The sequence below is a fragment of the Ranitomeya imitator genome, chromosome 2 (assembly GCF_032444005.1).
Source record: "Ranitomeya imitator isolate aRanImi1 chromosome 2, aRanImi1.pri, whole genome shotgun sequence".
In the NCBI taxonomy this organism is placed as follows: Eukaryota; Metazoa; Chordata; class Amphibia; order Anura; family Dendrobatidae; genus Ranitomeya; species Ranitomeya imitator.
Genome location: NC_091283.1, coordinates 56,111,732 through 56,233,627, shown reverse-complemented (window position 1 = coordinate 56,233,627; position 121,896 = coordinate 56,111,732). Strand labels below are relative to the sequence as shown.

The window sequence follows — 121,896 nt, the reverse complement described above, 5'->3', positions numbered from 1 at the left end:
TTATCTAATGTACTGAATGGAGCAGCCAGGACCGGACGTGAATATTCATTGTAATAGCGGCTCGCCAGAAGAAAGAAGATCTGAGAAGTGTTCATGTGTTTTTTTTTTCTTAGGTTTACAGCATTTGTTGCAGTTTTTTATGTATTTTTCTAAGCAACTGGAAAACTTTTTTTCTGCCAGTCATGGAGGTTCTGTAATGTGTCGGACCCTGGTGTTCTTAGGACCCATCATAAATAATAATTCTGAGAGCCCAAACTGGACCCACGGGGCAGATCATCAAGACGGTCTTACAGGTGTTTGTGAATCACCCCTAAATCGGGGGTCTCCCTCCTCCAATCATTCTTACTTTCAAAGAAACATGAAGTTCTGAATGATGGTCGCAATCAATATTGTATATGATGACGTGTGTGCCCCTTTTGAAGTTTATAGCTCCCTACATGCCCCCCTTATAAAGTAATAACACCCGAGTGACCCCTTATAGAGTAATAACGCCCGAATGACCCCCTTATAGAGTAATAATAGACGTGTGACCCCTATACAACTACTTCTGCCCCCTTTAAAGTAGTAATGTTGACCAGAGTGCCCCCCAATAAAATAAAAATGATATGGATACCCCCTTACAAAATAGTAATGGTCTTAGTGCCAGCTATAAAGTAATAGTGTCCCTTCAATAACCATTAAATACCAATAGTGACCCTGAAAAGGTCGACGCGACGTCAGTGCTGCAAACAATAAAAGACGCCAGGAGCAGTGGTGGAGACTCAGTGCCGGACCCGGGGAGGGTGAGTAATGCACAGTTTGCTTCTTTTCTTTTTTTTTTTAACAACTTCAGTATCCCTTTAAAAGTAAGTAGAGCTCCTGAAAAGGTCTCCCGGTTTTGGAAAACCCTTATCCCCTTGCTACAGATTGTTTTTTAAAAACAAACTATACTTTACTCATCCTCCCCACCAGGTCTCCACACCGCCCACGGTGTCTGTCATTGTCTGCAGCGCTGATGTCACGTCAACGGTGCTGCAGCCAGTCAGAGAGTTCAGTGGCGCTGCACAAGTTAATGGCATGATCCATCCAGAGCCACTGAGCTCAGTGATTGTCTGCAGCGCTATCGACAGGACGCCAGTGCCGACAATAATAAACCCCGGGAGCAGTGGCAGAGACTCAACACTTTACCCGGGAAGGGCGGGTAAGGCGCCATTTTCTTTTTTAAATCAAAATTTTAAAAAACCCTTTTAGTGCCATCTTTACACGTAATAATTATTCCAGGAATCAAGTAATATTATCCTGAGTGCCCCTGTAGCACGTAATAATGCCCCTGTGAGCCCCCTGTAGCACGTAATAATATCCCTGTGAGCCCCCTGTAGCACGTAATAATGCCCCCAGTGGACACTGATACTGATCGGGAGCCAGTAGTTGTGAACTTCTGCCCTATAAATGGTTTCAAAGTCACCGCCAAATAAAGTTTTCTTTTGCAGAACTTTTGGGGAACTCTTGTATTAGGACACACAGAGGTGCGGCTTTTGTGCTTTTTCATGAAAATAGTGGTAAGTAAGTAACTACCGTATGTTCTTAACATGGACTATCACCAGTTACTGATTCAGGTGTAGGGTACAGGCTCAAGGTGCTTTTGTTTTCTTCTTGGGTTTTCACTGCTGAAGATGAGATCTGTAGTCACCCCGAGGTCTGCATCCACAGCACTCCAACATCCACGGCACCCACAGCATCTACAGCACCCGCAGCATCCACAGCACCCACAGCATTCACAGTACCTACAGCACCCACAGCATATACAGCACCCACAGCATCCACAGTACCTGCAGCATCCACAGCATCTACAGCAGCATCTACAGCACTCGCAGCATCTACAGCACCCGCAGCATCCACAGCATCTACAGCACCCGCAGCATCCACAGCACCCACAGCATTCACAGTACCTACAGCATCCACAGCACCCACAGCATATACAGCACCCACAGCATCCACAGTACCTGCAGCATCCACAGCATCTACAGCACTCGCAGCATCTACAGCACCCGCAGTATCCACAGCACCCGCAGCATCCACAGCATCTACAGCACCCGCAGCATCCACAGCACCCACAGCATCTACAGCATCTACAGCACCCGCAGCATCCACAGCATCTACAGCACCCACAGCATCTACAACACCCACAGCATCTACAACACCTGCAGCATTCACAGCATCTACAGCACCCACAGCATCCACAGTACCCACAGCATCTACAGCATCTACAGCACCCGCAGCATCCACAGCATCTACAGCACCCACAGCATCTACAACACCCACAGCATCTACAACACCCACAGCATCTACAGCACACACAGCATCTACAACACCCACAGCATCTACAGCACACTCAGCATCCACAGCATCTACAGCACCCACAGCATCTACAACACCCACAGCATCTACAACATCCGCAGCATCCACAGCATCTACAGCACCCACAGCATCTACAACACCCACAGCATCTACAGCACCCGCAGCATCCACAGCACCCACAGCATCTACAGCACCCGCAGCATCCACAGCATCTACGGCACCCACAGCATCTACAACACCCACAGCATCTACAGCACACACAGCATCCACAGCATCTACAGCACCCACAGCATCTACAACACCCACAGAATCTACAGCACACGCAGCATCCACAGCATCTACAGCACCCACAACATCTACAGCACCCGCAGCATCCACAGCACCCGCAGCATCCACAGCACCCACAACATCTACAGCACCCGCAGCATCCACAGCACCAGCAGCATCTACAACACCCGCAGCATCCACAGCATCCACAGCAACCAAAGCACCCGCAGCATCCACAGCACCCACAGCATCTACAGCAGCATCTACAGCATCTACAGCACCCGCAGCATCTACAGCACCCGCAGCATCTACAATACCCGCAGCATCCACAGCATCTACAGCAGCATGTACAGCACCCACAGCATCTACAATACCCGCAGCATCCACAACCCCCAGCACCCACAGACGACACATGATGTTTGCCTCAAACAAACACAAGATGTTTATGTTTATGAAGGAATGTTTCTTGTCAGACTGGTCCTGAGGCTTCTAGAGCCGGCGCGGGCTGTCACTGATCGAGGCCACATGTCGATGGCTGGATGCAGAACAATGACACATTGACAATGGGCTCCAGAGTGGGGGGAACAGGACAATGGTGACCATCCCCACGGGGCACAGGAGGAGAGAGGAATAGGAAACTGGCTTCTGATCTCAAATTCACAATTCATTCCTCGTAATTGCTTCCTAATGTGATTACTCGCACGATGCTCCGTGACTGCTTATTACGGTGTCAAATATCAGCACAGTACAGATTATTCCATCAGATGGCTTTAATAAAAGCCACAAAATAATGAAAAAGATACAAATGTTTGTTGTCATTTCAGACAACTTAATCTCATTTGATGGATAATGTGATAGACAGTCTGCAAATCGCTTTATTTATTGATTATGGTATGTTGTCTTACCCCCAAAAAGTGCAAAATAGGCTGTGAAGTGAAGGAATGGAAGTTCCAGTTCCTGTAGTGCTGACAGACCATTGCTAAAGAGAAACCAACAGCTCAAAAATAAAATTGGCTGATTAGGAAAAGAGGCAAAGGTACCAACTGCACCAAAAGCAGCTCTAACTTGTGGGGGATGGGGGCAGCAAGATTATGTCATTTTACAGGCTTTGTGTAAAAGGACAGAGCTGCTTTGACTTTTAACCCTATAATGCTTTTTGTGTACAGCAATGTTCTCAGTATTATTTTGCATTTATTCCGCCAACACTACAACTATACACACCATTACTATATTACACTGGCTTATGCAGGGGCTTTCTGACATTGAGGATACATCTATATGACTCTCTGTTCATTGACAAAGGGGCCGGTGGAGATATATATACTGAATATGTCATTGTACAGGAGGAGGAGGTGAGCTGTGACATCACCTATTGTGAATGGTGGATCCTGTGTTATCTATTATATATAGATATATTATCAGTCATTGTACAGGAGGAGGAGGTGAGCTGTGACATCACCTATTGTGAATGGTGGATCCTGTGTTATCTACTGTATATAGAGGTGTTATCAGTCATTGTACAGGAGGAGGAGGGGAGCTGTGACATATATTGTGAATGATGGATCCTGTGTTATCTACTGTATATAGAGGTGTTATCAGTCATTGTACAGGAGGAGGAGGTGAACTGTGACATCACCTATTGTGAATGGTGAATCCTGTGTTATCTACTGTATATAGAGGTGTTATCAGTCATTGTACAGGAGGAGGAGGTGAGCTGTGACATCACCTATTGTGAATGGTGGATCCTGTGTTATCTACTGTATATAGAGGTGTTATCAGTCATTTTACAGGAGGAGGAGGTGAGCTGTGAGATCACCTATTGTGAATGGTGGATCCTATGTTATCTACTGTATACGGAGGTGTTATCAGTCATTGTATAGGAGGAGGTGAGCTGTGATATCACCTATTGTGAATGGTGGATCCTGTGTTATCTACTGTATATAGAGGTGTTATCAGTCATTGTACAGGAGGAGGAGGGGAGCTGTGACATCACCTATTGTGAATGGTGGATCCTATGTTATCTACTGTATACGGAGGTGTTATCAGTCATTGTATAGGAGGAGGAGGTGAGCTGTGACATATATTGTGAATGATGGATCCTGTGTTATCTACTGTATATAGATGTATTATCAGTCATTGTACAGGAAGAGGAGGTGAGCTGTGATATCACCTATTGTGAATGGAGGATCCTGTGTTATCTACTGTATATAGATGTATTATTTATCAGTCATTGTACAGGAAGAGGAGGTGAGCTGTGATATCATCTACTGGGAATAGTGGATCCTGTTATCTACTGTATATAGAGGCGTTATCAGTCATTGTACAGGAGGAGGTGAGCTGTGACATCATCTATTGTGAATGGTGGATCCTGTGTTATCTACTGTATATAGAGGTGTCATCAGTCATTGTACAGGAGGAGGTGAGCTGTGATATCACATATTTTGAATAGTGGATCCTGTTATCTACTGTATATAGATGGGTTGCATTTCAGTGTAACCTTGTCTGTGGATAATTGAGACTGTTGAAAAATCTGCAGTACATAAGGAAGTATGAGTTTAGCATTTGGCTTAGTGGCCATTGTTAACATTGCAAGATTTCAGATTATTTTTGTAATGCTATATGTATTGATAATTGAAAAAAAGATTATACTTTTTTTAAATACATTTGACATTAAAAAAAAACTAATTTAAATAATAGGTCATTTTCTCTTTTTGAAGAATGAACTGTGTATTTTTTCCGATCACTCTGTAGAATTGAAGTCTCATCTTTCTGCTTACTTACTTAGTCTTACACTTTCTGGAGGAAGTTCCGATCCTACATTCATATCATGTCATTGCCAAATATGGTCACCTCTGTGGAGCCATCTACAGGATCATTAATTACAGGCCTATCCCCAGGGCTGATCACCGCCATAAATCTCTAAGTAATCTGTCTGATCCTCACTGAAAACAGAGGAGACCCCTAGTCAGGGGAATGGAAGAAAATTAGGAAAGTTATCCATTAAGTTTTTTGTAAATACCCAACTAATGACTGAACTCCGATGTCAGAGTCTGGTGGTTGCGCTACTGTCCATCTGGCTTTTCTATACCTGTATGCGGTAAAATCTTTTTCTCCCCCTAGTGGTTGATGACAGCAATGAAAATTTCACCATTTAATCAATTAAAGGATTTGGACATATATTTCTTTTAATTAATTGCATTTACTTTAAGCTGAAACTTTTTTTTTTTTTGTTATTGCATTTCATTAAAAATGTTGCATTGTTTTCCTTCTATAGCCCGTGTCATATAAATTTCAGGCTGCATAATGAGTTCATTGAAAATCCACCAGTGAGCGCATTCTGACGGAAGAGTTTACAACACTTAGCTTCCTTTTTCTGAGCTTTTATAACCACAAAGCTGAGTTCGACTTTTATTTGGCCATAAATGAGCTTGGAAGAATGAAGAAAAGTGTTATAAACTCTCTGAGCTCGCTGACGGATTCTCAGTTGACCCATACTCAAGTCAGCAGAATAGTAGAGACTCATATAATGCAGAGGCTATAAAAGGTGTAAATGTTAATTTCAAAAAAGATTTTCAGTCAAATACGAGTATTTAAGTGAGAAAAAAAACCTTAAAGGTGTCCATATCCTTTAACAATCACCACATTACCATCTATCTACCCACGACTAGCTTCGTAAGTCCATTAGTAAATTTATCAGTAATCGACTGACAGTTCTAAATTCTTTTAGTTATAATTTTTACAATTTTTGTAAACTGGTTTCTTATTTATTTCTATGTCATGTAGTTAATACCTGCAGGCAGGATCTGAAAAATGCCAGATATTTTTGATGCACAAATGATGCACATTAAAGGGGTATTCTCAAGTTTGAAAGCTATCCCCTATCCGTGGTATAAGGAATAACTTCCCGACAGCTGTGGGTCCGACCACTCTGGCCCCCACTGATCTCAAGACTGGAGAACTTCAGATTGGTGGTTGACCTTGTGCGCTGGCGTTCCATTCATTTCCATTGAGACCTCCGGAAATAGCCGAGTGCTGCCGTTGACTGTTCTTCCGCACTCCCAGTAGAATGAATGCGTATGATCCATCTCACTAAATGAACAGTGCACGCTGTGAGGGAGCACGTAGGCGTGTGACCGTAACTATGTGATTTGCATACATGCTGTTACATGCAGACTAGTCGTGAACAGCCTCGCCCTGAGCAAAACCGGGCACGTCTAGTCGGAATGTGGCTAGTAGTAAGCAAGTCGCATATTTGTTGTTAAATTATTGCCTGTTCCTGGTGCTGAAGAATGTGCGCACTGCATGCTCTCAGGAATGTGAGGATCCCTAAGTCTGCAGACTTGAACCTCCAAGCTTGGACAACCCCTTTAAGGCTATATGGAGAAAATATAGAAACCTTTTGAGTTCATCCACGCTGCTCACATACACAGATTATCATCCGCTGCGTACTGACAATTTTGGCATAATCTTAATGTAAACCTTTCAAGAGTTCCATTACAGCAGACCACGAACATAAAGTAAAACATTTTATTAACATTGAATTAACGGCACGGCATCCATGTAAATGCTTATATTAAAAGGATAACAAACGTGTATAAATAGGCTTATGCATGCTCCAATATTACATCAGGTTACTAGCCAGCAGTAGAAAATTGTGTGAGCTGAGAAATGGGTCGAAGAGTTTAGAACCTACCAGATTCTGGAAAATTTACTGGGTTCTATTGAAATATACAAGCAGTGCTACTATATGAACTTTTTAAAGAATTCCATCTGTTAGAGTGGAAAGTGGCGAAAAGAGCCTCTCTCATGTGGAGGACCCAAAAGTGTAATACCTTATGCTACCTGTGGTGGCACTGTTGGGGAATTCAACACTTGCTTTCAGGTTCCCATACATTCTATACATGACCATCCCAGATACCACCACCCAAACAGCTGTTGATCAGCTTTATAATCAGGATTCATTCTTACTAATGTGCACCTGACGTTTGTTGGTGATCTCTGGTTGATATTCAGGATTGTTATTATAATTTATTGATCTTTGGGTCTTTTTCTTTATATAAAACCCTGTTTTTTTCTCTACAAAATCGTTAATTTTTTTGTCCTAAATTCATAGCAATCGGTTCCCTCTATTCAAACATCTATAAAACGGGTTCAGTCCAAATTCTTAAGACAATTTTATAAATATTTAAAAAACCTGTTGAAACCTGTTTTAAATTTCTATGAAAAAAAAGCAAGTGTGTTATCTGCTGCCTATAAGTATACCTGATGGCTCCTCCAATGGTGTGCAGAAGAATATTATGGCCTGAGGCCCCCATACACTTTAGATAGCTGTCGGCCAAACAGTTGTTCGACCATCATCGATCTTCCCCATGCACAGGAACGTTGGACTTGGCCAAGCACGCCAGTGTTCGCTATAAGAAGCCTCCACCAGACTCATCTGTCCTCCACCTCAAGACTCCTCTGGTGAAAACTTATCTTCTGGAGGACAAAAGGATTAACCACTGGATTTCCAACAGGTCGGATCGTCTCTCCTCCAACATCATCTGTCGGGAAGAGTGAGGCTCTCATACACATTAGACTGTAGGCCAATTCCACCGATGATGGAGGGTTCGGTTAGCTTTAGTCTAATTTTTATGGTGGCCTTTGGACTATGTTCACACTGTCTGCAGTGCGTGTTCAAGCATACGTGCCATTAAAACTCCCAACTTATATGTTACTAGCTGAAGAGCCTGGCATTGCCTGGGCATAGTAAATATCTGTGGTTAGTTATAGCACCTCACATCTCTTATTTTCCCATCATGCCTCTCATTTTCACCCTAACACCTCTCATTTTCTCCCTTATACCTCTCATTTTCCTCCTCACTCCTCTTATTTTCCCCCTCACTCCTGTCATTTTCCCCTAACACTTGTCATTTCGACCTCACATCTGTCATTTTCTGATCACTCCACTATTTTCCCTCACTCCTCTCATTTTGCACTCACACCTTTTCATTTTCACCTCACACCCCTCATTTTCACCTCAGTATATACATGTTTGTCATCTCCCTTATATAAAGTATACACCTGTATGTCTTCTCTTGTATATAGTTTATACCTGTATGTCATCTCCCCTGTAAATAGCATATACCTGCTGTATGTCATCTCCTCCTGTATATTGTACATACCCATGTGTCATCTCCCCCTGTATATAGTATATACCTGTATGTCATCTTTTCTGTATATACTATATACCTGTATGTCATCTCCTCCTATATATACTATATACCTGTATGTCATCTCCTGTATATAGTATATACCTGTATGTCATCTCCCCTGTATGTAGTATATATCTGCTGTATGTCATCTCCTCCTCTATATGCCTATGTGTCATCTCCTCTTTTATATAGTATATACTTGTATGTCATCTCCTCCTGTATATAGTATATACGTGTGTCATCTCCTCCTGTATATAGTATGTACCTGTAAGTTATCTCCTGTATATAGTATATACCTGTGTATCATCTGCTCCTGTATATAGTATATACCTGTGTCATCTCCTCCTGTATATAGTATATACCTGTATGTCATCTCCTCCTGTATATAGTATATACCTGTGTGTCATCTCCACTGTATATACCTGTGTGTCATCGCCCCTGTATATATATGTACCTGTATGTCATCTCCCCTGTATATAGTATATACCAGGTTGTCATCTCCTCCTGTATATAGTATATACCAGTATGTCATCTCCTCCTGTATATAGTATATACCTGTGTGTCATGTCCTCCTGTATATAGTATATACCTGTATGTCATCTCCTGTATATAGTATATACCTGTGTGTCATCTCCCCTGTATATAGTATATATGTGTGTCATCTCCTCCTGTATATAGTATATACCTGTGTCTCATCTCCTCCTGTATGTAGTATGTACCTGTGTGTCATCTCCTCCTATATATAGTATATACCTGTATGTCATCTCCTCCTGTATATAGTATATACGTGTGTCATCTCCTCCTGTATATAGTATATACATGTGTGTCATCTGCTCCTGTATATAGTATATACCTGTGTGTCATCTTCTCCTGTATATAGTATATACCTGTGTGTCATCTCCTCCTGTATATAGTATATACCTGTGTGTCATCTCCTCCTGTTTATAGTATATACCTGTGTGGCATCTCTCCTGTATATAGTATATATCTGTGTGTCATCTCCTCCTATATTAGACGGCGTTCACATGTTATTTGTAAGCTAAATTGGCAGCCTGATAAATTCCCAGCCAACAGGAAGCCCTCCCCCCTGGCAGTATATATTAGCTCACACATACACATAATAGACAGCTCATGTGACTGACAGCTGCCGTATTTCCTATATGGTACATTTGTTGCTCTTGTGGTTTGCTTATTAATCCGATTTTTATTTTTGAAGGATAATACCAGACTTGTGTGTGTTTTAGGGCGAGTTTCATGTGTCAAATTGTGTGTGTTGATTTGCGTGTGGCGACATGCATGTAGCGAATTTTGTGAGATGAGTTTTGTGTGGTGACATGCGTGTAGCAACTTTTTGTGTGTCGAGTTGCATGTGACAGGTTAGTGTAGCAAGTTGTGTGCAGCAAGATTTGCGCATGGCGAGTTTTGGGCGTGGCGAGTTTTATGTGTGGTGCCTTTTGAGTATGTGCAAGTTTTGTGTGAGGCAACTTTTGCATGTGTTGCAACTTTTGTGTATGTGGCAATTTTTCCGCGTGTGCAATTTTTCCACCTGTGGCGAGTTTTCCATGAGGTGAGTTTTGCACGTGTGACAAGTTTTGCATGAGCCTAGTTTTGCATGTGGTGAGTTTTGCGCGTGGTGAGTTTTGAGCGGCGACTTTTGTGTTTCGACTTTTATGTGGCGAGGTTGGTGTATGTGTGGTGAAATGTGTCCTGAGGGTGGTATATGTGTTCAAGCACGTGGTAGTGTGTGGCGCCTTTTGTGTTTGTGTTCATATCCCCGTGTGTGGTGAGTATCCCATGTCGGGGCCCCACCTTAGCGACTGTACGGTATATACTCTTTGGCACCATCGCTCCCACTCATTAAGTCCCCCTTGTTGACATCTGGCAGCTGTCAATTTGCCTCCAACACTTTTCCTTTAACTTTTTCCCCATTATGTAGATAGGGGCAAAAATTGTTTGGTGAATTGGAACGCGCGTGGTTAAAATTTCGCCTCACAACATAGCCTATGACGCTCTTGGGGTCCAGATGTGTGACTGTGCAAAATTTTGTGGCTGTAGCTGCGACGGTGCAGATGCCAATCCCGGACATACATACATACATACATACACACATTCAGCTTTATATATTAGATGGGACCTATAATGGTATTTAAAAAATTGTCTTTTTGGGCTTCATCAAGCTTGCATTTGACAGTACACCTCTTTTTACTGTATAGATGAACACAATTGATTGTACTTTTCTATACAGAAGCTTCCCAAAAAAGAAAAGTGTATACCATGTAGTATAACAATTTTTTTTTTAACATGGATGACCATAGAAGAAATGGAATGCTTAAGAGGAAATGTCACTTGCTCAATAAAATGAGTTCAATACCTTGTAGTAATCTCTGAGTTCCAAACATTCTGCTGCTTTTTCCATTATGCGCTGCGTTGCTCCATTTCAGAGATATTCACATTTGTTACTTTTGAAGCGCAGTATGTGAAATTCCTGCTTGTAGTTCAACTGGGCGTTCCTTTTGAGTCATCTCTGAGGATGTGCGCTTTCATCCATACCACAACAATAACAGCTCGGCAGCATCTGAGAATGTGAGAGCTGTAAATGACAGCAAGTGCATGACATACAAAGCCATCCACAACCTGTCTCCTCCGTATATCTGTGACCTCGTCTCCCGGTACTTACCTACCCGCAACCTCCGATCCTCACAAGATCTCCTTCTCTGCTCCCCTCTTATCTCTTCTTCCCACAATCGCATACAAGATTTCTCCCGTGCTTCCCCCCTACTCTGGAACTCTCTATTACAACATATCAGACTCTCACCTATCATTGAAACCTTCAAAAAGAACTTGAAGACCCACCTCTTCCGGTAAGCCTACAACCTGCAGTAACCACCGATCGACCAAACCACTGCACAACCAGCTCTACCCTCACCTATTGTATCCTCACCCATCCCTTGTAGATTGTGAGCCATCGCGGGCAGGGTCCTCTCTCCTCCTGTACCAGTTGTGACTTGTATTGTTCAGGAATGTTGTACTTGTTTTTATTATGTATACCCCTCCTCACATGTAAAGCGGCATGGAATGAATGGCGCTATTACAAAAAATAATAAGTGAGAGGGAGGGGTGAAAGAGCATGAAAAGGAAAGTCTGTGAAGAAACTCCCAGTTGAACTACAAGCAGAGATTTCACATACTGCGCCCCAGAGGAAGCAAATGTGAATATCTCTGCAATGGAGCGACGCAGCGCAAAACGGAAAAGAGCAGCAGAATCAGGGAAGTTCAGGCATTTTTTACAAGGCATTTGCCTCAATGTTTTTAACAAGTGGGAGTACAGCTTTAAATGCAAGTAGCCCGAGCGAGCCAGACACACAAGGGAAACGTTGGCCAAACCACCAGTAATGGTAGAAGTGACCTATGGTCTCATGTGTTAAAGCCAATTATTCCTCCTTCCATAGTAAAATATGGATGTTTACGGTTGAGTCGGCATTAGAAGCTGTCTGCCGAATAACAGTTTGGCTGGCAACTATCTCAAGTGTACGGCTACCTTTCCAAATTACCATGATTGCTGAAGATGAGAAGCATGGGTTAGGACCTCTATGACATGTTCCTGTAGCACAACACAACACCCATTAAATAGTTGTCCAGTTGTGGTGGCAACAGAGATACCTTACTGATGGGCCAAGATGGATCACCTGAGCGGTTCAAGAAAAGCATTTGTGGGTCAAGCTCAGTCAGTTTTTGGGGCTGCACCAACTAGCATAGCGCTAATTAGGTACCTAAAAACTGTCCTAAAATAATGAGTCTGGTGATCATGTGCCAGAACTTATGTACAAGAAATGAACTGCAACTTTTTTGAATGTTTTTGAAAAAGGAAACTACCGTCTTGAGACATGAATAATGTCCCCACATCTTGTGAAGTCTTCTGCACAGTCTATAAAGAGAAGTAACACTTGAGAATATATTGAACACTTCACACATGATACGTATATGAACGGTTTCCATTCATGATCAGAATGATGGTTTCTAAATAGCAAAATTTTGTAATAGGCATAATGCGCTTTCTGGGACAATGGCTAATGTAGAAGAAGATGGTGTGCTGGCATCGTATCGTAGGCGTCAGGTCTGTGACATGGTGCTTTTTTGGAATAATGAGTGGTGAAGATGTGTGACACACCAATGTGGACCTATCACCAGGTGCCTCCTGATCAGCGCTTTCATAGTCATTTTGTCTTTTCATCCATCCAGCCTGAACTTGTTGGGTTTTCTTGTGCTTGTTGACCTCCTTCCCTCTCTATAGGTTGAGAATATTTGCAGGTCATGCATGTTCCATAATCTCCTCTTCATTGCTGATCTCCAGACCATTCTTCCTTATGAGAGTTTGTTTCTGAAGTCCCTTTAACTTGAACAGAATATCTCGAATAAATGCCTAGAAAACAGCGAACAAGATTTATGTTTATGATCAGCAAGTCAGAGGTATATTTTATAGCAAACAATTTAACCCCTTCCCGACCCATGACGCCACGTAGGCGTCATGAAAGTCGGTGCCATTCCGACCCATGACGCCTATGCGGCGTCATGGAAAGATCGCGTCCCTGCAGATCGGGTGAAAGGGTTAACTCCCATTTCACCCGATCTGCAGGGACAGGGGGAGTGGTAGTTTAGCCCAGGGGGGGTGGCTTCACCCCCTCGTGGCTACGATCGCTCTGATTGGCTGTTGAAAGTGAAACTGCCAATCAGAGCGATTTGTAATATTTCACCCATTATAACGGGTGAAATATTACAATCCAGCCATGGCCGATGCTGAAATATCATCGGCCATGGCTGGAAATACTAATGTGCCCCCACCCCACCCCTCCGATCGCCCCCCCAGCCCTCCGATCTGGCCGGTACACTGCTCCGGCTCCCCTCCGTCCAGTGCTCCGCTCCCCCCCGTGCTCGTGTCCGCTCCCCCCGTGCTCCAATCACCCCCCCGTGCTCCAATCACCCCCCCTGCACTCCGATCCACCCCCCCCCGTGCTCCGTTCCACCCCCCCGTGCTCCATTCCAGCCCCCCCGTGCTCCGTTACACGCCCCCCGCGCTCCGTTCCACCCCTCCCGCGCTCCGATTCCCCCCCCCGTGCTCCGATCCCCTCCCCCGTGGTCCCCCCCCACCCTATCATACTTACCGATCCAGCCGTTGTCCCGTCCGTCTTCTCCCGGGCGCCGCCATCTTCCAAAATGGCGGGCGCATGCGCAGTGCGCCCGCCGAATCTGCCGGCCGGCAGATTCGTTCCAAAGTGCATTTTGATCACTGAGATATAATCTATCTCAGTGATCAAAATAAAAAAAATAATAAATGACCCCCCCCCCCCCCTTTGTCACCCCCATAGGTAGGGACAATAAAAAAATAAAGAAATTTTTTTTTTTCCACTAATGTTAGAATAGGGTTAGGGTTAGGGGTAGGGCTAGGGTTAGGGGTAGGGTTAGGGTTAGGGTTAGGGGTAGGGTTAGGGCTAGGGTTAGGGTTAGGGGTAGGGTTAGGGTTAGGGGTAGGGTTAGGGTTAGGGTTTCGGTATGTGCACACGTATTCTGGTCCTCTGCGGATTTTTCCGCTGCGGATTTGATAAATCCGCAGTGCTAAACCGCTGCGGATTTATGGCGGATTTACCGCGTTTTTTTCTGCGCATTTCACTGCGGTTTTACAATTGCGATTTTCTATTGGAGCAGTTGTAAAACCGCTGCGGAATCCGCACAAAGAAGTGACATGCTGCGGAATGTAAACCGCTGCGTTTCCGTGCAGTTTTTCTGCAGCATGTGTACAGCGATTTTTGTTTCCCATAGGTTTACATTGAACTGTACACTCATGGGAAACTGCTGCGGATCCGCAGCGTTTTCCGCAGCGTGTGCACATACCTTTAGAATTAGGCTATGTGCACACGGTGCGGATTTGGCTGCGGATTCGCAGCAGTGTTCCATCAGGTTTACAGTACCATGTAAACATATGGAAAGCCAAATCCGCTGTGCCCATGGTGCGGAAAATACCGCGCGGGAACGCTGCGTTGTATTTTCCGCAGCATGTCAATTCTTTGTGCGGATTCCGCAGCGTTTTACACCTGTTCCTCAATAGGAATCCGCAGGTGAAATCCGCACAAAAAACACTGGAAATCCGCGGAAAATCCGCAGGTAAAACGCAGTGCCTTTTACCCGCAGATTTTTCAAAAATGGTGCGGAAATATCTCACACGAATCCGCAACGTGGGCACATAGCCTTAGGGTTAGGGTTGGAATTAGGGTTGTGGTTAGGGTTAGGGGTGTGTTGGGGTTAGTGTTGGGGTTAGGGGTGTGTTGGGGTTAGGGTTGTGATTAGGATTATGGCTACAGTTGGGATTAGGGTTAGGGGTGTGTTGGGGTTAGTGTTGGAGGTAGAATTGAGGGGTTACCACTGTTTAGGCACATCAGGGGTCTCCAAACGCAACATGGCGCCACCATTGATTCCAGCCAATCTCGTATTCAAAAAGTCAAATGGTGCTCCCTCACTTCCGAGCCCTGACGTGTGCCCAAACAGTGGTTTACCCCCACATATGGGGTACCAGCATACTCAGGACAAACTGCGCAACAATTACTGGGGTCCAATTTCTCCTGTTACCCTTGTGAATCTAAAAAAATGCTTGCTAAAACATAATTTTTGAGGATAGAAAAATGATTTTTTATTTTCACGGCTCTGCGTTGTAAACGTCTGTGAAGCACTTGGGGGTTCAAAGTGCTCACCACATATCTAGATAAGTTCCTTGGGGGGTCTAGTTTCTAAAATGGGGTCACTTGTGGGGGGTTTCTACTGTTTAGGCACACCAGAGGCTCTGCAAACGCAACGTGACACCCGCAGACCATTCCATCAAAGTCTGCATTTCAAAAGTCACTACTTCCCTTCTGAGCCCCGACGTGTGCCCAAACAGTGGTTTACCCCCACATATGGGGTATCAGCGTACTCAGGAGAAACTGGACAACAACTTTTGGGGTCCAATTTCTCCTGTAACCCTTGGGAAAATAAAAAATTCTGGGCTAAATAATTATTTTTGAGGAAAGAAAACGTATTTATTATTTTCACGGCTCTGCATTATAAACTTCTATGAAGCACTTGGGGGTTCAAAGTGCTCACCACACATCTAGATAAGTTCCTTTCAGGGTCTAGTTTCCAAAATGGGGTCACTTGTGGGGGGTTTCTACTGTTTAGGCACATCAGGGGCTCTGCAAACGCAACGTGACGCCCGCAGAGCATTCCATCAAAGTCTGCATTTCAAAACGTCACTACTTCAATTCCAAGCCCCGGCATGTGCCCAAACAGTAGTTTACCCCCACATATGGGGTATCACCGTACTCAGGAGAAACTGGACAACAAATATTGGGGTCAAATTTCTCCTGTTACCCTTGGGAAAATTAAAAAATTCTGGGCTAAATAATTGTTTTTGAGGAAAGAAAACGTATTTATTATTTTCACGGCTCTGCATTATAAACTTCTATTAAGCACTTGGGGGTTCAAAGTGCTCACCACACATCTAGATAAGTTCCTTTGGGGGTCTAGTTTCCAAAATGGGGTCACTTGTGGGGGGTTTCTACTGTTAAGCCACATCAGGGGCTCTGCAAACGCAACGTGACGCCCACAGAGCATTCCATCAAAGTCTGCATTTCAAAACGTCACTACTTCACTTCCGAGCCCCGGCATGTGCCCAAACAGTGATTTACCCCCACATATGGGGTATCAGCGTACTCAGGAGAAACTGGACAACAACTTTTGGGGTCAAATTTCTCCTGTTACCCTTGGGAAAATAAAAAATTGCAGGCTAAAAGATCATTTTTGAGAAAATAATTTTTTTTTTTATTTTCATGGCTCTGCGTTATAAACTTCTGTGAAGCACTTGGGGGTTCAAAGTCCTCACCACACATCTAGATTAGTTCCTTTGGGGGTCTAGTTTCTAAAATGGTGTCATTTCTGGGGGATCTCCAATGTTTAGGCACACAGGGGCTCTCCAAACGTGACATGGTGTCCGCTAATGATTGGAGCTAATTTTCCATTTAAAAAGCCAAATGGCGTGCCATCCCTTCCGAGCCCTGCCGTGCGCCCAAACAGTGGTTTACCCCCACATATGGGGTATCAGCGTACTCAGGACAAACTGGACAACAATATTTGGGGTCCAATTTCTCCTATTATCCTTGGCAAAATAGGAAATTCCAGGCTAAAAAATCATTTTTGAGGAAAGAAAAATTATTTTTTATTTTCATGGCTCTGCGTTATAAACTTCTGTGAAGCACCTGGGGGTTTAAAGTGCTCAATATGCATCTAGATAAGTTCCTTGGGGGGTCTAGTTTCCAAAATGGGGTCACTTGTGCGGGAGCTCCAATGTTTAGGCACACAGGGGCTCTCCAAACGCGACATGGTGTCCGCTAACAATTGGAGCTAATTTTCCATTCAAAAAGTCAAATGGCGCGCCTTCTCTTCCGAGCCCTGCCGAGTGCCCAAACAGTGGTTTACCCCCACATATGAGGTATCGGCGTACTCGGGAGAAATTGCCCAACAAATTTTATGATCCATTTTATCCTACTGCCCATGTGAAAATGAAAAAACTGAGGCGAAAAGAATTTTTTTGTGAAAAAAAATTACTTTTTCATTTTTACAGATCAATTTGTGAAGCACCTGAGGGTTTAAAGTGCTCACTAGGCATCTAAATTAGTTCCTTGGGGGGTCTAGTTTCCAAAATGGGGTCACTTGTGGGGGAGCGCCAATGTTTAGGCACACAGGAGCTATCCAAACGCGACATGGTGTCCGCTAACGATGGAAATAATTTTTCATTCAAAAAGTCAAATGGCGCTCCTTCCCTTCCGAGCCTTACCATGTGCCCAAACAGTGGTTTACCTCCACATGTGAGGTATTGGTGTACTCAGGAGAAATTGCCCAACACATTTTAGGATCCATTTTATCCTGTTGCCCATGTGAAAATGAAAAAATTGAGGCTAAAAGAATTTTTTTGTGAAAAAAAAGTACTTTTTCTTTTTTACGGATCAATTTGTGAAGCACCTGGGGGTTCAAAGTGCTCACTATGCATCTAGATAAGTTCCTTGGGGCGTCTAGTTTCCAAAATGGGGTCACTTGTGGGGGAGCTCCAATTTTTAGGCACACGGGGGCTCTCCAAACGTGACATGGTGTCCGCTAAAGAGTGGAGCCAATTTTTGATTCAAAAAGTCAAATGGCGCTCCTTCCCTTCCAAGCCCTGCCGTGCGCCAAAACAGTGGTTTACCCCCACATATGAGGTATCAGCGTACTCAGGACAAATTGGACAACAACTTTCGTGGTTCAGTTTCTCCTTTTACCATTGGGAAAATAAAAAAATTGTTGCTAAAAGATAATTTTTGTGACTAAAAAGTTAAATGTTCATTTTTTCCTTCCATGTTGCTTCTGCTGCTGTGAAGCACCTGAAGGGTTAATAAACTTCTTGAATGTGGTTTTGAGTACCTTGAGGGGTGCAGTTTTTAGAATGGTGTCACTTTTGGGTATTTTCAGCCATATAGACCCCTCAAACTGACTTCAAATGTGAGGTGGTCCCTAAAAAAAATGGTTTTGTAAATTTCGTTGTAAAAATGACAAATCGCTGGTCGAATTTTAACCCTTATAACTTCCTAACAAAAAAAAATTTTGTTTCCAAAATTGTGCTGATGTAAAGTAAACATGTGGGAAATGTTATTTATTAACTATTTTGTGTCACATATCTCTCTGGTTTAACAGAATAAAAATTCAAAATGTGAAAATTGCGAAATTTTCAAAATTTTCGCCAAATTTCCGTGTTTATCACAAATAAATGCAGAATTTATTGACCTAAATTTACCACTAACATGAAGCCCAATATGTCACGAAAAAACAATCTCAGAACCGCTAGGATCCGTTGAAGCGTTCCTGAGTTATTACCTCATAAAGGGACACTGGTCAGAATTGCAAAAAACGGCAAGGTCTTTAAGGTCAAAATAGGCTGGGTCTTGAAGGGGTTAATAGAGGAACCAATTAACCCCCTTAGGATGTAGCTGTTTGGGGCTTTTTTAGAGCCATACCTAGGTTTTGGTGAGATTGTATCTATCTATCTAAATTTACAAAAGAAAGAAATGGTTAAAAGGAAGAGTCAACACATTTATACACATAAGAAAGTCAGAGGTGCCACCGAAATCTGACGGTTTTGCCAACTTTTTTCCTCTCTTATGTGTATGGGCACTTTTGGACCTTTTAATACCACTAAAAAAAAGTTCATCGGCTGCAACTGATCATTTTAAACTTTAGCTATTTTCGTTGTGTCAGTTTTGGAGCTAGGGATGGAATATGGTTGGGATTAGATATACAACTATAACCTCTGATATCTGAACAACTTAGTTGTTAGCCAAAAGCTGAGTAGTATTTGGAAAATCTCTCCATGCATGCTGAGAAAAAAATGACCATACGAAATTGGAGGTATAGGAAGGTACAGTAAAGGGTCTGTGGAAACCCCATTACGGTTCCATACAAAACGTGACTCTACAGTGGCTCTTGAAACAATCTCTAACTATTTAAAGCAAAAACAATATATAAAAATCAGCATTAATCACATGATTCTTCTTTCAAAGAATTTGGCCTATGTGCGGGAAATCACCACAATTTATATTTACCAACTTCCTCATTGTGAGCAATGTAGGTATGACAATTCTTACAAAATCTCTGACATTCTGGTGTCATTGTTTATAGGGGCACCCAGATGACACTGTAGATAACACTCTTTTGCCATTGTTTATGTGGACTCCCTTCTGACACTATAGCGGACACTATGCTGGCACTGTTTATGGGGGCATTCAGCAGACACTAGTATGGACACTCTCCTGACAATTGTGTATGGGAGCCCCGGGCTGATGCTATAGTGGGACAAAACTACTTTACATAATTACTTCGATAAAGATATGGTCCCACAAGGGTTGCGGATAAAAAAGATTCCGACAACTACTTATTTTGAGCAATTTGTGGATGAATGGAATTAGAAGCGTTTAGGCTCAATCAACTATCACCAAACTTGAAGACAGTATCATGTCCAGAAAGAAAAATAAATTTAAGTGGGACATGAACGATTATATGTCAAACCAAGTGTATGAGAGAGGCAGATGAGTGGAACCGTTCATACTCCTAAATCTATACTGAACCTCCACCATTCATGCCGAGAATCAGCGTCCAAAGCTCATGTTACCTTCATCTCCTCTGAATTTGATTCCTTTGATTCAACCTTCCAGAACTCTGATTCTAATGAATCTCATCATAATTCATCTTACTATCGCAACCACAAAACTCCAAAGTGTGGCGTGATGGCAGGAAGCACAGGAAGCATGTCAGGAATGATGACCCGCCACAGAAACATGACTTAATTCACGATTCTGCCAAAAGTGTACTAAACTGATCATCTGTAGCTCTTTTGTTCGGATTTAATTTTGCTCCAGACTGCAACTTTAAATTATTTTCCACCTTATTGGATATAAACCAATTCTTCTGCAATCTTACATTCAGGAGACATTTTTGGTCCCAGGATGATTTAGCTCATGTTCCATGATTTTCGTGAAAAACAATCTATTCTTACTTTACAAGAACTACAAATGATGATCATGCTATTATACCTACCAACCTGATTAGTAGGTTTCTCCCCAAAAACCCAAATTTGTATCCATTACAATGTATGGTAGAATGTATGGATAGGTTTCAGGAAACAGTTGAGAGAGAACCTAAGATATTAGATGTTTCTGTACAGTCTAATCCGAAATCTATGAATTTGTTTCCTTCAGAATTTAAATCAGTAGAGTACCTGAAGAATATGGCAAATATGGCAAATATCATCAGCAAAATGTCAGATAAGGAGTAGGAGTAGTGGTCGTGATGGACTCCGAGGTTTATCATGGATTTGTTTTACGTGACACCTCCACCTATATCAAATTACCACATAATCCCACTACTCAATTTCAAAATTAAACCAACCTACTTATTTAAGAGGGTTATACATTGGGGGATCTCAGTGAGAAACAAAAGGATTACCAATTGGTGGAACACCCCACTGGTCTAATTATCTTACATGCTCTCCTGAAACTTCACAAATCCACCAATCCTACTATTTTGGGGATTGGTTTGGTAAAGGAACATCTGAGTGAATGGCTGGATACAGCGCTTCAACTATTGTCGCAGAGAACACCGGGTTTCCTAAAAGACTCTTGTGATATTTTGGAACACTTCTCTGAGAACATATGGTCTGATAACGTCTTATGACTCAGCTATGTCTTTATTTCATTATATATACGTTTATTCCCCATGATGTTCCAATTATGGCTCTTGAATTCCAGGTGTCACATAACAGTGATCTTTCCACTGATCTCCAGAATTACATCATACACGTCACCCATTTTCTCATGACACACAATTTTTTTTACCTTTGATCATTCTTATTAATTACAATACAAAGATGTGTCGATGGGGGCCAAATACTCCCCGTACTTCGCCAACCTTGTGATTGGAATTTATGAGATGACTTTTTAGAATTCTATTATTCTTATTTGGTATGGCAGATATATAGACGATCTCCTCTTTATATGGGGGGGAGGAGGTTGTGTATCTTCCATACCTGCTTTCATTGAGTACATCAACAGTAACAACTATAACCTTAAATTCACATACAAATTTCATAGTACTCAAATGGCCTTCTTGGATTTGCATTTGATAGATCTACGAGGCAAAATTATTTCTATGTTCACGCACATTAAATCCATTACAGGCAATACGATATTATATGCCCGCAGTAGCCATCCACAACACTCTATTAGATCTGTACCTATTGGGGAATTTACCAGGGTTAAAAGGAATTGCAGTAGCCAAGAAAAGCTGGACAAGGAACTAGGGTATGGGATCTCGTCATAGACTGAAACAAAGGGGATATCCCCCGTAGGAACTAAATAGGGCCTACAATATTGTTCAGAACAAAAGCAGGCAAGGATTATTAAATAAAAAATCTAACGATTTGAAATCAACCACTAAAAATACTTTATCTTTTCAATAAAGCCCACAATTTAATCAAGTAAAACATGTCATTTCAAAGCTATTGCCCATTTTATATGAAGACCCCCACCCTGTTTTTCATCCATGAGCCAGGATGGTCTATTGTGGCAAAATGAACAATCACAATTCCTTTTTCTCTGTCTTTGGCATTGAAAGAGTCAAGAAGTCAAGAGACCTATCAGGGGGGAGATAACAGGAAACGCTTACTTACCAGGGATCTACAATCTAGGCCCTCGCGTCCCTGATGGTCTGAACGTGCGCAGAGAACTTATGTCCCACTATTGCTGGATGACGGGACAGGTCAGCTGCTTGATTTAATCTTATCTGTTCTCTGATGTTGTTAAGTTGTGAGTGTATAATTTTGTTCCCATTGTTGTTATTAGGGATAAAGAGCTATGTTATTCTAATTAGACCCATGCGATTAGATCGCACATGCCACATACCATGTGACTTCATTATTTCACCTGTTTGTAATTACACTCCCCTATGTGACCATCTCAGCAGTTCTGACAATGGACACCGCAGTGCGTCTGAAACGCGTCACCCCATGTCCGTCATATATTTGACTTCTCCCATTATGGAAATTGTATTTTAATCAAGTTTCTCAATAAAAGAACCATTTTAATTGGAGCTGGATACATTCCCTTTTTTCTCTGCTGTAACGTCAGGTCAGGACGAACTTTCCGTGCTCCTGCACACTGAGCCCAAATGGGTGAGCTGGCTTTTTTCTACATATTTTCTGCTATACTAGTATATCTGCTGCCATTGTTTTCGGAGCACATGTCTGATATCATTTTTAGGGGACACTCTCCTGCCATTGTTTATGGGGGCACATGTATGATATAATTTATAGGGGACAATCTGTTGGTATTGTTTATGGGGCACATGCCTGATATCACTTATAGGGGACAATCTGTTGGTATTGGTTATGGGGGCACATGCCCAATATCATTTATAGGGGACACTCTGCTGCCATTGTTTATAGGGGCACATGCCTGATATCATTTATAGGGGACACTCTGCTGCCATTGTTTATTGGGCACCTTTCTGACACTATAGTCAACACTCTGATGGCATTGTTAATGGGGGCACACTGCTGATACCATTTATAGGGGACACTGCTGCCATTGTTTATGGGGCACATGCCTGATATCATTTATAGGGGACACTCTGCTGCCATTGTTTATGGGGCACATGCCTGATATCATTTATAGGGGACACTCTGCTGCCATTGTTTATGGGGGCACATGCCTGATATTTATAGGGGACACTCTGCTGCCATTGTTTATTGGGCACCTTTCTGACACTATAGTCAACACTCGGATGGCATTGTTAATGGGGGCACACTGCTGATACCATTTATAGGGCACACTGCTGCCATTGTTTATGGGGCACATGCCTGATATCATTTATAAGGGACACTCTATTGCAATTGTTTATGGGGGCACATGCCTGATACTATTAATAGGGGACACTCTGCTGGCATTGGCTATGAGGGCACGTGCCTGATATCCTTTATAGGGAACACTCTGCTGCCATTGTTTATGGGGTCACATGCCTGATATAATTTATAGGGGACACTCTGCTGCCATGGTTTACGGGGCACGTGGCTGATATCATTTATAGGGGACACTCTGCTGGCATTGTTTATGGGGCCAAGTACCTGATATCATTTATAGGGGACACTCTGCTGCCATTGTTTATCGGGACACCTGCCTGATATTTATAGGGGACACTCTGCTGCCATTGTTTGCGGGGCACGTGCCTGATATCATTTATAGGGGACACTTTGCTGCCATTGTTTGCGGGGCACGTGCCTGATATCATTTATAGGGGACACTCTGCTGCCATTGTTTATGGGGGCACATGTATGATATCATTTATAGGGGACACTTTGCTGCCATTGTTTGCGGGGCATGTGCCTGATATAATTTATAGGGGACACTCTGCTGCCATTGTTTATGGGGGCACCCTTCTGACACTACAGTGAATACTCTGACGGCATTGTTAATGGGGGCACACTGCTGATACCATTTATAGGGGACTCTCTGTTGACGCTGTTAATTACAGTTGCCAAATCCCCCAGAACATCTGGAGAATCCTGAAATCCTGGAAAAATTGGAAAATTCTTGTCCGTCACCAAAATCTATAGCAGAGGTTCCAGAAGGTTCCTTTGATGTGTGAGGCTAGGACACGTCTTCGTAACATGGAGTCTCAGAACTGAATCACCCATGATGGAAATTGGCTAGAAAGCAAAAGAGAGAGCCTGGTTTGGGCAAACATTTTTAGCAATGCTATACTGATAACTCCTCTAGGAAAGATCTTGGCAAAGGACATTTTAATAAAGGTGCTCATGGGGTAGAGACATAGAGACACCAGTACCATCAGGCCGCGACCCTGATGTAGATTCGCATTTGGTGCCTAGGAGCCCCCATAATATTATCAGATCTCTTCTGCTTGTGAATGGAGATTCTGACAAGAACATTTTACTAGGAAATCTCAGATAGTGCACTTTCCTAGCAGGAATAGATGCGATTTCCTTTGGTGACCCAAATTCTGCTGACGGGGTCGGGTTGTGATGTCCTGCTCCTACGAGCACACCCTTAACAGGAAAAGGTTTATGCTCGGGGTTCAGGGAGTCAATTTATCAATGGCAGGCAGAGGAAACTGCCTAGACATATAATAGAACGCAGACGCATTTCGCGGACAAACGTTAAACCATTACTGTGGAATCTGACGAGCTGGTAATCCGTGCTTCACCTCACACAGAACAAGGCACGGACTGTTCATTGCCCACATGTAAACACGCACCCTACATTCCTCATAACCTACAGCTCCATCTTTAAGAAGAATGGTCAACATCCGGTGACAATGAAGATCAATGATTAATGGAAGGCTACAAAATAGTTAGTAAGTTAGTAAGGCCGAAAAAAGACATTTGTCCATCCAGTTCAGCCTATATTCCATCATAATAAATCCCCAGATCTACGTCCTTCTACAGAACCTAATAATTGTATGATACAATATTGTTCTGCTCCAGGAAGACATCCAGGCCTCTCTTGAACCCCTCGACTGAGTTCGCCATCACCACCTCCTCAGGCAAGCAATTCCAGATTCTCACTGCCCTAACAGTAAAGAATCCTCTTCTATGTTGGTGGAAAAACCTACTCTCCTCCAGACGCAAAGAATGTCCCCTTGTGCCCGTCACCTTCCTTGGTATAAACAGATCCTCAGCGAGATATTTGTATTGTCCCCTTGTATACTTATACATGGTTATTAGATCGCCCCTCAGTCGTCTTTTTTCTAGACTAAATAATCCTAATTTCGCTAATCTATCTAGGTATTGTAGTTCTCCCATCCCCTTTATTAATTTTGTTGCCCTCCTTTGTACTCTCTCTAGTTCCATTATATCCTTCCTGAGCACCGGTGCCCAAAACTGGACACAGTACTCCATGTGCGGTCTAACTAGGGATTTGTACAGAGGCAGTATAATGCTCTCATCATGTGTATCCAGACCTCTTTTAACCCCTTCCCGACCTTTGACGCCACGTAGGCGTCATGAAAGTCGGTGCCATTCCGACCCATGACACCTATGCGGCGTCATGGAAAGATCGCGTCCCTGCAGATCGGGTGAAAGGGTTAACTCCCATTTCACCCGATCTGCAGGGACAGGGGGAGTGGTAGTTTAGCCCAGGGGGGGTGGCTTCACCCCTTAGTGGCTACGATCGCTCTGATTGGCTGTTGAAAGTGAAACTGCCAATCAGAGCGATTTGTAATATTTCACCCATTATAACGGGTGAAATATTACAATCCAGCCATGGCCGATGCTGAAATATCATCGGCCATGGCTGGAAATACTAGTGTGCCCCCACCCCACCCCTCCGATCGCCCCCCCAGCCCTCCGATCTGGCCGGTACACTGCTCCGGCTCCCCTCCGTCCAGTGCTCCGCTCCCCCCCGTGCTCTTGTCCGCTCCCCCCGTGCTCCAATCACCCCCCCGTGCTCCAATCACCCCCCCTGCACTCCGATCCACCCCCCCGGTGCTCCGTTCCACCCCCCCGTGCTCCATTCCAGCCCCCCCGTGCTCCGTTCCACGCCCCCCGTGCTCCGTTCCACCCCTCCCGCACTCCGATTCCCCCCCCGTGCTCCGATCCCCCCCCCCCGTGGTCTCCCCCCACCCCATCATACTTACCGATCCAGCCGGGGTCCCGTCCGTCTTCTCCCTGGGCGCCGCCATCTTCCAAAATGGCGGGCGCATGCGCAGTGCGCCCGCCGAATCTGCCGGCCGGCAGATTCGTTCCAAAGTGCATTTTGATCACTGAGATATAATCTATCTCAGTGATCAAAATAAAAAAAATAATAAATGACCCCCCCCCCCTTTGTCACCCCCATAGGTAGGGACAATAAAAAAATAAAGAAATTTTTTTTTTTCCACTAATGTTAGAATAGGGTTAGGGTTAGGGGTAGGGTTAGGGGTAGGGTTAGGGGTAGGGTTAGGGTTAGGGGTAGGGTTAGGGCTAGGGTTAGGGTTAGGGCTAGGGGTAGGGTTAGGGCTAGGGGTAGGGGTAGGGGTAGGGTTAGGGCTAGGGGTAGGGGTAGGGTTAGGGTTAGGGCTAGGGTTAGGATTTCGGTATGTGCACACGTATTCTGGTCCTCTGCGGATTTTTCCGCTGCGGATTTGATAAATCCGCAGTGCTAAACCGCTGCGGATTTATGGCGGATTTACAGCGGTTTTTCTGCGCATTTCACTGCGGTTTTACAACTGCGATTTTCTATTTGAGCAGTTGTAAAACCACTGCGGAATCCGCACAAAGAAGTGACATGCTGCGGAATGTAAACCGCTGCGTTTCCGTGCAGTTTTTCCGCAGCATGGGCACAGCGATTTTTGTTTCCCGTAGGTTTACATTGAACTGTAAACTCATGGGAAACTGCTGCGGATCCGCAGCGTTTTCCGCAGCGTGTGCACATACCTTTAGAATTAGGCTATGTGCACACGGTGCGGATTTGGCAGCGGATTCGCAGCAGTGTTCCATCAGGTTTACAGTACCATGTAAACATATGGAAACCAAATCCGCTGTGCCCATGGTGCAGAAAATACCACGCGGAAACGCTGCGTTGTATTTTCCGCAGCATGTCAATTCTTTGTGCGGATTCCGCAGCGTTTTACACCTGTTCCTCAATAGGAATCCGCAGGTGAAATCCGCACAAAAAACACTGGAAATCCGGGGAAAATCCGCAGGTAAAACGCAGTGCCTTTTACCCGCGGATTTTTCAAAAATGGTGCGAAAATATCTCACACGAATCCGCAACGTGGGAACATAGCCTTAGGGTTAGGGTTGGAATTAGGGTTGTGGTTATGGTTAGGGGTGTGTTGGGGTTAGGGTTGTGGTTAGGGGTGTGTTGCGGTTAGGGTTGTGTTTAGGGTTATGGCTACAGTTGGGATTAGGGTTAGGGGTGTGTTGGGGTTAGTGTTGGAGGTAGAATTGAGGGGTTACCACTGTTTAGGCACATCAGGGGTCTCCAAACGCAACATGGCGCCACCATTGATTCCAGCCAATCTCGTATTCAAAAAGTCAAATGGTGCTCCCTCACTTCCGAGCCCTGACGTGTGCCCAAACAGTGGTTTACCCCCACATATGGGGTACCAGCATACTCAGGACAAACTGCGCAACAATTACTGGGGTCCAATTTCTCATGTTACCCTTGTGAATCAAAAAAAATGCTTGCTAAAACATAATTTTTGAGGAAAGAAAAATGATTTTTTATTTTCACGGCTCTGCGTTGTAAACGTCTGTGAAGCACTTGGGGGTTCAAAGTGCTCACCACATATCTAGATAAGTTCCTTGGGGGGTCTAATTTCTAAAATGGGGTCACTTGTGGGGGTTTCTACTGTTTAGGCACACCAGGGGCTCTGCAAACGCAACGTGACACCCGCAGACCATTCCATCAAAGTCTGCATTTCAAAAGTCACTACTTCCCTTCTGAGCCCCGACGTGTGCCCAAACAGTGGTTTACCCCCACTCATGGGGTATCAGCGTACTCAGGAGAAACTGGACAACAACTTTTGGGGTCCAATTTCTCCTGTAACCCTTGGGAAAATAAAAAATTCTGGGCTAAATAATTATTTTTGAGGAAAGAAAACGTATTTATTATTTTCACGGCTCTGCATTATAAACTTCTATGAAGCACTTGGGGGTTCAAAGTGCTCACCACACATCTAGATAAGTTCCTTTCGGGGTCTAGTTTCCAAAATGGGGTCACTTGTGGGGGGTTTCTACTGTTTAGGCACATCAGGGGCTCTGCAAACGCAACGTGACGCCCGCAGAGCATTCCATCAAAGTCTGCATTTCAAAACGTCACTACTTCAATTCCAAGCCCCGGCATGTGCCCAAACAGTAGTTTACCCCCACATATGGGGTATCACCATACTCAGGAGAAACTGGACAACAAATATTGGGGTCAAATTTCTCCTGTTACCCTTGGGAAAATTAAAAAATTCTGGGCTAAATAATTATTTTTATGGAAAGAAAACGTATTTATTATTTTCACGGCTCTGCATTATAAACTTCTATGAAGCACTTGGGGGTTCAAAGTGCTCACCACACATCTAGATAAGTTCCTTTGGGGGTCTAGTTTCCAAAATGGGGTCACTTGTGGGGGGTTTCTACTGTTAAGCCACATCAGGGGCTCTGCAAACGCAACGTGACGCCCACAGAGCATTCCATCAAAGTCTGCATTTCAAAACGTCACTACTTCACTTCCGAGCCCCGGCATGTGCCCAAACAGTGATTTACCCCCACATATGGGGTATCAGCGTACTCAGGAGAAACTGGACAACAACTTTTGGGGTCAAATTTCTCCTGTTACCCTTGGGAAAATAAAAAATTGCAGGCTAAAAGATCATTTTTGAGAAAATAATTTTTTTTTTTATTTTTATGGCTCTGCGTTATAAACTTCTGTGAAGCACTTGGGGGTTCAAAGTCCTCACCACACATCTAGATTAGTTCCCTTGGGGGTCTAGTTTCCAAAATGGTGTCATTTTTGGGGGATCTCCAATGTTTAGGCACACAGGGGCTCTCCAAACGTGACATGGTGTCCGCTAATGATTGGAGCTAATTTTCCATTTAAAAAGCCAAATGGCGTGCCATCCCTTCCGAGCCCTGCCGTGCACCCAAACAGTGGTTTACCCCCACATATTGGGTATCTGTGTACTCAGGACAAACAGGACAACAATATTTGGGGTCCAATTTCTCCTATTATCCTTGGCAAAATAGGAAATTCCAGGCTAAAAAATCATTTTTGAGGAAAGAAAAATTATTTTTTATTTTCATGGCTCTGCGTTATAAACTTCTGTGAAGCACCTGGGGGTTTAAAGTGCTCAATATGCATCTAGATAAGTTCCTTGGGGGGTCTAGTTTCCAAAATGGGGTCACTTGTGGGGGAGCTCCAATGTTTAGGCACACAGGGGCTCTCCAAACGCGACATGGTGTCCGCTAACAATTGGAGCTAATTTTCCATTCAAAAAGTCAAATGGCGCGCCTTCCCTTCCGAGCCCTGCCGAGTGCCCAAACAGTGGTTTACCCCCACATATGAGGTATCGACGTACTCGGGAGAAATTGCCCAACAAATTTTATGATCCATTTTACCCTACTGCCCATGTGAAAATGAAAAAATTGAGGCGAAAAGAATTTTTTTGTGAAAAAAAAGTACTTTTTCATTTTTACAGATCAATTTGTGAAGCACCTGAGGGTTTAAAGTGCTCACTAGGCATCTAAATAAGTTCCTTGGGGGGTCTAGTTTCCAAAATGGGGTCACTTGTGGGGGAGCGCCAATGTTTAGGCACACAGGAGCTCTCCAAACGCGACATGGTGTCCGCTAACGATGGAAATAATTTTTCATTCAAAAAGTCAAATGGCGCTCCTTCCCTTCCGAGCCTTACCATGTGCCCAAACAGTGGTTTACCCCCACATGTGAGGTATTGGTGTACTCAGGAGAAATTGCCCAACACATTTTAGGATCCATTTTATTCTGTTGCCCATGTGAAAATGAAAAAATTGAGGCTAAAATAATTTTTTTGTGAAAAAAAAGTACTTTTTCATTTTTACGGATTAATTTGTGAAGCACCTGGGGGTTCAAAGTGCTCACTATGCATCTAGATAAGTTCCTTGGGGCGTCTAGTTTCCAAAATGGGGTCACTTGTGGGGGAGCTCCAATTTTTAGGCACACGGGGGCTCTCCAAACGTGACATGGTGTCCGCTAAAGAGTGGAGCCAATTTTTGATTCAAAAAGTCAAATGGCGCTCCTTCCCTTCCAAGCCCTGCCGTGCGCCCAAACAGTGGTTTACCCCCACATATGAGGTATCAGCGTACTCAGGACAAATTGGACAACAACTTTCGTGGTTCAGTTTCTCCTTTTACCATTGGGAAAATAAAAAAATTGTTGCTAAAAGATAATTTTTGTGACTAAAAAGTTAAATGTTAATTTTTTCCTTCCATGTTGCTTCTGCTGCTGTGAAGCACCTGAAGGGTTAATAAACTTCTTGAATGTGGTTTTGAGTACCTTGAGGGGTGCAGTTTTTAGAATGGTGTCACTTTTGGGTATTTTCAGCCATATAGACCCCTCAAACTGACTTCAAATGTGAGGTGGTCCCTAAAAAAAATGGTTTTGTAAATTTCGTTGTAAAAATGACAAATCGCTGGTCAAATTTTAACCCTTATAACTTCCTAACAAAAAAAAATTTTGTTTCCAAAATTGTGCTGATGTAAAGTAAACATGTGGAAAATGTTATTTATTAACTATTTTGTGTCACATATCTCTCTGGTTTAACAGAATAAAAATTCAAAATGTGAAAATTGCGAAATTTTCTAAATTTTCGCCAAATTTCCGTTTTTATCACAAATAAACGCAGAATTTATTGACCTAAATTTACCACTAACATGAAGCCCAATATGTCACGAAAAAACAATCTCAGAACCGCTAGGATCCGTTGAAGCGTTCCTGAGTTATTACCTCATAAAGGGACACTGGTCAGAATTGCAAAAAACGGCAAGGTCTTTAAGGTCAAAATAGGCTGGGTCATGAAGGGGTTAATGCACCCCATGATCCTGTTTGCCTTGGCAGCTGCTGCCTGGCACTGGCTGCTCCAGGTAAGTTTATCATTAACTAGGATCCCCAAGTCCTTCTCCCTGTCAGATTTACCCAGTGGTTTCCCGTTCAGTGTGTAATGGTGATATTGATTCCTTCTTCCCATGTGTATAACCTTACATTTATCATTGTTAAACCTCATCTGCCACCTTTCAGCCCAAGTTTCCAACTTATCCAGATCCATCTGTAGCAGAATACTATCTTCTCTTGTATTAACTGCTTTACATAGTTTTGTATCATCTGCAAATATCGATATTTTACTGTGTAAACCTTCTACCAGATCATTAATGAATATGTTGAAGAGAACAGGTCCCAATACTGACCCCTGCGGTACCCCACTGGTCACAGCGACCCAGTTAGAGACTATACCATTTATAACCACCCTCTGCTTTCTATCACTAAGCCAGTTACTAACCCATTTACACACATTTTCCCCCAGACCAAGCATTCTCATTTTGTGTACCAACCTCTTGTGCGGCACGGTATCAAACGCTTTGGAAAAATCGAGATATACCACGTCCAATGACTCACCGTGGTCCAGCCTATAGCTTACCTCTTCATAAAAACTGATTGGTTTGACAGGAGCGATTTCTCATAAACCCATGCTGATATGGAGTTAAACAGTTTTTCTTATTGAGATAATCCAGAATAACATCCCTCAGAAACCCTTCAGATATTTTACCAACAATAGAGGTTAGACTTACTGGCCTATAATTTCCAGGTTCACTTTTAGAGCCCTTTTTGAATATTGGCACCACATTTGCTATGCGCCAGTCCTGCGGAACAGACCCTGTCGCTATAGAGTCCCTAAAAATAAGAAATAATGGTTTATCTATTACATTACTTAGTTCTCTTAGTACTCGTGGGTGTATGCCATCCGGACCCGGAGATTTATCTATTTTAATCTTATTTAGCCGGTTCCGCACCTCTTCTTGGGTTAGATTGGTGACCCTTAATATAGGGTTTTCATTGTTTCTTGGGATTTCACCTAGCATTTCATTTTCCACCGTGAATACCGTGGAGAAGAAGGTGTTTAATATGTTAGCTTTTTCCTCGTCATCTACAACCATTCTTTCCTCACTATTTTTTAAGGGGCCTACATTTTCAGTTTTTATTCTTTTACTATTGATATAGTTGAAGAACAGTTTGGGATTAGTTTTACTCTCCTTAGCAATGTGCTTCTCTGTTTCCTTTTTGGCAGCTTTAATTGGTTTTTTAGATAAAGTATTTTTCTCCCTATAGTTTTTTAGAGCTTCAATGGTGCCATCCTGCTTTAGTAGTGCAAATGCTTTCTTTTTACTGTTAATTGCCTGTCTTACTTCTTTGTTTAGCCACATTTGGTTTTTCCTATTTCTAGTCCTTTTATTCCCACAAGGTATAAACCGCTTACAGTGCCTATTTAGGATGTTCTTAAACATTTCCCATTTATTATCTGTATTCTTATTTCTGAGGATATTGTCCCAGTCTACCAGATTAAGGGCATCTCTAAGCTGTTCAAACTTTGCCTTCCTAAAGTTCAGTGTTTTTGTGACTCCCTGACAAGTCCCCCTAGTGAAAGACAGGTGAAACTGTACAATATTGTGGTCGCTATTTCCTAGATGCCCAACCACCTGCAGATTTGTTATTCTGATGGCAATAGCTGATGGCAAGAATATTACCATGACCCATATGTGGACAGAGCCAAATCTAAAATCTGCCAACATTTATGCACCTTAGATAACTGAGAACAAAGGATCAGACATGTTGAAATCCAACATGCCTGATCCCTTTTTTTTAATTTCGTGACATCTGATATTGGGAGAGAGTCAGGACACCAACATACACAATGGATGGTGGATCAGTCCCACAAAAATTAGGAGATATGTCTGACATTTTATCTTGTACATATGGCCACTGTGTCGATATGCATGGCTGTCTTGAAGAAACATTAAACCTAATCATAAATGAAGAACATTAACAAGAAATCTAGTTTATTGTTAGTCTTCAACATTTTCTGCATTCCCGCTGATTGACTCCATATTCAAATGTGGAATTAGCAAAGTTCAGGGCTTAGTTAAAGGGGTTAAACGGGACTTAACAATGTGTTAACTACCTGCCTGATGTGCAGGGTGACGATCTCTGCTGGTCACCGACTGTTCCTGCCAGCGATTCAGAGGTTTCTGTGGATATCATGTCGACAGGGCAGCGGCTTCTTTTCTGCTTTGCTCTGTTAAGAGGCGTGACAGGCAATGTCATGCTGATTGACAACTAGCTCTCCACTGCCTAACTGCGAGGAGCTGGCTGTCAATCAGCATGACGTAAGCAGTCATGCCTCATCAACGGAGCAATCTGGAATAAAAAGAACTGCTCTGCTGTCGTGGAGCAGCTGAATGTCCAGCAGTATTTATTCTACAGAGGTTGCAGCCAGTCGTCTTATAGGCAGACACAGGATAGGGAAGAGGAGGAGAGTTGATTTCTTTTATATTTTTGCTTTATACCTGCATTTTGAATACTCTTTCTCTGTTTCAGAGAAATGGAATTATTGTGGAAGCAAACTAAGGAAGAAGGACCCCGTTGACTATAATGGGGACCACTTGGTTTATATTTGTTTAACAGAACAAAAAGTTCATAGACTTTTTATCAGCTGGAAGATGTCAAATCTATTTATATATCCGATTACTATTCACTTCTTATAGGGTATGTGCTCATTTTGTTTTTTTATTGTGTTTTGTCTGTGAAATGGCCACAGTGCGAACATGTTCTTACACATTACACTTATACCAACTAACGGTGCGGCTCATTTCTTTTGTTTTGCTGTAGTTTCTTGTATTTTGTACAAACAGTGTTGCGACCCCTTCTCTGAGCTAGGCATTTCATCTATATGACTCCCGAGTCCCCATAAATAGCTGGTTCAACAGTTGGGTAAATGCTCATTTTCTGTATTTTTTTCTTGCGTTTTATATTAAAGTTGGCCTAAACCACCAATTTTGGTGATATTGACCATCCATCTAATATGTATAAATGCCTCGTGACTCTCCTGAAACATGATTTAGCCAGACAGATAATCAAGAACCAGCGTTCCTGCAATTGCCGTCCCTTATTATCAGCTCGTCTAAATGGACTTTTAATAAATAAAATTATAAAGCAATCAACATAAACTATTGAATATATGAGAACAAAACACAACAATGCATTAAAACACAATATAGGCTTATACTATACATACCTCTGTGTTGTTAGTACAAGAACCGAGGATGACCTGGAAACAAGCACAAAATCACATAAATCTGATAGTTAGCTACTGTGTGATTTTCAAAAAAATTAGCAAATATTTGACCACATGATGGAATAATCAACCCGATATAAAAATAAATAAAACCCTCAAAGCAGAACAAGCTATTTATATAATGTGATTTCTAGAAGGAATTTTTAAACTTGTGAATACAGAAGTCCCAGCCGAGCCCTGTGTATATGGCGATCTTCCCCGAGACTCTTACCCCTCCTCCAACTTATCAGCTGTATGTGGGAAAGCATTTACCCCGGACCACATCAAAGATGGGACTCTTTCCCTGGAAGTCCCAGCACTGACATTCACAGATTACATTTATTAGCGAAAAGTTAATCTACATCTCCCAGAAGTTTGAAGTGGTCGCGAGTTCTCTACTGGAAACCGCATTAAAGTCAGAGATAATATACACAAAGTAAATACTGAAATGTTGGCGTCTACGGAAAGGAAAAATTTGGATAATGAACAGAAGAAAAACAAGGACAAATATTTCCCTATCACCAAATGACTGTATAGTAGAAGATAAATGGAATAATTGCCAAGGACCACTTTTTCCTAGTTGTCCCCAAAAAACAGAACCATTATATCAACTTGCGAATAGATCTTGTAAGGTTTTATATCCCTGTACCAAAAAGGAGTTGTCGGCTACAATTTCTACCTAATGGGGCCAAAAAATACTTGTTACTCATTTCCTTGCCGGAGGTTGATGCCAGCCACCCACCATGATTGCCGTAGTGAGTGCGGAGGTGCATGAGGTGAAATGTTTTTTTTTCTTGAACCATCGTGGACCATTAAGTAGGAATTGTGAAATAGGCCATAAACATAAGCGTTATGTAACAGGAATACCACGACAGAGAGGAACCAGAAGAGTGTGTCATATGGTTTCGCGTACTTCTGCACTGGTTGGAAGTACTTCACCATCTTATTAAACGGTCCAGGTTAAGGGTTAATCTATTCAGTTGAAGCTCCTGGATCTTTCCTACTTGGACTGTCTCACCTGTTCAGTGTTGGCCACTTTCATTTGTTATATATGGTTGCGTCTGGCACCTATCGATTGCCAGTGTTAGTCCTTACTGCCTGGTTCTGGAGTTTGAGATGGAGGTGTAGGTCGTGGTTGGAGGTGGTGTTTGGAGATTGTTCAGAAGATTGTTGCTTGGAGTTTTGTCTGTGTGTACATCCTCATCCTCTCCTATTTGGTTTCTCCTTCCTTAACCTCCTTTGTGTCTCACTCTTTTTATCGGTGTGTGTATTTTGTATGGTTGGTGTTTTCATTTATCCCTGTCCGTCTTCTTTCATTTGTCTGGTTAGTGTGTTCCTATACACATCAGCTTCCCACTAACCTGGGTGGGGGAGGGGACAGATAGAGGTTGATATAGGAGCATAGCAAGACATGAGGACCTTACTTCTGCACCTTCAGGAGCAATCCGGGAGACAGGGATAGACTAGGGAACCCCTAGTCTTTGGGACACAACACCATCGTGACACTTTATATGAGTGATCCAACCATCAACATGCCAGACTACACTGTCAAGTAATGAGCTTTCACAAATGTGCTAATGATTACCCACTTCTGCACCATCAGAGGAGCACAATGGCTGGATCCAGCAAGCTAGTTTCGGAGCAGCGCTTGCAAGCTCCATAGAAATAAGGTTACAAGAAAGCGCTCCTCATCTAGGAGAGTCTCTGATACTGCCGATGCCGTACCCTAGGCAGTAAGCTATAACTCTAAAAAACCCCTCTGTTCCTTAAAGCAGGGATGATTTTAGAATATTACAATTCTGTAGCATAGGAAATCGTAAATATCCCTATAAATGTTTGATAGCTGCTGGGTAAAAAGCGGATTGTACACTGATGACAAGTGAAAAAAAACTGTCTCACTCTCCTGGATGAGAATGGGACAGATTTTTTTAAACACAAGTGTGAGCGAACCTTTAAGGGGATGTTCACTTAGATTTTTTTTTAATGGGATTTGGAGAAGATTTAGCAAAAATCTACATAAAAAAACTTTAAAAACTCTTGGAATAAACTCGATATTGATATCAATGAGAAAATACACTACTGTGCACATGATGCTGATTTTTCTATGCGGCTTTTTTTTCAGTGTGCAGCAACATGTCAATTCTTGAGGCCTTTATTATATAGGCACTGTGGCTGTATATGGCGGAGATATTTGAGTATAATATTGCAATGTTACGTGGTAAATGTGTGCTATTATATAGTACTGAAAATGAACGCCAACTCCATCCTCTCCAGGTCATAAAGAATGGATCTTTTTATGACACTCTTGTTTTACTGCATTACATTTTAGAAAACCCTGCCATCACTCGATTAAAACATCAAGTTTTATTCGTTATTGATTAACAGCATATACATAACGGCTACGACGCCTAATCTGTCGGCTCTTACTCATTTTGTGCAATGTGATTTATTGCCAATTGTCGTGTTGTAATTGGAAATGGCCGGGATAGGAGTAAGATCTCTCTGTGGCTCGAAATGCCGGAGCGCCATTACTATTATATGTATGGTTTTAATCACTAATAAATAAAACCTGAAGCTTTAATGGAGCCATTCCCATCCACCATTCCACAATGTATTTTGCAGTTTTGCAGTGAAAAAAAGCTTTTATTCATGTATTCATGCTTCCCAGGGATACAAAGGCACCGAAGGTCACCCCTGGAGACGCCTGTAAGATGTGAGCTGGCTCCGCTTCTTCCCCTATAAATTGGTAGCAACTTATACATCATACAGATAGAACTGTTAAGAAACTGTATCATTAATTTATGGAGTAATGTGAGTTTTGGTGGCATATAGGTTAGAGTATGTTTTGTGCAATTACTCATACAGCAAAAAGAAACTGTGTAATCCCCATTTCGTGCTTAAAGGCTTAACTCAGCCAGCAATCTACTGTGTTTTTGCAAGTTAAGTTACTGTGAGCTGCCTTGTCAGTGCCTAGTTACAGTTGTGCTCAAAAGTTTATATGCCCCAGCAGAATTTTTGCTTTCTTGGCCTTTTTTCAGAGAATATGAATGAGAACACCAAAACTTTTTCTCCACTCATGGTTAGTGGTTGGGTGAAGCCATTTATCGTCAAACTACTGTGTTTGATAACCCAAAACATCCAAGTGGCCCTGATCAAAAGTTCACATACCCTGGTGATTTTGACCTGATAACATGCAGGGAAGTTGACACAAATGGGTTTGAATGGCTACTAAAGGTAACATCTTCACCTGTGACCTGTTTGCTTGTAATGAGTGTGTGTGCATAAAAGCTGAGTGAGTTTCTGGGATCCAGACAGACTCTTGCATCTTTCATCCAGCCACTGACATTTCTGGATTGTGAGTCATGGGAAAGCAAAATTGTCAATGGATCTATGGGAAAAGGTAGCTGCCAAGGCAAACAGGATCATGGGGTGCATTAAAAGAGGTCTGGATACACATGATGAGAGCATTATACTGCCTCTGTACAAATCCCTAGTTAGACCGCACATGGAGTACTGTGTCCAGTTTTGGGCACCGGTGCTCAGGAAGGATATAATGGAACTAGAGAGAGTACAAAGGAGGGCAACAAAATTAATAAAGAGGATGGGAGAACTACAATACCCAGATAGATTAGCGAAATTAGGATTATTTAGTTTAGAAAAAAGACGACTGAGGGGCGATCTAATAACCATGTATAAGTATATAAGGGGACAATACAAATATCTCGCTGAGGATCTGTTTATACCAAGGAAGGTGACGGGCACAAGGGGGCATTCTTTGCGTCTGGAGGAGAGAAGGTTTTTCCACCAACATAGAAGAGGATTCTTTACTGTTAGGGCGGTGAGAATCTGGAATTGCTTGCCTGAGGAGGTGGTGATGGCGAACTCAGTCGAGGGGTTCAAGAGAGGCCTGGATGTCTTCCTGGAGCAGAACAATATTGTATCATACAATTAGGTTCTGTAGAAGGACGTAGATCTGGGGATTTATTATGATGGAATATAGGCTGAACTGGATGGACAAATGTCTTTTTTCGGCCTTACTAACTATGTTACTATGTTACTATGTATGTTAATTGTATAAAACAGGAAAGGGATACAAAAAAGATATCCAAGGAATTGATAATGCCAGTCAGGAGCGTTCAAACTGTGATTAACAAATAGAAAATCAGGAGCTCTGGGAAAACAAAACCACGGTCAGGTAGACCAACAAAAATGTCATCCACAACTGCCAGGAAAATTGTTTGGGACGCAAAGAAAAACCCACAAATAACATCAGCTAAAATACTGGACTCTCTGAAAACTAGCGGTGTGGCTGTTTCAAGATGTACAATAAGGAGGCACTTGAAGAAAAATGGGCTGAATGGTCGAGTTGCCAAAAGAAAGCCATTACTGCGCAAATGCCACAAAGTATCTCGCCTACAATACACAAAACAGCACAGAGACAAGCCTCAAAACTTCTGAAACAAGGTAATTTGGAGTGATGAGACCAAAATTGAACTTTTTGGCCACAACCATAAACGTTAAACTTGGAGAGAGGTCACCAAGGCCTATGATGAAAAGAACACCATTCGTATTGTAAAGCACAGAGGTGGATCACTGATGTTTTGGGGATGTGTGAGCTACAAAGGCACAGGAAACTTGGTCAAAGTTGAAGGAAAGATGAATGCAACACGTTATCAGCAAATACTTGAGGCAAATTTGCAATCATCAGCCCGGAAGCTGCACATGGAACGTACTTAGACATTCCAACATGACAACGATCCAAAACACCCAAGGCCAAGTCGACCTGTCATTGGCTACAGCAGAACAAAGTGAAGGTTCTGGAGTGGCCATCTCAGTCTCCTGACCTCAATATCATTGAGCCACTCTGGGGAGATCTCAAGCGCGCAGTTTATGCTAGACACCCCAGGAATTTACAGGAACTGGAGGCTTTTTGCCAAGAAGAGTGGGCAGCTTTACCATCTGAGAAAATAAAGAACCTCATCCACAACTACCACAAAATACTTCAAGCTGTCATTGATCTTAGAGGGGGCAATACATGGTATTAAGAAATGGGGTATGTGAACTTTTGATTAGGGCAATTTTGATGTTTTGAGTTGTCATTATGATTTAAAAAGAGAAAACACAGTAGAATGACAATAAATGGCTTCACCCAACCACAAAAAAGGCCCAGAAATTAAAAATTCTGCCGGGGTATGTACTCTTTTGAGCACAACTGTATATGCCTATAGACAGCAACCACAAAGCTTATGTGCCTACAGACTGTTTCCAACAAGTATCTGTGCTAATAGACTGTAACCAACAAGTATCTGTGCTACAGACTATAACCAACAAGTATCTGTGCTAATAGACTGTAACCAACAAGTATCTGTGCTAATAGACTATAACCAACAAGTATCTGTGCTAATAGACTATAACCAATAAGTATCTGTGCTGATAGACTGTAACCACGAAGAATCTGTGCTAATAAACTATAACCAACAAGTATCTGTGCTATAGACTATAGCCAACAAGTGTCTGTGTTAATAGACTGTAAACAAGAAGTATTTGTGCTAATAGACTGTAACCAACAAGTATCTGTGCTAATAGAGTGTAACCACCAAGCATCTGTGCTAATACACTGTAACCAGCAAGTATCTGTACTAATAGACTGTAATCAGCAAGTATCTGTGCTAATAGACTGTAACCAACAAGTATCTGTGCTAATAGAGTGTAACCACCAAGCATCTGTGCTAATACACTGTAACCAGCAAGTATCTGTACTAATAGACTGTAATCAGCAAGTATCTGTACTAATAGACTGTAATCAGCAAGTATCTGTGCTAATAGACTGTAACCAACAAGTATCTGTGCTAATTGACTATAATCAACAAGTATCTGTACTAGTAGACTGTAAACAGGAAGTATCTGTACTAGTAGACTATAACCAACAAATATCTGTGCTAATAAACTGTAACCACAAGTATCTGTTCTAATATACTGTCACTACCAAGCATTTCCAGCAATACACAACAACCATAAAGCTTCTGTGCTAATACATGGACACCAACAAGTATCTGTGCTAATATATTGTAGTCAACAAGTATCTGTACTAATATACTGTAACCGACAAGTGTGTGTGCTAATAGACTTTTACAAGCCAGCATGTCATCCTATAGACTGTAACTAGCAAGCATCTGTTCCAATAGAGAGTAACCAGTAATCATATTTTCCAATAAACTGTAACTTCCAAGCATCTGTGACGATACACTATAACCAACAATCATCTGTTCAATTATAAATTGTAACCAGAAAGCATCTCAGACAATGTACTGTAACCATCAAGCATCCGTGCTAATAAACTGTAACTAACAAGTATCTGTTCCAATATATTTTAACCAAAAAGCATCTGTGTCAATGTGTTGCAACCTAACCTATTAACACTCAGCACTATACATACTGGAGCTTCCTTCCGGGCTTACATCACTGAGGACAACCACCTCCATGATACATATCCCCCATCAATGATGTGTTCGGCTGCATGATACACTAGGTAACATTGGCCTGGGCAATAGAAGTAGGATCCAAAAATGTTGCCTTGCCCTTTGGCACGTCTTGTCTATATTTTGTCCTGGACACAATGAGAATGGTTTAATATGACTCCTGTGCAAAAAGGTTATAGTGTGTTCCTTATTTTGGGGTAATTGCTTAAATATAAGATGTATTAGTATATCATTTTTTCCATGGTCAGGTATACACAATATCAGTGAAAGAACAAAACCATCCAGAAAACAAACTCAGGGGTAATACAGAATTCTCCTCACCTGCAAGCTGCTCCTTCTCTGCTCATCTGTATCTAGGTCCAGAAGATCATCGATATTCACTTCATCGGGCATGTCCATTTCCTACAAGACAGAGAAACATAACATTTTGAGAAAGGGGTTAAAGGCGATAGTTCTGACATGGCTTTCAGCCAGGTCTTCCTTGTGATCACATGTGAATGGAGGAAGCTATAGAGGAAATGGAAGGTGCATATACTGTGCGTCTCAAGGACGGCTTCTGGGTCTCTGAGGGGCCACGAAGACCACTAATAGGGCTATTAGTCAGTAATTGCAGAAGGACTGTGTTCCTGGAAGAAGCCAGAACCACTAGAGGAGGAGGTTGGCCAGAAGACTGAAGTATCTCTCAGGAGACAATGAGAGGTTAGAAAAATGACCACACAGGGAAGAGGGAGACACCTACATTGGGAGGCAATGAGTGCGAGCCAGGGCCCATTTTATATAGGAGATGGGAGTGACTAAAAGTGCACAGCTGAGAGCCTTAATGCAGGAAAGCATACAGGAGCTCTCAACTGAGCAGACTAACCCCTGTACTGCTTTAAAAAAATGGTTTAATTTAAAGGTGAAGTGCTTCTAAACAGAGGAGAAATACGACAATGCGTCTTCTGGCTCCTGTCTGTCGAGGTAAACCCATGAGACTATACTACATTTTAATTGGAGGTATGGGCTAATATTATTATTATTTCACTAACTACATACTAGGATCGGATCTTAGAGATGGCAATATCCCACTAAGTAAAAAAAGGTGGACAAAGACACATATAATAATTAACTCTTAAAATGCAACTGGTACCATGAAAAGAGGAAACTAACTCTGTAAAAAACTATGACATGACCTCTCGTTAGGAACTACACGGTCAGTGGCACCATATGGTCAGGCAGTTATACCAAGGTTTATGTTATAACTGCATTATAAAGGATCATTTATGTACAGCTGTTATAGGAGCGGGTCCAGCATTTTATGGTAGGGGAAGTGAATGTTGTATGAGGCTTTGTCGATGCCTTCCCCTTTCGATCAGTATGGTGGCTCAGTGGTTAGCATGGTTGCCCAATATAGAGTAGATTAAATAGGGCATAACCTGACAATTTCAGCCGGACTGGCTCACCGTTTAAGCTAGCCATATACAGCTGTAGGTAAAACTCTCCTGTGCCTATGGACAACACATGAAGGCTTGGCCCTGTATGTTCACTGGGTTTTGTGTGGATTTCCTTCAGGCTCTCCAGTTTCCACCCACACTCCACAAACATCTGGACGGGTAAATTGACTTCCTATGAAATTAGCCCTATGTGCTGGAGGGAAATGAATAGTGATAACTAAGCTCAGTTCCAGGCACTTAGTGCCGACCATTGTAAGAACATCACTATCTACAATACACGCGTAAGACATCTACGGTTTTCCAAAATGTTCTGATGCAAAAATAAGGGTTTTTATTGTTGTATTTCAGACACAGTATTGAGATTCTTTTATGGTTCAGACATTGTGGCTCATCTCAAACCTACATCACCTGTACGGTGAAACAAAAAAAAGAGTATTGAAAAATGGCTGCAGCTGAGGATACTGGTGAGGTCTGCTACGATGGACATCACTGTGCTACTCATCTCCCCTGAATCCAGTGCAAGGCGCTGCATCCTCCACCTGCCTCAGCCGGATTCCTCTGCTATTATACCAGTTGGGTCGCCATTTGATGCCACATGTTGAGGCCTTATAGGGCAGTTGAGGTATTTTGTGTCCATAGGCTACTTCTGCTCTAGGATCTCATGACAAATCCAGCTCTGCTATTCAGTTCTATATCACTGCGTAACTCTTCTACACATCACTGTGACTTCTCTGCTACCTATACTGGACTCTGTGACAAACTCAGCTCTGCTATTCAGTGCTACATCGCCATGTAACTATTCTAAATATCACTGTGCCAGCACTGCAAGCTATACTGGACTCTGTGACAAACCCAGCGCTGCTATTCAGTGCTACATTGCTGCGTAACTCTTCTACATATCACTGTGACTTCTCTGCTACATATACTGGACTCTGTGACAAACCCAGCTCTGCTATTCAGTGCTACATCGCTGCGTAACTCTTCTACATATCACTGTGACTTTTCTGCTACCTATACTGGACCCTGTGACAAACCCAGCTCTGCTATTCAGTGCTACATCGCTGCGTAACTCTTCTACATATCACTGTGACTTTTCTGCTACCTATACTGGACTCTGTGACAAACCAAGCTCTGCTATTCAGTGCTACATCGCTGCGTAATTCTTCTACATATCACTGTGACTTCTTTGCTATCTATACTGGGCTCTGTGACAAACCCATCTGTGCTATTCAGTTCTACATCGCTGCATAACTCTTCCACATTTCACTGACTTCTTTGCTACCTATACTGGGCTCCATGACAAACCCAGCTCTGCTATTCAGTGCTACATCACTCCATAACTCTGTGCCAGCTCTTAGAGCTATACTTAAATCTGTCACAAACCCAGGTCTGCTATATCACTGAGCAATTCTATTATACCTATTAGCCAGCTCTGTCTTGGACTCTGTGACTGAGCCAGCTCTGTTTCATTGTTAGGTAATGCTGCCTTACTGCTGAGTCAGCTGTATTTTGGACTTTGTTACAAACTCAGCTCTGCTATACTGCTAAATTTCCTTTGCTATACCAGTATAATATATAAATACTGTCCTAAACTGAACACACACAATTAAGGAACACAATTGCCGCCATCGTCATACATCGAGCAGTACACGGATCAATAAGTCAGTGAAGTCAAGCAGACACTACGACTTTAGCAGAACTCCAGCACGGATTTACTACATAACCGATTGGTTTTGTAAGAAAACACTAGTGAAGGTGACAAATTATAGAAATAACTCATATTTACTACATGCTACTCACAGTCGCTGCACATTGATGGATTAAAAATAAGGAAATCACAAAAAGTAATTCAACATCACAAAATAATATCCTGTGCTCAAAAAAGTCCCAAATTGATATCTGTCAAAAATGGCATTTTGTGTCACAATAGGGATTTCTGTCATTATATGCTATGTTTAGGATCAGGCAAATAAAGCACTAACTAGACACAGCGCCCTACATTAACTTGTGGCTGTCAGTGGTACTGCAGCTCAACATCATTTACTTGACGTAGACAGGGTTTTGACTTGCGAACAATGAAAGCAATAGTGTCTACGGAATGAAAGTGGTCAGGGCCAAAGTTACCCCATCATTTACAGAATAAAGGATTGCAAAAATTCCAATACACTGCAATACAGAAGTATTGCTGTGCATTGTACCTTCAATCACAAAATCATGTCCTTTAGGGGGCTAAAAATATCTTACAAAATATTTTTTAGAAAAAAAATCTCCCCTGCCTTTTCTAGTTTAAATATGACTGGTAGAATTGAGAATTGCTGTTTTTTAGCACCCACACCTTATAAAAAAAAAAAAAATAATTATCAATAAGTCATCTGTATCTGAAAATTGTGTCCATAAAAAAGTGCTAACACTGGTGTAAGTGTAATTGTAATAAAAACTAATATTGAAAACTCGTATATATCCCAAAATGGCAACAACATAAAGGCTCTAAAGAACAGATGTAAAAAAAAAAAAAAAAAAAATACATTTATTAAATATCAATAAAAGGAATAATAAATAAATGAATAATAGTTATTATACATATAATAAATAATGTAATAAAGAAATAAAATATATTTATTAAATCTGTGTAAATAATAAAATGCTTTCTCGGAAGAAAACTATAAAAAAAAAATATGGGTCTCAGAATAGGGTGACACAAATCAAATTTTCTTTTACGTTTTTTTTATTTTTTAAAAGCTGTAATAAAAAACAAAAAAAAAACAATATAATTTTAGTATGGCTGTAATTGTACTGACCTGCAGAATAAAGTTAACGTGTCATTTTTACCCTGCAGTGGACATCACAAAAATGGAATTTGAGCAACAATGTAGGAATTGCAAGGTTTTTTTTTTTTTTTTCATTCTACTGCACAAATAATTTTTCAACTAATTTATATTATATGGTAAATTAAATGACGGCATTAAATCTAAAATTCATTTTTCCCAAAACAAGGTTCATAAGGCTTATGTGGATAGAAACAAAAAAAAGATCATTGCTCTTGGAAGAAGGGGAAGAAAAAATTAAAGTGAACATATAAAAAGAACAGACAGTGGCAAATGGTTAACATCGATAACCTAGAGGCCGCATTGTCAAGACTGACCCCGTAGCCTACAAACAGAACGGCGTCAATACAAATCTGAATATTATACAGTAATATATAATATTCTAGAACGAATGGATGAGACTGAGGGTGAATAGATTAAATACAGAATCGCCCTGCGCGGGTCACTTTGCCGCACCATAGATAACAAAGATGGACCCAGCTGCCCAATTAGCAGATAACGAGCCGATGCCCCCTGAGAATGGAGGTGACACTCAGAGAGGGGGATGCGCTCCTCTAGGGACACTGATTAATGTCACATACACAGAATGTCCATCCATGCTCATGGGAAGATGAACGATAGACATCCCCGAGAAGCTGTTCAGACTACATGAATAATTTATACATGTGCCTGCATGAATACGTTATACAGAAGGAATGGAGAGTCAATACCCACCACAGGGCAATGTGCCAGGTCTACAACTATCCTACAAAAATGATCTTTGAGAAAAGATAAGTCAGACCCCAGATCTTAGACAAGACTCGCAAGGTTTTGTCACAAATTTGTGCCAAATCATATGAGACGTAAAAACGAGCATTCGTTAGGGAACTATTGTCAGCGATGGTCAACATTTATTGAAGGGGGAGCCACCACTAGATTTTGGTGGGCACCAAAAGATGAGAGTATTCTAGAATGTCAACCCCTTGATCATCCAAATAACCTGTTCCCGGTGAACGGTCAACTGAACCCTAGTGGGTCATTTTTCCATACAACACCCAATGCCAAGTGCCCAAAGACTAAAATCAATGATGAAAGTTTCACCCAACAGAATGGGGTGTACTTTGCTTGAGAATCTCATGATATTTAACTTTTTCTTCGTTATGAAGGTTTGATCTGTGAAAAATAAGAAAATCAGTGTTATGTATCTGCTGCGGCTCCAGTGCTGCCTCTATTGTGCTGTCTCCAGTCTTTTTTGACATGGCTGCAGTGATGTCACAAATACAGCAATTGACCGCTGCAGCCAATCACTGGTCTTACTAGTCATGCTTATGTAAAAGAATAAACCCAAATGACCTCTTAATATGCATTTTGCAGCCTGATCTAAGTTTCAGATTTTTCACTTGTTGGAGTATCTTTCCCAGTAATATAGGCTGGACTTGAGCTTTTTGTGTAACCAAGGTGCTGCTGCACTCTCCCGCTCTTATGTATCAGTACAGCTTCTATCCTGCAATTGTTTCCTCTTCATATGCTTTTCTCCTTATCTATAGCTATTTTCTCTGCCCTCCCTGAGAAACTTTCTCTCCTCTCCACACTGTGAAAATCTATGCACACCCCTCCTGTTAACTCTAGCACTGAAAGAAAGGATGGGAGAGCAGAGAGAGTCATCAGAACCACAGAAGTCACAGAGCCAAATGAAGGACTCGCAGAAACTGTGCGTAGCAAAATGTTAAAAAACAACAATAATAATAATGAAGACTGCATTTAAGAAGCAAGTAAACGCTAAAAAAATCTCTGCAAAAGGTGTACATAGCATGGAAACTAGCACAGATCCACTGTTCAATATCAATGACTGGTGATAGTGCAGTTTTGCGTTAAATATCCAATGTTCATAAACCCAATGAGGAAAACACTGTATGGAAATTACTTTTAAGTAGTACGATCTCTGTCAGCTCCAACCAGGCATCATTGTTCCTACAACTAAAAAGTTTCACCACCTAACATAGACTGCAGAAACCCAACAATCTTCAGTGTTAAAGGGAATCCGTCAGTACGTTGTTGCTATGTAATCTGAGAACAGCATGATCATTATTATTATGTATACCCCTCCTCACATGTAAAGCGCTATGGAATAAATGGCGCAATATAAAAATAAATAATAATAATAATGTAGGGGCAAAAACCCTGATTCCAGTGATGTGTCACTAACTGGGCTGCTTGATGCAGCTTCGATAGAATCTCTGCTTTCTCTGCAGCAGATCTAGCAGTTCTCTGAATGCTGAGCTCTGTATAAGGCTGCGTGTCCACGATCAGGATGGCCGGCGGTATCGTCGGAGCGGCTTTGTCGCTCTGCGCTAAGCCCTGCCCCCTTTTGGGACGCGATGATGTCGGATGTGTTCATAGCACACATCCGGCATCATCGCACCCATCGCATAGGGCCCTGTGCTATATCTTGCGACGACGCAGCGTCGCCACAAGATATACGGACATGCTGCGATCTGAAAAGACGCGCAGCATGTCCGGAGTCGCAGGGCCGCCGCGTGCGTGCGTGTTACCACGCATAGTGAAGATGGGATTTCATTCAATCCCCTCCACTATGCTGTAACATCTGGACGCTGTGTGTCTGACGCTGCGGCTCTATGCAGCGTAAGACACGCAGCGTTTCCTGCACGTGGAAACATACCCTTACACCGCCCACATCCCTGATTGGCAGCTTCCTGTGTACGCTGTGCATTTTCAGCAATCTGCCAATCAGGGGGGTGGGGGGGCTGGGATGGACCAGGAGTCACATGACACCGTCCTACAGTCATAATCTCTTGCTGATAAAGCACTGATTGTATTGAAACTGCAGCACACAGCCTAGTAAGTAACACATGTCTGGAATCAGGGTCTCAGCCCCTACATCATGCTGTTCTCAGATTAAATAGAAAAAAAAACCTGCTGATAAATTCCCTTTAGAGTGATTGTTTTAGACAAAACCATTAAAAATCAATTTAAAAGAGTTCTCCGCTTTGTACTATCCCTACTTGTTTGAACGATCCCTTGACAATTAGCAGATCACAAAGTGACTGCAAAAAGCTCCCAGTAATCAGCTGCAGTCCGTGGTAAAAGCTGTCTGTGAGGGATTCATTCATTTCCCTGCATTACATAAAGCCCATTACTGTCCTCCAGAGCGACAGACTGCCCCTGTTCTCCTGATTGTTCTCTGCTCTGATTCTTATACGAGGGCCACCATTCCATATAATACTTACTGGTCAATATCTCGCATTAAAGAGGCTGCCTGCCGTTAGTGACCGGGACAACTTTTTGAAATCTGAGCAGTGTCACTTTACGTGGTAATAACTCTGGAACGCTTCAACAAATCCCATTGATTTTTTTAGATTGTTTTTTCGTGACACATTATACTTTATGATAATGGTAAATTTAGGGTGATATGTTTTGTGTTTATTAAAAAATATCAGAAAATTGACAAAAATGTAAAAAAAAGCAATTTTCAATCTTTGAATGATTATCCCTTTAATCCAGATAGTCATACCATAAATAACATTTCCCTCCCTCATGTCGGCTTTACATCAGCACCATTTGTAAAATGTTATTTTATTTTATTAGCCTTTTAGGAGGTTTAAAATTGTAGCAGTCATTTTTCTTTTTCCAAAGGAAATTTACAAAATTATTTTTTTAGGGACCTATCCGGGTTTCAAGTCACTTTAGGAGTCCTATGTATTGGAAAGCCCCCAAAAGTGATACCATTTTAAAAACAGCACCCCCTGACATATTGAAAACTGCTGACAGGTAGATTATCAACCTTTCAGGTGCTTTTCAGGAATTAATGCAAAGTGATATGACAGAAATGAAAAAGTGTATTTTAACACCTAAATGTCGTTAACTTTTGAACAGGTTACAACAGCCGGCAGACTCTAAGGCCGCTATTTGGTCGTGAATTGCCATCGCAAATATCAGGACCACACAATCATGATCATCATCATAATAAATCAGATTTTCTTCATTGCTTTTGCCTTGAGGGAAGATTTGCGGATAACACATTTTCTGTTCTTGCAGAACTCTGAAGTGTGACATGGAGACTTTCCAGGCGTGCAGGATCCCCTAATAAAGACACAGAGCTGTAGATTCGCACACGTGTGACAATTACAGAGGAGCAGAGTCATAAAGCGCAAGGCTTTTCTATATATATATATATATATATATATATATATATATATATATATATACTGGCCATATACAGGTGTATGGATCCTGCCACCACAACAAACCCACAACAATGTTCATTTGCAGAGGAGCAGCTCTTATCGAAATACTGGGCAAATATTCACATTAATGCCCCGAGCAAGGCAGAGCAGCTTGTTGCCTCACCACAGCAGTCAGGGCATATGCTGGGCTAGTACCCATTCTATGCTTCTCACAAATCCCTATATATCTGTGTGCCATAAAGAGTTCATAGACCTGAGAAAAAAATTTGGATTTGTTCATAATCCATGATTGTTAATCCTTGAGATCCATTATGGACCCGGCACTAAAACTACAGATTCCAACCAATGGAAGCTCGTAAGAAGAAGTCTAGAATCCGCGTTCATCAAAGGTTATGTTTTACCCCTGTCTCAGATCCGTGCTTTGTTTCTCTCACCCGGGTGCACTAGACTCTGTTGTGCTCCATGTCGGGCTTTGCAGATGGCCCTGCATGATCCCATGTGAGCTTCCGCCCGGGCCTATATAAGGCCAGTCTCACACGCCCAGATAATTCCGGTACAAACGGTACCGGAGTTATCCGTGTACTCACGTAGGCCATCTGTGTGGGATCCGTGTGATGTCCGTGAGTACGTTTTTAATGTCCGTGTGCTGTACGTGTGTCCGTGTATTGCAACAATTTTTACAATTTTAACCCTATGACAGGAAAAACGCACACGGACAGCACACGGATGGCACACGGGCAGCATCCGTGTGCGGTACGTGTTTACACGGACCCATTGACTTTAATGGGTCCGTGTGATCTGTGCGCTCCCACGAACACTGACATGTCTCCGTGTTTTGCAAACGGACACACGGTCCGTGAAAACACGCAGACATGTGCAGAGACACATTTATTTTAATGTGTCTACGTGAGTCAGTGTCTCCGGTACGTGAGGAAACTGTCACCACACGTACCGGAGCCACTGATGTGTGAAACCGGCCTCAGGCTCACCAAAACACACACCTGTGTCTTGGTATTGAGACTTCAGTGCTTCTAAGGCCGTATGTTGGTTTTGCAAACCTGCGAGAAAAACACACAGTACGGATGCCATACGGATTACATACGGAGGATGCCATGCGCAAAAAACGCTGAAACACCCTGCCTACGGAGGAGCTACGGACCACTATTTTGGGGACTTTTCAGCGTATTACGGCCGTAATATACGGACCGTATTGTCTTACGCTGAGTGTGACTTCAGCCTAAGACTGAGTTGCGCTATGCATCTTGACCTGCTCTGCTGCCTGTCTGCAGTCTCCTGTATGTCTCCTGCCTGCCTGCAATTTCCAGCATCCCAGGTGCCTACCTGCGGTCTCCTGGATGTCTCCTGCCTGCTTGCAATTTCTAGCATTTCAGGTTCCTGTCTGCGGTCTCCTGGACGTCTCCTGCCTGCCTTCAATTTCCAGCATCCCAGGTGCCTGCCTACGGTCTCCTGGATGTCTCCTGCCTGCTTGCAATTTCCAGCATCCCAGGTGCCTGCCTACGGTCTCCTGGATGTCTCCTGCCTGCCTGCAATTTCCAGCATCCCAGGTGCCTGCCTACGGTCTCCTGGACGTCTCCTGCCTGCCTGCAATTTCCAGCATCCCAGGTGCCTGCCTACAGTCTCCTGTATGTCTCCTGCTTGCCTGCAATTTCCAGCATCCCAGGTGCCTACCTGTGGTCTCCTGGATGTCTCCTGCCTGCTTGCAATTTCTAGCATTTCAGGTTCCTGTCTGCGGTCTCCTGGACGTCTCCTGCCTGCTTGCAATTTCCAGCATCCCAGGTGCCTGCCTACGGTCTCCTGGATGTCTCCTGCCTGCTTGCAATTTCTAGCATTTCAGGTTCCCATCTGTTGTCTCTTGGATGACTCCTGCCTACGGTTTCAAGCATACCAGCTGCCATGTCTCATGTTCGCCTGTGGCTTCCAGTAACTCTGCTACCTGTCTATGGTCTCCATGACTTCTCCAATTCGCTTGCAGCTTCAGTAACTCTGCTACCTGTTTCTCGCATGCAACACCTACGTGCTGCACCCGTGGCCTGTGTGCAGAGTGCCCACCTGGACATTGGGCTTGGAGGATCCACCTCACTTACTAAACCTAACAGGTTCTCTTTTGGGGTATATGGATATCATCAATGGCAAATTCCTTACTTAGAAACCCCTCCTATAAATGGATAGCCTCGGCTCTTTACAAGCGGCTGCCGGTCTGACTGCCGACCCTGTATGAATAGCGGCCATGGCTATCATATAATTCTACATTTTCTTATGGGGGGTAAGAAAAATTAAGAGAAAATGTCCGGCTGGCTGTGACTTTCCTTGGCATAATCAGCTCTTTGGGGAGGGGCGCCTTAAACTGGACCTAGCGCAATCAGCTGGGGGCCTCATGGGCCGCATTTTAAAATAGGGTTTCTCTGAAGATTTTATTCCTTTTAGGGTACAGTATAGGCATATTCTGAAATACTTTGTGCTGCTGCGGAATACAGCAATGATATAGCTGGGTGCAGCCTTGGATCCTAATGAGGGCGCCCTGCTCTACACAAGAGAACATCAATGTTCTGATATTACATTTCTAACGTATATAGATCCCACATAGTGTGAAGCCATCGAACAATGGCACACGGTATAGATTTAGCTCCAGGGTGCAGCAGCTTTTGGCAGCAGATATAAATGTATATTGTATGTTCATTGATGCACATAATCAATCCAGAATGTTTGCTCTGTCGCTTGTTGTCTTGGATGTGGTGTTCCCTTCCTGCCCCTCCACCCACCACACAAGATCAATAAATGACAAGAGATTCCGTTTAAAAAAAAAATCCCATCTGCTGAAAGTCTACCCAAAAATCTATTCCTCTTATTCCCTGACACCTGAACTCGGCTGTAATCCTTCCAGAATCTCAAGTGACAAATGGAGACCTGGCTTCACAATGACAAACCACATGAAGCACAAATATATATGAGAAAAATACGAAAACATCATAGACATGCCCCGATATCATGAAAATCCTTTTTTATTCGTCCAAAAATTAGGAAACTTTGCAAATAATTTGGGAGAAAAATCTCACACTGGTTGCATCTACAGTCCCTATAGAGATCTATGCGTCATGGTAACAGACTACAAACACACCGTGTGTAGTCAGATCTTTCCATCAATCTCCCTTTCCATCGGTCTCTTACTTCTTCCTACCACACATTCGGTAGGGCCCTAATAATTTTACTGATATCTTCCCGGAACCTTTACGTGCTATTTAAGGGGATGTCAGGGTTTTTCATGAAAGTCTGCAGTCACTGTATGTGAATCCTCACAGTGTGCACAGTACGTGCTGTGAGGATTCTCCGGTGCCGGGAGATCAAGCAGTCATATGACTGCAAGTATGCGATATGTGTACTTCCAGCAACATTCCGACTAGACGTGTGTGGCTTCACTAAATTCAAGGGAATTGAGTGAGGTCAGACACGTCTAGTCGGAATGTGGCCAAGAGTGTGCATCTCACATACTTGCAGTCGTATGATCTCGCCGCCGGCACTGGAGAATCCTCATAGAGCGCACTGTGAGGATTCATATATAATGACTACAGACTTTCTTAATAAACCTGGACAAATCCTTTAAGGTCTATGAAAAGCCGAGTAAAGTCCCTAAGGCTAGATTCACACATCTGTATGGGTGCAATCGTCCGAGACAAACTGACCGATTTTTTTTTTTTTCTCAGTTGTCCCAGTTGCTTCCTTTCTTCTTTCATCCATTTTTTTTTCCCCTGAAGCAGGTATACGGTCTGAACTTTTTTTTTTATCCATTGACTCCTAACAATGGATCACTTAAAATGGATGAAGCTGGGATGGAAATCTGAAGAACAAGGTCTATTTTACATGGCAGCCATAGACTTTAGTGGCCAAGTCCGACCGCAAAACGGATGAGAATAGGACATGATCTGAGTCTCATCGACCGGAGACAAAGATGTGTATGGATCGATAAAGCGCTGAAGGTGAGAAAACAACGGACAGCGCTGGGATGTGTCACATGGAGGTGTGGATGTAGCCTTATTACTAGTGGTCACCTTTAAAACCAGACCAAGGCAAGCCAGAAACAGTGTAATTGACTCTTATGTTATTTTTAGTTTTCGAGTTGACCCCCTACATCTAGTACAAAACTCTCAGCCTCCTAAGTAGTCATTACGATCACTACTTCTGCCATCTGCTCCACAGGATCTCAGAGATTCAGGAAAAGAACATTTTGCAGCAGAGGACAAGGCAACAGAAAAACACAGCAAAAACTACAAATGAGCATACGGCCTCATTCGGACGTCCGTTTTTCGCATGTGAGTGTGATCTGAGTTTTTCACGGATCGCACTCATACCTACAATAGTGAACGGGGTCAGTCACATGTCTGTGATTTTCCACGGACCGAGTGATTGGAGCAAAATCGTGGAGACATTATCCAATTTTGCTCAAAGTCTATCCAAAAACATAGATCTTTTTAGATTTTTCTTGTAGTTTTTTAGTAGTTGGGTATAATGGCCTTAGGCTACTTTCACACTAGCGTCGGTACGGGCTCGTCGCAGTGTGGGCCGACGTACCGAAGCATACTGCGAAGTAATATCACAACGGGGGCAGCGGATGCAGTTTTTCCACGCATCCGCTGCCCCATTGTAAGGTCCGGGGAGGAGGGGGCGGAGTTACGGCCGCGCATGCGCAGTCGGAAAAAGCGGACCCGACGGACAAAAATCCGTTGCAAGCAATGTTTTTTTGTCCCGACGGACTGCAAAAACACGTCGCATCTGTCGCACTGCGTCGCTAATGAAAGTCAATGGAGAAAAAACGCATCCTGCAGGCAACTTTGCAGGATGCGTTTTTTCTTCAAAACGACGCATTGTGACGTGCGTCGAACGACGCTAGTGTGAAAGTAACCTTAGATGAGAACCGAGAGCCTAGAAAGCTTTACACTTCTAGGAAGTCAGAAAACTAACTGGGACTATACAGCAATTTTGGCTGCAACACAGGTTGCACTGGCAAATGCCACCGCTACATCGCAGCACCATGCAAGTGAATGGGGTCCGCGACGAGTAATCCGGATGGGCTCCACCTGATTCCGACTTTTTTTGCAACTTGCTTAAAATGGCTGCGGTACCCTTTGATCTGTAATGCGATCATCCTTGCAATATGTCGCGATTTTGCAGCGGCACAGGGCGATATCTGGCCGCGTGTCCCGCGTTGCAGCCATAATCATCGTGTATTCCCACCATTTAAAGGACAATGCATCCGCTTTCCCATTACCATGTGTGTCTGGCACTTAGGAGCCCTATTTCCTGCCGTTCTGTAAATCATTAAGTATCACAACGACAAATAGCGTAACGAGCAACTGCACATTATACCGTAATTACCGCAAAACACGCAGCAGACCCACGTCATTAAGGGAATATGAAACACATTGCAAACAGTGCGGTCTTCTCTATTGTATTTTTTTTGCTGCGTATTTACAAACTTTTTTTTCCCCAATGAAATCTTGACTTTTTTTCATGTGTTTTTCCATATGCTTGTCCACTAGAATAAAAAATCATAAAAAATACAAAATTTTGTGAATGCCATAGGAAAATACTTGTAAAAAATGCTTGAAATTGATCTATTTTTTTTACAAATGTGTGATAGGAAGCCTCTATGATCAGTTATGGCAGCCTCTATGATCAGTTTTGGCAGCCTCTATGATCAGTTTATGGCAGCCTCTATGATCAGCTTATGGCAGCCTCTATGATCAGTTTATGGCAGCCTCTATGATCAGCTTATGGCAGTCTCTATGATCAGTTTATGGCAGCCTCTATGATCAGTTTGTGGCACCCTCTATGATCAGTTTATGGCAGCCTCTATGATCAGTTTATGGCAGCCTCTATGTTCAGTTTATGGCAGCCTCTATGATCAGATTATGGCAGCCTCTATGATCAGTTTATGGCAGCCTCTATGATCAGTTTGTGGCACCCTCTATGATCAGTTTATGGCAGCCTTTATGATCAGCTATGGCAGCCTCTATGATCAGTTTATGGCAGCCTCTATGATCAGTTATGGCAGCCTCTATAATCAGTTTATGGCAGCCTCTATGATCAGTTTATGGCAGCCTCTATGATCAGTTATCGCAGCCTCTATGATCAGTTTATGGCAGCCTCTATGATCAGTTATGGCAGCCTCTATGATCAGTTTAAGGCAGCCTCTATGATCAGCTTATGGCAGCCTCTATGATCAGTTATGGCAGCCTCTATGATCAGTTACGGCAGCCTCTATGATCAGTTTATGGCAGCCTCTATAATCAGTTTATGGCAGCCTCTATGATCAGCTATGGCAGCCTCTATGATCAGTTATCGCAGCCTCTATGATCAGTTTATGGCAGCCTCTATGATCAGTTATGGCAGCCTCTATGATCAGTTATGGCAGCCTCTATGATCAGTTTATGGCAGCCTCTATGATCAGTTATGGCAGCCTCTATGATCAGTTACGGCAGCCTCTATGATCAGTTATGGCAGCCTCTATGATCAGTTTATGGCAGCCTCTATGATCAGTTATGGCAGCCTCTATGATCAGTTTATGGCAGCCTCTATGATCAGTTTATGGCAGCCTCTATGATCAGCTTATGGCAGCCTCTATGATCAGCTATGGCAGCCTCTATGATCAGTTATGGCAGCCTCTATGATCAGTTATTAATTTAAAAAAACTGACTGTCACATCCAAACATAGACTAAGTGTGAACAGGTGCTGAACCTAGAGTCACCAACTCATATACAGTCAAATAAATAAGGCAGCACACTGCAGCGCTAAAACATGCAAACATGAAAATTGAAATGCATTGCTGCACTAGAAATATGAAAAAATGAGAGCGTTTAGCGCATAAATTGGCCAATTCATGTGTACCTGGTAGCCATATTAGGGCATCTCTCGTATACCAGGTGTTTTAATCGCAGCAGGTCCACTACCCCTCCACAGAGAGAGAGAGAAATTTAGTCTCAGAAAAGGTTTCACAGGTACCCATTCAGATGAAGACGTTTATTCACAGCGAGGAAAGGAAAGTGTAGGACCTGGTATACGAGAGATGCCCTAATGTGGCTACCAGGTACACATGAATTGGCCAATTTATGCGCTAAACGCTCTCATTTTTTCATATTTTTAGTGCAGTAATGCAGTAATTATTTGTCTATGATCAGTTATGGCAGCCTCTATGATCAGTTTATGGCAGCCTCTATGATCAGTTATGGCAGCCTCTATGATCAGTTATGGCAGCCTCTATGATCAGTTATGGCAGCCTCTATGATCCGTTATGGCAACCTGTAGTCATTCCACAGCATATATTTGGGGAACGTAGAAAGCTGTAAATGTTGTATGGATCCTACAGAGCAAAGATGGGGGAGGAAATGCCCTGCGGGGTCGTTATTGGATCGCTTCTATAGAAACCATGGTGGATCCTTATATTAAAGCCTCGCTAGTTCTCCAATTACCGTATGTAGCTAATTACAGCTGCCAATTTGCGTCCGGCATTTCACGTCCATTATCCACTGTGTAACTTTAGTGATGGTTGATACTTTGTATCTTTATCATAATATTTATTTATTATAACATTTTATTACAAGAATCTTTTATGTCCATTGCGGTTGGAAAATGAGCGAGAGACGACCATGTTACATGGCGACTGTCCATTATTCGCCCTACTAATCAGGTCGTTCCTAAAATGATTCTCCTCGCGCCAAATAAAAGAAATGAGATATAAAACCGAATGTTTTGCAAAGCAGCAAGAAATCACTGTCTTTCAAAAAGTTCCAAAAATTGAAGCACGCTAAAATTGCTCAAATATTTGGGACTTATTGCTATTTTACAATGTTGGAATGAAGCCAGATACAAGACACTTTTATCAATTGTGACTTTTTACAAAGTCTCACTCCATTTGGGGGGGGGGGGGGCAGGGTGGAATAAAAAGTGAAAATAATACCTACAGACGTAATTTGGTGCAAACAGCAACCTGGGCACAAGCAAAACTTTCATTAAAAACTTCACTAACGTGAATGTAGCAAACTTTTTGGCAGGAATTGGTTGAAATACAGTAGTCAAATTGGACCATTTCTTCCTGCACTCTATTTATTCTGCATTGTTTATACAGCGCCATTATATTCTGCAGCATTGGGGCTCACAATCTAGGTTCCCTATCAGTATGTCTTTGGAGTGTGGGAGGAAACCGGAGAAGCCCAGAGGAAACCCACACAAACATGGGGAGAACATATAAACTCCTTGCAGATGTTGTCCTTTGTGGGATTTGAATCCAGGGCCCCAGCACTTCAAATCAACAGTGCTAACCACTGAGCCACTGAGCTGCTCAAACTTATGTGTATTGCTGGTTTAACAGAGTTTCGCCGCTGCTGGTGCTCACTCAAGGGAGCAGCACAGCGGCGAAACTCAAACAGCAGCCAGGACCCGTGCACTAAATGTGCTAGGTGCACAATTCCTGATGACTGTACACATATTCTGGCAGGCGCTGGTGGAGCCTCATCCCCAATGCGGAAATAGCCCAGGCCCAGTATGTAGGTGCATGATGGCCAAACACGGCCTTATTTTCAATGGTGACCTGTGCAGTACTTTCTATTACCACCATCTGCTTATGGGATACCATATAATGCCTAAATAATAAAATCATCCTGCATACATATAATACCGATACCATATAGTTGCTCTAGTAGCACTTTTAAATGGCTGCTATTAGGTAAAGTTGCCGCTACATATATTTTGGTAAAAAACGCTCATTTTAGAAATCAGCCATGCTATATATTTATTGGGGGCGGACACAGACAGAAGAAAGCCCCTGTGCAAGAACATTATATGGGCCCCCTGCAGTCCAATACTGCACCCATAAGAGCGCAGTCAGACGGCCGTATAACATGGACGATGGTCGCATTGCACGGACTGGCCGGCGGCTCTCCCGACCCGAGTGGGACCGCGTGTATTTCTATGCAGCTTTCCCGCTTGGGTCAGGAGTGTTGATGGCCAGGCCGTGCGCTCGCCGTCCCTCTTACCTCTCGGCCCCCGTATGGCGGCACCAATGTCCGCCCCTGCTATTCCTGCGCACAATCCATTAGTTCACAATTTTATGACTTTATGAGTGAGTTTGTATATTCCTATGGGATGCGTCTTACATGCCGGGTCCTATCCCAGCGCACTCAGTCGTATTTTATCAGAGATAATTAGAACTGACGGTAACTGCGGCAGTCACATGAGATTAGGTGCAAAATGTGGATGAAAAGTTATACAGTGTGAACTGCGCGTATTTCCAACCTAAAAGTAGAAGATTTTATTCCTCTAAAACACAGACTGACATGTAATTATGATCCCCCATATGGCCATCGTGCCCCCTGCACTCACCCTGCCCTGGTACAGCTGCTCCATGCTCTCGTCTATCCACTTCTCCACGTCCAGCCTCTTCTGCAGCTCCTTGCGGTCATACTTGACTGTCACCCGGGCTTGTCTCCTTTGTATGGCTTGTCCGGAATCTCTGCCCCGGGATGGAGAATGGTTTTTATTTATCAATCTTTTTCCAACCTTATTTGCAGCCATTATTGAAAGTCCTGGTCTTTGAGGATGGTGGTGGGAAGGCTGGTGGTCCCTCCTGGTCAAAGTCCTGGTCTTTGAGGATGGTGGTGGGAAGGCTGGTGGTCCCTCCTGGTAAAAGTCTTGGTCTTTGAGGATGGTGGTGGGAAGGCTGGTGGTCCCACTTGGTAAAAGTCCTGGTCTATGAGGATGGTGGTGGGAAGCCTGGTGGTCCCACTTGGTAAAAGTCCTGGTCTATGAGGATGGTGATGGGAAGGCTGGTGGTCCCACTTGGTAAAAGTCCTGGTCTTTGAGGATGGTGGTGGGAAACCTGGTGGTCCCTCCTGGTAAAAGTCCTGGTCTATGAGGATGGTGATGGGAAGGCTGGTGGTCCCTCCTCGTAAAAGTCCTGGTCTTTGAGGATGGTGGTGGGAAGGCTGGTGGTCCCTCCTGGTAAAAGTCCTGGTCTTTGAGGATGGTGGTGGGAAGGCTGGTGGTCCCTCCTGGTAAAAGTCCTGGTCTATGAGGATGGTGGTGGGAAGGCTGGTGGTCCCTTCTGGTAAAAGTCCAGGTCTTTGAGGATGGTGGTGGGAAGGCTGGTGGTCCCTCCTGGTAAAAGTCCTGGTCTTTGAGGATGGTGGTGGGAAGGCTGGTGGTCCCTACTGGTCACTTGGGCTAGTCACAACTTACCAGCGCTTTGTCGTAAAGTGATCACAAGATATAAGCATCAGCTATGTCGATCGGTGGTTAAATTGATGGGCAGAGATTGAGAATTAGTAATTTCCCTGTGTATTTTCTCCAGATCTGGGGTCTCCACGTGCAAAGAAAGGATCCTGGATCCTACAAAAGGCTTATTGGCGGCAGACTCAGTCCTGGAGGGCTCTGATTTTGGGGTCTATTACATGCATCTCCTCCACATGGTCTATAGCTGCAGAATGACTGTGGCAGCGCTGATCCCAGCAGCGCCTCTGTGGACTGACACAGCACAATCCTGCACCAACCCCTCCAGCCAGAGAGAAGGGAGGGAGGGACGCCAGAAAAACTCACAGTATTGTGCCTCAAAGCCTTTCAGCTATTCATCCATGTGCAAATGAGAGCCAGACCTCCCATGTGTACAGACCCCAGATACAAACCTCTCCCACCCTGCGCCACCGCCATGCACCGCTGCTAGAGGACATTACGCCTTTATAATATCAATATGCAAAAAATAAAAAATGGAAAAATATGGACACATCCATATTTAAATACCTATTGAATTTTTTTTTCACCACTGAATCCCTGTTGACCAGTTCATCACTGCCGAAGCCTTACAGCAGTTTTCTGGCGCCCAACACATGGGACATATGCTCCATTATCATCAACCTAGGTATACACGTGGTTAATGGTAAAAACTATAAGCCATGACAAATGTGATGGGAGCCACGATATCCTCCTAAGGACTCAGGCACATGGCCGTATGGTCCGAGTGCGACACGGCAAAACATCGGAGAGCACTCAGATCAATGTTAGTCTACGAGGCCGTGCATAAGTCTGATTTCTTTTTCCTCGGACCGAGCTGGTATGAAGAAAAAATAATTTCATGTCCGAGTTTGTTCCGATATTTGCACTCCGCCATGCAAGTTAATGAGTCTGTGGAAACCATTGGGCTTCACTCGGATGACATCTGAGTTCAGTCCGATTTCCATGCACTGGCACAATGGAGAAGATGGAGAACAAAATTTCTCCATCTTCTCCATTGTGTCAGTGTGAGGAAATCGTGCTGCACTCAGATGTCACCCGAGTGCATTCTGATGGTTTCCTCATCTGAGAGAATTGAAGCACACTACGATGACACTTTGATAAGAGTGTGAATAGCATAATTGGCCCGATTCTCTAAACATACAGCATATATAGATACCAAAAAAGATCTAATTTTTAATTCTCTTCTCTTGGACCTCTCAGAAAATCATCACTGTGTATGATCCCTTCCAAAAAGTGTCACTACACTTTCAATAGCAGGTAATAGATGAACACTGGTTAAATTTTCCCATGTTCCTCATACTCATGAATGCTGGGACATGAGAAGCTGCTAGACATCCCTGGCATCTGCTTATCTCCTGTGGGGGAAAAAAGATTGGACATGTTGAAATCCAACATGCCCAACGGAGTGATGGTGTGCATGATCGACCTCCGCTCCGTTCAGTCTCTGAAAAGCTCTGGTCTCGGGATCAGCAGTCGGATCTTCAGCAATTGGAAACTTTGATAGGACTGTGATTTCTGCAGTTATTCATTTCTTTTCAAGTTTGTAGCATATTACAAAAGTCATGAGCCAGATTCGGCTTATAGAAGTGGAAAAAATAATCACCTGTCATCTGAAATATTTCAAGGACAAAACCATTTTAATATAGTAATTCAATATCTGACGGTCGGCACAGGTCATGTGACTTTGCACATTCATGTCTCATAGATACTTATAGGGGGACAGTGCCGCCACCAGGTGCATTGTCCACCATTTATACGCTCTCCTCTGTCGCCATCTTGTGGTGAACTACTAGTATAAAAAATAAATATGCAAATTGCCTCTTCAGATATAAAGAGGAGTTAAACTCTATAGCGCCACCTGTTGGAAGTAGCGATCCTACAAGTCACAATCAACCCTTTAACGAGTCGCGCAATATGACTTAGGATTAAAGCCAAATCAGTATCTCAATTCGCAGACACGGTGTTTCGGGCTGTTGGTCCTCGTCAGGGTGAAGCACGAGAACTGATTTGGCTAGGCGAGTATAGATCTGTCGCCAATTGTGAGAACTAGTCTCCATGTCATCCCTGATGGGTTACCTTAGCAGCCCAAATCTGCCAACCAGACCCATTATATCCGTCATCAGTATCTACCTACTAAGCCTTGCCAGGGGGTATAGATTATTGTATTGTCTGTCTGTATAAGGCAAAAAAAAAAACTGCACCAAAATTATGGTTCTCAGGATGCAGGATACTCACAAAAATTAGTATTGTACATAAAACATGTTTGTTTTTTTCTGCAGAAACATTAAAACATAATTTAAAAAAATACATATATTTATTATTATTATTATTTATTATTATAGCGCCATTTATTCCATGGCGCTTTATTCCTTCCTAGAAATAATTAATAATTAATCCATAAATTCTAAATACATGGAAATGGTACCAAGGGAAAAAAATACTTATCCTGTAAAAAAACAGATGCTCGTACAACTATATTAAAAGGGGACAAAAAGCAAAAATAATATTGTTCTTGAAATGCAAAAATGAAAAATGGTCATTAAGAATTTTCCACCTTATAACTTTTTTTCAGTGAAAAAAAAAAATAACTCAACCAACTTTTCCTTAACTCCTTCCTCTCCACTGCTGCCCATGGTCTTATGTAGACATGTCAGCAGCGACGACTGCAGGATGTGACCATTGCAGCCAATTACAGGGCCCAGCACTTTGCATGCCCACACGGCGATTGTCTGCAGTGGTCAACTAGCAATATTCAATGACTTATTGAGACAAAAAAAAAATTGTACCATGTTTAGCCAGTTGTAAAAAGAGCGATTGCTATCAGTGAAGACTAAATCAGACGTCCGATTTTTGTGTGCGAGTGCCGGTATATGTGATCTTCAGAGATAGCACTTGTACCTGTGATACTCTATGGGGCCAGTCACGTGTCCGTTATTTTTCGCAGACGTCCAATTTTGACCCGAGGGTTGGATCAAAGTTGGGAATGGAAGTCTATGGAAAAAGGCGTCTGTGATCTCCGGCTTCACCTATTCAACACCAATGATGAGAAGACACAGAGGTCTCTAATGTTCGTCAGTAGAATCCTGCCGACCAACTTCTGTTACTACTTTTCCCAATTTCAGAAAATTGAAGATGTTCACATATAGGAGACTTGATGCAGAATTTTTTTTCAACTATTTATTCATGTGATTGCTGCCAAAGTAACCCCATACAGATGATCAGAAATTATTTACAGTTGCAGAAAAATCTGTTTAGAAAACTTTTTATTTATTTTTTCTTAAAATTTTTCAATAGTGCGATAACAGAAAATAAGAAAATTTTAAAGGCAAACTTTCCATGGATTTTTTGTTGTATTTATATTGAGTACCTTCTCCAATTCCCACTTATTCTGGAAACATTTTTCTTTTTTCTTCTGTGCCCATCCATTCCAAAGTGGTAATTTTTCCCTTCATTCAACTGGGCGTATATCAAAGAACTCCGTTTGTGCGGCTGTGTTTTGATTGGCCGGCGTCAGAGGAAATCCCACAGAGAAGTTCTGCGGTACACGTCCAGATGGTTCAAGGGAAAAGGTGCCATATTACTGGGGGCAAAACTTTGTAAAGGAAGGGCACAGAAAAAAAGGAAAACTGTTTCAGAGTCAGTATATATATATATATATATATAATTATTTTTATATACATACATACAGAGGGGGAAATAAGTATTTAATCCGTTGCTGATTTTGTAAGTTATAATTGAGAGATAGAATATCAAAAATAAAATCCTGAAAATCACATTGTATAAGTTATATAAATTTATTTACATTTTGCAGTGAGAAATAAGTACTTGATCCCTCTGCCAAACAAGACTCAATACTTGATGGCAATACCCTTGTTGGCAAGCACAGCAGTCAGACGTTTTTTGTAGTTGATGATGAGGTTTGTGCACATGTCGGGAGGAATTTTGGTCCACTCCTCTGCAGATCATCTCTAAATCATTAAGATTTTGAGGCTGTCTCTTGGCAACTCAGAGCTTCAACTCCCTCCATAAGTTTTCTATAGGATTAAGGTCTGGAGACTGGCTAGGCCACTCCATGACCTTAATGTGCTTCTTCTCGAGTCACTCCATTGTTGCTATGGCTGTATGTTTTGGGTCATTGTCTTGCTGGAAGACCCAGCCATGACCCATTTTTAATGTCCTGGCGGAGGGAAGTAGGTTGTCACTCAGGATTTTACGGTACATGGCTCCATCCATTCTCCCTTTGATGCGGTGAAGTAGTCCTGTACCCTTAGTGGAGAAACACCCCCAAAACATAATGTTTCCACCTCAATGCTTGACAGTGGGGATGGTGTTCTTTGGGTCATAGGCAGCAATTCTCTTCCTCCAAACACGGTGAGTTGAGTTAATGCCAAAGACCTCAATCTTTGTCTCTGACCACCGCACCTTCTCCCAATCACTAATCATGCAGGTGTTCACTGGCAAACTTCAGATGGGCTTGCACATGTGCTTTTTTGAGCAGGGGACCTTGTGGGCACTGCAGGATTTTAAACCTTTACAGCATAATGTGTTACCAATGGTTTTCTTGGTGACTGTGGTTCAGTTGCATTGAGATCATTAACAAGTTCCCCCATGTAGTTTTAGGCTGATCTCTCACTTTCCTCATGATCAAGGATAACCCACGAACTGAGATTTTGCATGGTGCCCCAGATCGATGTCTATGGGGGTGCATTATACTATGGGGTTGCATTATACTATGGGGTGCATTACACTATGGGGCTGCATTATACACTATGGGGGTGCATTATACTATGGAGTGCATTATACTACTATGAGGCTGCATTATACACTATGGGGGTGCACTATACTATGGGGGTGCACTATACTATGGGGTGCATTATACTATGGGGCTGCATTATACTATGGGGCTGCATTATATTGTGGGATGCATTATACTATGGAGTGCAATATACTACTATGGGGCTACATTATACACTTTGGGGCTGCATTATACACTATGGGGGTGTACCGGGCGGCACGGTGGCGTAGTGGTTAGCACTGCAGCCTTGCAGCGCTGGGGTCCTGGGTTCTAATCCCACCCAGGACAACATCTGCAAAGAGTTTGTATGTTCTCTCCGTGTTTGCGTGGGTTTCCTCCGGGCACTCCGGTTTCCTCCCACATTCCAAAGACATACTGATAGGGATTCTAGATTGTGAGCCCCATCGGGGACAGTGATGATAATGTGTGCAAAACTGTAAAGCGCTGCGGAATATGTTAGCGCTATATAAAAATAAAGATTATTATTATTATTATACTGCTATGGGGCTGCATTATACTATGGGGTGCATTATACTGCTAAGGTACTACATTATACTATGGGGTGCATTATACTGCTATGAGGTCCATTATATTATGGGGTGCATTATGCTGCTATGGGGCTGCATTATACTATGGGGTGCATTATACTGCTATGAGGATGCATTATACTATGAGGTGCATTATACTACTGTGGGTCTGCATTATACTATGTGGGTGCCTTATACTGCTATGTGGCTGCATTATACTATGGGGATGCATTATACTACTATGGAGCTGCATTATACTATGGGGGTGAATTATACCATTATGGGGGTGCATTATACCACTATGGGGTGCATTATACTACTATGGGGCTGCATTATACTATGGGGATGCATTATACTACTATGGGGGTGCATTATACACAATGGGGCGCATTATACCCCTATGGGGTGCATTATATTATGGGGTACATTATTCTACTATGGGGCTGCATTATACTATGGGGCTGCATTATACTATACGGGTGTATCATACCACTTTGGGGGTGCATTATACCGCTATGGGGCTGAATTATATTGCTAAGGAACTGCATTATACTGTTATGAGGCTGCATTATAATGCTATGGGGCTGCATTATACTACTATGGAGGTGCATTATACTACTATACATGACTATGGGTTGTGTTATACTATTATGGATGACTATGGGGGCAGTATGGGGAGACATGAGGCAGAATGGGTGGACACATGGGGTCCAGAATGGGAGGACACATGGGGTCCAAAATATTGGATATTTTTGCTGTACAGCCTAATTAAAGGATATTATTTTTGAGGATACTCTTTTCAGTGTGGGGAAGATGTCCTGTTACAGTGCAGGATGACACGGTCACTTTTTCCTTCATCTGGCTCATCTGGCATAGTGTAGAGGTTGGGGAAAAATTGGGGAATGTGCTCTAGATAACTGTGTTATCTTCTGCAGAGACAAGTCCTGGCTGGAAGAAGTGATGGCAGTCTGAACTGGAGGAAGAAAAACGAAGATTAAGGACTTATAATAATAATTTTTAATAATTTTTATTTATATAGCGCCAACATATTCCACAGCACTTTACAATTAAGCAGGGACATGTACAAACAATACATTCGGTACGAGTTAAGACAATTTAAACAGTGACATTAAGGGTGAGGTCCCTGCTCGCAAGCTTACAATCTACAAGAAAATGGGGGGACACAATAGGTGAAAAGTGCTTGGTATTTCAGGTCTGGCAATTATAATAAATAGGGATTTTTATATAAAGCTGCATGATCCGGTCATCAGCCCGTGTGTCTAAGTGCAATAGTCAAGGATCAAGTGCAGTTATCATGTGTATGGAGGGTGTGGAGACAGATGAATAGTAGGGTGCAGATTCAGAGTAATATTTGGAAGGAGGGAACAGGGCAAAGTTAGTTTACTGAGTAGTTGATGTGGTAGGCTTGTTTGAAGAGATGGGTTTTCAAAGCGCGCTTGAATAGGTCGGGGCTCGGTATCAGTCTGATCGTCTGGGGAAGTGCATTCCAGAGAGCTGGCGCAGCACGAGAGAAGTCTTGGAGACGGAGGTGTGAGGTTCGGATTATTATTTATTTATATAGCACTATTAATTCCATGGTGCTATACATGAGAAAGGGGTTACATACAGAGTTATAGATATTGTTTACAGTAAACAAATCTACAGTGACAGACTGGTACAGAGGGGAGAGGACCCTGTCCTTGCGGACTTACATTCTATGGGATAGTGGGGAAGAGGCAGAAGGTAGGAGCGAGGCAGCGACTCTGGCAATGGCGAGGCGGCGGCTCTGGCGATGGTGAGGCGGCGGCTCTGGCGATGGCGAAGTGGCAGAATGGTTATTGCAGGCTGTAGGCTTTCTTGAAGAGATGGGTTTTCAGGTTCCGTCTGAAGGAGCCGAGGGTGGTCGATAGTCGAACGTGTTGAGGCATGGAATTCCAGAGGATGGGGGATATTCGGGAGAAATCTTGGAGGCGGTTGTGTGAGGAACGAATATAAGTGTGGAGGAGAGAAGGAGGTCTTGAGATTACGTGAGGGAAGATATTGGGAGATTAGTTCAGAGATATAGGGAGGGGACAGGTTGTGGATGGCTTTGTAGATCAGTGTTAATAGTTTGAACTGGATTCATTGGGGAATTGGGAGCCAGTGGAGGGATTTGCAGAGGGGAGAAGCAGGGGAGTAGCGAGGAGAGAGTTGGATTAGCCAGGCAGCAGAGTTGAGGACAGACTGGAGTGGTGCAAGAGAGTTAGCGGGGAGGCCACAGAGGAGGGTGTTGCAGTAGTCGAGGCGGGAGATGATGAGGGCATGCACAAGAGTTTTGGTAGATTGTGGGCTGAGGAAGGAACGGATTCTGGCAATATTTTTGATTACAGGGGATGTTAGTCTTAGGTCATTTGTAGAACGGAGGGCACGTGTAGGGCAATAGAGATGAGAGAGGAGATATAAGGCGGTGCAGAACTGTGGAGAGCTTTGTGGGTGAGAGAGATGAGTTTATACTGGACCCTGTAGTGAATGGGTAGCCAGTGTAATGACTGGCACAAGATGGAGGCATCGGTGAAGCAGCTGGAGAGAAATATGACCCTGGCTGCCACATTCAAGATGGATTGGAGAGGAGAAAGTTTGGTAAGAGGGAGACCAATCAGAAGAGAGTTGCAGTAGTCCAGACGAGAATGAATAAGAGCGACAGTAAGAGTCTTAGCAGTTTCAAAGGTGAGAAAAGGTCGGATTCTGGAGATGTTTTTAAGATGCAGGTGACAAGAGCGAGTGAGTGATCGGATATAGGGAGTAAAGGAAAGTTCGGTGTCGAATATGACCCCAACACAGCGGGCATGCTGCTTGGGAGTTATGGTTGATCCCTCCAGGGTAATTTTGATGTTGGGTAGAGTGAGGTTAGTAGAAGGGAGAAACACAAGAAGTTCCGTTTTGGAGAGATTAAGTTTCAGGTAGAGGGAGGACATGATGTTAGAGACAGCAGACAGACAATCCTTGGTATTTTGAATTAGGGTAGGGGTGATGTCAGCGGAAGAAGTGTATAATTGGGTGTCGTCAGCATAGAGATGGTACTGGAACCCAAATCTGCTGATTGTTTGTCCAATAGGGGCCGTGTAAAGAGAGAAGAGGAGGGGGCCTAGGACTGAGCCCTGCGGAACCCCAATAGTAAGGGGACGAGGAGAGGAAGAGGAGCCGGCAAAAGATACAGTGAATGAGAGGTCAGAGAGGTAGGAGGAGAACCAGAGAGGGCTGTGTCCTTGAGGCCTATAGAGCGGAGCATAGTGAGGAGGACCCGGTGATCTACAGTGTCAAAAGCGGCAGAGAGATCCAGGAGAATCATCAGAGAGCAATGACCTTTGGATTTAGCTGTTATTAGATCATTAGAGACTTTAGTGAGGGCAGTTTCAGTGGAGTGTAAAGAGCGGAAACCAGAATGTAAGGGGTCAAGAAGAGAGTTATTCGAGAAATAGCGGATCAGACGGGAGTGGACCAAGCGTTCCAGGAGTTTAGAGATGAAGGAAAGGTTAGAGACAGGTCTATAGTTAGCAGTGCAGTTCTGGTCCAGGGATGGCTTTTTAAGTAAAGGGGTTATAATGGCATGTTTAAATGAGGAGGGAAAGATACCTGAAGAAAGAGAGAGGTTAACTATTTTAATCAGGTGAGTGGTGACCACTGGTGAGAGAGACTGCAGGATATGTGAAGGAATGGGGTCACTGTTGCAGGTGGTAGGCCGAGCAGAAGCGAGGAGCTTGGAAACTTCTTCTTCTGAAACAGGCTCAAAGATGTCTAGTGAACTTGAGGTGCGGCAGGGAAGGGGATCCAGGCACTGAGGAGATTGCACTGAGATATTCTGATGGATGTGGTTGATTTTTTCTGAGAAATAAGTGGCCAGATCCTAATCGCTGAGGTTGGTGATGGGGGCCTGTACTTTAGGTTTCAGGAGGGAGTTTAAGGTTTCAAAAAGTCATTTTGGGTTGTTGGATAGTGAGGTGATGAGGGTGGTGAAGTAGGATTGTTTGGCCAGATGAGGGGCAGAGTTATAGGTTTTGAGCATGAACTTATAGTGGATGAAGTCTTCTGCTAAGAGATATTTTCTCCACTGCCGCTCTGCACACCTTGAGCAGCGCTGAAGAAAGCATGTTTGCATAGTGTGCCAGGGCTGCCGTTGTCTGTGTCGGGTCGTTCTGCGTGTAGAAGGTGCTGCTTCATCCAGGGCATTCTTCAGTGTATTATTGAAGTGTGACAATGCTAAGTCTGGACAGGAGAGTGAGGAGATGGGGGCTAAAGATGTGTGGAGATTGTCCACAAGCTGCTGGGTATTAATGGTACGTGTATTCCGATAAGTGTGGTAAATGGGGGTGTCCCGGGTGAGGAGACAATTCATGACAGAGAAGGAAAGAAGGTTGTGGTCCGAGAGCGGGAGAGGGGAGTTAGTAAAGTTATGCAGCGAGCCAGGATGAGAGAAAACCAGGTCCATAGTATTCCCGTCCTCATGCGTAGGAGAATTGGTAAACTGTGAGAGGCCGAATGAAGAAGTTAGAGAAAGAAGATGAGAGGCAGAATGGGAGAGCGGATCATTGATTGGGATGTTAAAGTCTCCCATGATGAGGGCGGGGATGTCACAGGATAGAAAGTTAGTAAGCCAGGTGGCAAAGTGGTCTAGAAACTGGCAGGAGCCCTGAGGGCGATAAACAACCGCCACTCGCAAGGAGAAGGGGTCATAGAGTCCCTCACATATAGAGGACTTCAACTAGAGACGTCACTGGTGAGTCAGTGTGTTACCTGTACACTGACACTATATACTGTATACTATATACGTACAGAGCTCCTATGTATAATGTCACTAATGATCACAGTATTACCTGTACACTGACACTAAAATATAGAGATTCTGTATATAATGTCACTAGAGGTCCCTGTATTACCTGTACACTGACACTAGATACAGAACTTCTGTGTATAATATCACCGGTGATCACTATTACCTGCCTACCGGCACTGTATAGTAAGTACAGATCTCCTGTGTGTAATGGCATTAGTACTGTGTTTTTTTTTAAATTAATGATCACTATTGTAGTATTTGGTCACTATGTGGTGATAATATGTGATTCAGTCATGGTGCGGTGGTATTTGTCCCTTGCATGTGATATTATTGGTCTTTTTAAAAATTGAAAAATTAATAAAAATTTACCTAAAATTGTATTGGAAATTTTAACAAATGTTTAATGAGTTACAGTAAAGTAGATCCTGCCAAAGAGTCTACCTTGTCGTGGTGGTGGATTAAAAAATCTTTTGGCCAAAACAAAAGCTGCTGGCTACGTATAGTGGGTCCGGAAAGTATTCAGACACCTTTGAATTTTTCACTCTTTGCTTCATTGCAGCCATTTGGTAAATTCAAAATAGTTCATTTTTTTCTCATTAATGTACACTCTGCACCCCATCTTGACTGAAAAAAAAACAGAAATGTAGAAATGTTTGCAAATTTAATAAAATTGTTCAGTGTGGAGGAGAAGCACCTTTTGAGCTAGTACAGCCGTGAGTCTTCTTGGGAATGATGCAATAAGTTTTTCACACCTGGATTTGTGGATCCTCTGCCATTCTTCCTTGCAGATCCTCTCCAGTTCCATCAGGTTGGATGGTGAATGTTTATTGTTATATCACTTGAGCTCAGCAGTGCTGACTATCTGCAGACTTTACTATTTTGTCAGGGCGAACGTCTGCTCTGACGGATTATTGATGAATGAACACTGATTATCTGCAGCACTCATGACACATAACAATGTCATCTCCAAAAACAACAGAGCCGGATCGCACTGGTACCTAGGATATTATTATTATTTATTATTATAGCGCTATTTATTCCATGGCACTTTACATGTAAGGAGGGGTATACATAATAAAAAGCAAGTACAGTAATCTTAAATAATAGAAGCCACGACTGGTACAGGAGGAGAGAGGACCCTGCCCACGAAGGCTCACAATCTACAAGGCATGGGTGAGGAAACAATAGTCGAGGGTAGAGCTGGTCGTGCAGCGGTTTGGTCGATCGGTGGTTACTGCAGGTTGTAGGCTTGTCGGAAGAGGTGAGTCTTCAGGTTCTTTTTGAAGGTTTCGATGGTAGGTGAGAGTCTGATGTGGTGTGGTAGAGGGTTCCAGAGTAGGGGGGAAGCACGAGAGAAATCTTGTATGTGATTGTGGGAAGAAGAGGGGAGTAGAGAAGGAGATCTTGTGAGGATCGGAGGTTGCGTGCAGGAAAGTACCGGGAGACGAGGTCACAGATATACGGAGGACACAGGTTGTGGATGGCTTTGTATGACATGGTTAGGGTTTTGTACTGGAGTCTCTGGGTAATGGGGAACCAGTGAAGGGATTGACAGAGGGGAGAGGCCAGGAAATAGCGGGGGGACAGGTGGATTAGTCGGGCAGCTGAGTTTAGAATAGATTGGAGGGGTGCGAGAGTGTTAGAGGGGAGGCCACAGAGCAGGAGGTTGCAGTAGTCAAGGTGAGAGATGATGAGGGCATGGACTAGGGTTTTTGTAGATTCTTGGTTGAGGAATGTACGGATCTGGGAAATATTTTTGAGTTGAAGTTGGCAGGAAGTGGAAAGGGCTTGGATATGTGGTTTGAAGGAGAGATCAGTGTCAAGGATTACCCCGAGGCAGCGAGCTTGTGGGTCTGGGGAGAGTGAGCAGCCATTTACTACAGGTCTGCTGTGGGAGTCAAGTGAGTTGGGGGAAAGATAATGAATTCTGTTTTCTCAAAGTTAAGTTTTAGAAATCTAGTGGAGAAGAAGGATAAAATAGAAGATAGACATTGTGGGATTTTGGTTAGTAGGGTGGTGATATCTGGTCCAGGATATTCTATATGGCTGTGCACATGTCCATTTTTTTTGCTCATGCAGAGTGGTCCGTAGAAAAATTCGGATACATGTCCGATTTTGACCCGAGGGTCAAATAAAAATCTGCAATGCAAGTCTATAGGCCCATAGAAAAAATTATTATTGATTTTGGTTCCAATGTGATCATTGTATTTTGATTTCCCAATTAATTTTGCTATTGGAATTTGTTTGAGTTTTTTTTCTTCTTTTTAACACTGGGGGAAAAAAAATTCGGAACCTCCCTAACCTCAATAATAAGTGATCGCGTGTCCAGCATAAATAGTGTAGGGTAATATTGTATCTGGCTTTATTTTAATGTGCTCATCATGTGTTACTTGTAAATGTTACTAATGTGAAATATGATAATATAATGATATCATAATAATCCATCACTTTCCTAGTCCAGCGTATGGATATTCCTGCTCCACCAGCTGAAAAAAAAAGATTGTTATGACATGTAATGAAAGTTTCCACCGAAAGTCATAAAAAAATGCATAAAAATACAATGATAGAATCCACTTTTCAAATGAAGTTTGTGAATATATTATATTCACAATTTGGATCTAATTTATTTCCAGCAGCCTATACAGGACGTATTGGGAAAAAAATGTGATCTAATAAGTGCTATTGTAGACGACACGCTAACACGAATGGCCTCACGGTGGCACCAATAATTCATCACGTTTTCAGCTTCTAGAATATTCAGGGTGTAAGATGATGACATCTTGAGATGGTAAAGAAAGCCATACGTCCCAGGTAATAGAAGACTTACATGTCAAAACCATATGAAAGTGCTTGCGAACTACATCTCACATATACGTCATCTACATTCGTCTACTTGTTTTTGTTTTTAAATAAATAGCCGTTTATTTTTATTTTATTTATTTTTTTCAATTATCTTTTAATGGAAAAAGCCGGAAACCATATATATTTTAGATGTATTGAAATGTACTGATATATGTATCAATACATCTCCTGTCGAGAATAATAGAGTAAAAAATATATATCCACAGTCTAAACTTTGGCAAGCATCAGCCATTATCGGTTCTGTTAACCTCTATCTCCTGTTTATCTATTTTTCAGTGATGTATAATTGTTAGCCAATTTTAGACACCAGTTTAGGGCTACTATAGGAGATTTAGGGGCAGCCGACGCTGAGCGGGGGCGCCAATCTCGTTTGTGTATTAGGGTGCCAACCTCCGCTGATAGGCAGTGTGATATAGGTACTGTGACAGGGGCATATTTAGAGAGCACCGTTGTCTGTTGTGTTTGACTGTGGTTGTCTTTTCATGGTTTTAAAGATATTGAATAAAGTTATGTCTTATTTTGAATATCAATAGGAATTAAGGTCATTTGTATGGTTCTTGTTGATTTCCCAGGACCTTGAGTTAAATATTTTTTTAGTTTTTCTGGACCAAAAAAGTGGTCAACTTTATGCAAGTAAGAAAAAAAGCATTACAATGTTATTTATTGTTTTACTAGGTCTTGCCCTTTTTCCGAAGTTCCGACCCAAATTTTGATACAGAGTTGGGTCCTTTGGGGGCCATTAGGGTCACTTGCAAGCATTTTTTTTTACAGATTTTAAAGGGGTTGTCACCTTTTAGAAATGTTTTCCATATAAACTTCATTAAGTGAAAAATAATCTGTGCTTTACTTAACTTCCTCAGGCCCAGACATGAGTCTCCACCGCCGCTCCCGATGTCTGATACTGTATGCGGCACTGATGTCACGTCAACAGCGTTGCAGGCAACAACTGAGCCTAGCGGCTCTGCCAATGTAGAGTGCAGTGATTGTTTGGGCGCATGGCAGAGCTCGGAAGGGAAGGAGCGCCATTTGACTTTTTCAACGCAAAATTGTCTGGAATTGAGATCAGACACCATGTCATGTTCGAAGATCCCCTGATCTGCCTAAACAGTGAAAAAAGCCCACAAGTGACCCCATTTTGGAAACTAGACCCCCCCAAGGAACTTATCTATATGTTTGGTGAGGAATTTAAACCCTCAAGTGCTTCACAGAAGTTTATAACGTAGACCCATGAAAATAAAAAAATCTAATTTTTTCCAAAAAAAATTATCTTTTCACCCCCAATTTTTTATTTTCCCAAGGGTAACAAGAGAATTTGAACCATAAAAGTTGTTGTGCAATTTGTCCTGAGTACACTGATACCCCATATGTGGGGGTAAACCACTGTTTGGGCGCATGGCAGAGCTCAGAAAGGAAGGAGCACCGTTTGAGTTTCTCAATGCATAATTGGCTGGAATTGAGATCGGACACTATGACGCGTTTGGAGAAACCCCTGAGGTGCTTAAACAATGGAAACCTGTTGTGAATTCCGCTCTTGGGCTCCCTCCGGTGGTTACATAGTTATTAAGGTTGAAGGAAGACTATATGTCCATCTAGTTCAACCCATAGCCTAACCTAACATGTTGATCCAGAGGAAGGCAAAAAAAACCCATGTGCAAAGAGTAAGCTCCACATTGGGGAAAAAAATTCCTTCCCGACTCCACATACGGCAATCAGACTAGTTCCCTGGATCAACGCCCTATCAAGGAATCTAGTGTATATACCCTGTAACATTATACTTTTCCAGAAAGGTATCCAGTCCCCTCTTAAATTTAAGTAATGAATCACTCATTACAACATCATACGGCAGAGAGTTCCATAGTCTCACTGCTCTTACAGTAAAGAATCCGCGTCTGTTATTATGCTTAAACCTTTTTTCCTCCAACCGCAGAGGATGCCCCCTTGTCCCTGTTTCAGGTCTATGATTAAAAAGATCATCAGAAAGGTCTTTGTACTGTCCCCTCATATATTTATACATTAAAATAAGATCACCCCTTAGTCTTCGTTTTTCCAAACTAAATAGCCCCAAGTGTAATAACCTATCTTGGTATTGCAGACCCCCCAGTCCTCTAATAACCTTGGTCGCTCTTCTCTGCACCCGCTCCAGTTCAGCTATGTCTTTCTTAAACACCGGAGACCAGAACTGTGCACAGTATTCTAAGTGTGGTCGAACTAGTGACTTGTATAGAGGTAAAATTATGTTCTCCTCATGAGCATCTATGCCTCTTTTAATGCATCCCATTATTTTATTTGCCTTTGTAGCAGGTGCCTGACACTGGCCACTGAATTTAAGTTTGTCATCCACCCATACACCCAGGTCTTTTTCATTGACGGTTTTGCCCAGAGTTTTAGAATTAAGCACATAATTATACATCTTATTACTTCTACCCAAGTGCATGACCTTACATTTATCCCCATTAAAGCTCATTTGCCGTTTATCAGCCCAAGCTTCTAGTTTACATAAATCATCCTGTAATATAAAATTGTCCTCCTCTGTATTGATTACCCTGCAGAGTTTAGTGTCATCTGCAAATATTGAAATTCTACTCTGAATGCCCCCTACAAGGTCATTAATAAATATGTTAAAAAGAAGAGGGCCCAATACTGACCCCTGTGGTACCCCACTGCTAACCGCTACCCAGTCCGAGTGTGCTCCATTAATAACCACCCTTTGTTTCCTATCCCTGAGCCAGCTCTCAACCCACTTGCACATATTTTCCCCTATCCCCATTATTCTCATTTTATGTATCAACCTTTTGTGTGGCACCGTATCAAAAGCTTTTGAAAAGTCCATATACACTACATCCACTGGGTTCCCTTGGTCCAATCTGGAACTTACCTCTTCATAGAAACTGATCAAATTAGTCTGACATGAACGGTCCCTAGTAAACCCGTGCTGATACTGGGTCATGAGGTTATTCCTCTTCAGATACTCCAGTATAGCATCCCTTAGAATGCCCTCCAGTATTTTACCCACAGTAGAGGTTAAGCTTACTGGCCTATAATTTCCGAGTTCAGTTTTTGTCCCCATTTTGAATATTGGCACCACATTTGCTATACGCCAGTCCTGTGGCACAGACCCTGTTATTATGGAGTCTTTAAAGATTAAAAATAATGGTCCATCAATGACTGTACTTAATTCCTGCAGTACTCGAGGGTGTATCCCATCCGGGCCCGGAGATTTGTCAATTTTAGTGATTTTTAGACGCCGCCGCACTTCCTGCTGGGTTAAGCAGGTGACATTTAATTGGGAATTTTTATCACTAGACATTTTGTCTGCCATGGGATTTTCTTGTGTAAATACTGATGAAAAAAAGTCATTTAGCATATTGGCTTTTTCCTCATCCTCATCCACCATCTCACCCAGACTATTTTTAAGGGGGCCAACACTATCATTTTTTAGTTTCTTACTATTTATGTAGTTAAAGAATATTTTAGGATTATTTTTACTCTCTCTGGCAATGAGTCTCTCTGTCTCAATCTGTGCTGCCTTGATTTGCTTTTTACAGAATTTATTTAATTTTCTGTATTTATTTAATGCCTCCTCACTACCTACTTCCTTTAATTCTCTAAATGCTTTCTTTTTGTCACTTATTGCGCCCCTTACAGCTCTATTTAGCCATATTGGTTTCCTCCTATTTCTAGTATGTTTATTCCCATACGGTATATACTGTGCACAGGTCCTATCCAGGATGCTAATAAACGTCTCCCATTTTCTTTGTGTATTTTTGTGTCTCAGGATATCGTCCCAGTTAATTGCACCAAGATCCTCTCTCATCCGTTGGAAATTTGCCCTCCTGAAGTTTAGTGTCCTTGTAACCCCTCTACTACACATCTTTTTAAAGGATACTTGAAAACTTATTATTTTGTGATCGCTATTTCCCAAGTGACCCCCAACCCTTATATTTGATATGCGGTCTGGCCTGTTGGTTAATATTAGGTCTAGCAGTGCCCCCCTTCTTGTTGGGTCCTGAACCAGTTGTGAAAGGTAATTGTCTCTCATAATTGTCAAAAACCGATTACCTTTGCTGGAACTGCAGGTTTCTACTCCCCAATCTATTTCAGGGTAGTTGAAGTCCCCCATAATAATGACTTCTCCTTGAGTCGCAGCTTCATCTATTTGCTTTACGAGGATATTCTCCATTGCTTCCATTATTTTTGGAGATTTATAACAAACCCCTATCAGTAATTTATTATTTTTTCCCCCTCCCCTTATCTCCACCCACAGGGATTCTACATTTTCATTAAATTCACCTATATTATCGCGCAGGATGGGTTTTAAGGATGATTTTACATATAGACACACCCCTCCCCCTCGCTTATCTGTACGGTCATTTCTGAACAGGCTGTAGCCCTGCAAGTTAACAGCCCAGTCATGGCTCTCATCCAGCCACGTTTCAGATATCCCCACCATGTCATAATTATGCTCCAACAACATTAGTTCTAATTCGTCCATTTTGTTGGCGAGGCTTCTGGCATTAGTATACATGCACTTTATGTTCCTCTCTGTACTTCTATTTAACTTACTTCTATTGTAAGTGGCACTTTTGTGAGTTCTGCTCTTGGGCTCCCTCTTGTGGTTTCAAGTGGTATGGCTGCTCCTTGGAGTTAGCTGTCTTCAGCTGCTTCCACTGATCGTCTTTTCTGCTCTGCTATTTATGCCTGCTTCTGTCCTTCAGCCAGTGCCACTTGTAAATGGTTCCTGGTTGGATTCACATCTCTTTGGAGTTCCCTGTTATCCTGACCAGTTCAGCAAAGCTAAGTTTTTGCTTGCTCTTTTCTGTTCACAGTTTGTGGACTTATCCGTTCTGTGCTTCTATATTTGTCCAGCGTTATCAGTATGAATTAATTCTGTCTTGCTGGAAGCTCTGGGAAGCAGATTTACCCTCCACACCTTTAGTCAGGTGTGGAGATTTTAGTAAACTCTGCGTGGATTTTTGTAGTGTTTTATACTGACCGCACAGTATTCCATCCTGTCCTATCTATCAAGTTAGACTGGCCTCCTGTGCTCATCCTGGTTTCATTCTGTGTATGTCTTTTCCCTCTCCACTCACAGTCATTATTTGTGGGGGACTAATCTATCCTTTGGGGATTTTCTCTGAGGCAAGATAGTTTTCCTGCTTCTATCTTTAGGGGTAGTTAGCTCTTAGGCTGTGACGAGGTGCCTAGGGAGAGTTAGGAGCATCCCACGGCTACTTCTAGTGTTGTGTTGAGCTTAGGGACTGCGGTCAGTACAGTTACCACTTCCTTCAGAGCTCGTTCCATGTTGCTCCTAAACCACCGTCTCATAACAGAAACCGCCCTCAAGTGACCCTATTTCGGAAACTAGACCCCCCAAGGAACTTATTTTGATGTGTGGTGAGCACTTTGAACCCCCAGGTATTTCACAGAAGTTTATAACGTTGAGCCGTGAAAATAATAAAATCACATTTTCCTCACAAAAATGTTATTTTAGCTCCAAATTTTGCATTTTTATAAGGGTAACAAGAGAAATTGCACCATACGATTTGTTGTGCAATTTCTCCTGAGTACGCCGATACCCCATATTTAGGGGAATACTACTTTTGAGGCACAGTGCAAAGCTCAGAAGGGAAGAAGCGCCATATTGGAGTTCAGATTTTGCTGGAATGGTTTGAGGGTGCGTCACATTGGCAGTGCCCCTGAGGTGCCATGACAACAGAAATCCCCTATATATAACTCATTTTACAAACTACACTCCCCAATGAATTCATCTAGGGGTGCAGTGATCATATTGACACCACATGTGCCTCACAAAATTTCACTGAGCGGTGAAGAAAGACTAAATTACATTTTTACGATTGTAACGATGTTATTTTAGTCCCAAGTTTTTAATTTTTCTAAGGGCTAATAGGATTTTTTTTTACAACAAACTGAGGTCCATTTTTTCCTGAGTGCGCCAATACCCTACATGTAATCAGGAAATATTGTTCAGGCACAGTGCAAAGTTCAGAAGGCAAGGAGCGTCAGATTTTACTGTTACGGTTTGCAGGTGCCATGACCCACTGGGAGAGCCCCTGAGGTGTCAGAACAGCAAAACATCCCATAAGTGACCCCATATTACGAACTACACCTCTCAATGAATTCATCTAGGGGTGCAGTGATCATATTGACACCATGGGTGTGTCACAGAATTTTATACCATTGGGTAGTGAAGACAAAGTAACTACATTACCACCAAAACATTTTTTAAATGTTCACACAAGTGGGTAAAAATGGCACCAACATGTGTCCCACAATTTTTATTGAAAGTGGCAATACCCCATACATGGCTATTCAGTACTACTTAGCCATACGGAGAGATTCGGGAGGAAAGGAGCGCTATTTGCCTCCTGGAGCGCAGATTTTCCTAGAACAGTTTGTGGACTCCATATACAGAGCCCCTAATTGCTACTAGAGCAGAATCCTCCCCCAAGGGACCCCATTTGGGAAACTATACCCCTTGTGGAATTTATCTACAGATGTAGTGACGATTTTGACTTCATGGGTATTTTCCAGAAACAAGCAGCAATGAATGTTGCCGAGTGAAAATTGCAAACTGCCGTTGTAGTGACCAGTACACTGTAGTGACCAGTACGTGGCTATCACCAGGATGTTATGCCCAACCCATGCTTCTGGAGGCATGCACCCGTAAATTAGGCAGGCTCATCACTTTAAAAAAGGGAGGGGGGATTTGGATATACTCAACTAACACCTAATTCCTCCAAAGCCCTCGTTCTTCTATAATAAAACAAACAAACAAAAATATCCCTCACCTCTCCGTCGTTCTGTCCCACTCCGTAATCCATGTCTGTGGGATTAGTTTTCAACCTGGACGGTGCCAAGATGCGACTGTCAAGGCCAAGAACCACTGGTGAATGAGCAGCTGCGGGCGCGTCAGTGACCGGCGGTGACGTCATAGAGGTTACCTCCGGTCACTGTGACTGCGTTCCCAGCTGGGCTTAACTGCAGTGAGATCCAGTGAGATCCCCGCTAGCACCGTGAGCTAGCGGGGGACTCCGATCCAAAGGCAGAGGGGCTGTCAGCCCTCTGTCGGCTTCCGGAATGCTGCGATCGTGTTCTATCGCAGCATTTCGGGGGTTAAAGTGCCGGGAGCGTTCTGTGGGCGCAGGCAATCGTGATTACGTAATATTTCGTCCATGGTCAAATAGGCCCAGGGCACATGGACGGAATCTTACGTCCGATGTCAGAAAGGGGTTAAGCAATGAGCACCTTATTAAAGAGTCAACTAAGGGAGATCCTTGAGTCAGGACTATCAACTTTGGCAAGAGTAGGAAAGGATTACAAAAGCATATCTCAGTCTAGAGGGCTTGATTTGAATGGATAGTGTGTAATGCTTTATTTTACCTGGGGTGGCGCTGCAGGGAAATAGAACACTTAGGATTTGTTGAGAAGAGCTTAATCAGTCCCTGTGCACCATGGATCGCACACAGAGAGAGCAAGGCTCCATTATAACCAGTGTGCCAGTGCACATGGACAATTTTCATATCCGGACTTCTGGAAAAAATCACAGCAGGCACTAGTTTAATTTTACAGACCAGAATAATGAATGCAATAAAAGGCATTTCCGCTACCCATCCACAATGCAGACAAACACAGACCTGGACATGGATCGGCTCATGTCACAGTTTATGGTCACAAACTGACCATTGTCAATACTGCCCTCTAAATCCAGCCTGTCACTGGAGGTCTCAGCAGTGGAACGCTTTGTGGTCACCTTATGGACAATGGACTTCTAACAAAGAGAGATTGATAAAAGAGGCAAACCACTTTAATCAGGCAAAACAATTTGCTCATCTCCTCTTACTACTTAAATTATGATCCAAATCTTCGATGTTTCCTCACTGGTGATGTTTTGGAAAAATAAGCAAATGATGGTGCCCGTAATGACTGCCCAGAAGACAGGACGAGTTGTGTGATTGTCGCGGAAACCTGCAGTAAAAGGGTTAATGATAAACCAACTTGAAGTGACCTTACTTTGGGAGTGTCCTCCATACCACAACCGGCCTAACAAGTTCATACAAGGCTCTACCTCCAGTTGACTCAGCTGCTTGTCTGAATCTTGGACGGTTGACACTCACTTCCTTGTTTGGAGCTTCCGACCTTTCCTGGAGACAGCAAATATTGTCACGAGCCATAGAGATCTGTTACCAGTAACTGTAGAGCTTGGCAAAAACATTCCAGGTATTGGAAGTTAACCCTCCCTATAAAACACTCAGGAACCCCCTTCACAACCTGGACCTTTAGGGAGAGAACCCCCTTTGAGGAATTTATTTTTGGTTGGATGATAATTGGTTGTACCCCTTCTAGAACCAGAGGGATCAAATATGAACTTGGGAAAGATGTAAATTTTGATCCAAAACACGTCGTTCCAACATTAGAAAAGTAAAAAGGGCTTTATCCCACCAGATGGACAGACAGTGAAGTGTTACATTTACTGTATCTGAGAAAGCAGTAACCACCCATGAAAGGGAACTTTTTCTTGTTTTTTGATGGTAGCATTTGGCAGCATGTACTCATCTTGAGAAGGGACCATCATGTGCAGCTATCAGTAGACAGGTGATTGGAATTCCCATACAAACAAATGGCACTGCTCCACTGACAGTGGCACGTCAGGTCTCATCATCAGCTGCCACAGGCATTCTGTCTATGAGAAATCTCAAAACTTGACGTTAAAGGGGTTGTCCACTGCTGGACAACTCCTTCTTACATTTCAGAAATGTTTGCTCTGTGTCTTCTGGTGGTCTTTCATCACTGATATGATCAGCTTCAACCTTCTCACTTCCGTCAGATGATACTGTGAAGGCTGCAGCCCATCAGCGGCCACCGATAGGCTGCAGTGTTCAAGAGACATAAGAGTCACGTGAGTACCAGGAGACTTAGCGGTGACATCCCTGGAATGGCGCAGTTTGGGAGGTGAGTATCTGGGCTTTGTAATTTTTATCTGGGATACTTTCACATTTAAAGGAGTTGTCCACTACTAGGACAACCCATTCTTAAACTAAACGTTCGGCCCCGATAAAATAAAGTAACCTATACTGAACTCCCTTGCTGGCTCCATTCCAGTGGTGTCGGCACTCGCAGTCCCGGGGCTGTGATGCAGTGGAATGACACGTGATTCTTGGTGCCCAATCAGCGCTGGCATCAATGTCTCTGCCTACTGTCGAAATGAACATGAAGAGGAACTCCGAGATCAGCTGCAGTCTGGACTCCATCCTTACAGAGCGGGTTGTCTGGAACATGCCGAGTAAATCTATGATGGAGTTTCAGCACTTAAAGAGGTTCTCCAGAAAAAAATAAAAAAACAGAATACTTAAAGGAAATATCATTATAGATAAATTCCTAAATACTTAAAATTAGCAAATAACAATGGTTTTGGCAAAAGAGGTAACAATAAAATTAAAATGGCCGCTGCCTTGTTACTCTGATAACAGTAACAGGTCTTAGAATGTTGATAAGACAGGAACCTATGAGCATGTGCATTAGGAAGCCCCACTACTGAAACCAAGAGATAAACCAAAAAAAATGTACCATGTTATACAGAAGGACAGTGGACAACAGTGTGAGCAGCCTCTTCTTACCTCAGCACTAATGGTATTTCCAGCATTAGATCAGGTAAAGAAAATGAAGAGCAGTGTTGGCAGCCTCTTCTTATCTCAGCACCCATTATACCCAGCATTAGATCAGATAGACAGGGTGAAAAGCAGTGTGAGCAGCCTCTTCTTACCTCAGCACCCTGGTATCTCCATTATTAGATCAGATAGACAGGGTGGACAGCAAGGTGGGCAGCTTATTCTTACCTCAGCACTACTGGTATTTCATTAGATCAGTTAGATAGGGAGGACAGCAGTTTGAGTCATCTCTTACCTCAGCACTCCTGGTATCTCCTGTATGATCAGATAAACATGGTTGATAAGTGTGAGCAGCCTCTGCTTACCTCAGCACCAGTGGTATCTCTAGTATTAGATCATATAGACAGGTGGACAGTAATGTAGGCAGACTCTTCTTTCATCAGCACCCCTAGTAACTCCAGTATTAGATCAAATAGACAGACAATAGTGTTAGCAGTATTTTCTTACCTCAGCTCTCCTGGTATCTCTAGTATAAGATCAGATAGACAGGGTGGACAGCAGTGTGAACAGCCTCATCTTACCTCAGCACCCCTGGTATCTCCAGTATTAGATCAGATAGACAGGGCAGAAAGCAATGTGAGCGGCTTCTTCTTAACTCAGCACCCCAGTATATCAGGTATTAGATCAGCTTGACATGATAGACAGCAGTGTGAGTAGCTTCTTCTTACCTCAGCACTGCAGGTATTTCCAGTATTAGATCAGATAGACAGGGTGGACAGCAGTGTGAGCAGCCTCTTCTTACCTCTGCATCCCTGGTAACTCCAGTATTAGATCAGAAAGACAGGGAGGACAGCAGTGTGAGCAGCCTCTTCATACCTCAGGACTCCTGGTATCTCCAGTATTAGATCAGAAAGACAGGGAGGACAGCAGTGTGAGCAGCCTCTTCTTACCTCTGCATCCCTGGTATCTCCAGTATTAGATCAGAAAGACAGGGAGGACAGCAGTGTGAGCAGCCTCTTTACTTCCCTCAGCACCGCAGGTATCTCCAATGTTAGATCAGGTAGACATCATGGACAGCAGTGTGAGTAGCCTATACTTGCCTCAGAACCCCAGGTATCTCCAGTGTTAGATATACCAACTTATATTCCACTTCATTTCCTCAGGTTTTTGTTACTTGTTTCTACACTGCAAATAAGGACGTGGCCTCCCTTTTCTTTGAGCTGGACATTACGTTTATATAGCTCCCCATAGCTGGGTGCCCATTAGTCGGGGTCTCGGTCCTGCTTGGCTCTTAGGCTTCTTTTACACCTACCGTTGTTTTGTGGCCCATTTTTGCGGCCCAAATAGATTTCTATGGGGTCACAAAAACGGGCTGCAATAATTCCATGGCACGCCGTGCGCCCGTATTTACGGACATGAAAAAAGATAGAGCCTACTCGATCTTTTTCACAGCTTACGGACACGGCCCCCATTGTAAATCAATACACCATGACTTCTGGTTTTGCTGATCGCTGTTTTTTTCCCAATACTTTTGCTATAGTATTGGGAACCCGAAAAACAGTGATCCACAAGTTTTTTGCGGTCCGTTATTGCGGCAGACCGTGAAAATTGCGGCAATACGGCTCGCAATAACGGGCTGCAAAAAATCCGGTAAGTGTAAAAGTAGCCTTATGCACATTTACATCACTTAACATATGGTAATATTTTAATACTAGAGGTTAGGACTAGTGATGAGCGAATATACTCGTTACTCGAGATTTCTCGAGCATGCTTGGGGGTCCTCCGAGTATTTTTTAGTGCTCGTTTTAGTTTTTCTTGCCGCAGCTGAATGATTTACATCTCTTAGCCAGCTTAAGTACATGTGGAGATTCCCTAGCAACCAGGCAACCCCCACATGTACTATAAAATACTCGGTGGACCCCCAAGCATGCTCAAGAAATCTCGAGTAACGAGTATGTTCGTTCATTGTTAGGACCATGCCAAATATAGTCACCTTGACGCGGTGGGATGGCTTTTATGTTTTTTTCTATCAAAATTATGTTAACTAAGTACCCTATGTTATTTCCATGTACTATTACTATTTATTAACTGCAGGATATTTGCTCACTTTATTTTTATCCTAGGTTTTCTCTTCTTACCTAAGCACTCCTGGTATTTCCAGAATTAGATCAGATAGACAGGTTGGACAGCAGTGTCAGCAGCCTCTTCTTACATCAGCACTCCTGGTATCTCCATTATTAGATCAGATAGATAGGGTGGACAACAATGTGTGCATCCTCCTCTTACCTCAGCACCCCTGGTATCTCCAATATTAGATCAGATAGACAGCAGCCTCTTCTTACTTCAGCACCACTGATATCTCCAGTATTGAATCACATAGACAGTGTGGACAGAAGTGTGAGCAGACTCTTCTTATGTCAGCACCCCTGGTATCCCCAATATTAGATCACATAGACAGCAGCCTCTTCTTACCTCAGCGCCCCTGGTATCTCCAGTATAAGATCGGATAGACCGGGTAGACAGCAGTGAGAGCAGCCTCTTCTTACCTCAGCACCCCTGGTATCTCCAGTATAAGATCGGATAGACAGGAAGGACAGCAGTGTGAGCAGCCTCGTCTTACCTCAGCACCCCTGGTATCTCCAGTATTAGATCAGATAGACAGGGAGGACAGCAGTGTGAGCAGCCTCTTCATACCTCAGTACTCCTGGTATCTCCAGTATTAGATCAGATAGACAGAGAGAACAGCAGTGTGGGCAGCCTCTTCATACCTCAGTACTCCTGGTATCTCCAGTATTAGATCAGATAGACCAGAAGGACAGCAGTGTGAGCAGCCTCTCCTTACTTCAGTAGTGGAATGCTATTAACATTCTAGGACAGATCTGTCAGTGTAACAAGGTGGCGGACAACTTAATTTTATAGTAAGTACCTCAGTGGACAAAACAATTGAGATCTGCTACTTAAACATACTTAGGAATTTATTTATAATGATGTTTCATTTATTTATTTTTTTATTCCTGGAAAACTTCTTTAACCCCCTTAATTATGAGGTTTTAGTGGGTTCAAAATGTTGGATCCCTCAAATAAAGAAGAAATGGCAAATCCTAGTTATAGCCCATTGCTTTTGGAACCAAATGGTCTTCCTCTCTGAGAAATACAGTCCCTGCTGAAATGGCAGCTTTTGCAATCCCTACTATTAAGGTGCTCGTACATATGAACGCTCCTTTGGCCGATGACCACCTCTCCCAACTCCCCCATTTGCATGAAGATTAGGCTTGACTGAGTGCTCATGTGCTGTCCATTGTGAGAGGGAAGGATATAGATCTTGACACTATCAAGGAAGAGTTGGTAGCCCCCCATGCACATCAGATGGTGGTCCGCCAAAATCAGCAGGTTCTGCCCGCCCACAATAATCGAACATTTCTGGGGTTATTGAAGGTACTGTGTTTGATACAATGGATCAGACACATAAATCCTTCATTCTAATTTTTCTTTAATTCCCAGGAAAAAGCCAAGTAAGATTATATAACCACGGCAGAAATCTAAGCATGTGTGCGTTATGCCTGTCGTCACTGCCGGCTGAATCACGGACACACTAACATTATGGTAATATTGGGCAATCACGGGACAGGATTTCTCATTGGTTTGTTTAAATTGACCTTCTTATGGAAAATTAGCGCTATATCATTACGTCCCAGCAGGGCCGGGGGTTAGCCTGTCATTACAGTCAGTTAATGACATAAATACGGTGACTAATACAGTGCATTTCACGAGATTAAACCATGGCTGAGGATGTGCAGTGCAGAATATATGGGTAGGGCCGGCTCAAAATCCCATAGTCTGCGCCTTACATGAGCCCGATTATGGATATTAGCAGTGATTCCCTGCTGCTTAAGACATGAAACTTTCTATGATTTTACAGCAGTTTTGCAGGCCGTGACCAATTCCCTGTCCTCTGAATGTATAGATGCCAGGGCTAAATCTAATGAAGCAACATCCCAGCATCACATATAAAAAAAGATAGGGTGGGTTAACTTTCCAGGAAGATACTGTGGCAGATCAATAATAATAATAATAATAATAATAATCTTTATTTATATAGCGCCAACATATTCCACAGCGCTTTACAGTTTAACAGTTTCAAACACAACAGTCAGAAGTAACAACTTTAACAATACAATAAAGCAAAATAAGCCGCCACTGCTCGTGAGAGCTTACAATCTACAATGAGGTGGGGAAGATACAAAGTACAGGTGTGTATTTACAATGATGTATTTACAATCATGGTCCAGCCATCTTCAAGGGTTGGGGGATAGATGGGGATAGTGAATGGGCTACACATAAACATAAAATAACTTTGATTAGGGAACGTGGTAGGCCGCTCTGAACAAATGTGTTTTGAGGGAGCGCCTAAAACTATGCAAATTGTGGATGGTCCTAATTTCTTGGGGTAGAGCATTCCAGAGGATTGGCGCAGCACGGGAGAAGTCTTGTAGTCGGGAGTGGGAGGTACGGAATAGTGCAGAGGTTAGTCAAAAGTCATTTGCAGAGCGTAGCGGTCGGTTAGGCTGATAGACAGAAATGAGGGAGGAGATGTAAGGGGGTGCTGCACTGTGGAGAGCTTTGTGGGCGAGAACAAGTACTTTGAATTGTATCCTGTAATGAATGGGCAGCCAGTGTAATCAGTAATATGCCAAAAGAGGTAATTTATATTCCATAAAAGAAAAACAATATAACTAAAATAAGAAAAATGTGAAAAAATATGAAAAAAACCAAGCAAAACAAAAATCACCAAAAAAACATAATAGTTCTTTTAGCCACCACCCTAAATAGGGTAATAATGTATATTATACCAATTTTGGGCAAAAAAGAGGGAATTATTGATGTGCCGTTTATGCAGAAATACTCAATTATGGAGGACCACTCAAAACTGACCCATACCTCTCACATGATAGTGAGGTCAGTAGTATAAATACTTAAATGCAGGAAACCGTATTGTCAGAGTGACTAGTTTCTACTTGCAGCAAAAAAAAAAAAACTTTCACAGAGTGGTATCCCCAGAGTGTAATACACAAACATATCCCAGGAGATATACACACAATGCGTCATTTGGTAGCTACAATGGCAATATCCTATCAAGATAAATCAATCATTAAGAACCACATAGAGCACTTATACTCATCCGATTCACAGACGTCCCTCAGTAATGCTAAGGATATTCATTCAGCCATAGACGAAAGCCTCCATATAGGATGTCATCCCTTATAATACCCAATTATTATATTAAAATTACCTGTTTTGGCATATTACTGATCAGAAATCATGAGCCGTATATTTATATGGCTAATTCTATTAGTAATGTGGGCTGTGTATCCATTGGGTTAATCCCACTAAGTAATTCGTATTATTAAATACTCCTGAGTGGTCCGGCAATTTTTTGGACAACTAGGATAATAATCCTTTTCCATGGAATGGCTGGGTCTTCATGATTACCCTATTTAGGGTCGTTTGTCTATAAAATCATTTTTCTTTTTTTGCTGAGTTCTGTTTTTTGAGTTTTTTTAATTATGTTTTTCACATACTTTTTGCAAATTTTTTATATTGCTTTCCTTTTTTGGGTATTAAAGTATTTGTGATAATATTTATTAGGGACTACAGGGAGTTTATAGGGCTATTAGGGCCAGTCTTCGTTGAGCGGGGGCGCCAACCACAGAAACTTAGGGTGCCAACCTCCGCAGACAGGTAGTAGAGAGTAATAGGGTATTTGATAGGGTCAGTTAGCTCCTATTACATTTTTCCTGTGGCTATATATATATATATATATATATATATATATATATATATATAATTAATAATTTTTTTCATTTTGTTGATGTCCTCAATTTTGGAACTATAGTGGTTTTAGCTTTTTCTATTAAAAGTTATATTTTAGGGATCCTTGTGTTTTTGGTTTTTTCTGTGTCTAGGACTCCGTTCTATATATTTGCTTCATGGTTTGTTGCTAGGGAGTGGATCAAGGCAAGAGATTTCACAACTCTTCTGGATAATTTCCTTTTTTTTTCCTCTGAGCCTCAAGGCTGAAAAGAGTTGGAAAGGATGAGGAAATCTTGAGGTGCAGGTGTAGCAGTGAAAAGTAAGTATTTAAGAACTTAAACGGGTTGTCCACTACTATAAGGTGAAAAGAGTAGTAAAATAAAATTGATACCTCCCGAACTGGCGAAACTCCGCTTGGAAGAAAGGTTAACGCTACAGCCGATCAGCAACTTTGGACTCCAACTGTTCTTTGTCTAATCCTAACTTTTATATCTCAGCCATCTTGATGTCTGTGGGCATAAGACATTTCTAGGATCAAAACTGTGTAATGCGCAAGTCTTAAAGTAGCTAGTTAGTAATGTAGCATAACCTGATACCAAGACTAAGTCAAGAAGTGGTAGAACCAAAGTGGTACCATTAAAAGAACCCTTCCAACAGAAGGAATAACAGAGGAAAAGAAAATGCAGAGTCCAAAGTTCCACAGATCCAGTTTATACTCAATCCAAGTATTTACTAAAAGGAACAGAACTAATGAACCCCTCCTATCTTCTGAAAGAGGCTTTGAACTGGTGCCATACAGATAAATAAAAGGAACAGTAAAGAACAGGAGTATCAGTAGATCGTTTCCAGATCCCGGCCTCACCTTACCTTTTTGGGATTACGTTATTCCAATAGTCTTTAGAATAAATGACATCATGACTGGCTCACACGTCATTAACTGATTAAGAAAATTATAGGTGTACTCGGCCTTCTGCGGAATGAATGGAGGTAGAACATGTGCACCGGTGCTTTATTTAAGATGAAGAACCCCATTCTCGGGACCCACCGCGATCAATGAATTATCCCCCTTCCTATTCTAGTAATATCCATTTAAGGCTTTTTTTACACGTGCCGTGTTTTTGCGGGCCGTTTTTGCAGCTCTAATAGCGCCGTACGCCCGTATTGGCTCCGTGAAAAAATATTGAGCCTGCTCGATATTTTTCATGGCTTACGGACACGGCCCCCATTGAAAATCAATGGGGCCGCAAAAAACAACAGAAGCTTGTTTTTGCGGTGCACGGTGAAGACCGTATTTGCGGATCACGGGGTTTTTTTTTTCCCTACTATTCTAAACCAGATAAACGGCGAGCCGCAATATTTTTGCAGCCCGTTTTTGCGGCAGACTGTGAAAATTACAGCAATACAGCCCACAAAAAAGGCCAGCAAAAAACACGGCAAGTGTAAAAGAAGCCTTAGTACAGTGCAGTAAGCCTCAGCATTGTGCACCGTCTATGCCGATAATGAAGTCTGGTGCTATACACAAGGCTCATTGTAGGCCAGTAATGTGCCATCTCCTGTACCAGCTCATTTCCGGATCCCTGACCTCACCTTTTTTTGGGGGGATTACATTATGCAAACAGTCTTTAGAACAGATGACGTCATGTCTGAGTCACACGAGCGCCTCCATGTAAGCAGACGGGAACACTCACTATGACACACGGATTGTGACTGCAGACCTGGGTGACATCAGGGCAAATACACGGAGCACAATAGACACTCACATTCCAAGGGTCAGAGACTGCTGCCAGAATACAGGGGCTAACGTAAAGGTCCACTATTTAAAAAAAAAAAGTTTGCAAGTCTTCTAGTGAAACTCAACTTTCCCATGTACAAATTTACTGGAATTTCCGGACAAAAAGTCCCCCATCTTCTATGGTACCAGCATTGTGCGTGAGGCTAACATTTTTGTGCACTGCAAAAAAAAAAAACATTATAGATTTGAAATCCGCAGCCTGTTCATTTGTCCTGCAGATGTCGGTGGATATTTCACTTTTTGCAATACACTATGAAACCAACAGTGGGAAATGGTGGCACCATCATGGATTTCGACGGCATGCTGGCCTCTAATGCACTAGTCAGCTTTTTTAAAAGTTGCTTTTTGTGCTTTTTTTCACTCCAGCCTTAACCCCTGAAAATCCACTGTCAATCACAGTCAGCACCATCGAAGTGGCACGATCAGGGTGACGATGGGTAGACATAGAAGCCGGGAGCCTGCAGAAATCCATCATGGCTAACATCTTTGTGCTCCTATCAAACCAAGCCTGTGACTTCATAGGAGGTTGTCATATTGTCTATATACTGCAATATATTGCACAAGTGATTGTAGGTATGTATGAGCACACACGGGAGACTAAAAGAATACTAAAAAGGAAGAAAAATCATTTAAAAAAAAAATTATCAAAATGAAAAACAAACGTGTTTAAACCCCAATCCCCTTTTTTTCCAATTAAAGTTTAAGAAAATTAAAAAATAAACATTTGGTATTGTAGTACCCGCAGAAGTCCAACCTATTAAAATAATAAAATGTATAAACCCTAGAAATCAAAATCCCCAAAGTGCCATCTTTCTGTCGCCACACCTTGCAGCGCAGCACTGGGGTCCTCGGTTCATATCCCACCAAGGACATCTGTAAGGAGTTTGTAAGTTCACCCCGTGTTTGTGTGGGTTTCCTCCTACATTCCAAAGACATACTGATAGGGAGTGTAGATTGTGAGCCCCGATGGGGACAGTGCTGATGATGTCTGTAAAGCGCTGTGGAATTAATGGTGCTATATAAGTGAGTAAAATAAAAAATGCATATCTCATAGTTGTGGTCACGTGTCTGCCTACTACCGTCACGTACACTGAGCGGATTCACTAGTCTGAAATCTCATAGCACGACTTCAGACTTGTACCCCAAGCCTGGACAACCCCTATAAACTATCATTCACGATGGGCCACAGAGCACGTCTACAACTTGATGCCACATGTGCCAGAGGGGCTGTGGAGTCGGTAAGCCAAACCTCCAACTCCGACTCCTCAATTTCCATGACACCGACTCCACAAAAATGGGCTCCGACTCCATGACTCCGACTCCAAAGCCTTGACAGGGATGTCGAGTCGGTAAGCCAAACCTCCAACTCCGACTCCTCAATTTCTGACACCGACTCCACCAAAATAGGCTCCGACTCTATGACTCCGACTCCATAGCCTTGACAGGGATGTCGAGTCGGTAAGCCAAACCTCCAACTCCGACTGCTCAATTTCCATGACACCGACTCCACCAAAATGGGCTCCGACTCCATAGCCTTGACAGGGACGTCGAGCCGGTAAGCCAAACCTCCAACTCCGACTCCTCAATTTCCATGACACCGACTCCACCAAAATGGGCTCCGACTCCATGACTCCGACTCCAAAGCCTTGACAGGGATCTCGAGTCGGTAAGCCAAACCTCCAACTCCGACTGCTCAATTTCTATGACACCGACTCCACCAAAATGGGCTCCGACTCCATGACTCCAACTCCACAGCCTTGACAGGGATGTCGAGTCGGTAAGCCAAACCTCCAACTCCGACTCCTCAATTTCTGACACCGACTCCACCAAAATAGGCTCCGACTCTATGACTCCGACTCCACAGCCTTGACAGGGATGTCGAGTCGGTAAGCCAAACCTCCGACTCTTCAATTTCTATGACACCGACTCCACCAAAATGGGCTCCGACTCTATGACTCCAACTCCACAGCCTTGACAGGGATGTCGAGTCGGTAAGCCAAGCCTCCAACTCCTCAATTTCTATGACACCGACTCCACCAAAATGGGCTCTGACTCCACGACTCTGACGCCGACTCCACAGCCTTGTGTGCCAGTAAGTATACACCATGATTAGACACCAAGGTCTCGCCATAAACACATTGCTACAAGTGCCCCATTGTCTTCACTCCTGCAGTTTCAGGTAAGGGATGATTAGTGACTGATTAGATTACACGTGGCTGATGAATGGGTCCAATGATCTGATCATGATGGAACAGGCAATTAGCATATCCTCTGATTGTTACTTCATCCCCATTCTCTGACACTACCCAATGCAGGTTACAGGTGGCATTGCAGCTGAGCCCCATTTGCTTCATTGGAATTGAGCTGCAATACCAGACACAACCCATATTCATATTTTTCTATATGAAACGTAATATTTAGCGCCGGATTCCTTTCTTTCTTCCGTTTTAGTCCCGTTTTCCTGTATATACCGTCTACCTGTTTCTTAGCTCTTCGTTGTTGTTTGTTTTCAGCCACTGTTGCAGTTTATCCAAGGTTCATACATGTGAACGTGCCAATAAAATATAAAGTGGTCATTATATGTCTATTAACCCTCTTATTTGTACCTGTGGTTATATTAATGTTCCTCTTTCAAAGGCTCTGATTAATAATTGAAGAAATTCAGTTACGGGTGCAGCGTGACAAGGACGCCAGCTCATTCCCAGCTACGTAGTCTGGAAAAACTGGTCGATCAGTGTATTACTGCGGCACAGCATAGCACAGAGTGATCATATCACATTGCAACGAAGGCTCCTGCTCTGGAAACACATGACCTGTAATGCATTTCAAGCAAAACGTCACTTTAAACAGCGCAACAGGCTCATCCTGGCGTTATATTGTGGCTGATAACAGAGAACAACGGAATAAATGGACCTGTATAAGGAGGGGTTAATATGTACTGGGAATTGCGAGTCAATATTTAAAGGGATTTTCCAAAAATATAACATTATCCCCTATCCAAAAAATAGCTGACAACTTGTTCATTTCTGGGGTCCGACCAGAGCAGAGGTGTGCACGCTCCATTCAAGTCAGACCCCCAGCGATCAGCAACTAATAGCCTATCCCTTGATAGGGATCATTTGCAATTTGGGTAAAACCTTTTAACACTGTCTGTGACCAATTTTTGTTCTTGCACTTTTTTTTTTCTTTCCTCCAATTATTCCAAGAGTCATAAAGTTTTTATATTTCCCTCCACCTAGCCATATGAGGACTTGTTTTTTTGCGGGACGAGTTGTTGTTTTGAATTAAACTTTTTATTTCATTGTATGATGTCCTGGAAAATGGGAAAAAAAAAACGTTTAAAAAAAATCGCATTAACCAAAATATCCTCCTAGAACGTAACGCATGGGAGGACAGATGTCACATGGTGGTCCTGCTCATGCCCCTAATCAGAGGCCTCCGTCGTCTTCTTATTCAGGATCGGCCATTTAATGTGCACGTGGCCTGATGACAAGGGGGCAGCATCACCAGGGGATGGAGGTGGGGGGCTAGCTCTGAGACCACCATCAACCAGGGGACGGCATCACCAGGGGATAGTGGTGGGGGGCTAGCTCTGAGACCACCATCAACCAGGGGGCAGCATCACCAGGGGATGATGGTGAGGGGCTAGCTCTGAGACCACCATCAACCAGGGGGCGGCATTACCAGGGGATAGTGGTGGGGGGCTAGCTCTGAGACCACCATCATCCAGGGGATGGCATCACCAGGGGATAGTAGTGGGGGGCTAGCTCTGAGACCACCATCAACCAGGGGGCGGCATTACCAGGAGAAAGTGGTGGGGGGCTACCTCTGAGACCACCATCATCCAGGGGATGGCATCACCAGGGGATAGTGGTGGGGGGCTAGCTCTGAGACCACCATCAACCAGGGGACGGCATCACCAGGGGATAGTGGTGGGGGGCTAGCTCTGAGACCACCATAAACCAGGGGGCAGCATCACCAGGGGATGATGGTGGGGGGCTAGCTCTGAGACCACCATCAACCAGGGGGCGGCATTACCAGGGGATAGTGGTGGGGGGCTAGCTCTGAGACCACCATCATCCAGGGGATGGCATCACCAGGGGATAGTGGTGGGGGGCTAGCTCTGAGACCACCATCAACCAGGGGGCGGCATTACCAGGGGATAGTGGTGGGGGGCTAGCTCTGAGACCACCATCATCCAGGGGATGGCATCACCAGGGGAAAGTGGTGGGGGGCTAGCTCTGAGACCACCATCATCCAGGGGATGGCATCACCAGGGTATGGTGGGGGGCTAGCTCTGAGACCACCATCAACCATGGGGCAGCATCACCAGGGGATAGTGGTGGGGGGCTAGCTCTGAGACCACCATCAACCAGGGGACGGCATCACCAGGGGATAGTGGTGGGGGGCTAGCTCTGAGACCACCATCAACCATGGGGCAGCATCACCAGGGGATGGTGGGGGGCTAGCTCTGAGACCACCATCAACCATGGGGCAGCATCACCAGGGGATAGTGGTGGGGGGCTAGCTCAGAGACCACCATCAACCATGGGGCAGCATCACCAGGGGATAGTGGTGGGGGGCTAGCTCTGAGACCACCATCAACCAGGGGGCAGCATCACCAGGGGATGGTGGGGGGCTAGCTCTGAGACCACCATCAACCATGGGGCAGCATCACCAGGGGATAGTGGTGGGGGGCTAGCTCTGAGACCACCATCAACCAGGGGGCAGCATCACCAGGGGATGGTGGGGGGCTAGCTCTGAGACCACCATCAAGCAGGGGGCGGCATCACCAGGGGATAGTGGTGGGGGGCTAGCTCTGAGACCACCATCAACCAGGGGGCAGCATCACCAGGGGATGGTGAGGGGCTAGCTCTGAGACCACCATCAACCAGGGGGCGGCATCACCAGGGGATAGTGGTGGGGGGCTAGCTCTGAGACCACCATCAACCAGGGGACAGCATCACCAGGGGATAGTGGTGGGGGCTAGCTCTGAGACCACCATCTACCAGGGGGCAGCATCACCAGGGGATAGTGGTGGGGGGCTAGCTCTGAGACCACCATCAACCAGGGGACAGCATCACCAGGGGATAGTGGTGGGGGCTAGCTCTGAGACCACCATCAACCAGGGGACAGCATCACCAGGGGATAGTGGTGGGGGCTAGCTCTGAGACCACCATCTACCAGGGGGCAGCATCACCAGGGGATGGCGGGGGGCTAGCTCTGAGACCACCATCAACCAGGGGGCAGCATCACCAGGGGATGGTGGGGGGCTAGCTCTGAGACCACCATCATCCACGGGGCATCACCAGGGTATGGTGATGAGGGGCTAGCTCTTTGACCACCATCATCCAGGAGGCAGCATTACCAGGGGATGGTGGGGGGGGCTAGCCATGCCATGATGATGTGTGGTTTTGGGTCAGAAGACCCCGCGGCCGGACATGGCGGTCTGTGGTAATATACCCCTATGTGTGACACTGTACAGACAATGATCCTATTACACCCCCCATGTCCTCCTTACAGTGAGGCCTGATTCCTGTCAGCACAATGACTGCTCTGCCCACAGGACACATGGTGGCTTATCTGGGCACCACCATGACACTGAATACTGAGCAGTCCTGCTGAGAACTGAAACTGCCTCCCATAAACCAGTTTCACTCGAAAAGCAGGAAGCAAAGAGGAGGAGGAGGGAGCATGAGGTAAACAGGGAGACAACATGGCGGCCGCTCCCTCCTCCTCCGCACCTGAGCGCGGGTAGGGAATGGGCGTGTCTAAACCACCTGTGAGAATCTCCTGCCGAGGGGGCGGGGTTGGACGCTTTTCTCACCTTGTGCTGTTTGGACAGGGGCGTGGTCAGGAACTGGATTGGTCGAGTATTTGTTTTTACCTGTGAACGTCATTAGGGAGGCGGGGCTTAGTGAGGAAACCCGGTAACCCTCGGTTAGAGACTTGTAGTGACCGCGGCGCAGGAGAGCGAGCGACATCTGTGAGTCACGTGATAGCACCGGAGTGACGCACGGACGGTGACCCGCACGATGACGGCCTGGGTCCGCGGACTCCTCGTCCTCTTAGTCCCGTTGGCTTTAGCCGACACCGAGCTGCCCTGTGCCGGTTACGAGCTGGTGGAGGGGTTCGGTTTGGGAAATTTGGAGCATCCATCTCAGTTTGGGGTGAAAGTGCTGGAGAGGACCGAGGATGAGGAGGGCGAGCGGGCGTGCTGGAGCCGCTGCTGTGAGACTGACGGCTGTGACCTGGCTGTAATCTCCGACGGGACGTGCCACCTGGTCCGGTGTAACGTCAAAGGCTTCAATATGTGCGAGCTGAGCGAGCAGGAGGGCGCTAGGACCTTCCGGAGGCCGGACGCCGGGGCGCAGCCCACACTGGACGGTAATGGAAGCTTCCATTCCTGCTAGGGGGGGGAGCAGTCACTTTACTGTAACTTTCACAGCGGGTTTATAAACACTGAGTCCCCTGCGGTGTCGGGACGGGAGATGACGTCACACACATTCCCTCCTCGTGACGATATTGTTTACAAATCCTGGAAAACCCCTTTAAGTGGCGCTAAAAACAAATAGTAGTGATATTAGTCATTTTTGGTGCTCAAATATGAATTTTAACGGGAGTGTCTTATTGGGGTGTATGGCCCTCCGTCAGAAATTATTCTTGTTCCAATCTACTTAAAGGGGTTGTCCAGAACTGCCACCTTCACGTCTCCGTGGGATGAGTATCAGATTGTGATGATGGAAGGTCACCCGGGGCCTTTAAGTTAAAGGGTTTTTTTTTTTTTTTTGCTTAATCAAGGCCCAATTCACATTAGATGGTAGAAACGGCTCTAACCAATACCAGCGGCCATGGTCTTAAAGGGGTCAGCTTGGTTGTGTCACCAGAGTCCCCCCTTCCTAGAAATACTAGGGCCCCATCACCTGCAGGACTTTTAAAAGTTGTCACCAGTAACAACCAATCAGAGTGCAACTCTTGTTTCTTTATCCTTTTGGGGAATGAAAGCTGAAGCCTGATTGGCTGAATCAGAGCAGTCCCTATTTTTCTGTTTAAAGGGGGGCTCTGTGTACCTTGTGTAGTACCGGAAATGGCCTATATGTTACCCAGGAGCAGCCCTGGTATGATAACTGACGCCCGTGCCTTGTTTTTTTTTTTCCCTGTCTTTGCACCTTGGTTAATGATGGGCAGAGCTGCATACCTCCGACCTGTGTGACTGCTCTGTTCCTCTGCTGTGGTGCTGGAGCCATGGAGCAGCGCCATCTAGTGACCACTTTTTTGTGAAACTTTTAGCCAATGTTTGTTTTTTTGTTTGTTTTTTTTTGTTTTTCAAGCTCCGATGTGGGTGGTTTGGACAGGATACTTGTCAAGTATTTAGTGTTGGAGGATGTTTGCGCCAGTACAGCCTGGAAGGGGCAGGCACATCCACAGCAGGGGTCCAACTGAAGTATCGAAATGGTGTATTCCCATCACTTACCTCTATCCATAGGATATCACATAAATACCGCTGTCGGTGCATAAGTGACTTTTTTGGTGCCATGCAAATGAATGTGCCCTCGCCTGTGACAGCAGTGCAGAGTGGGGCCCCTTTCCTGAGGCGGTCGTATCGGTGGGATTCACATAGACTGTACCTTTACTTCATGTGCTGTGGGTACGCCTTAAATGTACGAGATAGGAATGGTCCTATAAAGGTTTATCAGGCTTCTAAATGGTTTTTTTTTTTTTTCTTTAAACTACTTTCTCCTTGATGGTTCACCTTACCCTCCAGGCAATGCATAGACGTGGTGGCCATATGTCGTGATGCTGAGATCATTGCCCAAGGACGGGAGCAGTCAGTCATGTGCTGACTGCATGGAAATAGTCCAAGAGCACCCCTGTAGGGAGGAGTGGTGAAGATCTGGGTCCCCTGGAGGTGGGGGGGGGGGGGGGGGAGATCTGATCTGGGTCCCCTGGAGGTGTGTGTGTGTGGGGGGGGGGGGTCTGATCTGGGTCAGGTGGGGGGGGGGGGTCTGATCTGGGTCAGGTGGGGGGGGGGTCTGATCTGGGTCAGGTGGGGGGGGGTCTGATCTGGGTCAGGTGGGGGGGGGTCTGATCTGGGTCAGGTGGGGGGGGGGTCTGATCTGGGTCAGGTGGGGGGGGGGTCTGATCTGGGTCAGGTGGGGGGGGGTCTGATCTGGGTCAGGTGGGGGGGGGGTCTGATCTGGGTCAGGTGGGGGGGGGTCTGATCTGGGTCAGGTGGGGGGGGGGGTCTGATCTGGGTCAGGTGGGGGGGGGGTCTGATCTGGGTCAGGTGGGGGGGGGGTCTGATCTGGGTCAGGTGGGGGGGGGGGTCTGATCTGGGTCAGGTGGGGGGGGGGTCTGATCTGGGTCAGGTGGGGGGGGGATCTGATCTGGGTCAGGTGGGGGGGGGGGTCTGATCTGGATCCCCTGGAGGTGGGGGGGGGGGATCTGATCTGGATCCCCTGGAGGTGGGGGGGGGGGGATCTGATCTGGATCCCCTGGAGGTGGGGGGGGGGGGATCTGATCTGGATCCCCTGGAGGTGGGGGGGGGGGATCTGATCTGGGTCCCCTGGAGGTGGGGGGGGGGGGATCTGATCTGGGTGTCCTGGAGGTGGGGGGGGGGGGATCTGATCTGGGTCCCCTGGAGGTGGGGGGGGGGGATCTGATCTGGGTCCCCTGGAGGTGGGAGGAGGGGTGATCTGCACCGCATTGCGCTGCACATACCATAGCTCCCTGGCCACTAGTGAGCAGAGGGGAATAAGCTGGAGTCTGGCAGCGTCTGATCTGTCTGTACACATTAGATCAGTGTTCCCCAACTCCGGTCCTCAAGAGCCACCAACAGGTCATGTTTTCAGTATTACCTTAGTATTGCACAGGTGATAGTTGCATCACATGCACAGGCATTAATTCCATCACCTGTGCAATAGTAAGGAAATCCTGAAAACATGACCTGTTGGTGGCTCTTGAGGACCGGAGTTGGGGAACACTGCATTAGATAATGATTAGTGATGATGAGCGAATGTGCTTCGATAAGGGCTTATCATGCTCTGCTGCTAATTGAGGGTCTAAAGCAAGATCAAAAAATATGTTCGAGTGCCTTTGGCCCCATGTCTCGCAGCTGTTAGGAAATCCCTGCATGTGTTGCGGCTGGCAGCCTCATGACATGGAGACGCAGGGACTCAAGCATATTGTTCGGTCATGCAGAAGACACTCGGTTAGCACCTAAGTATAACACCTTATCTGACCATGTTCGCTCATCACTAATAATGATTCAGAATCATAGGGCTGATTCAACCAAACCTAAAAGGGCTCATCCACTATTTTGATATTGATGGCTTAAACATTCGGATAGGTTATAGTCTACTGCCTATTGCAATGGACCACCATGGACACATTTTAGTGCTTTTTTTTTTTGTTTTTTTTTTGGGGGGGGGGGCATTCCTATCTCTACACCCCTAGGCTTATTATGGCCCCCATATTGTCTCTTTTTTTTCATACCAGATGCACCCAACAATACCACATTGTACCAGCAGAGTTCTGTAGTCCAGCTGTTCAGGGGCACCTTGTGGGGGGTACAGACCATTATGATTCTGGCTTTTGGAGCCACGAGGGGGCTCTTTGTGCTGCTCTTTTGGCACCGCACACATTCTGCACTGCACACAGGAGTCCTGACTATTGGTTATCTTGGCCTCTTATGAAAAATCAGAAATAAACTGACATGTAATGTGATGATTTGGAGAGAAAGGTGTACGATGTTGTCCTGGACGTCCCATTCTGTATGGAACTCTTCTGTGAGCAGATGGGGCTGTGGGCATTGACATGTGAATTGTGTTGGGAGAAGCTGGTCCCCTTAGAGATGTCCTCCTCATATGTCGTGTGTGCCCATGAGTCCAATGGCTACAGGTCCGACGGTGTGCGGTGGAGACTAAGCCGACAGACCCTTTAACTCTGATAGATTCTGGGGGGAAAAAATGCCCCACCAGAAGGGAAGGTGTTCTGTACAGGGTGTGGTCCTCACTTGGTGCCCCCCAATGTCTGCCGCCTGCTGTCCCCGGGGTAAGTCTGTGGATGTCTCCTTTCCTGCTGCACCCGGCCCTTCCTATTGCAGACATCTAATCAGCACAGAGATGGAACCTGTTTGTCCTGTTTGTGTTGGAGGAATTAGGGAATCTGGCCTACTTGTCTTGTTCCTTGTACAATGGTGTCACCATTCATCGTGGGGCACATCCCAGCCCCCTGCGAAACATTGTTGTGTTGGAACTTAAGACTTACAGAGTTCTGGATGTGTTGTTCAGTGAAGTTTTCAGTGATGGCACTTCTACTACCAATACTCTGATGCATCAGTAATAAGAAAGCCAGTAAATCGTATGTAATAAGCATGTCCTGTATTATCTCTTTTTTGTGTATACAGCACCTATGCAGACCAAAGTGTCGGCACGGTTATTCTCTACTTACAAACCTTGTAGCCTGATCCTGCAGTTCTCTGTAGTCTTGGTTGTCTGTAGATCATCAAGGCCCAGGACAATCTTCAGGCCGCTGTCCTCGCATTGTAGCTATTTGGGTCTTGTTTGTTGTGGCACAAATTGTAGGTTGGGTTGATCCACCAGCTCAGTCCAGTGATTGTGCTGCCAAACACTTGTATGTTGTGTGTTTTCTATTGAGAAAAAAAATGTAGTAATACATTTTATTAATATTTGGTACCATTGCCCTTAAACTGAATGACTTGGGTCAGATGTTTGGGATATCCTTCCACAATCTTCTCGCATAGTTGGTCAGATTTTGGGCCCATTCCTCCTGACAAAACTGGTGTAACTGATCCAGGTTTGTAGGTCTCCTTGCTCGCATCGGCCTCTTCAGCTTTGTCCATAAATTTTCAATAGCACTGAGATCAGGGCTTTGTGATGGCTGCTCCAAAACATTGACTTTGTTACCCTTAACCCTGCTGTTCTGTTGGTCAAAAATGACCGACTTTGAACTTCAATATTCTTTAAAATATTCAAGATGCGGCTCTGAAACCCGTGGCCGACCGACCCATCCTCATTTAAGTCAATCAACCACAAGTTTCAGAACCGCATCTTGAACACCCCAAAAAATACCAAAGTTCAAAATAGGTCTCCCCAGACCGAACAGAACAGCAGGGTTAAACCACTTTGTTACTATTTTGGCAGTATGCTTCGGGTCATTGTCCGTTTGGAAGACCCATTTCTGCCCAAGCTTTAACATCTTGGCTGATGTCTTGAGATGTTGCTTCAGTATTGCCACATAATCATCTTTTCTCATGATAACATCTATTTTGTGAAGTGCACCAGTCCTTTTTGCAGCAAAACAACCCCACAATGTGATGCTACCACCCCCGTGTTTCTCAGTAGGGATGGTGTTCTTGGGCTTCCTAGCATCTCCATTTTTTTTTTTTTCTCAAAACGTAACGATGGTCATTATACCCAAAAAGTTCAATTTTATTTTTCAGACCACAGGACTGGTCTCCAAAAAATAAGGTCTTTGTTCCTGTGTGCATTTGCAAACATAAAGTTCCTGGCTTTTTTGTTTCTTTTGGAGTAATGGCTTCTTCCTGGTAAAGTGGCATTTTAGCCCATGTTGATACAGTACTCGTTTCACTGTGGATATTGACACAATCTTACCAGCTTCTGCCATCATCTTCACAAGGTCTTTTGCCCTTGGGTTGATATGCACATGTTTGACCAAAGCACGTTCATCTCTGGGACACAGAACCCATCTCCTTCCTGACCGGTTTGATGGCTGGACATTCCCATCTTGTTTGTACTTGCGTATAATTGTTTGTACAGATGAACTACGCACCTTCAGGTATCTTGAAATTGTACCCAAGGATGAACCAGACTTGTGCAAGTCCACAGTTCTCTTCCTGATATCTTGGCTGATTTCTTGACTTTCCCATGATGCTACACAAAGAAGCAGTGTGCTTCAGGTGTGCATTAAAATACACCCACAGGTGTGTTTCTAATAACTCAGATGTTGCCAAAAAAAATCCTTTCGGAAGTTTCCAGTCCAGAAATGTGGAAAGGCATAGTAATCTTAGGGTATGTCAACTTTTGACTTTGCAGTAGGTAATAAAATGCCTTAAAACATTTTCTCTCATTCTAGCATTTGGCAAATATTAATAACTAGATGGTGGCCCGATTCTAACGCATCGGGTATTCTAGAATATGCATGTCCACGCAGCCACGTGTATATTGCCCAGCCACGTATGTCACCGGTTAAAAAAATAAACACTCACCTTCCGATCCGAGGGCCCCTTGTAGTTCTGTCGCCTGTGCGAGGTACAGGTGGCAGCTTCTGGTCCCAGCCTGCTCATGCAGGCGCGCAGGGCCTATGATGACGTCGCGGTCACATGACCGTGACGTCACGGCAGGTCCTTCTGCCAGACTATCTGTGCCAACGGAACGTGGCGGTTGTATCGCGAGGAGCGGGAAAGGCGGCATAGGTGAGTATATAATCGTTTTTTATTTTTAACATTAGATGTTTTTACTATTGGCGCTGCATAGGCCGCGTCAATAGTAAAACTTGGTCACACCGGGTTAATAGCAGCGGTAACGGCACTCCGTTACCCGCGGCATAATGCGGTCTGTTACCGCGGGCATTAACCCTGTGAGTGGAGGTGTGTATGCGGGCGCCGGGCAGTCAGTGCGGGGAGTAAGGAGCGGCCATTTTCTTCCGGACTGTGCGCGTCGCTGATTGGTTGCGGTAGCCATGACAGGCAGCTGCCGAGACCAATCAGCGAACGAATTACTGTGACAGAAGGACAGACGTACCCCTAAAGGCACTGTCACACTAGACGATATCGCTAGCGATCCGTGACGTTGCAGCGTCCTCGCTAGCGATATCGTCCAGTGTGACAGGCAGCAGCGATCAGGCCCCTGCTGGGAGATCGCTGGTCGGGGAAGAAAGTCCAGAACTTTATTTCGTCGCTGGACTCCCCGTAGACATCGCTGAATCGGCGTGTGTGACACCGATTCAGCGATGTCTTTGCTGGTAACCAGGGTAAACATCAGGTAACTAAGCGCAGGGCCGCGCTTAGTAACCCGATGTTTACCCTGGTTACCATCCTAAAAGTAAAAAAACAAACAGTACATACTTACCTACAGCCGTCTGTCCTCCAGCGCTGTGCTCTGCTCTCCTCCTGCACTGACTGTGAGCGTCGGTCAGCCGGAAAGCAGAGCGGTGACGTCACCGCTCTGCTTTCTGGCTGCCCGGCGCTCACAGCCAGAGCAGAGAAGCAGAGCGCCGAGGACAGACAGCGGTAGGTAAGTATGTAGCGTTTGTTTTTTTACTTTTTAGGATGGTAACCAGGGTAAACATCGGGTTACTAAGCGCGGCCCTGTGCTTAGTTACCCGATGTTTACCCTGGTTACCGGGGACCTCGGGATCGTTGGTCGCTGGAGAGCTGTCTGTGTGACAGCTCTCCAGCGACCAAACAGCGATGCTGCAGCGATCCGGATCGTTGTCGGTATCGCTGCAGCATCGCTATGTGTGACGGTACCTTTAGACAATTATGTATATAGATTATTGTAATCCTAATTGACTTAAAACAGGAAAGGTTTATTCTGATTTCATGTCAGATATTGAGGAAAACATGCAGATGTGTGGGGGTTGTGTTGTTTTTTTGAGGTGTCCACTCATGTGGAGTTCATGATCTAACCACGCTGCTCATTATTTCTCCCCCGCATTAGACTTCTGCCTGCCACAAAAGGAAACCGGGCCGTGTCGGGCATATTTTGTCAGATGGTGGTACGACGCCGAGTCAGAGACCTGCAAAAACTTCACCTATGGAGGCTGTCCTGTTAACCTGAACAACCATGCCGGGGAGGAAGAATGCATGAATAAATGTCAGGGTGTAAAAGGTGAGTGACACTTGAAGTATTAACGAGGCGCTCCACATACCTGTGACGCTGTGGCCTCGCCCTTTATGGGGCATGCAGGTATTTCCACAGCAGTGAGCTGTGCACACTCGCAGGGGACTGACTTATGACATGATCACTAGTGTGTAACATCCCCAATTAAATACCACTCTTTATTTATTTTTCTTTCCCAATTTAAGATCGAACACGTTTTTTGCTAAAAACTATTTTTAGGAGTATAAACGTACCAGTGTTAAACTCTTTTGTTTAACCCCTTCCCTCATTAGGGCGCAAATAAATATCCCTGACACGTGTCCACAAGTGTGGAGGGGGCTAAGGAACTGATCTCCTTCCACACTTGGCAGATGCCGCCATCAATGTCTAACAGCAGCGGCCAAAGCGCAGTTGTGGCTGCAGCTGTTAACCATTTAGTTGCTGGTGTGAGTCTCTGAAAGCGACATTTAAATGGCGGAGTTGGCAGGTTTCCATGGCGGCCTAGACCTGCTTGATGGCTCAATTAACCCAAAAGACTCATAAATATCAAAGCTTAATAATTTTGGAAGTTGGAGTGGTTTTTTTTTAGATTTGGCTATCTTAGGAGGAAATCTGTTTGTGCAGGTAACTATTACTGTGCAGAATTATTAGGCAACTTAATAAAAACCAATATATTCCCATCTCATTTGTTTATTTTCACCAGGTAAACCAATATAACTGCACGAAACTTAGAAATAAACATTTCTGAAATGCAAAAACAAAACCCAAAAAATTAGTGACCAATATAGCCACCTTTCTTTATGATGACACTCGGCAGCCTCCATCCATAGATTCTGTCAGTTGCTTGATCTGTTTGCAATCCACATTGCGAGCAGCAGCCACCACAGCCTCCAGACACTGTTCCACTGTTCTCCCTCCCTGTAGATCTCACATTTTATGAGGGACCACAGGTTCTCTATGGGGTTCAGATGAGGTGAACAAGGGGGCCATGTCATTATTTTTTTCTTCTTTGAGACCTTTACTGGCCAGCCACGCTATGGAGTAGTTGGAGGCATGTGATGGAGCATTGTCCTGCATGAAAATCATGTTTTTCTTGAACGATAACAACTTCTTCCTGTACCACTGCTTGAAGAAGTTGTCTTCCAGAAACTGGCAGTAGGTCTGGGAGTTGAGCTTCACTCCACCCTCAACCCGAAAAGGTCCCACAAGTTAATCTTTGATACCAACCCATACCAGTCCCCCACCTCCACCTTGCTGGCATCTGAGTCGGAGAGGAGCTCTCTGCCCTTTACTGATCCAGCCTCTGGCCCATCCATCTGGCCCATCAAGAGTCACTCTCATTTCATCAGTCCATAAAACCTCTGAAAAGTCAGTCTTAAGATATTTCTTGGCCCAGTCTTGACATTTTATTTCTTGTTCAAAAGTGGTTGTTTTTCAGCCTTCCTTACCTTGGCCATGTCCCTGAGTATCTCACACCTTGTGCTTTTTGTTACTCCAGTAATGTTGCAGCTCTAAAAAATGGCAAAACTGGTGGCAAATGGCATCTTGGCAGCTTCACGCTTCATTTTCCTCAATTCACGGGCAGTTATTTTGCGCCTTTTTTGCCCAACACGCTTCTTGTGACGCTGTTGGCTATATGCCATGAAACGCTTGATTGTTCGGTGATCACTCTTCAAAAGTTTGGCAATTTCAAGACTGCTGCATCCCTCTGAAAAGTCCAAAATTGTGAAGGTCTTGCAGAGCCAGTCACATCTCTCTTCTGACCCATTTTGCCAAAGGAAAGGAAGTTGCCTAATAATTAATCACACCTTATATAAGGTTTTGATGTCATTAGACAACACCCCTCCTCATTACAGAGATGCACATCACCTGATTTACTTAATTGGTAGTTGGCTCTCAAGTATAATTTTGTTTTATTCTGTAGGGGTGCAGCACAATGACACGGAAGCCCCCCACAGTGAACCTATTCGGTCAGCTGCAACTGTTCCAGGTAAGTTTTTCTGATTCTTCTCCACTTTTTTTTTTTTCTTGCCTCATGCACCACTTAATATTTCTTTCTAAATGATGATTATTTCTGTACAGAATTCTGCTCAGGGCCCGGTGTGACCGGCAACTGCAGAGCTGCTTTCACTCGTTGGTATTATGATGTGGAGTCTCAGTCCTGCCAGATGTTCATCTATGGCGGCTGCGGCGGCTCTACCAACAATCATATCTCTGAGCAGGACTGTATGGCCAAGTGTACCGCAGACGGTGGGTCCTCTGAGTAATGCATTCACTATAATTACTGCCTATTCCATCACTATTGGATATTGATTTTCCCCCCCCCCCCCCCCCCTTTTTTTTTTTTTTTTTTTTTTTTTTCTAGCACCAAAGCCAGAGCCTGCGAAAGTCCACTCTCCTGAAAAAGGAGACTTTAAAGGTACGCTATTTGCTAAGAAATATTTGTACCCATAAGTATCTGCAGTATAAACGGATTGTCTCAGAACTATCGGTGTATTATGTTCCTATAGAATGCCGTCTAAATATTTAGATGGCGCTATCTTAGACTAAAGCGCATTAAAATGCACCTAACTCATTGATACGGCTCATGCTGTTTGGCAAGTGTAGCACATCTTTAGGCCGTCTAGCCTAAGATGACACAATCGCAGCCTTTAAATGACCACCTAATGGACTGCACGTAGCCACCTGGCAGTAATTTACTGGCCAAACTAAACCGGCCAGCCACCGATCTATGTGTGCAGAACGAAGGGTAATCGGATAACTCCGTGCATGTAAAATATGTTGTTGGCAGCACACATCCTGTTTTTACATGGGGCAATATGCTGTGGAGAACATAAGCAGGGTTAAATCATCTTGCTCCAAAAACAAAAGTTTAGCTCTTCGTCTGATCAATTTTGTGCAGGTTTTTTTTTTTTTTTTTTTTTTTTTGTGTGGCAATGTCACATTTATAGCACACGCCACTTACTGCCTGAGCATTGCTACATGTAATGCATTGAGAATATGGCTGATGTGTCCTCTCTCCCTTCTGTGCCCCCAGAGTACTGCGCTGCTCCTTCCTATACCGGACCGTGTCGCGCTGCCTTCAAGCGATGGTACTATGACGCTTCAACTGGCACATGCCAAACATTTGTGTTTGGCGGCTGCAAACCCAAGAGAAACAACTACATGACGGAGACGGAATGTAAGAATATGTGCTCCGGCCGCACAGGTACTGGTGGTGTCTTCAGCCATTAGCTGGACTCATTAGCTGGATTGGATGATCGGCTTGTTAATGCTCTGCTTCTTTGTATTTCAGAAGATGATGATGAATTTGCAGACCACAGTGTCGTGCATCACTCCCTTTCTGGTGAGTTTTACATTGTGCTATCCCATAACAGGCAATTAGTGCAGCAATTCACCACTATATATAACAAGTATCTGGTTTATTGTTAAGTGAGTGTGCAAAAAAGAAAAGTTTTCAGATTTCCCCGTAGAGCTTGTCCTAGTGTAGAGCTGGTTTTCTACGACAGCCGGAATTTTGATCAGTCTCCCGCTGTTCCCCAGAATGAAGTGGCCAGGTTATAAGTAGTCAGTTTCTGTTCTTATTTTATTTCTGTTGCTCCCCTGAGTATTCAGTGTTTGTTTTTTGTTTTCAAATCCACCTACGGCTGCAGAGTTAAGAACACTTTTTATATACATACTAGCTGAAGAGCCCGGTGTTGCCTGGGCATAGTAAATATCTGTGGTTAGTTATAGCACCTCACTTCTCTCATTTTCCCCCTCACTCCTCTCATTCCCCCTAAGGGTATGTGCACACGTCAGGATTTTTTCCTGACAAAATCCTGAGAATTCTGCCAGAAATCTGCTTGTTTTTTGCGCGGATTTTTTGCGGAATTTTTTTTTTTTTTTTCCGGAATGTCCTTTTTGCTTAGAAATCCGCAAAAAGATAGAGCATGTCCGGATTTTTTGCGGAATGCGTTTTTTTTGCGGAAAAAAATGCTAACATCTGCACAAAAAATGCGGAATGCATTCTAAATGATAGGATGCATAATGTTAGCGTTTTTTGACCGGATTTATAGCGTTTTTATAGCGAAATTCCGCAAAAACGCTAAAAATCCTGATGTGTGCACATACCCGAACACTTGTCATTTCAACCTCACATCTGTCATTTTCCGATCACTCCACTATTTTCCCTGACTCCTCTCATTTTCCCCTCACACCTCTCATTTTCCCCTCAGTATATACATGTTTGTCACCTCCCTTATATATAGTATATACCTGTATGTCATCTCCTCCTGTATATGGTATGTACCTGTGTCATCTCTTCTGTATATAGTAAATACCTGTGTCATCTCCCCTGTATAAAGTGTATATACCTGTGTCATTTCCAAAATTCCTGTGAAACACCTGAAGGATTAATAAACTTCTTGAATGTGGTTTTGAGTGCCTTGAAGGGTGGAGTTTTTAGAATGGTGTCACTTTTGGGCATTTTCTGTCATATAGGCCCCTCAAAGTGACTTCGTGTGAGGTGGTCCCCAAAAAAAAATGGTTTTGCAAATTTTGTTGTAAAAATGAGAAATCCCTGGTCAACTTTTAACCCTTAACTTCCTAAAAAAAAAAAAAAAATTGTTTCCAAAATTGTGGTGATGTAAAGCAGACGTGGAAATGTTATTTATTAACTATTTTGTGTGACTTATCTCTCTGATTTAAGGGCATAAAAACTAAAGGTTTGAAAATTGCAAAATTTTCGCCAATTTTCAGGTTTTGTTTTTTTCCACAAACGCAAGTCATATCAAATAAATTTTACCACTATCATAAAGTACAATATGTCACGAGAAAACAATACTTGGAGGAGCAGCAGGAATAAAATGGCAATAATTGGTCACTTCTGACCTGGCAACACTTCTCGTTAATTAACCCCTTACCGGCATCGGACGTACTATACCGTCTGATGCCGGCTCCCCTGCTTTGATGCAGGGCTCCGCGGTGAGCCCGCACCAAAGCCGGGACATGTCAGCTGTTTTGAACAGCTGACATGTGCCTGTAATAGGCGCGGGCAGAATCGCGATCTGCCCGCACCTATTAACTAGTTAAATGCCGCTGTCAAACGCAGACAGCGGCATTTAACTACCGCTTCCGGCCGGGCGGCCGGAAATGACGTCATCGCCGACCCCCGTCACATGATCGGGGGTCGGCGATGCTTGTGAATGGTAACCATAGAGGTCCTTGAGACCTCTATGGTTACTGATTGCCCGTCGCTGTGAGCGCCACCCTGTGGTCGGCGCTCACAGCACACGTGCAATTCTGCTACATAGCAGCGATCAGCAGATCGCTGCTATGTAGCAGAGCCGATCGTGCTGTGCCTGCTTCTAGCCTCCCATGGAGGCTATTGAAGCATGGCAAAAGTTAAAAAAAAAAAGTTTAAAAAAATTTGAAAAAAATAAAAAAAACATAAGTTTAAATCACCCCCCTTTCGCCCCAATCAAAATAAATCAATAAAAAAAATCAAATCTACGCATATTTGGTATCGCCGCGCTCAGAATCGCCCGATCTATCAAATAAAAAAAAGTATTAACCTGATCGCTAAACAGCGTAGCGGGAAAAAAACTCAAACGCCAGAATTACGTTTTTTTGGTCACCGCGACATTGCATTAAAATGCAATAACGGGCGATCAAAAGAACGTATCTGCACCGAAATGCTATCATTAAAACATCTCGGCACGCAAAAAATAAGCCCTCAACCGACCCCAGATGATGAAAAATGGAGACGCTAAGAGTATCGGAAAATGGCGCAATTTTTTTTTTTTTTTTTTTAAGCAAAGTTTGGAATTTTTTTTCACCACTTAGATAAAAAAATAACCTAGTCATGTTTGGTGTCTATGAACTCGTAATGACCTGGAGAATCATAATGTCAGGTCATTTTTAGCATTTAGTGAACCTAGCAAAAAAGCCAAACAAAAAACCAATGTGGGATTGCACTTTTTTTGCAATTTCACCGCACTTGGAATTTTTTTCCCGTTTTCTAGTACACGACATGCTAAAACCAATGAGGTCGTTCAAAAGTACAACTCGTCCCGCAAAAAATAAGCCCTCACATGGCCAAATTGACGGAAAAATAAAAAAGTTATGGCTCTGGGAAGGAGGGGAGCGAAAAATCCCCCGGTCATGAAGGGGGTTAAACCATGAATTTATTGGAAATGTTCTAGTACAGGCCTGATCTGATGTGCCGTTTAGTTGTACTATATAATTATTTTTTTTTCCTCTCCTAGCTGTGGTGTTGCCCATCCTTCTTGCCCTCCTTGCTGCCATCCTGATCGGTGTCATGATCCTGTTCTTTGTGAAGGTGACGAAGAGGAATCAGGAGACGGCAGGTTTCCGCGCCATGTGGAACCCCATTGATGACAAAGAGTGTCTCATGAACAGCGCGTACACCCTGTAGAGAGGAGAAATGGAGGGAAAGTACTAAACACTCCAGTTTATACCAAGGCCTATAATAAAAATCCTATCCTACTGGTAACAGATCTCACTGGGCTCTTAACTGTAACTCCTGAGGTTCCAAGATATCCAGCAGAATATCATTTCCCCCTCTCCCTCCGCCATACTAGAGTCAGGGGCTACGTCTTAGAGCGGACTGAGCAGCAAATGGCGACATACTCCATTTTATTGACGTTATCAGTAGTTTTAATCACAAGAATGAATTTGTATTTTAAAATAATTGATTTGTAAGTTTCCGAAACGCTATTGAGATTAGTGTGTGGCTTCTTAAGGCTTGCTTAGACGGATCTTCTCTCATCACACGCGATACCAGAAGAGCGATTTGTATAAGCCTCGTACGTCCAGAGAAGGATTTGCCGCGGGATCCTGTAAAAGAATATCGAGTGAGTTGGTACTGTGAAAGTCGTTGGGTAAAATCCCATTTTTTTTTTTTTTTTTTTTTTTTTTCTTTTTCAGGTGGACATTAGATGTAAATGTGGTCTTTAAAAAAAAAAAAAAAAAAAAAAAATAGCAATTAGGAACAGAAGAAATTTGCATATTTCATCCAAACAGCAGTGATACCACTTAAGAATTAAAATTGTAGGAAATCTGGCCCGGAAGCCAACTTCTCTCTGATTTTATGAATACAGACCACATGGAAGTTGAGCTGGACTTTGAGGTGGTCATTGATCAGCGGAGAAGAGCTCAGGGATGGACAGATGAGAGTTACGAGCTCACAGGTGGATTCTCAGTTCACTTAGGCTATGAGCACACGCTGCGGAATGGTTTGCGTTTTTTTTTCCCGCACTGATTTTGATAAATCCGCAGGTAAACCGCACTGCAGATTTACCGCAGTTTTTGTGCGGATTCTGCCTGCGGGTTTACACCTGCGGATTCCTATTATGGAGCAGGTGTAAACCGCAGCGGAATCCACACAAAGAATTGACATGCTGCAGAATGTATAAACCGCTGCGTTTCCGCGCGGTATTTTCTGCAGCATGTGCACTGCAGATTTTGTTTACCATATGTTTACATGGTACTGTAAACTCATGGAACACTGATGCGGATCCGCAGCGTGTGCACATAGCCTCATACTGCATCCAGCAATGTTCAGGGAAACCAAGTCTGTGGAACACAAACTGTGCAAAAATCTAAATGAAACCTAATTGCAAAAAATTATTCTAAGCCCCAAATTCATGCATTTAAGACTCTGGAGGAGGCCAGATCCTTAAGACAGAATCTCTCATGTGAGGATGTACTTGACTTTCATGTGGCTCATCCATATTACAGCCGCACTTTCCGGCCCGGTTATGGGTTTTGTCACCTGAACTAACTGCATCATAACCGTACGTGACCCTTTTAGCTGGAGGAAGGAGACCCATGGTTTGGCCGTGTGAATGGGGATTGCTTTGATGGTCCTCTTATCCCTGGATAATGTCAGATAACAGTAACTCCAACTTGCGGTACTGGAAAGGTCCCGTTTGGTGCTGACTGGCTAAGCCTGAACGGTTTTATGTTTGCACTATGTTTTCTTCTAATGTACATTTATTAAGGTTTTCTGTCCAGAGAAGTCAGGGATGTGTATTCATGGCAAAGCCACACTTTCTGCCTGGATACACTTACTGAAGGGAATGGTACATTTCTAACCTCTGATCTGCTGACCCAGGGTGTACATACTTATAGGGTCACCCATGCCCTGTCCTTAATTCCTGACCTCGGTACGGTAAACTGCAGGCGATCGTGGCTTAACGTAGGACACTACCTCTTGTGTCACTCCTTCCTGTCTCTACTACTGACTTTACCCCCGGTAAATTTGTGCTGTAGTTCTCATGGGTTTCTTTAAATGTCAATGTATTTTTATAGTAGTTGTGTATTTTCTTCTGCACACTGGTGCCTTATTTTTTAATAAATCTGATGTCTGTTTTCTGAGACCTTCTTTGAGGTTTGAATAAAATCTACATAACAATTTTGTTTTTGCTCTTTTGAATCCGGTTTACTGATCAAAATGCATCTTTTGAACACATAGGATTATTCCCAATGAGCTTGTCAGGTGTCATTGTAGCCAGATAATAAATCTTACTCACTTGAAAGTTGCTTGAAAAAAATAAATAAATAAAAGTTGTGATGGGTGCTGTCACAAGTAATTAAATTAAAATCCATAAAGTCATCTCCAAAGAGGGGACGTATAACCCTCACAGAGAACATATGGGATTAATTATAACTGGGGAAGTGAGACAGAGCTGACAATTCAACGTCCATTGAAGTAGCGACCTCCTGCAGCGACCAGGTGATTACAGCAACGATCTTCTCTGGAAGCCAGACATTAAGGCTGGAGTCACAATATCGAATAGCATCCGATATATGCTGATGGCCCTCTGCTGCGAGCAGGAGCAGTGTCATGCAACTGTGCTCCAATCCTGTCGCATGACAGGATCAGAGCACAGGTGCGGAGGAGACAAAGTAATTTCTCCATTTCTGCTGTTGGCATATATCGCACTGCACTTGGGTGATATCAGAGTGCAGTGCGATGTTTCACTTGAACCCATAGATTTGTATGGGTGCGAGTGAGCTGAGTCTCACTGCCACTTGCAGCATGCTGAGATTGTTCTCTCCTGCTGAATCGACATGACAAAATAGTCACTGATCTGAGCTGCCCCATCGTATAATATTGGGCTGAGTGCTATGTGATAAATCATCGCATAGCACTTGGCTGCGTTATAAAGTGTGACTCTGGCCTAAGCCTAGGATATGTTTATTAAGAGGCGAAGTACACTTCACCTTGCAAGAGCTTCCTCTATTCAAAGCACAGGTCCCAGATTTTTTTGAAGCCAGTGATTAATATTGGGAGATATACTTTTTATGGGAGATATACTTTTGGCGTTGAAGCGAAAGGACAAACATAACGCATTCACTTCACTCACTGTAAAGCCATTTTAACCCCTCCAACTTTAATATTGGTCCAATGGATGATGCTAGCCATGCCATGTTTCATCTCTATAGAAAGGTAAAATTGTGATAAACAAGAAGACAACATATACTGCCTGGGCCCTCCAGAGGTAACGATATCCTGTAAGTTGGGGATCTCATAATTTAGTACTTCTTTTGTTACTCCTTTTTATTCTATATACCGTATATTTTTCCCATATTGTATCATCTTTGTATATTTTTATAAACCCTGTCTACCACAAGACTGATTTCATCAACCCAGGTATCATTGTAATCAGTAGAACGGTGCCGACCTGACACTGTAGGTTATTGTGCACAATCCTGCTGACAGGTTGTCTTTAAACATATAAAACTTAATATCTCTGTTCCTCTTGCTCTGTAAACCGCATCCCTGAAGCCAAATGGGTGTCCAATTGGCCTCTATAAACGATTGGTGGTGGCTAGTAGATCCCTTTTTGTTATTGTGGAGTTGCCAGTGGTCAAGATCAAACCGGGGGGGTGTGTGTGTGTGTATGTATGTATGTGTATATATATATATATATTGTTGGAATCAGAGGTGTGTGTATATAGCATCTGCTCACTGTGTTCCCCAATAAATGACTTAGGCCGAAAAAAGACATTTGTCCATCCAGTTCAGCCTATATTCCATCATAATAAATCCCCAGATCTACGTCCTTCTACAGAACCTAATAATTGTATGACACAATATTGTTCTGCTCCAGGAAGACATCCAGGCCTCTCTTGAACCCCTCGACTGAGTTCACCATCACCACCTCCTCAGGCAAGCAATTCCAGATTCTTACCGCCCTAACAGTAAAGAATCCTCTTCTATGTTGGTGGAAAAACCTTCTCTCCTCCAGACGCAGAGAATGCCCTCTTGTGCCCGTCACCTTCCTTGGTATAAACAGATCCTCAGCGAGATATTTGTATTGTCCCCTTATATACTTATACATGGTTATTAGATCGCCCCTCAGTCGTCTTTTTTCTAGACTAAATAATCCTAATTTCGCTAATCTATCTGGGTATTGTAGTTCTCCCATCCCCTTTATTAATTTTGTTGCCCTCCTTTGTACTCTCTCTAGTTCCATTATATCCTTCCTGAGCACCGGTGCCCAAAACTGGACACCGTACTCCATGTGCGGTCTAACTAGGGATTTGTACAGAGGCAGTATAATGCCCTCATCATGTGTATCCAGACCTCTTTTAATGCACCCCATGATCCTGTTTGCCTTGGCAGCTGCTGCCTGGCACTGGCTGCTCCAGGTAAGTTTATCATTAACTAGGATCCCCAAGTCCTTCTCCCTGTCAGATTTACCCAGTGGTTTCCCATTCAGTGTGTAATGGTGATATTGATTCCTTCTTCCCATGTGTATAACCTTACATTTATCATTGTTAAACCTCATCTGCCACCTTTCAGCCCAAGTTTCCAACTTATCCAGATCCATCTGTAGCAGAATACTATCTTCTCTTGTATTAACTGCTTTACATAGTTTTGTATCATCTGCAAATATCGATATTTTACTGTGTAAACCTTCTACCAGATCATTAATGAATATGTTGAAGAGAACAGGTCCCAATACTGACCCCTGCGGTACCCCACTGGTCACAGCGACCCAGTTAGAGACTATACCATTTATAACCACCCTCTGCTTTCTATCACTAAGGCTACGTTCAGACTAGCGTTGTGCTAGTGAGCGTCGGGTTTGCGTCGGACGACGCAGCGGCGACGCACGCGTCATGCGCCCCTATGTTTAACATGGGGGACGCATCGTTTTTGCTTGTTGCGTTTTGCGACACATGCGTCTTTTTTGCCGCAAGCGTCGGACCAAGAAAACGCAACAAGTTGCATTTTTCTTGCGTCTGATTTTCGGCAAAAAACGACGCACGCGTCGCAAAACGCAGCGTTTTTGCGTGCGTTTTGCCGTGTTTTTCGGTGTGTTGCGTCGCCGACGCAGCGGCGCACAACGCTAGTCTGAACGTAGCCTAAGCCAGTTACTAACCCATTTACACACATTTTCCCCCAGACCAAGTATTCTCATTTTGTGTACCAACCTCTTGTGCGGCACGGTATCAAACGCTTTGGAAAAATCAAGATATACCACGTCCAATGACTCACCGTGGTCCAGTCTATAGCTTACCTCTTCATAAAAACTGATTAGATTGGTTTGACAGGAGCGATTTCTCATAAACCCATGCTGATATACCACTATGACCTAGTGGTGGAAGCAGCCATGACCTCGCCCATCACTCGTCAGTCAATTGAGTAATTGTCCTGACGATTGGAGGCAGCAGAAATGCATCCCCCAACAAACGGGTGATAGTAGTGGGATCTGTGAGACACCCCCCCCCCCCCCTCCCCCTGCGTCCTCATTGACAACAAGAATGAGTCCATGAACATTAAAAGACAGCAACACGTCTCAATTTTGATCGGATTTCTTCTCATGCTATCCTACAAAGAATTATATATAATATGACTTAGGCCAGAAAAATCAGTACGAGTCTCCCTGCTGAGAGTCGCACCAGTGTTCTCCGTATGGTCATCTGTGTCTAATGCGATTTTTCTCGCACCTATGTATCTGTATGACATGTGTATGGCTTTGCATTTCTCACTGCTTTTCCTCATTGAATTTAATGGTCCAAGAGGCTGAAATGAGGAAAATGGTTGTGTATTTCTCGCAAGTCACACTAATGGTCCGTGTGGTGTCCGATTATTTTTCTTATTTTTTTTTCCTCGCACCCATAGACTTGCAGTGGCGAGACTCGGGCGATATACGCGTACAATCGCAGCATGCTGCGATTTCACTCGCACGCTGAATAACGCCCGAGAAAAAAACACAATATGAGCTTCCCCATAGATCAACAGTGGTCCAAGTGCTATGCAATGTTTTCTTGCATAACACTCGTCCGTATTCAACGCTAGTGTGACCCCGACCTTATAAAGGAAGCCGTGCTCCAAGTAAAAGACATGTTCCATTTACTGGTATTAAAACCACAATAGAACATAAATAGTTTATAATCATAATAAAAATAGGAGATTGCTTATATAATCTCTAGGGCGAAAAATAAATTTGTGAAGAAAAAAAAATCCCCAAAATATCTTTTAAAATAAAAAAAAAAATATTTAGAGGATTTTTAAATTTTTTTTTTTTCCTCAATTTATTTTTTGAGCTAGAGCTGAATCTATTCTTAATAAGAATACAAATAAACTTTTCCTTAGTTGTTCGATTGTGCGGCCAGGTTTTGCTACTCACCAGTGGGTGGGACATGTCATTTCCTTGAATTAAGGATTCCTTTATATTTTTTTTTAAATACATTGCTGCTAGTTCTACACCTTTTCATCCTTGTCTTCTGTGTGACGGTGACCACCACAACATTTTTTTTTTTTTTCCCTTCAAATTTTTTTTTCCATTACATCCCTCAGGCCAGCACCATGGAGAACGTCCTTCCTTGACCTATAGCGGGACAGGATCATAGAGAGGTTAAAAGGACCCTCCACCCTCCAGTGTTTTTTTTTTTTTTTTCTCCTGTCCCTACAGGGACGGTTGTATGAGAGGTTGCTCCTAGAGCGAAGATAACCTGTGGATTCTCTTCCCCCTGTCAAGTGGTCCGTGGCTGACACCTCACTGGGTAGAGGTCCCTCAGCTATCAGTGCTGTACCAGATGGACTCAGAGTTTGGGGGTCTCAGCCTTCCCTTTTCCTCGTCAGACGGACCATGGCTGACTCCTCTTTGAGAGGTTCCTCAGCCAACAGCCTGTGTAATGGGCTTAGGGGGATCGTGCGGCAGGTCCAATCCTTCCCTCTGTCAAGTAGCCCAGGGTGGAAACTCCCCGATGGGGAGTCCCTCAGCCCCAGAGACCAGTCGAGCGGACGGGCTCCTGGGTAGAGCCGCCTCCTCCCAGTGGGGGGCTCTCGGCTCGGACGCCGACCAGCAAAACACTGCTACTTCCGAAAGTCATGCGGTGGAGAAGGCCGTTGCGCTTCCAGTGACCGACGTCAGAGAGGGGCGCCGGCACTTAGGATCGGCGTGCGTTCCACGATAGAACACGGAAGGGGGCACAGGCAGTAATGCAGCATTTCTGATGGGACGCTGCTTCCTTCTATGGTAGGCTCTCGGTGTTACAAGCTCCCCCTGTCTTCTAGCAGGTATGGAGCCAGCACAGGTGAGTGCATGGTTTAATGTTGCATTGATGGCCTGGGCCTCTGGGCTGACTCTAGTCTCAGGCCTTGGTGCCAAAGCTGTACCTGGGACCCATTTGCAGCTAGGCCTTGGACCTCTAGGCTGTGGTGAGGCCATATGTCCAGGCTACATCTCATGACTGGACTTCAGTTAGTTGCAGGTATTGTCTGCACAGAGCCTTATGATTGGGCTTCAGAGTGACTTTTTGGAAGCAGGCTTTCCATTTTCTGGTTCAATAAGCAAGCATTTCACTTTTCTTTGCAACTTAACTACTCCATCCATAGGAGGACACAAGGTGTTAATTTGGCACATTGTCTCCATGAAGACTGCCCTCCAGCTGCGGCTCATTAATTAGTTCCTTCGGGTGGAGTCAGTCTGACAAATGAGATGTACTGTTTAGAGTGGAGATTTATCTGGAACTCTGATAGATTGCTCTTTCGCTTAAAAGTGCAAGTCTGGTCTCTTGTTTGGCACCTTCAGGCATGGCCTAGTGCCTCTATGCATCATATTGAGTGCCACTGTGCATAATACTGCATCATAGTGCCTCTATGCATCATATTGAGTGCCTCCGTGCATAATACTGCATCATAGTGCCTCTATGCATCATATTGAGTGCCTCCGTGCATAATTCTGCATCATATTGAGTGCCTCCGTGCATAATTCTGCATCATATTGAGTGCCTCCGTGCATAATTCTGCATCATATTGAGTGCCTCTGTGCATGATACTGCATTATAGCACATCTATGCATTATATTGAGTGCCTCTGTGACTTCATACGGCATCATACTGTTTCATAGTCACTTCATGTATCATATTACATCATATTTCTTCATTGTTCCTATATGCATCATAGCGCTTCATAGTTACTTCATGCATCATATTGCATCATATTGCTTCATGGTTCCTATATGCATCATAGCGCTTCATATTTACTTCGTGTATCATATTGCATCATGGTTCATATATGCATCATGGTGCTTCATTGTTCCTATATGCATCGTAGCGCTTCATAGTTACTTTGTGTATCATATTGCATCATATTGCTTCATGGTTCCTATGTGCATCATAGCGCTTCATAGTGACTCTGTGCATCATATTGCATCACTGTTCCTATATGCATCATAGCGCTTCAGATTGCCTTTGTGCATTATATTCAGCATATTGCTTCATGGTTTCTATACGCATCATAGCGCTTCAGATTGCCTTTGTGCATTATATTCAGCATATTGCTTCATGGTTTCTATACGCATCATAGCGCTTCAGATTGCCTTTGTGCATTATATTCAGCATATTGCTTCATGGTTTCTATACGCATCATAGCGCTTCATATTGCCTTTGTGCATTATATTACAGCATATTGCTTCATGGTTCCTATACGCATCATATTGCTTCTTTGTTCCTATATGCACCATAGTGCTTCATAGTTACTTCATGCATCATATTGCATCATACTGCTTCATGATTCCTATATGCATCATATTGCTTCATTGTTCCTATATGCATCTTAGTGCTTCAAGTTGCCTTTGTGCATCATATTTCTCCATAGTTGCTATATGCATCATAGCACTTCATAGTAACTTTGTGCATCATATTGCTTCATAGTTCCTTATATTGCTTCATAGTTCCTATATGCATCATTTTGCATCATAGGGTTTCGGTGCCCTTTGCAGGGCAGGGGATATCATTAGTGTGCCGGGCTTGGTGCCTTTTTTCGCCTCTGGCTGTGAGCCACTGGGTCAGACCTTCTGTCTGGTGCCTTGTCGTGTGGCCGCACATTGTATCATCGGCCTACAACTTCACATTTTTGTCTTGGGCCTCAACTCCGGATATGGAGTCCTTGTGTTTCTGGACCCAGATCCAGCTTCTGTTACTTCTTTCTTTACAACAGGGCTTAGTCAAGCAAACAGATATGAATTGGCTTAGTAAAATTTGCATTTCTTCTGTTTGCAACATATCTCTCAGGTAGGTTCTACCTTGAGTACTAAAGGCAAGTCTATTACATAATTAGCTTTATAAGATGACATACGTCATTTTGGTACATCCTATAATCCTATAAAAGGACATACTACTGTCCTGGGAGCGGAAGATCCCACGAGTTGAAAGTAAGGATTCCTTCCGCCTCGGAATGCTTTGCTCTAAGATATTAGGACCATCTACAATTTGCATAGTTTTAGGCGCTCCTTTAAAACACATTTGTTCAGAGAGGCCTATCACGTTCACTAATTAGTCATTTTATGTTGGTGTGTAGCCCATTCACTATCTCCATCTATCCCCCACCACCTGAAGATGGCTGGCCATCATTGTAAATAAAATATTGTTGATACACACCTGTACATTGTATCTTCCCCGCCTCATTGTAGATTGTCAGCTTTCACGAGCAGGGTCGTTTTATGTTGCTTTAATTATTATATGGTTATTACTTATGACTGTTGTGTTTGAAACTGTCAAACTGTAAAGCACTGTGGAATATGTTGGCGCTATATAAATAAAGTTTATTGTTATTATTATTAATCCTTCCCAAACTCCACATTTGGCAATCAGACAGATTCTTGTCCCATAAGTCTGTTGCGTTTTGTTTACCAGGGACATTAGCACTGCCTTCTGTACCTTGTGGTGAAGCAGCAGCACTGTGTCGTGTGGCAGAGGATCCCATACTGTACCTTGTGGTGAAGCAGCAGCACTGTGTCGTGTGGCAGTGGATCCCATACTGTACCTTGTGGTGAAGCAGCAGCACTGTGTCGTGTGGCAGAGGATCCCATACTGTACCTTGTGGTGAAGCAGCAGCACTGTGTCGTGTGGCAGAGGATCCCATACTGTACCTTGTGGTGAAGCAGCAGCACTGTCGTGTGGCAGAGGATCCCATACTGTACCTAGTGGTGAAGCAGCAGCACTGTGTCGTGTGGCAGAGGATCCCATACTGTACCTTGTGGTGAAGCAGCAGCACTGTCGTGTGGCAGAGGATCCCATACTGTACCTTGTGGTGAAGCAGCAGCCCTGTGTCGTATGGCAGAGGATCCCATACTGTACCTTGTGGTGAAGCAGCAGCCCTGTGTCGTGTGGCAGAGGATCCCATACTGTACCTTGTGGTGAAGCAGCAGCACTGTCGTGTGGCAGAGGATCCCATACTGTACCTTGTGGTGAAGCAGCAGCACTGTGTCGTGTGGCAGAGGATCCCATACTGTACCTTGTGGTGAAGCAGCAGCACTGTCGTGTGGCAGAGGATCCCATACTGTACCTTGTGGTGAAGCAGCAGCCCTGTGTAGTGTGGCTGAGGATCCCATACTGTACCTTGTGGTGAAGCAGCAGCACTGTGTCGTGTGGCAGAGGATCCCATACTGTACCTTGTGGTGAAGCAGCAGCACTGTGTCGTGTGGCAGAGGATCCCATACTGTACCTTGTGGTGAAGCAGCAGCACTGTGTCGTGTGGCAGAGGATCCCATACTGTACCTTGTGGTGAAGCAGCAGCACTGTCGTGTGGCAGAGGATCCCATACTGTACCTTGTGGTGAAGCAGCAGCACTGTCGTGTGGCAGAGGATCCCATACTGTACCTTGTGGTGAAGCAGCAGCACTGTGTCGTGTGGCAGAGGATCCCATACTGTACCTTGTGGTGAAGCAGCAGCACTGTGTCGTGTGGCAGAGGATCCCATACTGTACCTTGTGGTGAAGCAGCAGCACTGTCGTGTGGCAGAGGATCCCATACTGTACCTTGTGGTGAAGCAGCAGCACTGTCGTGTGGCAGAGGATCCCATACTGTACCTTGTGGTGAAGCAGCAGCACTGTGTCGTGTGGCAGAGGATCCCATACTGTACCTTGTGGTGAAGCAGCAGCACTGTGTAGTGTGGCAGAGGATCCCATACTGTACCTTGTGGTGAAGCAGCAGCCCTGTGTCGTGTGGCAGAGGATCCCATACTGTACCTTGTGGTGGAGCAGCAGCACTGTGTCGTGTGGCAGAGGATCCCATACTGTACCTTGTGGTGAAGCAGCAGCCCTGTGTAGTGTGGCAGAGGATCCCATACTGTACCTTGTGGTGAAGCAGCAGCCCTGTGTCGTGTGGCAGAGGATCCCATACTGTACCTTGTGGTGAAGCAGCAGCACTGTGTCGTGTGGCAGAGGATCCCATACTGTACCTTGTGGTGAAGCAGCAGCACTGTGTCGTGTGGCAGAGGATCCCATACTGTACCTTGTGGTGAAGCAGCAGCACTGTGTCGTGTGGCAGAGGATCCCATACTGTACCTTGTGGTGAAGCAGCAGCACTGTGTCGTGTGGCAGAGGATCCCATACTGTACCTTGTGGTGACGCAGCAGCACGGTGTCGTGTGGCAGAGGATCCCATACTGTACCTTGTGGTGAAGCAGCAGCCCTGTGTCGTGTGGCAGAGGATCCCATACTGTACCTTGTGGTGAAGCAGCAGCACTGTGTCGTGTGGCAGAGGATCCCATACTGTACCTTGTGGTGAAGCAGCAGCACTGTGTCGTGTGGCAGAGGATCCCATACTCTCGGCTCCTAAGATAAATGAAACTGTATCCAGGGCTCTTACTGTTAAGACCCCATAGTCTCACTGCCTCACAGTAGATAATCTCCCTCTGTGATGAGGAAGAAACCTACTTTTCTCTAGCCATGGATTTTGGTTACTCCCAGAATGGCAGTCTGAGTGTATAAAGATCCCTGAGAAGATTGCCTCTTGGGATATGTATGTGCGTATATGCAGATATGGACAAATAAGTTGACATACTTATAATGTCTGGACCAATGACTCGTATAAATGC

At 43.8% G+C, this 121,896-nt stretch overlaps 2 protein-coding genes across 2 annotated transcripts; one reads left to right on the top strand and one right to left on the bottom strand.

Moving 5' to 3' along the window:
* Positions 1–7,117: 7,117 nt before the first annotated feature.
* PPP1R14A (protein phosphatase 1 regulatory inhibitor subunit 14A) lies at positions 7,118–59,734 on the bottom strand. Its single transcript, XM_069746788.1, has 4 exons — positions 58,559–59,734; positions 41,047–41,127; positions 34,208–34,240; positions 7,118–13,217 (listed from the first exon to the last, which is right to left on the bottom strand). The coding sequence occupies exons 1-4, from the start codon at positions 58,748–58,750 to the stop codon at positions 13,107–13,109; spliced, it is 417 nt and encodes a 138-aa protein (XP_069602889.1). The 5' UTR covers positions 58,751–59,734; the 3' UTR covers positions 7,118–13,106.
* A 35,867-nt stretch (positions 59,735–95,601) lies between these two features.
* On the top strand, positions 95,602–111,971 carry SPINT2 (serine peptidase inhibitor, Kunitz type 2). The gene is made up of 8 exons (XM_069746787.1): positions 95,602–96,074; positions 103,391–103,561; positions 105,477–105,542; positions 105,635–105,802; positions 105,918–105,971; positions 106,590–106,760; positions 106,848–106,898; positions 109,801–111,971. Exons 1-8 carry the CDS (start codon positions 95,723–95,725, stop codon positions 109,968–109,970), a joined length of 1,203 nt encoding a protein of 400 aa, XP_069602888.1. The 5' UTR covers positions 95,602–95,722; the 3' UTR covers positions 109,971–111,971.
* The last annotated feature ends 9,925 nt before the right edge of the window (positions 111,972–121,896 follow it).

Excerpts from the sequence above, each read along its gene's own strand:
- SPINT2 (XM_069746787.1), top strand. The coding sequence starts at position 95,723 with ATGACGGCCTGGGTCCGCGGACTCCTCGTCCTCTTAGTCCCGTTGGCT. Across the intron at positions 103,562-105,476 it reads TAAATGTCAGGGTGTAAAAG|GGGTGCAGCACAATGACACG; the intron begins GTGAGTGACACT and ends TTTATTCTGTAG. Across the intron at positions 106,761-106,847 it reads TATGTGCTCCGGCCGCACAG|AAGATGATGATGAATTTGCA; the intron begins GTACTGGTGGTG and ends TTTGTATTTCAG.
- PPP1R14A (XM_069746788.1), bottom strand. The coding sequence starts at position 58,750 with ATGGCTGCAAATAAGGTTGGAAAAAGATTGATAAATAAAAACCATTCT. Across the intron at positions 41,128-58,558 it reads AGCAGCTGTACCAGGGCAGG|GAAATGGACATGCCCGATGA; the intron begins GTGAGTGCAGGG and ends TCTGTCTTGTAG. Across the intron at positions 34,241-41,046 it reads AGAGAAGGAGCAGCTTGCAG|GTCATCCTCGGTTCTTGTAC; the intron begins GTGAGGAGAATT and ends GCTTGTTTCCAG.